The following is a 104145-nucleotide window of genomic DNA, read 5'->3' as shown; positions in this document are numbered from 1 at the left end:
GGAAGGCAGTTTTGGTGAGGAGTGGGTCTGTCCTTGTAATCACTTAGTGCACTATACTCTTTAGACACCCCACCCCCAGGGGCTAGAAGAGCCTTAGGGACCAGCACATTAAGTGCTACATCACTTATCTGAGCAGTGCTAGATGGAGCACACTACCAGGGACAGTTTCAGGACAAAGGTTGACACCACAGGGGTGACAATTATGCACCGATTATTGGTTTTTAGCAGACACATAGGCCCATTACCAAGTGGGGCCCCCTGTCCTTTGCAAACAACTCATCTCAGCTTGACCAACTCACTACAAATACATTGCTTACAGGGTATTTGTCCATAAAAGGCAACAGGTAAGCTCCATATTGAAAGCTTGTAAGTTATCAATGTTCATAATCATGGCATGGTGTGTGTACAGGTAAGATTTAAGAAATGATCTAACTATATCAAAGTTTATGACCTTATGGAGTCACCAGGGAATGATACTACTTGGTGATGGCCCATTCATGCAGAAAGGAGTTGCCTCCCATCCCTGATCAGCGGGTGAAGGTGATGCAAGACTTGGTTGTTTACCATTGCCCCATCACTGACCAGTCAATGGAAGACCACCAAAGAAACTGCCAACCATCAAAATTATGTGAAGGGGGAAAAAAACAAACAAACAAACAAACAAACAAACAAACACCATTATAAAAAGATAGGGGATCATCCGGTCAATGACAAACTGGTTTTTAGGGAGGCTGTGGAATTTCCATCACTGGAGGTTTTTAAGAACAGGTTAGACAAACACCTGTCAGGAATGGTCTAGTTATTCTGTAGTCCTGCCTTGAGTGCAGGGGCCTGGACTAGATGACCTCTCAAGGTCCCTTCCAGTCCTATGAGTCTATGACAAAGTGGGGAGAGACTCTGTATCCATTCACTGAGGAGACATCTGAGCAGGAGTGCTTTTCATGAAAGATTGGATCCTGCTTCCTGTGAAGCCAGCCAGCTCTGCAGCAGACTGAATTTAGGGGAAAACCTACTTTATTAGATAGTTACCTTTCCTATTAAGTGTAGCCCATAGTATGTGTTTTATGATTGATGAAAACCAATGGTTACAAAACACTCTTGTTTCTAGTGGAATCTCCATTCTGTCAAATAAACCTTCTTTTGTTTCATTATAAGTGCTGTGTGTGATAATACAGCAGAAGTGACTTTAGGTAAAACTGGTATACTGGGTTACACTGCTCCTTTGGGGGCAGAGGACCTGGGATTATTGTCAGTAGTCAGTGTCAAGGGCTGGATATCACAGGAGAACACTTCAGAAGGTTTTGGGTGCACCTCTTATTAACCTGCAAGGCAGAGACAAGGCTGGCATAGCCCAGAGGGGAGTGTTTGAGTGGCTGAATGACTCCCTCACACCACCTGCCTAACACCCAGTTATCAGAAGCAGGACTCCCTCAGGGTGGAGGCAACGGGTAACAAGATGACTCACAATCCTGGGTACCTTGATATCTGTCACAACTGGTGATCAGTTGTTCTCCACCGTCCACGTTTAGCAAGGGTAAGACAAGAAGTAATTGGCTTTGTTTGCAACAAGGGAGATTTAGGTTGGATAATAGAAAATGCTTTGTAACTATAAGGACAGTTAAACACTGAAACTAGTTACCTTGGGAGTTTGTGGAATTCCCATCCTTGAAAGTTTTAAAAAATAGGTTAGACGAACACCTGTCCAGGATAGTCAAGACATCCCTAGTCCTGTCTCACTGTGTGTGTGTGTGTGTGTGTGTGTGTGTCGGGGGGGGGGGTGGTGCCAGGACACGACTAGATGACACCTTGAGGTCCCTTCTAGCCCTTCATTTCTATGGTTCTGTTATGGATCCTTCTGTTTTGTCCGCTAAATGTTTGGTCCTCCAGCCCTTAACATAAATGCTTAGACTATCTTTATCTGTTCTTCTGGTGTGACAGTGAGGGGAACTAGTGTTTGAATCATGTCAGTTCTGGAATATGGATTCTAGATCATCCTTTTGTGTAACGAGAAGTTATTCTTCATAATTTCTTTCCGTTTCCTAAGAATATTTCAACCAAGCCTATTCTTGTTTGTTTTCCAATATATGGCACTATAACAGTTAGGGATCACCATCTTACCAGCCAGAATTTTATAATGCAATAATTCAAAACCAAACTTGACACAATCAGATCCACATATCAAAGGTTAGGTTGTAAGATAATACAATGTAAGAACTTATTTCCTTAGAATAATTCTGCAAGGCTTTAAATAAATAAAACAATGAAATCAAAGTTCCATATCAGGATTGCTTTACTGTTGCTTACTTTGGGTATAAACATTAACATTTGTATTGTTATGAGAGTAAGGAGTTTCAATTACAATCAAGGACCTATGGTGCTAGGTGCTGTACAAATACAGCACATAAAAATACAACATAACTATCAAGCATGAAAGAGGAAAATACCTATACAGCAGCACCAGAAATCATAATATACATATATAATTTGTATACTGTACTGCTTAAATCATTCAATAGCAAAGTAAAAAGTAATTTGACACTATAAATGCAGTGCCAGAAACATAACATGTGGTACATGTACTGTACAGTCTCAGGTATCATTCAGCACCACAAATTAGAGGTAACTAGGAGATTCTGACATTAGCAAAAGATACAAAGTAACAATGCAATCTAATACCAACTGTCTCCCATTTATTTGCTCACTGCATAATCTTAAAAGGAAATCCTTTCCCCACAATTATGCAAGCAATAAAACAAAGAGCAAATAAATACATGCAGAAAATTCTGAGTAAGAACAAATTGCATGTGAATCAAACTGCAAATTCACAGCTAAGAAAATATGCAGCTATATCCACAGGATTTCCATAATTGGTACAATATGTAAAACCTCAAGTCAATATGATACTTTTGCATTGAATCCCAATAGAAATACAGTAAATGCTTTTAGTCTAGTGGCATGCTAGAATTGTTATGCCATGGGTCTATAGCTCAAAACACAAATTTGCTCCAAGTTGAAATGTGAAATCTGGGTACCTGATCCTGTACTTTATACAAGTCTCCTGGCTTAGTAATATATTTTGGAAAAATTCTATGCAAGGTACCAAACCCTGACTTCTATGAATCTTGGACTATAAAATACAAATACAAATATATATCTAGCATTCAAAGGGGAGGGGTATGAGGGGGAAAAATTCTGGTCTGATTAATTTTTCTTTGTGGTCTTTTTAAAGTATTTATGGCTATTGTGTGAGTTAAGAAATGACTCCCAAATGACAACTTAAGGCACATCAGAAGACTGACTCTGACCTCCATGATTTCAAGATAGGTATGGAGGAAGACCTTAAAAAGGAAAAAGAAAATCACTGGCTTCCTCTTAATGGAAATATACCAATAATGGACATATGTACTCAAAATCTTCTGGGGAACACCTACAAAATAACAACGTTGTGACTGGTGAAAAGACAATCTCCTTAAACAAAATCTTAACTAAGGCTATCAGATGTATCTAAGCAAAAATCTGATTCTTAGAAATCTATATAAAATACTTAGAGGAGAAAATGGAGTTAGAAGGCAGAACCAAATAATCAGGTTCTGGGTGGTACCCGTCAACGTCCAGAGAAGAAAACAAACAATTGCACATTGATTCCAGAATTTCAAGAACCAATGTGAAATGTTTGCCAAATACAGGAAAAATTTGGTCAAGAAATGTTATTTTTCAGCTTCTAATAAGCTCTTACTAACCATGAAGTAAAAGTATTTTTAAAGTAATTGGCAGAGTCCTATTTTTAATATACAGAATATACAATACATGAGCATGAGTACGGTTATAAAGTTTTTTTTAAAAAGCCACTGAAGGGGCAAGGACCATCTTTTGGTTTTGGGTTTGTACAATGTCCAGTACAGTGGGGTCCCTGGTCTATGACTGGGGCTCCTAAGCGCTACAAGAATGCAAACCACCATCAAATGCTTGTCATTTTTTTCTGCCATCAAGCGACATTGTAAAATGAGTAAAATCTTACTCACTTTTAATAATGAAACTCAATATCAGTATCACACAGCTAAACAATTCCAGAATAAGTTAGTGTAAAAATTTCTCATTTTGGAGAGGGGCACAGGGAGATGGACCTTAATGTTATACTGATGGGGTGAAATACAACATAACTATAAAGCATGAGAGAGGAACATACCTATACAGCAGCACCAGAAATCATAATATACATATATAATTTGTACTGTACATGTATAATTTGTATACTACAAACTAATCCTCTTTTGTAGATATTTGTATGCTAATGTGACATTAGAGAAATTCTTGTGTGCCCTGAGGAATGTGGTTCTCTGGTGCTGTCATAAATATAAAGGGAAGGGTAAACCCCTTTAAAATCCATCCTGGCCAGAGGAAAAATCCTCTCACCTGTAAAGGGTTAAGAAGCTAAAGGTAACCTCGCTGGCACCTGACCAAAATGACCAATGAGGAGACAAGATACTTTCAAAAGCTGGGAGGAGGGAGAAAAACAAAGGGTCTGTGTCTGTCTGTATGCTGCTTTTGCCAGGGACAGAACAGGAATGGAGTCTTAGACCTTTTAGTACGTAATCTAGCTAGGTATGTGTTAGATTATGATTTCTTTAAATGGCTGGCAAAAGAGCTGTGCTGAATAGAATGACTATTCCTGTCTGTGTGTCTTTTTTGTAACTTAAGGTTTTGCCTAGAGGGATTCTCTATGTTTTGAATCTAATTAGCCTGTAAGGTATCTACCATCCTGATTTTACAGAGGTGATTCCTTTACTTCTATTAAAAGTCTTCTTGTAAGAAAACTGAATGCTTTTTCATTGTTCTAAGATCCAAGGGTTTGGGTCTGTGGTCACCTATGCAAATTGGTGAGGATTTTTACCAAACCTTCCCCAGGAAGGGGGGTGAAAGGGTTGGGAGGATTCTGGGGGGAAAGACATGTCCAAACTACGTTCCCAGTAAACCCAGATAAAGTTTGGTGGTGGCAGTGGAAATCCAAGGGCAAAGGGTAAAATTAATTTGTACCTTGGGGAAGTTTTAACCTAACCTGGTAAAAGTAAGCTTAGGAGGTTTTCATGCAGGTTTTCACTCATCTGTACCCTAGAGTTCAGAGTGGGGAAGGAAACTTGACAGCTGCTATGACAGAAGTTTTGACCTGCATATGCCCAATAATAGAAACTCAATGTGAGTAGTGTTTGTTTACACAAATATGCCCTATGATTTAAAAAAAATCACAATATTTATGTGAACGTTTGCAGAAATACAGGTCAGCTGAAGCCTATTCAGCTTATGTGTTCTTTGGCGATAGACCACAAGGGGCATGCTAATGTTCCACCAACCATTAGTCTAAGATTTGTTTGGCTTGGCTTTCCCCCTCACCTTTTAACTTAATAGCACTAGTGTGACCAAAATGCTACAGAATTTAACTTATAGAAGTTAGTAAAGTTTTTTTAAAAATACTTAATTTGTTACCAAGTGGGGATTAAATGCCCAACTTCAGCAGCTAAAATGTGACCACAACTCTATCCTCCATTACAGAAAGTGGGGAAGCCACGTAAAAGCAAATATAAAGAAAATGTTGTCAATGATTTACTATTGGGTCTCTTGAGAGCCAGATGAATTTTTACTAATCTTAATGAATTGCATTTAATGGAGGGCACATTATAAAGTTGTTGCGCCACAATTTACAAGGTGTGAGACATACTTTTCACTTCAGGGTTCATTAGCATGTGATACAGATGTTGGGAGGGAGTTGACTGCCTAGTGCTAATGATATTGTTCTGTGTGAAGATGTTGTGGATGGAAATCCTACGGATTAGATTGAGCTATTCAGTTCAGCTCAGGGTAAGGGATGTTGGGTGGCTGCATCACCGCTGTAGAAGGCCTAGGAAGGAACGGACTCAGATTCCCAACTTGGTTATCTATCGGCCTGGCATACAGAAGATATTACATCAATGTAGCTGCATCTTTTCTTGCCGCACGTACAAAAAAAAAATCAATTTCACTGCCAGGTTTTTCAGTAAGGGTTAAGTTCACATTTACTTAGGGCTAATTTCTGCTCTTGAATGCCAACACACAGCTCCTACTAGGACTTAAATTCTCAGAGTATTTCCCAGAGGTTCTCCCCCACCCCTGTGCTATGAAAACTTCAGGGGGGTTGAAAATATTTACTGGAACTCTGCTCCAGACAGCTCTGGCTGAATTTAAGCCCTCATTGATGCCAAGGGAAGCCCCATGCATATATCAAAGGCCAGAATTTGACTTCTAGTATAGATTCTTGCACAATGCACTGTTATTTAAGGCCAAGACTATAACAGGGTTCAAAAAAAGAAACTAGATAAGTTCATGGAGGATAGGTCCATCAATGGCTACTAGCCAGGATGGGCAGGGATGGTGTCCCTAACCTCTGTTTGCCAGAAGCTGGGAATGGGCGACAGGGGATGGACCTCTTGATTACCTGTTCTATTCATTCCCCCTGGGGCACCTGGCATTGGCCACTGTCGGAAGACCGGATACTGGGCTACATGGACCTTTGGTCTGACCCAGTATGGCTGTTCTTATGTTTCTTATGTCCTTATTCTTCAAGACAAAGTCAGTGTGCGTCCCACATTAGGTGTGTATGCATCTCATGTGTATGAACACATTTGCAGTTGGGTCTGTGCTTGTGCTTCTGTGCAACTGTACAAGGGGCAGAGCAGCCATAATCCTCCCTCAATTCCTTTATTATTTGAGGCCTGTCAAGGTTCCTCCCCCACTCTGAACTCTAGGGTACAGATGTGGGGACCTGCATGAAAAACCTCCTAAGCTTATCTTTACCAGCTTAGGTCAAAACTTCCCCAAGGTACAAAATATTCCACCCGTTGTCCTTGGACTGGCCGCTACCACCACCAAACTAATACTGGTTACTGGGGAAGAGCTGTTTGGACGCGTCCTTCCCCCCAAAATACTTCCCAAAACCTTGCACCCCACTTCCTGGACAAGGTTTGATAAAAAGCCTCACCAATTTGCCTAGGTGACTACAGACCCAGACCCTTGGATCTTAAGAACAATGAACAATCCTCCCAACACTTGCACCCCCCCTTTCCTGGGAAATGTTGGATAAAAAGCCTCACCAATTTGCATAGGTGACCACAGACCCAAACCCTTGGATCTGAGAACAATGAAAAAGCATTCAGTTTTTTACAAGAAGACTTTTAATAAAAAGATAGAAGTAAATAGAAATAAAGAAATCCCCCCTGTAAAATCAGGATGGTAGATATCTTGCAGGGTAATTAGATTCAAAAACATAGAGAACCCCTCTAGGCAAAACCTTAAGTTACAAAAAAGATACATAGACAGAAATAGTTATTCTATTCAGCACAATTCTTTTCTCAGCCATTTAAAGAAATCATAATCTAACACATACCTAGCTAGATTACTTACTAAAAGTTCTAAGACTCCATTCCTGGTCTATCCCCAGCCAAGACGACTACTGACAGACCCAGACCCTTTGTTTCTCTCCCTCCTCCCAGCTTTTGAAAGTATCTTGTCTCCTCATTGGTCATTTTGGTCAGGTGCCAGCGAGGTTACCTTTAGCGTCTTAACCCTTTACAGGTGAGAGGAGCTTTCCCCTGGCCAGGAGGGATTTCAAAGGGGTTTACCCTTCCCTTTATATTTATGACAAGGCCCATGGAAGTTGAGAATTCCAAAAAAACGGCGGAAGGAGGGAACATAATGGGATCCACACTGACAGCATCTTGAAGAACCACAGTTACTGTAGGGTAAGTAACTGTTCTCATTGAGTATGTGTCAGTGTGGATCCCAATATAGATGGCTGGCAAGCATTATCCCCTCAGGATGGTAAGAATGAGGAATTTCAGCTGCATGAGTTGAACAGTGATTGTAGTATTCTCCCAAACTTCGCATCTGATCTAGCTGCTAAGTTCAAGGCCCTGTGTGTGACATAGGTCAATGGGTCACACAATGTCACTGCTTTACCAATCTGATATTGACAGGTGTCTGAAGCAGATGGAAAACATCACTTGAGCTTTGATGGAGGGAACCTTCATGTTCAGTGGGAGAGGTACAGCAGCCAACTGGTAACAGAGATTCACTGTATGATGTATTTAAATAGTCTTTGTAAGGAGATACCAGGGCATTCAAATGGCAAACCTATAGCCAGAAAGATGGAGGCATGGGAATAAAAGGGTTTAATCTTCTTAATGTAATAAATCAGAATCCTGGATATACCTACTGTGTGTAATTTCTCCCAGCACAATGTAGTATTGAGAAGACTACAGATACATTGATGGATTGGTTCAGGTGAAATTCTGAAGCCACTCTGGGGATGAAATTCAGATGAAGTCTCAGCTCCAACTTGTCTATGGAATCTTGTATAGGGAGGCTCAGCCACGAGTACCTGAAGCTCACTCACCTCTGAGTGAAGTGATAGCCCCTAGGAAGATTATTTTCAGAGTGATGTGGTGTAAGGAGCATTCTGAGAGGATCACAAAGGGAGGCTCAAGAGGACTATCTTGAGGTCCCAGGTAGGAATGAGTTCTCTGAATGGTGGGTAAGTATGTAGCAGCTCTTTAAGAAAAACTTCATTAAGTGAGGTAAGAAAAGACCAAACAACTTGTCAAGGTTCCTTCCCCACTCTGAACTCTAGGGTACAGATGTGGGGACCTGCATGAAAACCCTGTAAGCTTATTTTTACCAGCTTAGGTTAAAACTTCCCCAAGGTACAAACTATTTTACCTTTTGCCCTTGTACTTTATTGCTGCCACCACCAAGCGTCTAACAGATATATAACCGGGAAAGAGCCCACTTGGAAACGTCTTTCCCCTCCAAAATCCTCTCTAAACCCCTTTCCTGGGGAAGGCTTGATAAAAAATCCTCACCAATTTGCATAGGTGAACACAGACCCAAACCCTTGGATCTTAAGAACAATGAAAAAGCAATCAAGTTCTTAAAAGAAGAATTTTAATTGAAGAAAAAAAATAAAAGAATCATCTCTGTAAAATCAGGATGGTAAATACCTTACAGGGTAATCAGATTCAAAACATAGAGAATCCCTCTAGGCAAAACCTTAAGTTACAAAAAGACAAAAAACAGGAGTATACATTCCATTCAGCACAGCTATTTTATCAGCCATTTAAACAAAACAGAATCTAACGCATATCTAGCTAGATTACTTACTAAGTTCTAAGACTCCATTCCTTTTCTGTTCCCAGCAAAAGCAACACACAGACAGAGTCTTTGTTTCTCCCATCCCTCCAGCTTTGAAAATATCTTGTCTCCTCATTGGTCATTTTGGTCAGGTACCAGTGAGGTTATCCTAGCTTCTTAATCCTTTACAGGTGAAAGGGTTTTTCCTCTGGCCAAGAGGGATTTCAAAGGTGTTTACTCTTCCCTTTATATTTATGACACAACTGCACAAGCAGGAATCACAGTGAGATGTATACTCCAATAGGCCTGAGTGAGAGATCCACTTGCTTGAGTTGCAGTAGGTAGAGGATCTTTGCTATTAAGGACCGGGCTGAACCTATGCCATTTAGGGCTGCTCATATCAAGACCCTCTTCCACCTGGATTTGTATGTTCTTCCAGTAGATGTCTTTTTGCTTTGTATCAGGATTTTCTGGACCTGCCAGGAGTAGTCTGTGATGCTCAGCCAGCTATCCATGCTGTCAAGTTCAGTGACTTATAAGGGCTTGGCTACACTTGCGAGTTACAGCACAATAAAGGAGCCCTGGGTGCATGAGCTCACTGCCCGTCCACACTGGCAAGGGATGTAGAGTGCTCGGACTCTGTGGCTATAGTGCTGCTGGTACTCCACCTCGGTGAGTGGAATAACGTTTGCTGCGCCCTCGCTGGAGTGCAGCGGTGCCAGTGTGAATGAGGTGTTGCTTTACTGTGCTCTGATCAACCTCTGGAAACATCCCATAATCCCCTTAAGTCAAGTGGCCACTTTGTCATTGTTTGGAATCGGCTATAGGAATGTGGAAATGCCCTTTGAAAGCTCCGTTTCTGACAGCCGGCTGAATATCTGCTCTGAGACAAAGCAACCATTAGTGTGGAATGCTGTGTGTGAGAGAGGCACGGGGGGAAGGAGGGACTGCTGCTGTCTGAATTTACAAAACAGCTTGCTGACATGCTCTCAGCCCCCGCAAAACCCACTCTCCCCCCCACATACACACAACACACTTCCTGTCACACTCCATCCGACCCCCCGCATTTGAAAAGCACATTGCAGCCATTTGCATGCTGGGATAGTTGCCCATAATGCACCGCTCCCAATGCTGCTGCAAGTGCTTCAAATGTGGCCACGCCAGTGTGCTTGAAGCTTCAGTGTGGACAGCCTGCAGCGCTTTCCCTACTGCGCTCTATGAAGGCTGGTTTAACTCAAAGCGCTCTATATCTGCAAGTGTAGCCATGCCCTGAGTCTTCATGGAGTATCTGACCATGATTCTGCAAGATCAAATCCTGTCACTCTGGGAGCTGGATCAGAGGTTGAATGGGCATTTCAAGTATATCTGTCAGCCAGAACTACCTGAGTCAGTACAGAGCTACCAGAATCATCATGATTTTGCCCCTTGAGTTTGAAAATCATGCTGGGTATCAGAGGAATTGGTAGAAAAAGACTTGCTGTTTGCCTTTCTAGTGCAGGAGGAAGGCATCTGGTAATGACCCTGGACTCAGGCCCCTTTGGAGAGAAAAAGTTGACATTTTGCATTGTTCTTGGTGATAAGCAAGTCTATTGTAGGGTACTCCACTGATAAAATGTCTTCTCTGAAGAGCTATGCAAGGACCATTTATGACTGGTCACTGATTATCTGCTTAGGAAGTCTGCTAAAATGTTGTTGGCTCCTGGTAGATGAAAGGCCAGTGCCACCCCATTCCCCTGACACCAGTTAGAAAAGTCAATGACCTACACACAAAGGGGTGAGGAGCGAGCTTCTCTTTGCTTGTTTATGTAATGCACAGCTGTCATGGTGAAAATCTGCACTACTGAGTCTTGGATGACAAGTAGGAACACCATGAAGGCTAGTCTGATGGCTGCGAGCTCCAGGATATTCACACATAATCCCATGGTGGTTGGGGACCAGGCTCTTGAGATGTGCAGGTGGTCTAAGTAAGCTCCCCAATCGATATTTGGGTCTTTGTTGGAGAGAGGATTGAAAAAAGTTACCCTTTTCCATGTTTTTTTTTTTTAAAGAATAAAAGAACTAACAGAAATGAAGGATTTCTTCACCAGAATAACTAGCAAGAAGCTCAAGGAAGAATAGCAGGCTGGATGCTTACCAGGTTCTGTCTCACTGCCATCGGCAGTAAAAGGGAACTGAAGGTAGGTCACAGCTGCTCCACCCTTTATGCCCTCATACAAGGGGGCCAGGGCAGATGTGTGGCCCCAATGGACATTGCTATTCAAAAATAATAAGTTCTTGTGCATGAGCAGTGCATGAGGGACTCACACTGACATACTTGAAGGAGAAGCAATATTTTTCATGGAAAAAGAACTTTAAGCTGCCTGGAAATCTAAATCCATCTCATCTGTCCTCTAATGTTCACATTTGAGGACTTAATTCAGAAAGGTGTTACACATAATTTGTATTGACTTTTGGTACCTGGAAACAGTACAAGACATGCTGTATCTGAGTGAAGTAAGTGCTTTTAATAAACGTCATACTCCATTTCCCCTGCACACAAGTGGCAACATCTCTGTTACAAATGCCTACAATAGTGTAAGTCAAATAAGTGAAAGAAAACACAATGTTCTTGAATAAAATATACATTTTTAATGGTTTAAAATGAACCAGTGCATGCAAGGTCAATGCACAAGTAAAACTTGACCTAAATCAGTCCTAACATGCATACCAGTAATTTTAATTCAGTGGTTTATGCATCATCCTCTGCTTAATTTAATGGTAGTCTATGCAGCATGTCAAGAACCATGCAAACACTGAGAAATGGAGACTCTTGTCAATTTAACAAATATGGTGAATTTCACTACAAATTAGAATCTTTAAAAGGAAAAGCATAGAAGTACTACATCTTCTGTGTACTTTTAAATGTTATCACTTTTTTCTATTCAGTTTTCTTTGTTCAATTAAATTCCCCATTATTCATGTCATTCCTCCTCCCCCCCCAGTGATATTTTTGCTGTTCAAACAATGATTACACATGGGTGAGGAAGCAAATACAGGGGTGGCCAGCCTGCGGCTCCGGAGCCACTTGCAGCTCTTCAGAAGTTAATATGTGGCTCCTCGTATAGGCACCGACTCCAGGGCTAGAGTTACAGGCGCCAACTTTCCAATGTGCTGGGGGGTGCTCACTGCTCAACCCCTGGCTCTGCCACAGGCTCTGCCCCAGCTCCACCCCTCCTCGCCCCCTCCCCTGAGCCTGCCATGCCCTCACTTTTCCCACCGCTCCCCAGAGCCTCCTGCACGCCATGAACAGCTGATCGGGAGGTGTGGGGAGGAAGTGAGAGGCGCTGATTGACAGGGCTGCTGGTGGGTGGGAGGAGCTGGGAGCAGGGGGGTGAGAAGCTGCTGACAATGTACATTGGCAATGGCTCTTTGGCAATGTACATTGGTAAATTCTGGCTCCTTCTCAGGCTCAGGTTGGCCACCCCTGAAATAATAGATGCAGCAATGGAGCTGACTGTGTCAGCTGTGTTATGTTTTTATCTTGCAATTGACTTAAATAAGCAAAACCATATTCTATATATTTACTGAATTACACACACTAATGTGACATTGTTAAACTGTTGCTTTTACTTCTGTCCAGAAAAAATAATTATCTCAAGCATGCAAAGAACATAGTATACTGTATGTAACTCACTCCATTTTGTCTACTCTTGCAGTACATACAATACCACCACTCATTTGAGACCACTACAGTTGTAAGACACAATGGAATAGCAAACTTAATAGTAATTTTTAATGAAGCCAAGATATTCCTGTTGACATTGTATCTACTGTGATCGGGAGATCATTTGCTTTATCATTACAATAAATAAATTTGATCCTCTGGTGGAAGTCTCAATCAATCCAGCAGTTTTCCTGGGAGTAAAAGGCCCACCCTTTATGTTTAGTCTGAGTATGAATTTATTCCATAGAATCTATACTTTTAATAGCATAGTTGCTGGAATTGTTTATAACAAGATTTCTGGAGTTCAGGCCTGCTAGTCAGTATGTGTGAGAAGAGCATCACTGGTAATGGCTTTATTGTCATTGGTGCAGGTATATCATGTGGGCAGACATCATGTAGAGCCACACTGCAGGATCAGGCCTAAGTTTTTAACAGTCATGAAACACTAACCTGTTGGAAATCTCAGAAGTTCACAGAGATTATAATACCCAGCTCTAACATAGTGCTTTTCATCAGTAGATCTCAAAGCACTTTACAAAGGATTACCCAGCCTTCACCATCCATCAGTCAGCTTCTCCCTCCCTCAGAAACATTGTGCTTTTTCCTATGCTACCCCTTTTGAATGGGAAACACTCTCTGCCAATATCTACAAACCCTTGTCTTCCTTTAAATCCGTCCTTGAGGCTCACCTTTACTAGAGTGTCTATAAAACATTAGCAGCTGACAATAGTTAGATAGGTAGTGAACTGGGACCTCTATTTTTTGTTATGACTTTATATCACAGAGTTATAGACTTCTATTTATTATTATAATTTGCTTGATGCACTCTTATTTTGTCTTCCATCAACCCCTTACCCATGAGGCTGCTGTACTCATGTGGATCATAATGCAGGATTGGGTACCTAGGTTATCAGTTCTCTGGGGCAAGGGCTGTCTTTTTTGCTGTGTATCTGCACAGTATCTAGTACACTGGAGTACTAATTCTTAACTGGAATCCCTTGGTGCTACTGTAATACAAATACCATCCGTGTGTTAATATCTGTATTTAAAAAAATTGTTTATAATATCAAAGGATACATTTCTCTCTCCCTCTTCATGGCCAAAGTGTTTCCATACAGATCTTTAACTATTGTATGAGAGTATCTACTAACTGTAGCTTGTATCTAGACTAAGGTCTGAGAAAACTTCATTATCATACTCTAACGATGCACAAGTTAACACATATGATTATAAATGGATCATTACCTCTTTACCAGTAAAGGAATGTCCCCAGTTAGCATCTTATCTTGCTAAAGGCCAAGTTCTGCACCTTTGTGCATCTGATTTAGAGCATCATGCCCTTAGTCAACATTTAACTTCTACTTCTTGTTTTCTTTGAGTTTCTCTGCAGCTGTCCAGCAACTATTTTACCGGGCAGGCTCAAGGAGCTCTCTCCCTTGGAGTAGTGGTCTCCAAACACAGTGAGCATGCTCAACAGATTCCATGTGATGTTCTCTATGCTGGCCATTTTTATTAAGTGTCTCTAGGGGCTTTTTTTAGATATACAATTCAGAATGGTAGAGAGGGAGCTCAGAGGCTGAGTTGATCAACTAATAATAGTTTCTCCATTATCAGTGTTGGCGTGAACAATTTAATATTCAGAAAACTAAGAAATGTTCAGAACTTGTACACGTCTCTAAAACTATAAGCTGAGCAATTAACTGCTATCCTATATTAAGGCAAACCATAAGAGGGAATGTGCCTTGCCCTCACATAGATACTGATTGGACTTTGCTCTCAGTTTATAAATCCTAGCTGCCAAGTCTTTGAATATCAATAATGAACTACAAGACAAAAATATTTGCTTTTAAATGTTAATATATAAATGTGTGTCATGACTACAGTATCAAAATTGTTTTATTACTTGATACAGTAACAAACTGCCATTCTTTACTTTGCTTATTCCTGTTTTAAGCAAAGCTTTGTTGAAAATCAAGAGCCTCTGCTATGATCTGATCATTATATAATTTATTCTATGTCTTCCCTCTCTTCTGAACACATTATATTTTTTTCAAGATTCCAAGCTGCTTATATTATTGTCTACTTGGCCCAAGATATATGAATTCCTCATTGGAATGCATTAGCAGGGGGTAAGGCACTGGATAGGGGGAGAGAGACATGGGCTTTAATTAGGTGCACAGTATTTAGCACAAAAGTGGCTCTGATCTTTGGTTGGTAACCTCTTGGCCCTCCTGCAATACAACCAACCAACTAACTAATAATAATATTTTACTGAGTCTGCTATATGATAGGTCCTGACCTGCAGTGTGAACTTGGGTGAGACATTTCGTGGCTCTGTGTCTCCGTTTCCCCATCTTTTTCAATGGCAATAATGATATTTACCTATCTCTAAAAATAAATAATAATAATAAATAATAATAATAATAATTAATTGGCACATTGACTTTTATGGATGAGAAGTGCTATATCAGAGCTAATCATTATTATTATTTTATTTAACTAGGTTTTTAAAGCTAACAAACTATCATAGTACCTAGCTGCAGTTAAGCAGTTGGCCAATACAGTGTGTATGTCCAGTGAAGCTTACGGCTCCAATTCAAAGCACTTATGTGAGCATTCACCCTAATTGCAATGGGACTACTTATATGATTAAAGTTAAACATGTTGTTATGGTTGCTCAGGAGCTGTATTTTGACCTCTCTGTCAGCAGTGTCTCTGTGGACATCCTTCCCAATGATAGGCCTACACTTGCACTTCTCTCAGAGTGGAATCCCATGACTCACTCCACTTTTAGACTGGCTCAGCAGGCAAAGCACCCCCAGTTTGCCAACCATATTACCACAGCAGGTCCAATTGGCTTAGGCTCCTGCTATAGTCTTCTCTTGTGGGCTTGTGACCAGAAATTGCAATGACTCAGAAAAGCTTCTTCAAAACAAATATTATATATTTGTCCATAGGAACATAACGGAGAGAAAAAGTTAAAACAACAAAAGATCTATGTGCATATTATCTTACCTAAACTGTAGCCTTTCCTTGCAAGTTGAGGTAAGTCCCATTTCTCACAGGCTCCTCCCAGCACAGGAGCTGGGCAAGACAGGCTACACTCCTACACCTTCTGCCTCCGGCCATCTGATCCCCCCAAGTCCATGTGTGTCTGCCTCATGTGACAAAAACTTATTTAAAAGTTTTTTGTTCAAAAGTTCCTGCCCAAAGACCTGCCAAGATTTTGAGCAGAGCTTCTGAACATGGTTAGACTGATTTATGGATTTTTCCAGAAGGGGTTGGAGAGTCTTCAAGCACTGAAATCACTGTACTGTCCATTTGAGCACCAGGCAATTAAATTAACATTGCCAAGTTCCTGGGCAGAGCTCCAGCTGGAATTAATCCTAAAAGTTCCACAGAACCAGCCACACCACAATAACCACCAAGTCCACAAGATATATATAGCTATAGATATAAATATATATAAACATTCATAAAATTAATACAGATATGTCCCTCATTCTTAACCCATGTGCTCAAGTGCTTTGATAAATTGTGGCTTAAATGTATAAGGACTGTGGGTCCAAGTATGAAAGTCTAAGAACACAACCTTCTTAACATTTCAGCTATTTCTAGATGTTGGAGCATTTCAGTCTCTGGGCTCTAATTGTTAATGAAACATCCTGAAGATATCTATACTGAGAAAATGAGAGTTGAAATGCCAAAAAAAACAAACAAACAAACAAACCCAGCAAGCTATTTTAAAAAGCAAAATGAGACATCATGTCAAGAAATGCCATCCTCCTCTTAGGCTAGGCCTGATCACCCAGATAAACTCACAGTGCCTTATATGAAAACCTGAAGAAGCACCAGCCAAATGAGTTTTGGACGGACATTTTTATAAAAAAAAAAAAAAAGAAGAAGAGCAAGAGAGCGAGTACTCCGACTGAAAATTTTGAGTGGAGTGTTGATACCCAAGTGTTGTCTCAAGATGTGGAGACAGCAAGAATAGCTCTATAACCCTAACTGTCAGTGGATTTCTCTTTTGTGTTCAATGTATTATTAGAACCTCCCCTTTTGAATTTAAGTTTGTGCTTTATTACTTTATTGAATAGAGATGGACTTAAAATATTTTTAAATGCTTTGCTGAACTTGGGCCTCACGATATGCATTATTTTACTCATTGTGCAGAAAGGAATTTTTTTAAAAAGAAAGGCTTGCCAACCATGGTAGCAGCACATAAAAATCAATCCATGTGAGCCATAGAACCTAGGGAGATCTCATAATGCCACAGAACATACAAAATAACAGGCCAAAAATAAATTTAAAAAAACCCCTTGAACCATTCCCACCACCCACATAATTACTATTATAAAAGTCACCCAGCAATGCTAGGTTCTATGGGTGAAAGCTGTGGAGCCTCCACAAAATCGAAATTCAAATCTTTTAAATAGCGGACATAGTGAACCCAAATGAAAACAAGTTGAGCAAGAAAACACACAAATAAAATACAGCCTAAAATGAGCACAAGATTTACATCATGTTGAGCAACCATGGCTACAAATAACTTTGTCTTTTCCTAAATTTCATCAGCATTTGCTGAACGGCTCAGAGTAAAATTGAAGCAGGGGGATAATGGATGGTCTTTAAGTGGATTTTCAGTCATGGCAGTGGATGAGTCCATTCCTCTTAATTCATAGTTTGGGTAAACATTTTTAAAGAGATATATGCCACTGGAGTGGTCATTTGGGCACTCTTCTTTTCCCATACTCCCATTTCTGCACTGTCCACCTCTCTGGCTAGTGCTGTCAAGATTGTACACTGTCTCCTTATTTAATCTCCCAGTCTCTGTATCTTGATTTTTATAACATTTATTACTTTTTATTTTTTTTAATTTTGCTTCTATTTAATTTTTGATGCAGTACGTTCTCTACTTAGAGACTGTATTCTGCACTTGCTAGGTGATGTATTCAATGTTCTAATATACCTTTGCCATCACTTATGATAACTAACTTCCATGGCATCTGTTCTTCTCTCGTTGGCAAGATCATTTTTACACGTGGCTAAGACAGTTACTGTTATTTACATCATATACTACATTCATTTTAAATTTTGAGTTTGCTTTGTTATTTTATGGATTGTAGATGTGAAAGGAGGGACTGTTTTTTTCTTTGTCTTTCTCCATCATAGTGATGTATGTCTGTTGAGGCTTTTTGGCTTGGTCTAGTCTGTTTAGAGACAGCTATAATATGTTTTTTTTTACACATTGCTGTAAATAAGCTCTAGGAACATTACTCCTGAAGGTATCAATTTCACCTACAATATGCGCCAAATAGGCTACCTTGGGGCATAGTGCCTTATTTTATTTATATCTGTAATTTGTTACTTAATTTTTATCAAGACACCCTTTGCACTTCAAGACATGAAAAAGATATATACTTAACATTACCTCTCATCAGTGTACATATGTTTTTCTCTGTACCTCATCTTTTAAATTACACTTGTCTTGTTTAGATTGTTACCTTTTAAGCAGGGACCATATTTTCTTACATGTTTGCACAGCACCTAGCATGAAAGAACCCCAGTCCTAATTGGGTTTTCTATGTGCTAACATAATACAAATAGTAATAAAAATGCCCAAAATTCCCTGCCACAATAAAATTGTGCCCTCAGCCTGCACCACAGACAATGTCTGCACTGTATGTATTTAGATTGTGAGCTCCTTGGCGCTGAAAACTGTATGTTTCTCTGTGTTTGCACAGTCCCAAGCACTTTGTCAGTGCTCAATAATATAAATACAAACTTTTGTTAAACAAAAAGGAGAAAAGGATATCTGAGGAGGAAATGTCTCTGGTTCCCCCCAACAAATAAATCTCAGAGTAGTACAACACATTTTAGTGCTCCCATACTCCTACTTTCTCATTCCACCCTTCCTCCTCCCACACACACTGACTGTACTGCTGTAGTTTGTCCTTTAACATTTTTCAGACAGACAGCCTAACACTGGCTGCCTGCCAGACTGTACTTTTCTGAGGCAGGAAAGTGTTACTGTGACTCTCTATTGCTTTGTGCAAATGTTCTTGACTTTAGCAGTTTCGTCAATTATTATTATTACTTTTTTAACCAAATAGCCTTACCAAAACAATTCTCTCTGAAGGAGCGCATTCCAAAATGCCTCCAGCCATGCCAAGGCTGCAGTTTATCACGGAAGTCCCTGTTTTCTAATTGGCTCTGGCTATTTGACTTTGAACTTGAGTAAAAATACATAATCTGTAGTGTGGCAGACTTCCTCATTGAGTTGTGTGTGTTTCTTATTACACCTAACCAAACCTCCCTTATTTATTTTGTGTTCAATTTTGAATTTGAGTTACATTGAACATGCTGTATCTGTCTGAATTAGTGATCACTAATTTTCAGTTTCTGAACTATTTCAATCCTCCCTAAGTTCATGAACAATTATTGTGTTAAAATCTTTCCTCAATACCCTGATCTCACAAAAATGCTTGACCAGAGCACTCGGAATTCTACATGTTTTGTGCTGAGGCACTTTAAAGCATATTAGAATTAAATGGAGCTGTGCAGCCAGCAGGTAATATCCAACGCTCATAGTAGGCTTGGAGTTAAAAGCAAGTACATCCTTCATAGAGGAAGGATAATAAGGAGAAAAGGAAAACCTAAAAGGAAGAAGACTAGTGCTGTAATACACAAAAGATCTTCCTGCCTCCACTCTGTGGATTCTTTCCTGCTGAGCTCCACAGAGGGACTTCCATGTGGTTGAGGGCAAGGATGAAGCATGCCACAGAGGTGGCATTCCCCATTATATGCCCTGTTCCATATCCAGGATTCAAAGGTTTTTGACTCCTCTCCAACTGAGGAAGCCGATGGTAAAAATGGCAAAATGTGGTTCTACTCAGAAAAGAAGCTGTACTAATGCCACTGTGGGGTTTCACATTTATTGTTTCTCATGGATTTAAAGAACAAATTTTCTCAATTTACAAGTAATAAGATATTTTTATAACTGCCAGTCCTGTAGATCTTGAAAGTTAAGCTTGTTTATTTGAAAGTCAAGTTAGGTTCTTTCTAGCTTGCATGTCATCATTAATAAAGATTTTAGAGGCCAAGTTTTTCCCTTAAATATACCGTCTATCCAGCCTCATATGGCTCTGCAAGTGGAACTTAATTAAATGTGTGGAAGAATGGAATCCAGCTCAAATTCCTTATGCTCTGATATGCTTGTAGAAGTAAAAAGTCAGTGTTGCCAACTTGCATGACTTTAGCACAAGTCTTGTAATATTTAGTGTTTTCTTAAAGCCCCAGCTCCTCAAGCCAAGTTAATATGTGAAAGCTAGAAAATAAAGCTAAGACTATCATTTTGATATTCAGTGATCACTCAGCTCTTTAGGTGCTTGCAAGAGATCTGATTTATTCGGTGTCTGGTTCCAACTGGCTGTGCATAATAAGAGCTTCAGAGCACCCTGGCCAGACTCTTCTGTTTGGGAATCTCAGCCCTTAAAGGCTCAGTCCCCAATATCATACTCATTATTGCTTAGAACAGCCTGAAATCATGACCTGAGTGTACACTAAAGGCTTAAAACCAGGAGGCAAAAGAACAACATTTTTCATTTTTTTCAATCTCAGTTTTTTTGAATGCTTAGTGTTGGCAATATAGAAGTCATGCAACTTGTTTGTCACCAAAATAAGTAGCTAATTCTATGAAGATTATTGAGTATGAAAGGTCCATTTTCATATAGCCACTTTTCAGAGCACAACACACATTGATTTATGGTGTTAGGCAAGTGGTTCTCCCACTTTTTTGTGCATTGCAAACTTCGCAGCTCTTCAGCAGATTCAGCTTTGAAATGACGAAAGATCTAGTTAACATTTCACTTCATTTAAATATTGCATTCTTTCTCTTCACTCAGGCCAATCTCTTAGGGTTGTGGATAAACCTTAATTCTATTCTCCTAGTTCCAAATGAAAGTTTCCTCACCTCCCAAAAATAACAGAATGCAAACATCAAAATGACAGTACACAACAGAAAACACATAGTCATCACAAGCACCTTTTACATCTTAGGTTCTCTAAGCACTTTGCAAACAATTAACTGAGTTTCACAATACCCCTGAAAGGCAGGTAAGTATTCCTGTGGTGTTTAATAAATAAACAAATAAATAAAAAAATGGACTGTACATTAAAAGTATCGTAAGTCTGTCTAAATAGCAAGATAAAAAAGTCAATTCTGACTTTACTTTATCCAAGAGATATTCCATTACTCATAGGCTGCTGCCATTCCTCTAATATAACTGGTTTAATATTTCTGTCTTTTCTTCAAACTTATCACTTTCTTTATCCATAATATACTCCTGTTATGCTATGTCCTCCTCTTACTCTGCACAGTGCTGTTATTTTACCTCTCTAGTAAAATAGAGATCTGAAAGTTTGGTGATTTATATTGCACAAACACTACCAAAAAACTCCAGTTTTTCTGGAAGATCTTTTTCTTAGAAAACTAAAAGGAGCAATGGGCTGTAATGCGTTCTCACAAATTTTGTGCTCTGAAGATTTCAACCTTCAGTCGCCAATACAGTACAGTACTGGCAAACAGGACTTCATCAGTGCTCTTTAAATAACACATTTGGGAATGATCCTATCAGCCTCTCCTGTCAATGCAGCCTGTACTCTTGTAATATTAGTTTACACAAGTGCAAAACTCAGGAATGTAGTTTTCTTCCATAGCTAGATTGATGTATGTCCTGGGTCTTAGAGAAGTCAGCCAAGTCCATGTTGTTATATTAACATACTGAAGCTGGCTGTCAAGAACACAAAATCTTTTGTACAATAGTTAGATTTAGTCGTAAGTGAAGCACAAGATCTAGTCCAAGAATATAGCTGAAACGTTTGGTAACAGCAACCATAGTATAATTAAATTTAACATCCTTGGAGGGTGGGAAACACCAAAGAAGCTCACCACAGTAGCATTTGACTTCAGAAAAGGGAACTATACAAAAATGAGGAAGCTAGTTAAATGGAAATTGAAAGGTATAGTCACAAAAGCGAAATGCCTGCAAGCTGCATGGAAACTTTTTAAAAACACCATAATAGAGGTTCAAATGAAATGTATACCCCTAATTAAAAAACATAGTAAGAGGACCGCAAAAGTACCACCATGGCTAAACATCAAAGTAAGAGAAATGGTTAGAGGCAAAAAGGCATCTTTTAAAAACTGGAAGTTAAATCCTACTGAGGAAAATAGAAAGGAGCCTAAACTCTAGCAAGTGAAGTATAATTACGCAGACCAAAAAAGAATTTGAAGAACAACTAGCTAAAGATTCAAAACTAACAGTAATTTTTTAAAGTACATCAAACGCAGGAAGCCTGCCAAAAAAATCAGTGGGCCACTGGACGACTGAGGTGCTGAAGGAGCAATCAAGATACAGCCATTGCAAAGAAGCTGAATGAATTCTTTGCATCAGTCTTCACTGCAGAGGATGTGAGGGAGATTCCCACACCTGAGTCATTCTTTTTAGGTGACAAGTCTGAGGAACTGTCCCAGGCTTAGTTGTCAGTAGGGGAGGTTTGGGAACAAATTGATAAAATTAAACAATAATAAGGATCGGATGGTATTCACCCAAGAGTTCTAAAGAAGCTCAAATGTGAAATTGCAGAGCTAGTAATTGTGGTATGTAACCTATCATTTAAATCAGCTTCTGTACTAGATGAAGGGAGGATAGCTAATGTGACATAAAATTTTTTAAAAGGCTCCAGAGGTGACCCTGGCAACTACAGGCCAGTAAGCCTCACTTCAGTACTGGGCAAATTGGTTGAAACTATAGTAAAGAACAGAATTATCAGACATATAAATGAACATGATTTGTTGGGGAAGAGTCAACATGGTTTTTCTAAAAGGAAATCATGCCTCACAAGTCTACTAGAATTTTTTGAGGGGTCACAATGAATGTGGACAAGGGTGATCCAGTGGCTATTGTGTATTTGGACTTTCAGAAAGCCTTTGATAAGGTTTCTCACCCATGTCTCTTAAGCAAAGTAAGCAGTCATGGGGTAAGAGGGAAGGTCCTCTCATGGATCAGTAACTAGTAAAAAGACAGAAAACAAAGGGTAGGAATAAATGATTAGTTTTCAGAATAGAGGTAAATAATGGTGTTCCCCAGGGATCTGTACTGGGACCAGTGCTGTTCAGCATATTCATAAATGATCTGGAAAAAATGGTAAACAGTGAGGTGGTAAAATATGCAGATGATAAAAAATTAATCAAAGTTGTTAAGTCCAAAGCAGACTGCAAAAAGTTACAAAGGGATCTCACAAAGTTGGGTGATTGGGCAACAAAATGGCAGATGAAATTCAATGTTGATAAATGCAAAGTAATGCACATGGGAAAACATAACCCCAAGTACACATATAAAATGATGGGGTTTAAATTAGCTGTTACCACTCAGATCTTGGAGTATCGTGGATAGTTCTCTGAGAACACCTGCTTAATGTACAGCATCAGCCAAAAAAAGCTAACAGAATGTTAGGAATCATTAGGAAAGTGATAGATAATAAGACAGAAAATACCATAATGCCACCATATAAATCCATGGGACACCCAAGCCTGGAATACTGCATACAGTTCTGGTCACTTCAGCTCAAAAAAGATATATTAGAAGTGGAAAAGGTATAGAGAAGGGCAACAAAAATGATTAAGGGTATGGAACAGCTTCCGTATGAAAAGAGATTAAAAAGACTGGGACTTTTCAGCTTGGAAAAGAGGTAACTAAGAGGGGATATGACTGAGGTCTATTAAATTATGAATGACGTGGAAAAAGTGAATAAGGAAGTGTTACTTACTCCTTCACATAACACAAGAACCACAGATCACCTAATGAATTTAATAGGCAGTAGGTTTAAAACAAACAAAAGGAAGTACTTCTTCACAAAACATACAGTAAACCTGTGGAACTCATTGCTGGGGATGTTGTGAAGGCCAAAACAATAACTGGCTTAAAAAAAGAACTAGATAAGTTCGTGGAGGATAGGTCCATCAATGGCTATTAGCTAAGATGGTCTGAGATGCAACCCCATGCTCTGAGTGTCCCTAGCCTCTGATTGCCAGAAGCTGGGAATAGACCACAAGGGATGGATCACTCAATGATTGTCTATTCTATTCATTCCCACCGAAACACCTGGCATTTGCTACTGTCAGATGACAGGATACTGAGCTAAACGAACCATTGATCTGACCCCTTATGTTCCTAAATTAAAACCTGCCCCTAGAGCTCTCTCTTTTCCTCTCCTTTCACACTTATAACAACTTTTAGGAAGTCAAAATAACTGTCTTTTTCCTTTTCTTCTGCTACATTAAGTGCCTGCCTATCCTGATATTTGCCTAGATGTTTGTAAGGTTGAGTGACTTTCCGTGTTTGTTGGTGCCTAGGGCTTGTTTATTTTGAAAGATGTGCAAACATTTATTCAGTGTAAATTAGGAAAATTTCTTCCTAGATGTGTGGTGCAGATGATGCGTTAGAAAGATTCTGGGACAAATATTAATGATAAACCATTACTATTAACTGCTATTATACTTCTCTTGTGTATTGGGATTAAAAATAACATTCTTTAAAGGTGACAAAGAAACAAAGAAAAGGACACAAACTCCATTTTTTTACTCTTAATAGGTCACCTTTAAGAGAACAATTTACTTGACTATGGAGTTAAGGACATCTTACTTAAGAAAAAACAGTCTAAAAGAAGTTCATGATCTAGGAGCATATGAAGGGAAAGAGAAAACAACTTTTCATGAAAGAGAAGAATCCAATAAACACCCTAGTTCTTTCCCTTTCACAGGATTTGACTGATCAATAGGAGGTGCTTTCATGGGCCCTGAAAGTATTGTTTGTGAATAAAATGCTAAAAAGAAAATCTGACACAAATCAAACCAAAATACTGGAACTTTTTGGGATGTGGGGTTGGGGAGTTAGTAGGTGCGGAAAGGCTGTTGCCAAACTGGATCATAATCCAGTTTTCTCAGTTGGCCATATCTCTAGAATAGAGCGAACTAAGCACCCATCTTTGAACACCCCTGAACTTGGCAGGGCTAAAAACCCAGATCCATATCTTGTTGATCATGTGCATTTCTAGGGGGAAAAAAAAAGAGGTTTTTAAAGAAATCTACACAATAATTTAAAAAAAATAGCACTTTGGCTTATCTCTTAAGAAGAGTTAGATTTTCATATAGAACATGAACTAAAACAGGCTTTGAAACTATTTGTTATTAAGAAATTTCATAACAGTCTAACCATTACATTTTTTAACAAGAAGCTGTAATTTTCATGTTTTTGCCATGCATGTTGCTCCTAAAAGAGAGGTTTTGTATGGAGCCAGGCATTGCAAATATAAATATACCAGCCTTCTCCTCTCAACAAGATATAAGTTCACATTTTGCTTTAGGTCACAAAATAAAATGAATATGGTTGGCTCATCCTAGTCCCTAGTGGACATTTGGCTACATTATAGCACTGTCTCTTCAAAAAAATAAATCTGACTATAAGTTAGTGTAACAGTTAATTCAATTAATCAGCCTTGAATTCAAAGAGACAGTGAGACAAGGGGAACTATAAAGATTCTGAAGCAGACTAACCTTTCTTTTTAAAGCCTGAAAGGGCTGTTGCTGGTAGCAAATAAGTTATAATACACTGGATGAAATGTCAGAAATAATTTCACCAGTGGTGGTGAAAGCCCAAGAGAAGAAACACATCTGGTATAGTAATAATGTGCTATATATGTGATAAATTAAAGAGCTAATCCAAAGAAACGCAGCTCTTCATAAACATGTATAACTAATATACAAGTCTCTAATAAGGATGTTGCCTTTAGCATAGAGTACGTCTGCATACAAGTTCCTAATGTGCTGATATCCAACTGCAATGTCATCAGACGATAATAGAAATCTTACTCACCAATATTATGTTTGTAGTGTTGTTGTAGCCATGCTGGTCCCAGGGTTTGAGATAATCAAGGTAGGTGACGTAATATCTTTTATTGGAACATCTTCAGATGGTGGAAGGGATAAGCTTTTGAGCTTCACAGAGCTCTTCGTCAGGTCTGGGGAAAGTAACCTGACAGAATGTGTGAGTTAAACACAAGTTGGGACAGATTGTTAAGCATGAGGAGTTCACACATGCTGAAGGAGATCACTTAAAATGAAGTGGGCAATTAAGGGTTAGCCAGCAGTAGGGTGTGTTACAAATTGTTGAATGAGACATAAAAGCAGTGTCTCTATTGAGTCCATGGTTTTTACTGTCTAGCAGAGATATGAATTTAAGCTCCCAAGCTTGCCTTTTGAAAGTGTTGTGCAGGTTTCCTTTGAGGATGAGGACTGTGAGGTCAGACACAGAGTGATCACTTTGTGAAAAGTGTTCACCCACAGGTGATACAGTGGTTTTGTCTTTTATCATTCTTCTGTGTGAATTCATTGAAGCTTGGCATAGCTTGTATGCTTGTCCCTTCCATCAACAGACACTGGTTCAATAAAAGATTTCACTTACCTCATCTCTTTCATTAATATTATAACACTTAATTTGATTCCCATGAATTGTAACAAGGATCGGAAGTATTCATCTTTTTAACCCGCTAATTGGACATGACCAATGTTGTAGTATGCCTCATAATTGAGCTAAATGTCTTTTATTCCATACTGGAGATCTCACTTGGAGGAATTGCACCATGAGAATATTTTGCACATTGGTTATTACTGCAGTTGAAAATTAAGAAATCAAATCAAATGTGTGTTTTACTGAAATCCTTTCAGTAAACAAACTGGCTCACATGTGCTATAAGTTATAATGGAAAATATGGGGAAATTAATACTAGTGAGAAAGAAGGAAAATATATAACAAAATAAGGACCATAATGCAGTGTTTCTGTTTTCTTTTTAAAAAGAAAAGGAGTACTTGTGGCACCTTAGAGACTAACCAATTTAATTGAGCATGAGCTTTCGTGAGCTACAGCTCACTTCATCGGATGCATGCCGTACTTCCACGGCATGCATCCGATGAAGTGAGCTGTAGCTCACGAAAGCTCATGCTCTAATAAATTGGTTAGTCTCTAAGGTGCCACAAGTACTCCTTTTCTTTTTGCGAATACAGACTAACACGGCTGTTACTCTGAAACCTGTTTTCTTTTTGATAAACTTAACAGATTGAGCTCTTTAAATCTCTCACCATAAGGCCTTTTCTCCAGGCCTGGAATAATGTTTGTGGCTCTTTTCTGCATTCCCCAATTTTTCAACGTTGTTTTTAAAATGTGGACATCAAAACTGGTAGCTGTCTCATCAGTGCCATATACAGAGGTAAAAACCACCTGCCTACTCCTGCTCATTACTCCCCTGTTTATACAGCCAAGGATTGCATTAGCCCTTTTTGCCACAGCATCGAACTGGGATCTCATCTTGAGTTTCTTGTCCATTATGACCGCTATATCCTTTTCAGTCGCTGCTTTCTAGTCTATAGTACCCCATTCTGTAGGTGTGGTCTGCATTCTTTGTTCATAGGTGTACAACTTTGCATTTGACTGTATTAAAACACATTTTGTTTGAACAGACACATTTTAACAAGCAATCCAGATCACGCTGTATGAGTGCCTTATCCTCATCATTATTCACCACCTCACCAATCTTTTTGTCATACACAAATTTTCCTGAAAGTGATCAGATCATTGATGAAATTGTTGAATAGCATTGGGCCTATTACCCATCCCACTTGAAACACCCCCATTTGATGACAATTGCCCATTGACCACTATTTTTTTGGATCTGTCCATTAGCTGAATCCATCTAATGAGTGGTTTATTGATATTGCATAGTGCTATTTTTTAAGACCGAAATATAATAGGATATTAAATTAAATGCCTTAGAAAATTCTGTTATTCCTATGCAATTATCTTTATCAACCAAACTTATCTCATAAAAAATGAAATCAGGGTTATTTGACCAATCCTATTTTCCTTAAAATCATGTTGACTGGCATTAATTATATTCCCATCATTTAATTCTTTATTGACTGAATCCCATAACCGCTTTTCCATTATTTTGTCAGGGATCAAGGTCAAACTAACTGGCCTGTAATTACCCTTGTCATCCTGCTTGTCCTCTTTGAATATTGGCATATTAATATTTCTGGAATTTTCCTGGTATTCCAAGATTTAATGGAAGTTAAGATCAGCAGGCCAGAGATCTCCTCAACCAGCTCTTTTGGGATTCTTGAATGCAAGGTATCTGGCCCTGCCGATTTAAAAATGTTTATTGCTAGTAGCTGCTGTTTAACATCCTCTTTAATTACTAAAAGACTTAGAAAGTAGGTCATCATCCTCATGTAATAGGAGTATAACATTCTGTTTCTTTTTAGTAACAGTGTGGACCGAGGTCATTGGTTTAATAGCACAAATCATCAAAGAGCCCTCCCACTGCCATCCCAAAGTATACTGGCAGTCTTTCAAATTCTCCCACTGTTTCTGGGAACGGTGCCAGGCACTGTGGGATAAATACTCAAAGGGTATAGTGACTGATACTGTTTAAAACGGTGCTGGTGTGGATACAAGACAGTGCTGGTGTGGATACAAGACAAAACTGCAGTGGTTCAGATTGAGAGACAGCATGACTAGTGTGGACACACCACATTTTTTACATTTAAGCCAGTTCTATCCCATTGTAAAAAAAGGATATGAGGATCAGAACCATTTTTACCACAACTGTAATTGAACTTGCTGAAAAGGTGGTTAAAATGGTTCTGGCTGCTTCTCCTTTGTCTATACTGTTTCCCAGTGTTTCTAACCAGTGGGATTTTTTCAGAACATTTCCTTGGTATAGGCCAGAGCTTTGACTCTCAAATTCTGCAAGGGATGGGATTAAGGGCCTATCTACTACATAGTAGCATTGACCATGCAGGAAACTATTGTTAGATGGTTTGATCTTGCCTGTGTGGATGAAACAATATGATGGAATGCTATAACCACGTGTCAAGGTTCCTTCCCCACTCTGAACTCTAGGGTACAGATGTGAGGACCTGCATGAAAACCTCCTAAGCTTACTTTTACCAGCTTAGGTTAAAACTTCTCCAAGGTACAAAATTATTTTACTCTTGGATTTCCACTGCCACCACCAAACTTTATCTGGGTTTACTGGAAAAATGTAGTTTGGACACGTCTTTCCCCCAAAAATCCTCCCAACCTTTGCACCCCCCTTCCTGGGGAAGGTTTGGTAAAAATCCTCACCAATTTGCATAGGTGACCACAGACCCAAATCCTTGGATCTTAGAACAATGAAAAAGCATTCAGTTTTCTTACAAGAAGACTTTTAATAGAAGTAAAGGAATCACCTCTGTAAAATCAGGATGGTAGATACCTTACAGGGTAATTAGATTCAAAACATAGAGAATCCCTCTAGGCAAAACCTTAAGTTACAAAAAAGACACACAGACAGGAATCAGAGTAACAGCCGTGTTAGTCTGTATTCGCAAAAAGAAAAGGAGTACTTGTGGCACCTTAGAGACTAACCAATTTATTAGAGCATAAGCTTTCGTGAGCTACAGCTCACTTCATCAGATGCATATCGTGGAAACTGCAGCAGACTTTATATATACACAGAGAATATGAACCAATACCTCCTCCCACCCCACTGTCCTGCTGGTAATAGCTTATCTAAAGTGATCATCAGGTGGGCCATTTCCAGCACAAATCCAGGTTTTCTCACCCTCCACCCCCCCCACAAGAATAAATGGACACAAATCAGATGTCAAGAATTATAACATTCATAAACCAGTCGGAGAACACTTCAATCTCTCTGGTCACACAATCACAGACATGAAGGTCGCTATCTTAAAACAAAAAAACTTCAAATCCAGACTCCAGCGAGAAACTGCTGAATTGGAATTCATTTGCAAATTGGATACTATTAATTTAGGCTTAAATAGAGACTTGGAGTGGCTAAGTCATTATGCAAGGTAGCCTGTTTCCTCTTGTTTTTTCCTACCCCCCCCCCCGATGTTCTGGTTTAACTTGGATTTAAACTTGAAGAGTGGTCAGTTTGGATGAGCTATTACCAGCAGGAGAGTGAGTTTGTGTGTGTATGGGGGTGGGGGGGATGTGAGAAAACCTGGATTTGTGCAGGAAATAGCCCAACTTGATTGTCATGCACATTGTGTAAAGAGTTGTCACTTTGGATGGGCTATCACCAGCAGGAGAGTGAATTTGTGTGGGGGGGTGGAGGGTGAGAAAACCTGGATTTGTGCTGGAAATGGCCCACCTGATGATCACTTTAGATAAGCTATTACCAGCAGGACAGTGGGGTGGGAGGAGGTATTGGTGATGATCACTTTAGATAAGCTGTTACCAGCAGGACAGTGGGGTGGGAGGAGGTATTGGTTCATATTCTCTGTGTATATATAAAGTCTGCTGCAGTTTCCACGATATGCATCTGATGAAGTGAGCTGTAGCTCACGAAAGCTTATGCTCTAATAAATTGGTTAGTCTCTAAGGTGCCACAAGTACTCCTTTTCTTTTTACAGACAGGGATAGTCATTCTATTCAGCACAGCTCTTTTCTCAGCCATTTAAAGAAATCATAATCTAACACATACCTAGCTAGATTACTTACTAAAAGGTCTAAGACTCCATTCCTGTTCTGTCCCTGGCAAAAGCAGCATACCGACAGACACAGACCCTTTGTTTTTCTCCCTCCTCCCAGCTTTTGAAAGTATCTTGTCTCCTCATTGGTCATTTTGGTCAGGTGCCAGCGAGGTTACCTTTAGCTTCTTAACCCTTTACAGGTGAGAGGATTTTTCCTCTGGCCAGGATGGATTTTAAAGGGGTTTACCCTTCCCTTTATGACAACATGTAACAGAATCATGCTTATGAAAACATCCATAAAACATGCTTTTCACATGTTTAGGTCACACTGTGAGCATATTTGTAGTGTTTCCACTGATTTAGAGCAACAGACTATACACAAAAACAACAAGGAGTACTTGTGGCACCTTAGAGACTAACACATTTATTTGGGCATAAGTTTTTGTGGGCTAAAACCCACTTCATCAGATGCATGGAGTGGAAAGTACAATAGTCAGGTATATATACACAGTACATGAAAAGATGGGAGTTGCCTTACCAAGTGGTGGTGTTAGTGCTAAGGAGACAATTCAATTAAAGTGGAAGTGGGCTATTCTCAACAGAAGAATACCAAAGGAGGAAAAATCCCTTTTGTAGTGGTAATGAGGCCAATATAATCAGGGTGGCCTATTTCAAACAGTCGATAAGACGGTGTGAGTAACAGTAGAGGGAAATTTGTATGGGGAAATTAGTGTTTGTAGTGACCCATCCACTCGCAGTCTTTATTCAGGCCTAATTTGATGCTGTCCAGTTTGCAAATTAATTCCAGTTCTGCAGTTTCTTGTCGGAGTCTGTTTTTGAAGATTTTTTTGTTGAAGAATTGCCACTTTTAAGTCTGTTATTGAATGTCCAGGGAGATTGAAGTGTTCTCCTACTTGCTTTTGTATGTTGCCGTTCCTGATGTCTGATTTGTGTCCATTTATTCTTTTGAATAGAGACTGTCCGGTTTGGCCAATGTACGTGGCAGAGGGGCATTGCTGGAATATACACAGATCATTTTCAAAAACATTTATTGTATTATAAATCAGATCTGACTAATAATCATCCTCATTTCAACTCTGTTGGAAATAACAGAACCATTGTAAATTAGAGTACTATTTTTGTTCACACTTCCTCAGCAGCACTTACTATACTTTAGATTTATTTCATCCCTAACTTCTGTCCTGTGATTTTTCTATTTCAGTTTTCAATGTGGTGTTTCCTCATATCAAATCTTTTTAGAATTATAATAGCTTTTTAAATTTAATCTGAGTCACATTTACGTACAACCTTTTTATTTGTACAACATTTTTTCTAATAACTGGATCCCTACAAGCTCCACACTGTTAAATAACACAGCTTTAAAATCAAAATAAAAAAAGAACAGTACAGGAAAAGAGATATTAAGATGTATAGACAAAGGAGAAAAGGTATGTTTTTAGTAGAAATCTGATATGGGTCTGTCAATGAGAGCGAGAGATACAAAAAAGCTGTTCCAGAAAGCAGCTTTTGAGATAAAAGAGAGGATGCCAGTGACAGACAAGACTAAAAAAGTTCCCAGTTCTGTTAAATAACTTCTGCTTTGCACTCAGCTTTGAACTGAGAATTCCTAACACATTGAAACTAATGCTGATCCACGAAATATCAAGCAGGAGATAGTGTGGTTTCTGCACCCAAGAGGCTTGAGGCACTTAAATTGACTGCTTCAGCGAGACCCCAAAAATTAAAAAAAAAAAAATTGTTTATAAACACCAAAGAAAATTTTTTAAAAAGAAAGATAACCTTTAAAATGCATATAGTAGTCTACAGCAATTGCATGAGATTCTTATTCTCCCTTCTTCCTTTGCCCAGAGATTTTTATTGACATCACACTGATTTAGACCAGGCATCGGCAACCTTTGGCACACGGCCCGCCAGTGTAAGCCCCATGGCGGGCCGGGCGGATTTGTTTACCTGCTGCGTCTGCTGGCCATGGTTTGCTGCTCCAGGCCGATGGGGGCTGTGGGAAGCGGCGGCCAGCACATCCCTTGCCCCACACCGCTTCCCACAGCCCCCATCGGCCTGGAGTGGCAAACCGCGGCCAGTGGGAGCCACAATCGGGGTCGAACCTGTGGACGTGGCAGGTAAACAAACCGGCCTGGCCCACCAGGGGGCTTACCCTGGTGGGCTGCGTGCCAAAGGTTGCCGATCCCTGATTTAGACTGTAAGAACTTTGGGGTGTTATTATTACTTATTATTTGTATTATAGTAGTGCTTAAAACCCTGAGACTGGGATTCCATTGTGCTATACAAACATAATAAGAAACAATTCCGGCCCTTTAAACAGACATGACAGAAACAGTGTAGGAGGGGAAACAGAGGCACAACAAAGTGAAATGACTTGCCCAAGGCCTTGCCGTAGACAGTGGCAGAGCTGTGAATAGAATCCAGGGCACCTTAGACAGAGGCCAGGTCAAGGCTGCCATTGTTGGGTCCTTAAAGAAACAGGATTTCCTCCCAAAACCCACTTATTCCCAGAACCACTTTCTCTCTCAGTATCTCCTAAGTCTTTGTGTGTATATCAGACTTTTCAAGATCATAAAGGGCCATGCCACATGAATGGACTGACCCCTAGGCACCATTAACTTTCAGAGGCAGACTTGTCACAGTCTCCTATTCCCACTCCAGGCTTTAATGCCTTTTTTCCTGCTCCACCTTATAATTGAAACAGACTCCTGACTTATACCAAATTCCCTATATCTTTGAATCAGTCAAAATAAATTAGTGATAAAATTCACAAGCCAGTTTTTGTTTTTCAACTTGAGTAAGTCAGTTCACGTTTTTGGATTGCCCTTTTTTTTTCTTTTTTTTACAGAGATTTGGGGATTTGTTTCACATATTTTGAGCATGTCAGTGCCATTTTTTGTTATAGCATTATAAACAATCCTGTGTGATTGTCATAGTGTGAGCATCCAAGAAAACTATGATAAAGCCACCTAATGATGACATGGTTAAATCACTATTTCCGTTCTGCTTTAAAAAAAAAAAAAAAAGCGTTTCAGTCACTATGAGTATCTGTTAAGGAAAAGTTAGCATATGTGACTCCATTTTGGTTTGGGGCCCACCATTGTCTAAAAACAAGCACATCATGCACCAGGAGGAGTGTTCCTTAGATACTGCATTCCTGTGAAACCCCCCCCCTTGCAGCCTGTCTCGACTCCCGGTTTCTGTTCTTTGTCTGTTCCTAACTCCCTGCCTCCTGGCCTTGATGTGAGCCTCCCATCCTGATAAGAAAGGCTACTGGTGCATTGCTTTAGGACCATGTTATGTAGTTGAAGTAATGGTTTAGCACGAGGGATGTACTTAGCAGGGATAGGTGGTAGATAAGGAGAGGGTTTGTCTATTGGCTAAGGTTTCTGATGCACGAGGGCAACATGCTTTGCTAAAAGGTATATAATCTCTGTATAACCTGCATTTGAGGTCCCCTCCTGACTAGCAGGGGGGCACCACGCTCGAGCGTAATAAACTTAGTGTTTTTTTGAGAACTCTGCAGTTGTGGACTTTGTTCACGTGCCTCAGCCTAGATTCGAACTGTGCGTGTCCTATCAGGTATAATTCGCAGCATTTGTGTGCGTGTCCTATCAGGTATAATTCGTAACAGTATCTCTTTACTTAAGGAACATTGCCATCTAGCAACAGCCTCAAAGCATCCTCTCAGGCTGCGGGACAAAAGCTATAAAGAACAGCTTCAGAAGCAGCTCCTAGAACATTTTCAAATAGCATTGAAAATTTTGTTTTTGTTCCTTTGCCATTAGCATTCAACGCCAGCTGGCTTTCTGCAGAACACAGGAGAGAAATAGCTAGCAATTGACTTTTGGAAGCAGACTTTAAAAGGCAAGGTAAGTATAGTAGTAAAGAAATCTAAAAGAAAAGCCAAACTATGAGGTAAATCAGAGGTTCTCAAACTGTGAAGCCCAAGCCCCACTGCCCAGGGCCAAAGCCAAAGCCTAAGAGTTTCAGCCCTAGGTGACGGGACTCAGGTTGCAGGCCTCCTTCCTGGGGCTGAAGGCCTTGAGCTTCAGCTTTAGCCCCCCTGCCCAGAGTGGTGACGCTCGGGCTTTGGTCCCCCCACCTGGGGCAGTGGGGCTCGGATGGGCTCAGACTTCAGTCCCTCTCCTGGGATTGTGGAGTAATCTGTGTTGTCAGAAGGGGGTCGTAGTGCAATGAAGTTTGAGAACCTCTGAGCTAAATTGTTCCTTTAAGGCACAGCATGCAGTAAGGGACAAGGTACAGGCACATCAAACCTGGAGACTGCTCCAGGACACATCATGCCTCATGCAGCAAGGAGAGATTAGTTGCTACATGACCCTTTGACGGTGGCCAGAGTGGACTCCCTCAGACACAGACCCATCTTCATTTGTGCCCTCCCTCCTCCTCTGGAAAGTCTTGCACTGGCTGTAGCGTTAAACTTGCAAAGTGCTTGCACTCTTTGAAATACATTTGATTTTGTGTTTAAAATCAGAATCAGTGTAAATTAAAAATAGACATCAGAGCATATGGCCTAGAAAGATGTTTGAAAAAACATTTTGTGACAAAGTTCCTCCTCTACCTTGGTTGATCCTGCGCTTATTGGTGGATTTTACTCGCCTCAGAGAGTCACAATAGCCCTCAGTTTGGCCACTTTCGTGGCTCAAATCTGCTGTTCTCTCAGATAACCTCATCACTGGCCAGCATGGGGAAAAAAAGAGTAAGAACAATCCCCGCAGTTTCTGTTGATCCATCATGTGGGTCGGGGACCAGCTCAGAGACCTTCCCCTCTCGTGGAACCTCCTGTGTTGGATCAGGAGTTGGGAGGTTTGGGTGGGAAACCAGGCCCACACTCTACCCTGGGTTCCAGCCCAGGGCCCTGTTGACTGCAGCTGTCTAGAGTGCCTTCTGGAACAGCTGCGCAACAGCTACAACTCCCTGGGCTACTTCCCCTTGGTCTCCTCCCAACAGCTTCTTTGTCCTCACCACAGGACCTTCCTCCTAATGTCTGTTAACACTTGTACTCCTCAGTCCTTCAGCAGCATATCCTCTCACTCCCAGCTCCTTGCCCACACACCTCACTAACTGGAGTGACAGCCTTTTTAAACCAGGTGTCCTGATTAGCCTTAATTAATTCTAGCAGCTTCCCAATTGGTACAGGTGTCCTGATTAGTCTGCTTGCCTTAATTAGTTCTAAAAAGTTCCTTAGTGTTCTGGAATAGTCCCTGTTATCTTACCCAGGGAAAAGGGACCTGCTTAACCTGGAACTAATGTATCTACCTTCGACCACTCTCTTGTAGCCATCTGGCCTGACCCTGTCACAATTTAAAACAAACATTAGTACAACTAATTCAGCAAAATGATGGCTTGGGGAGAAGACACAATTTGCCAGAGTGGCACACAGAGATGGGCCTGTTAAAGTAGACTCAGGAATTGTCTTCTTGGAGAAGAAACATGTATGTATTGGCATCTCACTGACTCATCATCAGAATACAGTAGTGTAAGTTAACTCTGTAAAAGTAAGTAATGATGATAGCCAGTTATAATGCTTTAGACACTTTACCCCAAAATAAGAAAAATAGTCAAAGAGGATACACAAAACCATACAAATTTTGGATCTCATTTTTATTTTAAATAATTATAAAACACTAGCAAACAATGTAGTTAAATGACACTGTATGATATGGGAGAATAATGAGGCACAATACACCAGTAGAAATGTTTAAGTCTCCTAAAATACGCATGTAAAAACTCACTCTAGCTCCTGTGGAAGAATAGATTAATCTGCCATAAAACTCTCTGACCACACTCTCATGGGTAGTGGGAAGCTTCACATATAGAATTTTTATTTTTTAATGCTCTGATAAGCCAAATTTAACATAACTGCTTTCATAACTCTCAGAGAATGAGGTCAGGACAGCTATACAAGACCAGAGTACTATAAAATCAGTATTTTCCAAAACCCTTCATTGACACTAACAGGCTTTACTAAAATAGCTAAATACTACTTAGATTAATTGAGAAGTTATTAGAAGCTAAAAGAGAGTTCCTTATGTTAGCCTCCAGTCAAGGCTGGATTTATACCTTACGTGCCCCTAGGCACAGCATCTTCAGCACCCCCCTGGCCTACAGCTAACCTTCATGTTGCACACAGTTTTAGAGAGGTCAGGTGCCCCTAGGCACGTGCCTACTGTGCCTAACTGGAAATGCAGCCCTGCCTCTAGTATCTAGCCAATGAAGAAAGAGAAGAAATAAAGGGAAAAAATTGGTATAAGATGCAAAAGTTACATTATATTAGAGATAGGTGACAACTATTCCTTTGGGATAGAATGTCTAGATTACTTTTATTAGCCCCCTTAGTTGTCTCTGTAAACATTCAGCTTCTTGTGTATAGTCTCCATTTTGTGTGTGTGAACCCCAGTGTAATATAACTTTTTCAGTCTGAAATGTTCTAAGTCTTGACCGTACTGTTTCTTTACTGTAGATGTGATTCAAAGTATCTTGTTATGTTTACTAAAATCAGCAATATTTTGTTATTGACTTCTTAGAATTCTGTAGTTCCACTGCATGGAGAGGCCATAAAATGGTACTGCACAGGCCCTGTATGCAATGAACAACAGCTCTGGGTATTCACAGAAAAAAGATCACAGAAGGGGCACGGTCAGTGGATTCATCATTACACACAGATCCACTGGCTAAAGCCTGCACTTAGGGCACACACAGTGGATCACTTATACTACTGCACCCTTCATGAACGTAAGAACATCAGAACGGCCATACGTAGTCAGACCAATGGTCCATCTAGGCCAGGATCCTGTCTTCTGACAGTGGCCAATGCCAGGTTCTTCAGAGGGAACAAACAGAGGAGGCAATCATCAAGTAATCCATCCCCTGTCATCCACTCCCAGCAGTCAGAGGCTAAGGCCACCCAGAGCATGGGGTTGCATCCCAGACCATCTTGGCTAACAGCTACAGATGGACCTATCCTCCATGAATTTATCTAATTCTTTTTTGTACCTGGTTATAGTTTTGGCCTTCACAACATCCCTGGGCAATGTGTTCCACAGGCTGACTGTGCATTGTGTGAAGAAGTATTTCCTTTTGTTTGTTTTAAATCTTCTGCCTATTCATTTAATTGGGTGACCCCTGATTCTCATGCTTTTTGAAGGAGTAAATTAATGCTCCTTTATTCATTTTCTCCACACCATTCATGATTTTATCAACCTGTATCATATCCCCCCTTAGCTGTTTCTTTTCCAAGCTGAAAAGTCCGAGTCTTTTTAATCTCTCCTCATAATCTCTCCACCACACAGATGTTTGGTTAGTCTGTGCCACAGGGACCAGGATTTGGCTCAAAAAGACTGCAAAAATGTAAACTTTTTTTGAAGTAAATAAAATACAATTGAATGTAAATGAATAAAACAATATTTTTTAATGAATCAAACTACAGTTTTTTATAGAGAGAGTGCTTAGTGTGGAGGACTTTGTGCAGGCCCTTGGTGATGGGGTTTACAGACCCCACACTAAGGGCTTGTCTTCACTACTGGGGAGATGGACGCTGCCTTGTCCTCATCGTTACTTATCACTCAGCCAATCTTTGGCCTTGTCTTCACTACCGGGGTAAGCTGACCTAAATTACGCTACTCTAGCTACATGTTGGAATAGTATTTGGCCAAGAAGGCCCCACCACTCATCTGCTGCAGAACATGCTTCAAATAGAGACCCTGCTTAAAAGGAGACTAACATACAGGGGGAGTGTGAAAGGGAGGCTGTCCACAGAAAGGAAGCAAGTGAGTTTGTAGCTTCTGGGGCAGAGGGATTCACAGGGTGAGGGCCTGGACTGTGGGTAAGACCTGACTGGGAGGCCAGGGGCCAGACTCTTTTTCTACCTACCCCCACACCTGACAAGAGGGAACAAAAGGATACTGAAAAGTAAGCTGGGAAGCCCCAACTGACTATCTGAATTATGAAGAGTGCGTGAGCAAGGCCCTGCTGGAAGGGAAGCAGATTGCTGTGACCTTGCTCCAAACTGAAGAGAGAACATGAGGAAGTGGGAAGTGGCTGGGATGGGGGGTGATTTGGGGTATCAGCTAGAGAGCTTGGAGACTCTTCTCACCCCTTCCCTCTTGGGCCCTGGCTGGCCTGATGGAGAGTGAAGGCCGGGTCCTCTTACACTCCCTTTTCATCTGAGGGATGGATGTACTCTAACTCAGATTTGCCCAGCAAGGCCATTCAAAGATTCTGGGAAACTGCTGACCATGTCCTGACCACTAGACCTGCTGCCCCACCCCCCAGTGAAGCCCATTACACCCTTAGTGATAGAGTGATTGTCACCCTTAAAGCTAGTGTCTCATATATTGTATTTACTGAAAAGGCAAATCCCTTTCTAGTTACAGCTGCATTACAGAATGTTTGGCTAGATTTATTAGGATGTGTGGGTAGCTACAGGCTGTCACTGGTGAATAATTTAGAGAAAAATTTTGCCATATTGTAAGATAATGAGGGCTATATTTACATTCTGATCATCTTTGATTCTGCTCTATGAGCTGTCCTCAGCCTAACCCTTCAATCTTATTCTCGACAGATAATAGAATATATAAAGCATCAAGTATAAAACCAAATAATAGCTTTTCATTTCATTTACATGTCAATGGCAATGTTTCTGAGATTCAGAATTCCTCTGCAAATCCCAGTTCACTACAGTTGACGGGAATTTGACATCAAAATGCCTGGCTGGAAGCCATCCAAGATATAGCAGTTGTATTCACTAAGACATTATCTCCTATGGATTCTCAAACCAATCTTACTCTTCCTATTTTTCATATATGGTATCCGAGATGTTTCTTCTCAAACATCTTATCAAGTGTTAAGCCAATGTTTAAATACAAGTTCAGGAAAATAGGAAATGCATAACAATTCTTCAGCAGTCACATGGGGGATACAGCGATTTGAAAAGACCTGCATCATCCCATGTCTTTGATTGGTAGACGTAAGTATAAAACTAGTAATAGTTGTCACCGTTTCTGGGTAACTGCAACTGCATTCCCATTCCGTGGTCCCTCGAGGGCACCCACTTAAAGACTTTTGGCTCCCAGCCATCACCTCTCTTGAGCAGAGACCTGCATCTCACCCCCTCCTGACCACTGGTTTTAAGGCTACACAGCAACCTGGAATTACATTATGATATCCCCAGAAAGCCAGATGGCCTAAAAAGCTCAGTGGCTGCACATTGCTTTTTCTCAGAAGGCTCTGACCAGTGTATTGGCCACATTTATTAGTTACCACAGAGCTTCTTCTAAGCATTATAGAGAAAACATATTAAACAACAGAAGAATCCCTGTGCACGCTAGAAAGCTTACTAGAGGTCACCCCCAATTTCAACCTAGAGCTGTTGTTGGATTTAGTCCTTCAAAACCTATAACTAGTTTTTCCCCCTGGCTACCAGTTCATCCTGCTTAGATCCAGAAGAAAACCCCTAGACTGGGCAGACTGGCTGTTGGGGGCAGGCATCGCTCAGTGGTTTGAGCATTGGCCTGCTAAACCAGGGTTGTGAGTTCAATCCTTGAGGGGGCCATTTAGGGATCTGGGGCAAAAATTAGGGATTGAGCAGGGGGTTGGACTAGATGACCTCCTGAGGTCCCTTCCAACCCTAGTATTCTATGTTTCTTTCAAGCTTTGGATGTTTGCCTTCTACAATAGGTGATCAGCAATCAATGACTCTCTCCTCAGGCATATCTTCAAAAGGCCAGATTTTGGCATAACTGGAGTTGAGGAATTTGTATTTACCTCTCCCCTAGGGACTCCTCAGGAATTCCACTTAATACTTATTGTGCCAAAAGTCTATACTTGTCTGAAACACTTTCAATGTAGTCTTATTTAAACTCCCAAGCCTCACATCTCGCCCCAGTAAGATTACATATAATCTCAGTCCACAATAATACATAAATTTAACACAAAATAAAGTCTCTTGAGGATATTATAGGAAATGTCCTGTCACAATGATCTTATATATACAAATAGCCACCCTCTTGGGACTTCTGATACAGGTAAGAGAATATCAAAGAAAGGAAACTAATGCAGAACAGAGGGGGAATTTAAAGAAATACAAAAGTGATTAGGGAAACAATGAAAAATATTTTTTTTAAAAAAAGCATTTAGCATATGAGTGAAGATGTATAATGGTTCTTTTTGGTTAAAAGTTATTTGGCCAAGCACTATTGCTTAAAAAATGGTACAGATCTAATTAATGTCTCTGGAACATAGGTGCCAACTCACGGCTGGAGCACCAACGGGAAAAAAATTAGTGGATGCTTAGCACCCCCTGGCAGCCAGCTCCCCTCCATCCCCCCCCAGTACCTCTCACCCACTGACGGCCCCGCTGTTCAACTCCTCCTGCTCCCTATCAGTGCCTCCTGCCTGCCGCAATCAGCTGTTACACAGCATGCAGGAGGCACTGCGTGGGGAGGAGGAGGAGGAGTGGGGATGGGGGTGGAACTGGACTGGACGAGGCAGAGTGGGAAGAGGGGTGGAGCCTGAGATTGCACTTGTATTCATAGATCATCTTCTGATGAAAGATGAAGATTTTGATGTCCAATATTATTAAATCTGTGTGGAAACAAAGTATTCTACAAATGTTCTAGGGGCTTTAGCTCATTTAACTTTAGATGAGATCTGGCTTCAGAGTTTGATCCTTGGATCCCTAGGCAAGGCAACAAACATAACTTGTAAAATAAGCAATTGCACTTATTACATCATCATCAAGACAAATACCAAGGGATGTGGCCTGCTTACATCAGGCACCACCTGAATAAAAATTTCTGGCTATGTCCTTAAACTCAGGGGTTCTCAAACTTCATTGCACCGTGATCCCCTTCTGACAAAAAAGTTAATACATGATCTATGAATACAAGTGCATTTTTTAAGCAATAGTGCTGAGCCATGGTTGGAAACAGAAGGGGCTGCAGCTTGAGCCTCACTGCCCCGAGTGAGGGGAGAGGAGGCAGCAGCCTGAGCCCCGCTGCCCTGGGTGGGGGTGGAGCTCGGGCTTCAACCCCAAGTCCCAGCAAGGCTAATACTGGCCCTGGCGACCCCATTAAAATGGGGTCATGATCCACTTTGGGGTCCTGACCCACAGTTCGAGAACCACTGATGTTCAGTCTATGTCCATCATTGGTGATCTTGTCACCAAAGCTTCGGAGACCATGTAGTGGCCAGCCAGGTAGTGGCATTCCTTAGTAAACATGCTATGTAATTTGTTAGTCTTCCATTCTAATACGTCAATACCAAGAAAGCTGCCAAAATTGAACCAGTACTGATGGAGGTGGTTGCTGGGTTTGGCTTGAATATGAGCATTAATGAGCCTGTCCTGTTACTCAGAATGGAGCAGCTGACAAAGGTGACGAGAACTGAAAAGTCAATCTGCCACTCTTCAGCCTTCCCAGGTTTCACTACCATACAACAGAGTTAGCATAACTACCTCCACAGCTTCATAATCAGCTTGATGTTACAATGTCTCCACAGTAACTGCTGAAGGGCACAGAACATATCAGTGGTGGCTGCTATGCAAGCACCCACATCTTTTGAACATCCTTCAGTGCTATGATGTTTCTCAAGTATATGACTGTTGTCAGCTGCTTGATATCCCATCTAGACAGGTTAATACTGAGCTGGTTGTAATCTGAAGCTGGAGCATGGAGATAGTAATGGCTAGGGATGCAGTTTTGTCTGGTTTAATATAGTCCAGTGCCCACTGCTTCTTGCCTACCTGCCTGGCTATCAGCTAAAGCAGTTCACCAAACTGAAACAACAAGACAAAGTCACCGATATACTCAGGTTGCAAAGCAAAATGGCATTCAGCTCCATGAGACCAACAGTTGCCTCCTGAAGCTTATCCGTCAACCAATGAATGCTGAAGAGCAGTGATGACAGGATGCAGCCTTTTTGAATTCCCATTGAAATAGTAAAGCATTGACTCAAACACTGTTTTCCATTCCAGTACAGAGCTCTTCTATCAATGACACTGTCTTCCAAGGGACACTAAGCTCTCTCATCAGATCTCACAAGCTTGCTCAATGCACTACATCATAGGTTGATGGAATCTATAAAAAGCACTGCACACATCTTATTTAACTCAGTCATAAATGTATAGTAATTGTTTTCACAAGAGGCAGGCTTCTCTATCCATGAGTTAATTGCAAAAATCTAACCTTAGTGCAAGGCTATATATTTTCAAGATTTCTCACTAAACAGGGATTAATGCAGGGATTAATATACAGTGTGTATGAAGTTATGTGATAACGGTATTTTCTTCTAATACTGTACAAGAAATATTTTGTTCCTTCTTCATTGCAGTTTCTGTCTAGAGCCTTCACGCAACCCCTCCTCCGTAGCTACCTGCTACAGACTTAAAGAAAAATACCTGTCTTCATAGGGCTATATCTGTAGTAAGGGTTTTCCTATGGGGAGGCGTGTGCATATCTCCTAAGATGTGCCTGCCCTCAAATTGGATGTGTGTGAGCTGCACAATTAAAGTGTATCAAAGAGAAGCATGAGACACTTTACTTGTGACCTTTATTTCTTATACTCCTCGACTATCTGGAATAAAAAAATGACTTTTTCACTTTGGCAACACTTGTACAGTTTTATCAGGCGTTACAGTCATGGGGTGTGGGAACGCTCTCTCCACCTCTCCTTGGCTTGGATAAGCAGCAGCTCCTCAACAACTGCCCCTTCTCCTTGGCTGGTGCAACAAACGCTTTCCCTCCTGTTTCAATCTGCTTGAGCCATTACTTGTCATGTCCATAAACTCTTACTGAATTGACTCCAGTAGATCCTGTAACATGTAGAATGGAGGGTGAAGAGAATTTATACAGAAAGCTGGAGGAAGACAGTTACAGGAAATTGGTTTTTGGGTTGACAAAAAAAGAGGAACACTGACATAAAATATGAAAAGATCTTGTGTGAAGGATGGGAACTGTATGGTGACTAACCCTAAAGAGGTGGTAAAAGTATGGAAAAAATATTTTCAAAGGTTGTTAAATGAGAAGAGAGGGTTGTGAGTGCAAGAACTGTAAGCAATTATGAGGAACCCTGAAAACGTATTGATATCTGTGAGGGAGATAGAAGAAGCACTAAATAAGATGAAGAATGCCAAAGCAGCTGGTGAAGATGAAATAATAGTTGATATGATCAACGCAGTTGGAGATACTGAAGTAAAGTGGTTTCATAGATTGCTGTGTGTTTGCGGGATCAAGCAAGAATGACAACTGGAGAACGTGACTGATTGTGCCTCTTTGGAAGGATAAGGGTGATGCAAATGATTGGAGCATCACCCTGTTAAGTGCATCTCCGAAAGTCCTTGAGAAAGTTCTGGAGGGAAGACTGAGGGGCAAGGTGGAGGAAAATAAAAGAGAGGAGCAACACAGCTTTAGGAAGGGAAGGAATACTATAGACACAGTATTTGCAATAAGACAGAAGTCTGAAAGAATTATAAATGGAAGGCATAACTTACATAGCATATATTGAGTGTGAAGAAAGCAAATGACTTAGTTTTGTGGCAGCTGGTATTTGGAGTATTGAGATCAATGGGTAGGGGACTTCAAGAAGTGGAGATAGAGGTGTTGAATTAAGCGTAGTAACAGTACCTGTAATTTCACAGAATTTTGACGTGGTGGCAGGATTGAGACAAGAGCATGCTGACTCCACTTACCTTCATATTAGTTATGGAGTTAAGTAGGATAACCAAGCCTATGGAGATGCAAAGAAAACTAATGTATGTTGATGATCTGGCCCCTTTTGGTTAACAGCAAAGAGGAACTGGCAAATATGGTATCAGAGTGGGTGTATGTTTGAAGACTGTGATTTGAAGGTAAACACAAAGAAATCTGAAGTTATGCAAATAGGAAGGTAGAAAAAGAGCTGTTGATTGAAGTTTCAGGAGACAAGTTCAAGCAGAGGAAAGCATTTGTGTACATGGGAAATACACTTAGTACCATCAGACAGAGATTTGAAGAAATTAAAAGAAGAACCCAATGTACATGGGCAACAGTGAAAAAGGGGGCAGGAGTACTGTGGAACTGGCAAGTAAGTAACAAACAAAGGAAAACTGTATGCTGTGTGTGTCTGTCCCAGCCTGCTCTATGGTTTGGAAATAGTGGGGTCTCAGGGAGATGGCAGAGAAAAAGAAGATACAAGTAGTAGAAAATAACACACAGAGGGGAATGGTAGGCAAGCGGAAGGTAGATTGAGTGTCCATGGAAAAAATCAGGGGGAAGATGGTCTTGGGACGCCCACTGAAAGCATATGGTTGAGGTGGGCTGGACACCTGATAAGAATGGGATAGTGACCAGGAAAGAAAGCATAAGAGATAGAAGACACCAAGAAACAGTGTGGAAGACCAAGGCTATAATGAGGAGACCTTTGAAGAGAAAAGGACTGGGATCCCAACACCTACAAACCCATGCCCTGGACCCCAAGGAGTGGCCAAGAATGGTGGGCACCTCCAACCTCATGTAAACGGGAAAAGGAGCCAAGAAGCTAAGGTTTCTGCTGTGGATACCGCCCTTACCTGCACTAGGTGCTGGGTCTGCTGTGAAGGTGGGCCTTGCAGGAAGGTGGCATCGGGGTGTCTAAGGCGGCGGGGGCGGGAAGTGCACAGTGTCTGGCAATGGGCGGCCTGGTAGGCCTCGGACCGTTGGCTGGGGCCCAGGGGCTGAGGTGTAGCTGGGTGACAAGGGCGGATGGGGAAGGGGGAGAATTCAGTTCGTGGATACGGAGACGAGTACATGCGCGGGGGGGGGAGGGGCGTAGCTTGGGGGCGTAGCTTAGCGGGGGTGAGCATGGACTCGGTGAAATCCCGCCTGCGGACGGAAGCGGAGCCGGAAGCTGGCGCGCGGCACGTTTTGATCCTGCCCTTGGATTGGGAAGTTCAGCCCAGGAGCGGCTGGCCGCATTGCCGAGTAACGGCGCGCGAGCGGCTGACTGCAGAGGCCGCTTGTTGGGCGCGGCCATTTTGAACCGTGGTAGCAACCAATGGGTGAGCGCGCACCAGGAGTCGCGTGTTAAGGGGCGGTTGGGAAACCAAGGAAACCTGCCCACGCGCTCGCCGCTGGCGGATCGCTACAAAGGGGGTGGGTGGCGGGGTCGGTGAGTCCGGCTGGCTGGGTGTGCGCTGGAGGTGGCGGGCTGCGCGGGGAGAGGCAGAGCGTGCGGTACAGAAGAGTCGATGGGGCCGGAGGGCAGGGGCACGCGGGTGGGCTGGGCACGGGCCTCCCGGGGGAAAGTAGGGGCGAGCGCGCCAAGAGGAGGGGTGGTAGAAATCTGTGAGCTGGGGTCGCCGTGGCCACGCTTATTGGGGGCGGGGGAGCGCACGCATGTCCGGCCTCGCAAAGCGTGGCCCGTTTGTGTGTCCTCAGGGGGTCTCTGCCTGTTGGGCATATTTGCGACTGATTTTGAACTTGTAGGTTGCGCGCGCTGTTGGGTTGGAGTGACTTATTTGACTCTGGAATAAAGGCTCCCAGTCCGTTTCCGTTACTGGCTGGCGCTAGTAAATCCGGTAACTCGGAAGTGAAGGTTTATATAGCTCTCGAGAGGGGCGTATTGTGAGATCAGAACAAGAGAAAAGCTGGTGTCTGTATGGGGTCAGCCTAGGCAGAGGTCAGTCGCTTCCTGATCCTATTCCACACACAGTCGGGTTTGGGGCTTTGCCCGTAACGGTACGGATTCAGGCTACACTGCGTTAAGAAATGATTTACTTGGAACAGTTCACTGAACGTGTAGGACATGAATCGTTTTCTGTGATTGGATCTTATTACATAAATTACTTGCTTATGATACAAAACTCAACACACTATCCAGTATTTTCAGGATCTTTTTAACAGCAAGGAAAAAGACAAACATTTGTTGAACAGCAGGAATGCTAGCTTTTGAGTGCATTTTGCATATATAATTTATGAACATTTTTCAGAGGTCCTGGGTACCCATACGTCTATTGACTACTGATGGAGTTGTGAGGTTTAGCACGTGTGAAAATCAAGCCCTATGATAATGCTGGGTGGTAAGGGCTGGTGGCAGAAAGAAATCCATGATAAGGATGTTAAGGTTGTCTTTGATAAAATATGTATTGGAAGTACATTCTAGGCTGTATTCTAGGAAGTATTCTAGGCTGAATTTCATCAGGCCCTGGTGACTTGAAGACATCTAACTTGTCTAAGTAATTTTTACCTTGCTCTTTCCCTATTTTAGACTCTGATGTTACCTCATTTTCACTGGCATGTTAGATGTCCATTCATTACTAATCTTTTTGGTGAAAACTGAAAATAAAAAGTCATTTAACACTTCTGCCATTACCACATTTTCTGTTACTGTTTTCCCTCCCCACCCCCCATTGATCTTCCTCTCTGTTCTACTGTATTTGTAGAATGTTTTCTTGTTACCCTTTATGTGTCTAGCTAGTTTAATCTTGTTTTGTATCTTTACCTTTCTAATTTTGTCCCTACATACCTGTGTCATTTGTTTATATTCATCCATTGTAATTGATGTAGTTTCCACTTTTTTAGGGTCGTCTTGAGTTTCAGATAATTGAAGATCTTCTGGTTAAACCAGGGTGGTCTCTTGCCATGCTTCCTATCTTTCCTATGCAGTGGGGTAGCTTGCTCTTGTGCCCTTAATAATGTCTCTATTAAACTGCCAACTCCTATTGAACTCTTTTTCCCCCTTACACTTGCTTCCCATGTGACCTTACCTAACAATGCCCTGAGTTTGGGGTAGATAAGGCACCAGTCAGATAGGGTAGGACAGCGTGAAACAGAGGGCCCTGAGGCAGGAAGCTCTCACCAGAAGAGGAGTCCTACACTTTCCCCAAGGAATGACAACCCATATCCATTGAACGTAAAGCTCCTAACCAGAGAGGAGGATTTCATAAGAGAAGAGAGAGATAATCAGACACTAAGCCAAACCTATGATCAAGTGACAGTAGCCAAGAGGGGAGTAGTGAATCCTCAGTGTTCTAAAGCAATAGTCCCTGTCCAGGCTTATTCCCCACTCAGGCACTTTGAGCGCAGAAGTTGGGGGCCTGCAAGGATTTTAAAAAATTATACTGGCCAGTCCAGGCTGGTATTAAACTCCCAAGGTCACAGCTTCTTTCTGGCCTTGGATGAGTAGATGTTGCCACCACCCAAGTGCAAACACCCACCCTCCACCTTTTGAGAACCCATAAAGGAGCACTTGGGAATTCCTTCCTGTGGGGTACCTCAAGCCCTTTCATGCCCCTCCGGGGAAAAGCTATGAAAAAAAACAAAGGAAATTGACACTACACTGGGAGGAGTGGTAGATATGCTGGAGGGTAGGGGTAGGATACAGAGGGACCTAGACAATTAGAGGATTGGGCCAAGAGAAATCTGATGAGCTTCAACAAGGACAAGTGTAGAGTTCTGCACTTAGGACAGAAGAATCCCATGCACCGCTACAGACTAGGGACTGAACGGCTAGGCAGCAGTTCTGCAGAAAAGGACCTAGGGGTTACAGTGGATGAGAAGCTGGATATGAGTCAACAGTGTGCCCTTGTTGCCAAGAAGGCTAACAACATTTTGGGCTGTATAAGTAGGGGCATTGCCAGCAGATCGAGGGACGTGATTGTTCCCCTCTATTTGACATTGGTGAGGCCTCATCTGGAGTACTGTGTCCAGTTTTGGGCCCCACACTACATGAAGGATGTGGACAAATTGGAACGCGTCCAGCGGAGGGCAACAAAAATGATTAGGGGACTGGAACACATGACTTATGAGGAGAGGCTGGGGGAATGGGGATTGTTTAGTCTGCAGAAGAGAAGAACGAGGGGGGATTTGATAGCTGCTTTCAACTACGTGAAAGGGGGTTCCAAAGAGGATGGATCTAGACTGTTCTCTGTGGTGGCAGATGACAGAACAAGGAGTAATGGTCTCAAGTTGTAGTGGGGGAGGTTTAGGTTGGATATCAGGAAAACCTTTTTCCACTAGGAGGGTGGTGAAACATTGGAATGTGTTACCTAGGGAGGTGATGGAATCTCCTTCCTTTGAGGTTTTTAAGGTCAGGCTTGAGAAAGCCCTGTCTGGGATGATTTAGTTGGGGATTGGTCCTGCTTTGAGCAGGGGGTTGGATTAGATGACCTCCTGAGGTCCCTTCCAACCCTGATATTCTATGATTCTATGATACATAATAGAAAACTGCTTGTCCTGGGAGGTTTAATACATCATAGCCCACTGTCTACTTTACCGTCCTTTTCAGTCATGTCTTTAACCTGCAAGGCAATACATTCCTGATACACTTATCATACATATATACTTATCTTGTGTTATATTGTCTACAGAATTAATGCCCAATCTGTGAGGAAAGGGAAGCAAAATTAGACCATGTTCCCTCTTGTTGGTGTCAGTTATAATTGTCATAAGAGGCAATTCAAATCCTTCCTAGTAAGTTTTTCCAAAAGAAGCATAATAAAGCTGTAGTTTTCACTAAAGGTGCTTAATTAGGTTGTGTCTGAGCTGTCAGTAAAACAGATGTGGAAATACGGTGCCCTATCTTTGAAGTCTTCCTGAATCTTATGCCCTACAAATAAATAGATGGAAGACTGTGCTTACTCCTGACTCTTACTTGAAAGAAATATGCAAAAGTGGTTGTCTGAGAGATGCAGTGAGTTAGTGTAACTTTTATATGGCTAATAGTTTTTTTTTTTTTTAATCTGATTATTGCATCTAAAAGTGGAGGAAGTGGTTGACACTTGGAATAGCCAAGATAGTTTACGTGTGAATTGTGTAGAAAGTGCTTATTTATACAAATAATCTTGACGAGTAGTATAAGATGGTACATGGTATTTTATGAAAGATGACTTGGCCAGTTTATTTTTGGCCAGTATTTGGAAGTACATATTTATTGGTTTCTTAGAAACGTGTTTAATTTGCAAGGATTTTTTTGAACACGTAACAGGTTTCAGAGTAGCAGCCGTGTTAGTGTGTATTCGCAAAAAGAAAAGGAGTACTTGTGGCACCTTAGAGATTAACCAATTTATTTGAGCGTAAGCTTTCGTTTTAGGACACAGGAGGAATAAAAGCAGACCTGACCTGCTTATAGAGCTAAACTAGTGGATAAAATTAGTAACAGTCTTACTTCTAGTCAAGGCTGAATGACTGTCATGCTTATTTCACTCAAATCCTGTATTAATATTTTGTTATGTTGAAGACTGGTTTAAAGCAGGAGTGGCAAGATGTTGGAGTTGGGCATTCTTGGTTATGGAAGCATAGGTGTTTGTTTGTTTAAGGTCAGATTAGTGTGTTCGTATTCTGTCTGTATGTAACCATCAACTTCTTGTCACATACTAACATCAGTATTTGCCTAATCTCATGCAATGGTTGGTAACAATTTCTAGTTCAGGAGGAGCTTTTAGGAAAAATAGAAGTTTCACGCCTTGATGGAGATGTAATATATGCAAAGTATATCAATGCAATACAAAAATTGTCTAGTCAACTTTTCTATTTCCAAACACTTTTTCAAATTATTTCTGTAGGTACTATCAGTACAGGATACTTAGGGCTTGTTTACACTTATAGCGCCGGAGCAGCATAGTCACTGAAGTGCTTAGTGAAGACTCTGCCTACACCATTGGGAGAGTTTCTTCTCTCAGTGTAGGTTCTCCACCTCCCCGAGAGACAGTAGCTATGTCGATAGGAGAAGCCTTCCTGTCAATATAGCACTGTCTACATCGGGAGTTAGATCAGTATTACTATGTTGCTCAGTGTAGTGACCTAATTATACTGACATAAGTTTGTAGTGTATATCAAGGCTCAGTTTTGATTCATGAATAAAATTCCCATAACTTTCTTAAAATCTTTGACCCTCTGAGCATCTACAATCTCAGGGTGGTCCCAGAACATTTTGTTGTTCTCATTATTTGTATTATGGTACAGGGTGGGTTTGATTTAATTCAAATTGATTTAATTAATTATTTAAATCACTAGTCAGGGAAGACTCGATTTAGTCATGGATTTCTACATAAAGATGCATTCTTGTTGGTTGTTATAACGTTAATACATATTCTTCACAACTCAGAGATAGATGTAGGTTTCATTTTTATTTACACACTATATATTTTTAAAGTGATTTATTTTGGAAACTTTTCTGGTTTAGTTTTACAGCTATATCAGAAAATGAATGATTGTTTGGTTATTTCATTTACCAAAGGTAATTGAAGCAGATAGTTCATCTCCCAATGACTTCATAAATATTTCCAATTCAATAGGTTAATCATTAATATTTGGAGGATTTTCTTGCCATGCTGTATTAGGAGGAGAACGTTACCAGACAGACATTTACATTGTTTTATTTAATTAAAACGACAACATTATGTATTCTGGATTTTTTTTCTTCAACAACAAACATATAATATTTTAACAAAACAAGCATATGATTTTTTTAATTTAGTTAAACATTCAAGTTTTTTAAAATCAGGTTTGTTTTTGTTAAAATTGTTTTTAACTAAAGTAGTTAAATGAAATATTTAAAAAAACAACAACAAAATTAAATCAACTATGTCAGCCAGGTAAACATGAGAAATTTCAAATATTGGTTGGCTTCTGCAGCTAACTCAGTCATTTTCACCTTCATTTTACTGTCTGTTCATAATCTGGAAAAGAAAAACAAGCTTTCCTGCTTTTTCAGTTCCCAAACAATTTCTCAATTTGGAATGAATTAGTTCAAAGGAAGAAAATATTCTTTCTACACCAGTAGAAGAAGCTACTGCTGTTAAAAGTGAGATTATCAATTCAACAGTCTCTGAATCCAAGTGCTTAAATGACTTCCACCAGTTCATTGGTGTGACTTTCTTTAAAACATCATCAGCAAACCTATTTCTTGAATGGTCCACTCTTAGCTCTGAAGTTTATTATAGATGGCATTATGGAGGGAAGATTGCTGGAAGTCCATGTCGTAGCCAACTCCTCTTCTTCAGCAGTTAAGGTTTGACCCTGGTACTGAGTATTGAGAATATTTGCAAGAAAATGAGTTGGAGATAGTACTTGTCCCCTTCCTTTTTTTTTAATGCTTGTAATTTAACTCTGACATTGCATATTTCTCTTTTTAAGATCTCACTCGGTTCCTTCCAAATTTCAACAGCATCAGCAATAAAACAGCTATTTCCCATCATTTTATTCAAGGCTACAGAAATAGGCTTCAGGCTACTCAGCATGTGTTCAACATTTCTCTTAAGCCCAATGTTGAGAACTCTGGCTGTGACAGTGCCATCTATTTTTTCACGATTTTGTTCACCAACTGTCATCAGATTAGGCCAGTTCTTGATATAGTGCTCATAACAGTTCACTACTGAGTTCCATTATATGTCTTGTGGGACAGTTAGCTTGGTTCCTCCCACTTTTTTCAGAGCAGCTGCTGTAAAGTAGTTGTTACGGAAGTATTTTGCAGTTTCAACATTAGCCTTTATTTCTGCAACACTGAAGTCTTTGGCTAGAAGATGCATCAAATGAGCACTGCAACCGTATGTTATAAGCTTGGGACTCATCTACATTTCTTCTCATCTTGGATACATTTGCAGCAGTGTCTGTGACCAAGCTGCGTACTAGACATTTGAATTTTTTTTTCACAGTTGGTTATAGCTTTTACTGCTAATTCTTGTAAGTATTCTGCTGTGTGTGTATTTCCTGATGTATCAATTATTTCTGTAAGGAAGACATTCCCTTCTTCTTTTGTCACACAAGCACATACAACAGGATCATTGTGGACATTGCTCCACCCATCAAGACTCAGGTTAACAATTTCACTCTTAGACCTTTTGTACACTGCTCAATTTCTCTTTCATATACTTTTTTCAGCAATTTGCATGCAGCATCTGCTCTGTTGGGTGGACTGTATCCTGGTCTTAATGACTGAACTATGTTAATGAAGTGTGGGCGCTCAATCATATGGAAAGGAGAGTTTGTTGCATAAACAAACCGGACAATTTTTTCATCAATTACATCTTTTTGTAATCTGCTGGTTCTTATCACAAATTTATCCATGGTTGTTTCTGGATGATAGATTTTTTTTTTTTTTCTTTTCGCTACAGGTGATATTCTGTGGCTATGTGACTGAAACTATAGACAATGATGGTGATCGTGAGGGTGGATAGTCTTCAGGATCCTGTATGTTGAGGATGGATTCTCCTAAATAAAATAAGTCAATGCAGTTATTTAATTATTACCATACTGCTCATTTAGTATTCTTCACTGACACTCAGTACTACTTTAAAGGTGAAATTGTAAAAAGAAGATCTTCCTATTTCAGTTGTTTGTTTTTTGTCACAACTGCATCTAAAATGATAGTACCATAGAGTAACAACTATATTTTTCCTCCAACGTGAGAATTCAAGAATAGTCCAGAAGGAAGACAAGAATTCTTTAAGAAAGAAGTATGAAATAAAAAGGTTTACCAACCTGAAGATCCTGTATGTTCAGACATGTTCCTTTTATCATCTTCAATGCAGCTTCCTCCTGAGAAGGAGCACTTCTCATGATGTTGTTTCATTTGGGCAGCCAGGCCTTGCATTTCTTTGTTGCACTGTTTGCATTTTGCACATGTCTGTCTTACCCACAGGTAGAGGAACTTCATTAAAATATTCCCAGACTGGGTCTCTTTTACGGCCTGCTGCCATTATAGGTTTTCCCTTCCAGTGAGAGAATGGTATAGTAGATCTCAAATCAATGATGGCTACGCTCAGAAAGACCTCAAGACTTCTGGAATATGCTGCTCAAACAGTTTCACTTTTGTTTCTACTGCCTGCCCCTCCCTTCTCACATTTATCTCCAGACTTCTTCTCCTTGTCCAGATCTATTCTGCCCCCAACAATCTTCTATTCATTGAGCTTTTTGAAACTTTGCACTTTTAGAGAGAGATAAGGGATTGACTCGGTGTACACACATTTTCAGAGGGACAGTAGGGTTGAGGTCTGTTATTTCTCACCTCTATATATCTATTTATTTTAAAACATTTTTGCTGTTAACAAGCATGTTACCTCTGGAGACACAATGCCACAGTTTGAGAACTGCAAAACTAAGCATCTGTGATGGTATTTTCTAGACTGAGCACTGAGTCCCATTGGGTAGATAGAAAGATTAAATAATCTCTACAGAAGCCTGTGGAACCCCATGAGACTGGGTCCCTAATCCATGAACTACTGGAGCTCATTTACAAAACTTTTCTTAAACATGACATGAATATATTGTCTCATACTATAGAATTAGAATTTATAATCCCAATTCCATGATGAGATATCTTTGAGCTCTAATGTATCTTAATTAAAACCATCTTTAGATATGCTTTTTGAGGAAAAAACCTTCGATCAAAAATCCGATTTAAATTATTAAAAGAATCCAGGTGTGTGTGTTTTTTTTTTTTTTTTAAATCCTTGATTTTTATCCACCCTGTTATGGTCGAGCCTGGAGACCCTAACCATGGATTAAGGCCCCATTGTGCTAGGTGCTATACCAACACATAACATAAATACTTAGACTGTAAGCTCTTCTCATTCTAAGATGAGAGACCCTGATGCATAGAGGAAGCACAGGATAACAGTGAGATGATTACTCCAGTTCTTTTAGAATAAGAAAACTCAATTTCTGGTGGTCTGCCTGCAGTCAGTGAAGCAGCTTCTCAGTGGTTGCAGCTGACAAGTTCTGGTTTTGATTATTTTCTGTAGTTGGACTATCCCATAGTAGTAGATTAGATTCCTGTCCAGCAAAGCATTTGAGCATGTGCTTAATTTGGAAGATGTGAGAAGTCCTAGGAGCAAGGATCTCATTGCTGTATGTATCTCATTGCTGGATCAGGATCTAAGTCAGCACCAGCTTAAGGCATTGAGCATTTGACAAGAAGCACCCAGCATGTGGGAACATGGAGTCTTGAAAGATTAGCTTTATAGTAGTTAGCACGTTGACTACGTCTGTGAAGGAATCAATGTAAGGGTCTTTCTTTCCTTCCATCTCATTCAGCTGGGTATAGTACTTTAAACATAATGATACTGTCTTTGTGTAGGTGTGAATTTAGTGAATTGTTCAAATGTAAGCTTTATTCTGGCTTTTTTAATATTGTGTGCCCATATGTTAATACTGAAAGCAAGTAACATTAAATCTATTGTTCAGTGGAATCAGTCTGTCTTTTATTTTTTTTCTTTCTCCCTCAGTTTAGAGAGAAATTCAGCACATGAATAGAAATGATTGACTCGGTCAAAATAAGGAGACAGAGCACCTTGGATTTTTACTCTCACTATGAATTTCTTTGTGCCGTTCAAGGCTCTGTCCCACTAAAAACTGTGAAAGCTAATGTGAATCAGGGCATTCTTGAGCTAAATGCAGATCGCCTCAAGGCTCCTGACTGGGCACCACTTCTGAATGCTATCAGGCATAATAAGACTTTGACTTCTGTTGTAATAAGAAGCTTTCATCAACAGGGTCTTGGAGAATCAGGTTTGTAATGACCACTTGAGATTGTAATTATATCTGTTTAGATGGGAATTCATTACAGGAAAGCTGGGAGGAGGTGGTTTTGTTTTTGTTTTTTTAAATGGTTTACTATCATGTCCTCTTAGTTAAAGCACAATAACTCAACTTTCAGCACAAGATTGGTCTATCACAACATAGGATTGTGTGGTGTGAATAACATCAGCTGGAGACACTTAGTGGAGCTCTCTCCTTTCCTTTTAATGGTCCACTAGGTGGTGGTGATAATAAATCCAAGAGGTATAAAAACGAAGTTTCAGGCATTACTTCTTGGGGATAGGAAAAACGTTCCCTATGGCCAGTTTATTTATGTCTGTTAAGGTTCCCGCCCTTCTGGGTTTTGGCTTCTGTGGGTGATAGGATACTGGATTAAATGAACAACAGTTCTGATCCAATATAGCATCAGTGTGTGTATGGGGGGAAAAAAGGAATAATTCTTCAGATATCACAATCATAAAACAAAGAAATAGGGAGAAATTCTGGCCCACTTACCTCAATGGCAAAAATCCCACTGATTTAGTGGGACCTGGATTTTACCAGTGATTCACTTTTGTTGTTTATTAGGGGCTGAAAGATATAAAACCTACTTTAGAAGACGAATTCCAGCAATTAGATCAAAAGACATGACTACTCAATTATGTAAAGCCATCAGAGGTTGTCTGAATGTGTCAAATGCTCTAAAAAATTTGGAACTTGAGGGATTGCTTCTAAGAGAGCGAGATCTAATATTTTTAACAAAGGTAAGACTTCAAATACATAAAAAACCCAATGTATACCCTTAGCAATAAAGATATTGGGTGAGATTCTATTTTGCACTTCTTAAAGGTTCACCACAGATGTAGGTGGAGCTATGGTAGATTTAAGCTTCTTTTTGCCCTTGATTATTCTCAGGGTTGGAGAGGCCCCTAGTGTAACTTAGACAGATCTGGGGACCTCTCAAAGTTACTGCAGCCTCTTCATGTTGTCTGGCATGTTGCAGTCCCCCCCCTCACATGTCCTCCCAGCACTACCCTGGCCTCCCCCCTTCACTGGAGTTTAAGAGGGAGTGCTTAGAAGGCAGATTTACAGCTATCTTCCGCAGTTTCTGCACTAGGAGACTCCTCCCTCAGTCACAAATAAGGCTTTTAGGGCCCCTTTGCACAATTCTGGCCCTTTTACATGCATAAAGGAGCCATAGTGGGAGTGAGGACCACTACTTTTTCTTCAGATATGTGCTATTAAAATGCTTGAATAACAATTTTAAAAAAATGTTTTCAGTGATTTTTATTTTGAAGGGGTTGGCCAAGACGTCATCTTTGGAGAGCTTGTCATTAGCGCATTGTCCAATTGGAGATGGAGGATTGGAAAGTAAGTTTTGAAATTGAAAAGGAATAGCCTAAGGTGATCTGTGTCTTTTGTGGTGGTGCTTTTAAAATACCTTTTTTAAAAAAAAATCTCACTGTTTTCTGTTATAATCAATATAAATTAAAATACGGATGGAACAATCATGTTCACTTTGAACATTGTGAAATTTTGCATGTAAAGTGCAAGACTTGTCATTGCTGTGACTATCTATCTTTTTTTTTTTTTTTTGGTGTTTGGTTTTGAGTATTCTTCACACTGAAATAAAGTAGTACCCTACTGGTATGCTGCAAGCAAATAAACTCTTAGGTTGAAAAGTTCCTTTTGTAAATCTTTACAAGTCATGAAATACATTAGCTAACACTGATATCAAGTGAAATATCTAAACTGCTTTAACATGAAATATAAAGCATGTCTGAAATATACCTATTTTAACAATATTTCATGTTTGTATGCAAAAGGTTATGGAACAGTTAAAATATTTTTATTTAAAATAATTAATATACTTTGCTCTTCTACAGTAGTTCTTCATTCAAGGATCTTGGTTCTTTCCGAATGCTAATTATGCCTTTATAACACTACTGTAAGGAACATAAGTATTATTCATTTTAATGATCTGACTGTGTTTTTTTTTTTTTTTTTATCTTTTTAACTTCAGCAATCTGTCAAAGTGTGAGGAACTCAGCCAACATCAAATCTATAAATTTTACAGGATGTAGTTTGACCTGGCGGGGAGCAGAACACTTGGCCAATGTCTTAAAGGTAATCTACCTTTTGTAAAGGCAAATATTTAAATGGATTCATGTAATGTATATACGTTGTGATTCATAGCTGAGTCTAGTATGTGAACACAATTTATTTATGTACTTTAATATTAATACGTCCTGATACTATAGGAAAAGCTCTAGTGTAATTCACTGCTAGTGTCACACTGGGTTCCCAATATTTCTCTTAAGATGATATCTCTTCAGCGAGAGAACTGCTGCTAGCAAGATGTGCATATGTGGCTATTTTTGATTACATCCCTGAAAATAATAGAGGGTTATATGATGAGAAATAGTTCATGCCATATGAATGTTTAATGTGCTGAGCTATGTTATTGGAGTCTTAATGTAATCCTAGTTCTACATATCCCAGTTTGATTAGGTGACTTGAGACCCAGTTAAACAAAGTACTTAAGCATGCGCATAACTTCAAACAGTGAAGTCAATGGGACTATTCGCATGCTTAAAGTTACATATATGCTTTTATACCGCCCAGAATTAGGGCCTATGAGAGAACAAATAGTCATTCTAATTTTAATTGTTTGCACTACAGTTTAGCTGCTGTCTTCTTTTTGTTGATAAAGAAACAAGCTAAGCTTATGCACATCAGTAGTTCAAGGAAAACTATTGTACTCTTGGCAATGCAACCTCCTCCTCTATCCCAAGAATTGAGGGCCTGATCCAATGCCCATGGAAGAAAATGAAAGTCTTTCTACTGAGTTCAGTGGGCTTGGATCCGGACTGTAGGCCTTATGGGCTGTATTTGATCATTTAGAAACTGTTAAGCCATGAAAGGAAAAACAGATATGCTTAAATTAGAGCTGCATAATTAAAAATATTGTCTAGATGGCTTTCTAGCTGAAATTTAGGCCCAAATCAAAGACCGCCTGGCTCCCAGACTGTCTGAAGTATACACTGAGGCTTTTGTTAAAGACTCTTTTCCTTCTTTAGTGAATGAATCCCTAGTTTCCGTCAAGCTTTAAGCCAGGCAAAGATGCCCAAGAATGTGCTAGCTATTGCCCAATACCCTTAATGAACTCTGGCATTACTTGTCTAAAATTCTACCTGGATGACTAAAAAAAATAATGAGGAATGTAACGCTGCTTACACAGGATTTTTACAAAAGAGACGTGGGTCAGACAACACTCGTCAGCTTCTCCGTGCTGTCCTTCTATTAAAACCCTTCAGAACTGTTCTGTCACACGTAGAAAAAGTCTTTGTTCCTCAGCCTACAAAAATTTGGATTTGGTCCCTCTTTCATTTCCTGGATTAGACTTTTGTACTCCAATCCTAGCTCCTGTGTTGTAACCAATTATATCCTCTCTCCTCCTTGGTACAAGACAGGGATGTCCCCTCTCCTCCCCCCTGTTTGATTTGGCTTTGGGGTCAAATACAAGTTATAGTGCCTAGGGTTCCCAAGAGATGAAAATATGCCAGCATGCTGATTATACATTTTTATTCACTTCCAATCCTCTTCAGACCATCCCCAATATTACAAACTGCTAAATTGTTCAGGAAAATTTCAGGGTAGAAAATAAATTGGCATAGGTTGGTGACTCTCAGTATCTCTCAGGGGTGCTCAACTTTCCCTCTCAGATTATAGTTTTCATTGGCAGCAGGCGGAAATCAGGTAGTTAGGAGTCCTCTTTTCCAGAGACCTAAGAAAAATAGTCAAAATTGATTTCAATTCTTTTATCACACAGATGGTTTTGGATTTACATAGATGTCAGGCCCTCCTTCTATTCAGGCAGAGTTAAAATATTAAAAACAAATGTTCTCTTGTGACTTCTACTTGTTCTTAGCTCCTTGCTCTGTTTCTTTTCAAAATTAATAATGCTTTTAAGAACTCCTTGTGGGGTATGGGCAACAAGCCCAGAATATTCTTTGGAAAAAATGCAACTGCCTTTGGTCTACTCAACTATGTATCCTGAATCATGAGTAAGGCAACACAATGGTGTGTCCCTCTCCTCGATACCCAGGCTGTCATACACTTTAAGGCCAGAAGGGACCATCGTGATCATCTAATCTGACCTCCTGCACATTGCCGGCCACAGAATCTCACCCACCCATTCCTGTAATAAGTCTATAACTTCTGGCTGAGTTACTGAAGTCATCAAATCTTTATGTAAAGACTTCATGTTACAGAGAATCCATCATTTACTCTCATTCAAACCAGCAAGTGACCCGGGCCCCCAGGCTGCAGAGGAAAATGAAAAATCCTAAGGATCTCTGCCTATCTGATATGGGGAAAAAAATCCTTCCCAACTCCAAATACAGTGATTAGTTAGTCCCTGAGCATGTGGGTGAGACCCACCAGCCAGACACCTGGGAAAGAGTTCTCTGTAATAACTCAGAACCCTCCCCATCTGGTGATCCATCTCTGACTGTTGGAGATATTTGTTAATAGAAATTGCAGCTGGGCCATCTGACTCTGTAGGCAACCTCATCATACCATCTCCTCCATAAATTTATTAAGCTCAGTCTTGAAGTCAGTTAGGATTTTGTCCCCATTATTCTTCTTGGAACTTTACTCTTTTGATGGTTAGAAACCTTTGTCTAATTTTAAGCCTAAACTTGTTGATGGCCTGTTTATATCCATTTATTCTTGTGCCAGTATTGGCCCTTAACTTAAATAACTTCTCTCCCTCCCTGGTGTTTGCTCTCTATAAATAGATCAGAGGGATAATCATATCTCCCCTTTGCCTTCGTTTGGTTAGGCCAGGGGTTCTCAAACTGGGGGGTCGGGACCCTTCGGGGTTGCAAGGTTATTACATGGGGTGGGGTGTCATGAGCTGTCAGCCTCCACCCCAAACCCCGCTTTACCTCCAGCATTTATAATGGTGTTAAATATATTTAAAAGTGTTTTTAATTTATAAGGGGGGTCGCACTCAGAGGCTTGCTATGTGAAAGGGGTCACCAGTACAAAAGTTTGAGAACCACTGAGTTAGGCTAAACAAGCCAAGCTCCTTTTTCTCCATTCCTCTGATCCTCCTAGTAGCCCTTCTATGGACCAGTTTGAATTTATTTTTCTTAAACATGGGAGATCAGAATAGCACACAGTATTCTAGAGGAGGTCTCACCCGTGCCTTGTATAGTAGTAATACACTTCCATAACTTCACTGGAAATACCTCACTTGATACATTGTAGGATTGCATTTGCCTCTTTCATGGCCACATTGCTTTGGCAGCTCGTAGTCATCCTATAATTGACCAGTACGCCCAGCTTTTTCTCCTCCTCTGTCACTTCCAATTGATAAGTCTTGTTATTAGTCCCTAAGTGCATAACTTTGCACTTAGTATAAATGCTCCCAGGTTATGCAAGACCCGACTTACAGAACTTTTTCTGTAGGTGCGGATTTGTGTGAGCTAGAAATAGGAGGTTGTGGGGTGGATGTTTTTTGGGTTTTTTTGGCGTAATGGTCTGGTATACGTTTCCGACTTATGCAAAATTTGAGTTACGCAAGTCGGGCAGTGTCTGTACTATTAGTTTTCATCCCATTTCTATTACTCCTGTTTTCAAAGTCGTCCAAATCTTCTTATGTAATATTCCAGTCCTCCTCCATACCAGCAATACTTCCCAACTGGTGTGTTTATATGCATATTTTATTAGCACACCACTTTTTGTGCCAAGGTCATTAATGAAAATATTAAATAAAAGTGGTCCCATGAATGATCCCTGAGGAATTCCACTAATAATTACACGCCTTCCTGACAGTTCATCTTTCAGCATGACCCCCTTTAGTCTTCCCTTTAATCAGTTCCTTACCCACCTTTCAGTTCTCATATTCATTCCCATCTTCTCCAGCCCCAGTTGTACATGTAGGAGGGAATTGTCATCCCACTACCACCAGAATCAGTCCTAAACTTAAACTTCTACCCTTTCTTTAGGGAGAAATCAGTCACAGTTTTGCTGCTCAGAAAGCCTGGTGTCTGGTTGCTTCTAAATTTAAATATCATTGTCTTTAATTTGGGATAACTTGAAAAATGTACTGCCCATAGACCTATTCTTTGGCCTGATAGGATTAAAAAGAGATTTTGAGCATAAACCACATAATTAAAAATATTCCTTCATGCCTCACCTATGCAATCTGTTTCAGAAACTGAAATCCTTTGAAAAAACTTTGACCAGGTAGAGCTCGGATCGTAGCCAAATATCTAATTCTACAATGGTAGAAGTTCCAAAGGTGCCCAGCTACCAAAGATTGGTACTCTGACTTGGTTAACCTGCCGGCAGTGCAATAAATAATGTTTAGCAATATTAACAACCAAAATGAACGTATAGATATGTGTTCTGCATTTTTTGAAGTATTGGAATAATCAATTTAATTCCCCAGTGGGTAACCTTGTCTGCAGTGCCCTCCAAGACCCTAGGTCCCACTCATCTTCTGAGACTATCCCTTCCATCTCTTGTATCCCCCCACTCCACTGCCCTTTCCTCTCTATTTTATCATTTTTCTCTTATTCTTTTTAACTTACCTTTCAAGCTTTTCTTTGGTCCTCTCCACTTTAAATACCATTTTTCCTTCTTTGTGTTCTTTCCCCCTTTCTAAAGAAGTGATTCTGGAGAATAGTTTGATTTTACTTGTATTACCTATCTTATTGTATAATCTGATAATGTCTCTCAATTCCAAGTTAGATATCTATCTTTTCTTTCTCATCTGATATATTTATTAGCTGTGTTAAAATAATAAATAAATAAATGCCAATGGTGAAGACTCCTCCATAAACCTTGGTACGTTTTTTCAAGGATTAATTACACTTAAAACTATGTGCCTTATTTCCAGTTTGGTTTGTCTAGCTTCAGTCTGCAGTTATTGGATCTTGTTCTGCCTTTGTTTGCTAGATTAAAGATCCAATTATCAAGCACCTGTATCCCATGTAGGTACGTAAAAACTCTGATCAAGTCATCCCTTAATTTTCTCTTTGTTGAGCTAAATAATAGACTCAAGAAGCTAAGTCATTCTGAAACATGTTTTCCAGTACTTTAATAATTCTTGTGGCTTTTTGAACCTTCTCCAATATGTCACATCCTTCTTAAATTATGAACATCAGAATTGGATGCAGCATTCCAGCAGTACTCTCACCAGTCCCAAATACAGAAGTAATATAATTTCTGTATTCCTACTTGAGATCCACCTGTTTATGCATCCAAGGATCATATTAGCCCTTTGGCCACAGCATTGAACTGGAAGTTTGTGTTCATTTGATTATCCACCGTGACCGTTAAGTCTCTGAGTTATTGCTTCCCAGGAAGAACTCTTTATTAAAAAGTATTTATTCATAAAGATAGTTGTGGGGCTGGTATCCTTTTACTGATGGAAAAACATCAGTGCTTATCTTTTAAAAGTTCTAGAATGCCAGTTCTGAGGCTTAATTGTTGTTTTCCTTTGTACTATAAATTTTGGTTTAAAAACAATAGTAGGACATGATGAATGACACTGTTCCCTGTCTACCCAGCAATGCTGAGTGGTATATGGTGGGTATGTTTGGGAAATCTGTGTCTCTAGGAGAAGAAGAGGCTATAAACTTGCTAGATGGCTTATCTCTTTCTTGCTTTTGCGGTTTTTGCATTAGGTCTTTTGTATACATATTAACATACCTTTCTCAAAGAGCAGTTACCAGTGATTTTTCAGTCAAAGTAGGAGGACATACCAAATGGGGTCCTGCAGGGATCTGGCCCGTGTTTTTGTTTGTAATGTATTTTCATTAATGACTTGGATGATGGAGTGGAGAGTAACGCTCATAAAATTTGCAGATGATACCAAGCTGGGGGAGGTTGCAAGTGCTTCGGTGAGCAGGATTAAAATTCAAAATGATCTTGATAAATTGGAGAATTGGTGTAAAATCAGCAAGATGAAATTCAGACTGATGTAAGGTACTGCACTTAGGAAGGCAAAATCAAATGCACAAATATAAAACGGGGAAAAACTGGCTAGGCAGTTGTAATGCAGAAAAAAGACTGGGGTTATAGAGGATTACAATTTGGATATTAGTCAACGATATGATTCTGTTGCAAAAAAATGCAAGTGTCATTCAGGGATATTTAAACAGGAATCAGAGTAGCAGCCATGTTAGTCTGTATCCGCAAAAAGAAAAGGAGTACTTTTAGTTTCTAAGGTGCCACAAGTACTCCTTTTCTTTAAACAGGAATGTCATCCACAAGAATGACATTTGGCACTGGTGACACCTCACCTGAAGAACTGCATCCATTTTTGGGCATTATGCTTTAAGAAGGATGTGGACCAATTGAAGAAAGTCCAGAGGAGATCAAGAAACATAAGAGGTTTAGAAAACATGACCTATGAGAAAAGATTTAAATAATTGGCCATGTTTAGTATTGAGAAGGTAAGACTGAGAGGGTACCAGGTAATGGTCTTCAAATATGTGAAAGGTTGTTATAAAGAGGACGATGATCAGTTGTTCTCCATGTTCAGTGAGGGTTGGAAAAGAAGTAATCAGTCTCATTTTCTGCAAGGGAGATTTAGGTTGGATATTAAGAATAACTTTCTAACTATAAGGAATGTTAAGCTCTGGAACTGGTTACTTTGGAGCTGTGGAATCCCTGTCATTGGTGGTTTTTAAGGACAGGTTAGACAAACATCTCTCAGGGATGGTCTAGGTAGTCAATCTTTCTGCTAGGGAGGGTGAGGTAGATGATCTTTTGAGGTCCCTTCCAGCCCTATATTTCTTGGATTAATGAGCAAATCAAGTTTGCAATTCAAGGCTCACAGTGAACATTTCATGCATAACAAGCTCAATGATTAAAATTATGTAAATATTTTTTCAATAATAGAAGAGAATATGGTAGAACTATAAGGTGTGTTTAAACTAAAATATTGGTCTTTGTGAAAATAATAAGAAGAAAAACATTTTAATGAGTGTCTGTTAGTAAAGACACAAGTGTCAAAGAGGCTATCGTATATCTCAGCTTGATAAAAAGCAGGGAGGGAGATGCTGAAGGAATTCTCTGAACCTGGTTTATATTACTTCATGAAATTATCAGTAATAAGCATGTGACTTAATAAGCATATCATAGGCATAATGTGTAAGAGCATGATTGTGTGTATTTTTCTTAAATTCAGTAACATAGTTGGGTTTTATTTCATTTTAATAATAGTAATTGTAAATTAATCATTATTTTAATTAATCTTCTTTGCATCAGTGTTGATGGCTTCACCTCACCACTAATGTTAACTTGTTCTGTTTTCAAAGCATCAGGCAATGAAAAGACACGGTGAAGCTTGGGCTGAAAGCCTACGCTACAGGAGACCTGATTTTGACTGCATGACAGGTTTGAGGCGTATCACTCTCAACTGCAATACACTTGTTGGTGATCGAGGTGCTAGAGCCTTTGCAGAATGTCTTGGAGAGGACCTGTGGCTGAAAGGTATGGTAAAATATTGTTCTTTGCTTCTAAGTAGGGTGACCATATTTCCCAAAGGTAAAACGGAAGACCAGGAGGGGTTTGGGTGAGCGTCACTGCTCACCCAAGCCCTGCTGTGCGGGGGGCTGGCATTGCTGCTCTCTTCTTCCCTCCCCCTTCCTCCCCCCCCCCACCCCGCACCCTGAACGTTCCTACATGTCCCATTTTTTGGGGAAAACTGGGCATTTGTCCCATTTGCTTTTGACAACTGATGATCAGGTGGCAAGAGCAAATGGGACAAATTCCCAGTTATACCAAAACAATTGAGACCCCTGGGACAGGGCTTAAAAAGTGGACTTTCCCAACCAAAACGAGATGCACATTGGCACATTAGAAATTGTCTTAACAGTAGCTGATTTGCATCTGTAATAAATGTATAGGTAATATTTTCTAAGTTTCAGTATTTACAAGCTGGGGATAACGCTTACAAAATATAAATCTAGGAGCTAATGTGTGGAGAGGTTTTATAGAAGAAGAAATAATGTTTTCATGGTGATTAGACACTACTTGGTATTTAATTCTAATTTTGCTAACTGTAATTTTGTGAAACTCCTGAACAAATTTTGGTGGCACTCTTATAAGGGTCTTCATCTACTGTACATAAACCCTAAGGTGGCTATAGAATTCCAGATATCTTGGCTTTCTTACAGCTCTGTAATCTGGAGTAATTTATTAGTTGTAGAACTTTATTTTACCTTTTCAGTATGTTTGACTGTGGACCACATCTGGGAAAATACTGTGGCTGTACAACATGAAAGAATATTGCAAGATACGGCAAAGCTACAGCAAGTTTAAAAGTATTGGATAATACAATTATCTGCATAGTGATGTGTCGTGTTCCCCCCCCACCCCCCCGTGAAATACTGAAGCCAGTATTTAAAACCTAAGTTATTGAATTTATTTATTGTCTCCCAGCAGTTGTTGATTGGTGTTGAGCACCATTACATTTAATATTGCCTTGCATATTAGACCTTGCTTCACTGCTGTTCAAGTTAGCAATTTTCAAAACCAATCATAAAGATAACTGAGTGTATGCGATGATGCGGTAGGGATTTTTAATTTAATGTAAATGTTGTTCAGAAATATTGTACAACTGCTATCATTTAGTGCAAAAGAGACCATTCTAGTCAAGAGTATTCTGGATTTAAACATAAACCTTTAAATTCTGCTGATATTTCAGTATTTTAAAAACTTTTAAAAGAACAATCCTCTTTCTATTCACAAATATTTATTTTCTTTCATGTTTGTCCAGCAGCCTAAGTGTCCTTTAAGCTGTGCAGCAGCCTTTTAAATGCCATACAGGTGCTCAGGGCAGTGGCCGGGAGAGATGCCTCTCCCTCGGCCACGGATCTGCTGCAGCTGGGGGAGACGCGCCACTTCCCCAGCCTCAACCCAGCCTGGTCCGGACCTGCCGCGGCTGTGGGAGAGGCACCTATCCCATGGCCCCAGCCCTGGAACTGCCACAGTGGGGAGAGGCTCCCCTCCCGCCCAGCCCAAGTGCTGCTGTGCAGGGGAGTCCTCTCTCCCGGTCGCAGCCCCAGGGCAGCCTGCACCCCAAATGCCTCATCCCTGGCACCACCCCAGAGCCCGCCCTGAGCCCCGCACCACATGAATTTTGTTATGTGCACCAATATGGTGGTGATGTGTCATACATCACCTCCATATTGGTGCACATCACCTCCATACTGGTGCACATAACAAAATTCATTCCATACATGGGTGGGAAAAATTAGAGGGAACACTGCCAGCAGCTGTATCTTGAAACTTTGATATCTGATAATGACTTAAATGTTAATCTCCATCCTGCATTTAAAATATTACCTTAGCTCTCCCTTGGGTAGAGTTCAGAATACTATTTATTTATGTATTTATTTTGGTTACTCGCAAGACTCTTAGGTGCATGCATGTGGATGTTTTCATTATGGATAGATTAATTATGTGAATTATTCGTTTTATGTGATGCAACTGAGTAATGTTTAACGTTTTTTAAACATTTCAGCACTGGACATGCAGCAGTGTGGAATTTCCAATGATGGGGCAAAATCATTGTTAGATGCTTTTCAAAGTAATACAACTCTAGTGATATTGGATGTAAGAAAAAATCCATTAATTGGTACGTACTTTTATCTGTCCTTCCATTCTGATTAAAAAACAAAGATATTTCATTTATACCTTTTTAAAAAAAGTAGCACTTTCAGAAAAATTAAACCAAATTTTACTGAATATTTGCCAAGTACATTTTAAATAAAGGGAGATGTTGACTTGTTTTATCTCGCTTTATTTCTGTGATTAGGGCTGTCAATTAATCGCAGTTAACTTATGCGATTAACTCAAAAATGTTAAAACTGTGATTAATCAGAGTTTTAATTGCACTATTAAACAATAGAATAAGAATTGGAATTTAATCTTTTGGATTTTTTTCTACATTTTCATATATATTTTATTCTGTGTTGTAATTGAAATCAAAGTGTATATTTTTTATTACAAATATTTGCACTGTAAAAATGATAAACAAAAAAAATATTGCACTACAGTACTTGTATTAGGTGAATTGAAAAATACTATTTCTTTTGCATGGAGTGAAAATTACAGATGCAGGCATAAGTATACTGACGCATGAAGAAAAGGGAGTGTGTCAGTATATTTATGCCTGCATGTAACTGGGCCCCGGCGGCGCCTCCTGCTGGTCGTCTTAAGGAAGTTCCAGCCTCTGGAGCACCCTCTTCAGGCCGGTGTCTCGCCTTGCTGCTGGCTTCTGTGACCCTCCCAGGACCCCGGTGCCCCTTTCACTGGGTGCTGCGCCCTGGCAGTACCCCACAGTTCTGGGTCTCCCCCTCGCAGGGGAACCCCCCACCCACTATCCCTACCTCGCCTCATTCGTAGGCTCCTGCCAGTCACCAGATAGCCCCCACGCCCTGGGTTCAGACTGCAGTATCACTCATCACAGGCAAGGTTGGGTTTGGACCTGCTGCCTCTGTGTAACCTTGGGCTGTCCCCTGCAACCCCAGTTCCTGTTGGACCAAATGCTAGGCCGCAGCCTGGGGCTTTCAAGGCTGGAGCTCCCCAGCGCCTCAGGCCCTTCCCCAGCCCTGCTCCAATCTAGATACTTTGCTTAGGTCCCTGCAGCCAGGTCCCTCACAAGGGCCACTGGATCTGTCTGGGACGTGGCCCCCAGCTGCGGCTGCTCTGCCAATCAGCCCAGCTCTTCCCCTGTCCCAGCCCTCTCCCAAGGCTATCTTTAAACCCTTCTGGGCCCAAGTGGGTGTCCACCCCACTACACTGCATCTGTAATTTTCACTCCATGCATCTGAAGAAGTGGACTTTTTACCCACAAAAGCTTATGCCCAAATAAATCTGTTAGTTTTTAAGGTGCCACTGGACTCCTTGTTGCTTTTGTGGATACAGACTAATATGGCTACCCCTCTGATACGATTTCTTTTGGTTTTCTTTCAGTGCAAATACTTGTAATCAAAAATAAATATGAAGTGAGCACTGTACACTTTGTATTCTGTGTTGTAATTGAAATCAGTATGCTTGAAAATGTAGAAAACATTCAAAAATGTTTAAATAAATGGTATTCTATTATTTAACAACGCAATTAATCGTGATTAATTTTTGAATATTTTTTATAAAATAATCTAATATTGAAATTAATTAAATGAGTTTGTTTCACTCTAGATCACACTTTGATGAAAAAACTTATTGAAAGAGTTCTCATGAATGGAAACGGTGCCAGTTCAGAGGTATGTTTCAGGCATTCTGGAATGACTTCTGTTTATCTATATTTGGATTTAAAACAAACCATGATATTATGACACCACGTGATTCTGTACAGATTAGTATAACTGTTTTTATTTAATATTAAATAAAAACAATGTTCAGGTTGCAGTTAAAATCACCAAAGTTTAGAAAATGCAAAAGTTAAAGCACCAGCAGCAGCATTAACTATGCCACTTTGAACATCCTGTATGTTGTAAAATACACAAAATATAAACTAATAAAACAGGAATTAGTTACTTAACAAAAAAAATAGAAATAGAAAACAGTGCAAATGTACAACATAATCAAGTTAAAAATGCTGTTGGAAGTTCTGTGTCTTCTGTAAGCTCTGATGTTTAGTGGTCTTTAATTGGTCAACCTTAATGTCTCAGTAAAGCTGTTCTTTGTGTTCCTAATTCCCTAGGTTAGGAAAATAACACCTAACCTAAAATATATGATAGTTTTTTTTTTAAATCCGTGAATTAAATTCTTCTTCGAGTGATTGCACATGTCCATTGTGCCCCCTGTGTACAGTTATTGAAGATCTTTTTACCTCACTAGTACCCTTTGGAACAGTCCTCCGCTTTGATGGCCACACCATCTTGTACTGTGGTACACCAGGTCAAAGTCATTATGAGACCCCATCCCAGCTTCATGCCTAAGGTGCTCTCAGATTGGTACCTAGCACAATGTATTTCTCTCCCTGTGTTCTTCTCCAGACCCCATTCCCACCTATGGGAATCTTGTCTCCTGACCGCAAGTGTAAATAGGGTGTTCTGCTCTTACTTGGAAAATACCAAACCTTTTATAAAATCCCCAATAAGTTATTTGTAGCATTTGGGGAGATGTGAGGGAACTAGAGGCTCTCACTGGATTAGGAGATGTATGAAACATTATTACATCTCACGTGGGAAACCAGTACACTCTACTATAAAATACATACTCCATGAGAGCCAATGTAGCATAATTGCATTAGGCAAGTTCCCTTAATGAAGATAAGCACAGCAGCATTGTGCTTATCTTGGATTTAACTTATAATGGGATTTAACATTGTGCTCCAGTGCTTAGTTTAGGAGACTTACGCTACAATCCATATTTAACTAAACTCCTAGCTCACTGTCCTGCTGGTGGACCTCACTATATGTTAGTCTCCCACAAGTGGGAAGACTCACAAGACCTTGAAGAAGAAAGGGAGATTACTTATCAGTGACTGTTGTTCTTCAAGAATTACGTCTGTGTATTTGCTCTCTCTGCCTACCTTCTCTTCTGTCTCATAGTTCTATATAACATCAGGTCTCTGTGGTTAGGGAGAAGGAACTGAGACAGTTGGGGATTGCACACCCTTATATGAAGCATCTCCCAAAGGACACAGCTTTTCAAAGCAGTTCCACATCTCAATGCCAGAGAGAGTGTATCCCACAAATGTGAATACAAGTGTGAAAATGCAGACATGACTCTCGAAGAACAACTGTAAATGGCAATTAGCCCAACTGTCAGACCTGCAAATTCAACCTGGACTCTGAAAGTCCAGCTATGTTCACTCTTGCTTATATTTTGTGGTTAATTTATTAAGCTTCACTTGCAGAATCTTTTTCTGTTGTCTTATGAGCCAGATTAGAATCCAGTTAATTTTCCCATAATTGTTGGCTCTGCTGTAAAAAGTAGTAAAAACTTTTTTGTCCATAAAGTATGTAAATCTGACTCTGAATACAAGGAAGGCAGATCAGCTGAGAAAGATAAAGCTGCTTTTACATTAACATTCTTTTCTGATCATCACCACACTAATAGAGAGAATCATAAAATCCTACCAGAATGCTCTTAATAATTTCATGCGTTGGGGGTGTAGGATTTTCTGATGTGACAAATGCTGTTGTATTGATGCCAAGCTTTTTGGAGCCAGTGTCTTCCATGTGCCATTACAAGGAGGCATATACTTCAAAAAGCAAACAAAACACTGGAATAGATACTTGGAATATAAAGCTAGAAAAATACTGGTCAGACCCAGTCCTTTTTGAGAATCGTCAAAAAAGCATGATGTCACCTTGAAGGAAAACAGTAAATTCAAAGCACCGCATTTCCTTTGATCTCAATACACTTCAATTTTAGTGTGAATTCTTATGGCAGGTGTGCCCTATTGGCATGCCCTATCACTGCAAGCACTGAAAAAACAAACAAAAAAACAAAAAACTTGATGCTGTTTTAAAAAAAGCTGTATTTTATTTGTACTATAATATCTTACTAGAAAGTCTTTATTACTCTGGAGAAGTTTGGCTTGAGCCAGACATTCCAACGAGTCAGCTCTGTAGGGGAGCATAGAAAGCAAGTACCAGTTTTTTCCTTTTTACAGGGCATGTTCTGTTTTTCTTACTATAAAAGGAGAACTATTGCACAGAGGAAGAAAAGTTGGATGGGGGTGCTTCAGAGGTGTTCTGGGAACATTTGCCTGCAGATAGTATGATGTTTATATCCAATTAAGTTGGACATTATTTTCTTATAAGAAGTGATCACACCCTCTAAAAATCTTGAAGATTTTTAACTCATTCCTGTTTATTGAAAACTCAAATTTGTTAACAAGGCTACATAAGTGAAGTTTATTAAATAAAATATTCAATATAGAAAAGTAATCTTTAGCATATTAGCTATGAAACTCCAAAGCCAGTACCTCCGGAAATATCAGTTACTAAAATGAAGTTAACATTTTGGGGGTTTTGTGTTTTTGTTTTTATTTAATGTTCTAGTACAAGTGGCTGACATCTCCTTCAAAGGATATTCTCAAACCTAAATCAAAAAAAAGAACTATTGTCCTAGGAAGTGGTCGGAAAGGAAAAGCTACTATTCGTATTGGTAATACTGCCTTCCCTTTCTCTTTGAAAGAAATCAAAAGTTATTTCTAAGCTTGTCAGTTCTTGCTTTCTACATGACCCCATCTGTCTAGAAAGAAGGCAGTGAAATTGGTCCCAAGAGGATGGCAAATACAAATTGTAATAACACAGTTTTCATTTACTTCATACAAACACTTCATCTCTGTATGATGATTTTACTATACATGTAGTTGATCTCAATAGTGAGAGGAAAAATAAAGAGAATTTTTTTGTGAAGAATAGCAGGTGGGAGGAAAATTAGTTGTAGTGCTTTTGGTTATGAAATAACCATTGAAACTACATTCTTAAACCAACAATTAGCCCCTAGCCATCCCACAGATTAAAAATACTAGCTGCTGATCTCTTGTTCTGTTCTTATGTTGATCATCACTCTAGTCATTAACTGGGATACCTTTTATGTTGATGACATTAGACATAGCTAATAGTACTTTCCCTATTAGAACAGAGGTAGGAAAACCTCAGCTGTAGACAGGTTTCAGAGTAGCAGCCGTGTTAGTCTGTATCCGCAAAAAGGAAAGGAAGACCTGTGCCACCTTAGAGACTAACAAATTTATTTGAGCATAAGCTTTTGTGAGCGACAGCTCACTTCATCGGATGCATTCAGTGGAACTGAATGCATCCGATGAAGTGAGCTGTCGCTCACGAAAGTCTCTAAGGTGCCACAAGTCCTTCTTTTCTTTTTTCTCAGCTGTAGAGTTTCCCCTCTTCTAGTTTGGAAAAACTGAATTGAATAGTTTCAGCCCCTCTCGTCAAATTTCACTGCTTCCTTCCTGTTGGGGCATAAAAGAGACCAGACTGCATTTAGGGTTTGTCTAAACACAAAAGTTTGTATTGCTTTAACTTTGCTGGTATACTCAAAGTAGTACAAGCCCCCCAGTGTGAATACAGTTATAACTGTATAAAGGTTTTTTTATCAGTATAATTTATTTCTCTTCCTTTACAGGAAGCACTGTTCTACCAGTATAATTGTGCCCATATGTGGGGTTCTATTGGTATAATTATTTCCATAAAATTTGACACCCTAATCAAAATATTTTTATTGGTACAAAAACTGTGTCTAGACCAGGCCTTATTTTTTTCTTCCCCTTTTTCCTGGTGCTTGGTAGAATTAGTAACATTCTTTGGGAGTTCCTTTTCTGTTTGAGAGGTAGCAATATTTTCAATAGACTGTGTACTTAGGTTCATGCAGAATGAACTTAGAAGCGATCAAAGATACAAAAGCAAAAGATCCAATAATTTGGGAGCAGCATAAGCAGTGATCCCACATGGCCAGACAAGAACACTTTATGGAAAATCAGGTGAAAATTTGAAGATTAGGATTCAACAACTGAATTCCAATCTAAAACGAAGTAGAATAAACACTTCAAAAAACCCAAAAACCCCAACCCTGAAAATGTGTTTTAGAATAGCTAAAATTTGCCCAATGTTCTATGTGTTCCCTAAAATACAAAAGTTCTCCAGATTTTCTCATTGCTGAATGAGAATTCCTACTTCTGCTGATCCCATTTCACATCAATTAACACACAGTCAGTAGAAAAGCAAAATAAGCACATCTGAATGATGTGTGCTGTATCAGCAAGACCCTTTCCTTCCCTCCTAGGATGACTTTGCCATACTTTATGCACTCTTTGAACTGCTATGGCTCTTGGAGGCTTGGCAGCAGATGGTTGTCTATTTTTTCATGTCTCAGGCTTTCCATAGCAGACTCTCCACTGCCAGCATAAGATAGGATGAATCTGGCTCTATGTGTGAATGGCAGTCGTGTCGCTTCTTTACTGCAAGTAAACCTGCTAATTTGAATAAATTAGTCAAAATGTTCTTATTTTGAATATATATCTCTTAAACATGAGCTAATGAATGCAACACATGATAGTCTAAATATTTTTTTAAAAGGTTACTAAAATCCTATTTAATTGCATTTCTTTGGCTGTTTCTCTTGTTTTAATCCTTTGCTTCAGTGATTTGGAGACACAGAGGTAAGCATAATAAGTCAAGCTGTGCAGAATCGGTAGATTTCAAAGGGCTTGAAATTGAGGCGGTTGTGAGGATGGGGAGACAAATTCCTGCTGCTGCTAAGTGTTTTTTTTTTGTTTTGTTTTGTTTTTTTTTAACCCGTCCTTAATCCTAGTTACTTGCTAAACTGTGACCAGGAATTTGAAATCCCATCAACATCAATCATGTCTTTTTACACTCCCACCAGATTAGCAGGATTATGGAATGTCCTCCAGAGAAATATAACTCAAAGTAAAATAATGTATTTCCATTTTCAGACATTTCACTGAGGTAAATGATATAAACTTCATGAGCACTTCGAGTGTTGCTGGTTCTAACTGATGCAAGACCAAAGGTGGGGTGGGCACTTAGCTATACAGTCAGGAATGTGGTGCAGTCCATACTGTAAGCTAAATCAGCCTCTGGGCTAATGGATATAAGGATATATTCTCACTCTCTTGGTACTGAAGAATACCTGAACTATTTTCACTCAAGCATTCAAAAACGAAAAATTCATTCTTAGTCAGAAACTCGCCCTGAAAAATTTCAGCTGGAAAGGTGTATGTTTGAGAAAGTTATGAGCAGCTGAAAGAGGATCCTTAAAATGGAAATGTCAAAGCAACCTTAACTCTAGCTATCTCTCCATGTTGTAACTGTAATAAACTCTCTCTTCTCTCCGTATTCCTGCTTTACGATACAGGATTAGCATCTAAAAAGTCCACACACCCTGGAAAGAGTCCATCTGATAAAGATAGCTATTCACCAAAACCATTACCACCAGGTGCATATGGTTTCCTACCTTGGCGTACTGCAGCGCGTGCAAAGAGGTGCAGGTGAAGTATTGAAAGCATGAGGAAGAAAATACAACATGCAGATTCTATCTTGGATTATGGTAGAATAAGTGGATGTGGTTTACAAAGGTCATACTGTAAGCACGGGTGGGAAACTTTTCTTTTTTTAAATATGGAGTTATAGTATCTCCTAGAACTGGAAGGGACCTTGAAAGATCATTGAGTCCAGTCCCCTGCCTTCACAGCAGGACCAAGTACCATCCCTTATTTTTGCCCCAGATCCCTAAATGGCCCCCTCAAGGATTGAGCTCACAACCCTGGGTTTAGCAGGCCAATGCTCAAACCACTGAGCTATCCCTCCCCCCTAATTCAGCTGATCAATTCCTTTTGTTGAGTCATATCACCTAGCATTAGTGACAACACTTTTTAATGCTTGTTACTCCTTTTAGCTCTGCTGTGCTAACACAACTGGGAGAGGCTAAGCAGGGTACTTATTCCTTCTTGTACATCATCAAGATAATTGTTTACTAAGTTCCAATCAGTTTATGCAACCATACAAATAAACATATAATTTATCTTTTTGTCATGTTTCTCCATCAGTCTGCTTTTGCCACACAGATTCACAAAACAACAGCCACTTTCTTTACTACTTTCCTACCTGGCTTATTTACCTGTCTGTCTTTTTATTTGCTGTGTTTTTCACCTAATGTGGAGTTAATTGAATTTCCCACATCTGCTCACTTTCTGCAACCTTTAAAAAGAAAGAGTGGGAAATCTTCCACAATTGAGACAGCAGTAAAGGCGCAAGAAATTGACCACTGGATCTGGGTGATGGAGGATCTTTGTTGAACCTCATCATCCAGGCAGGGTAAGGTATGCAGAAGTTTGTAATCCACTCTACATTAGCGGAATTGAGCAGCTCCTCAGAATGGGAGACTGTGTTGTTTGTGGTTAGAGGAATGATAGAGTTGGGGACACAAGCAGTGAAATGGGCCAAAGCTCTTCTCAGGTTAGAAGAGGCTAGCAGGAGGAGGTAATGGCCATGCATAGCTCCTAAGCCTTACAGGAGTTACCTGACCCTCCTCCTCCCCCACCCCACCTTGGGTGACAAAACTGACTCCAAACAATAGCAGAATAAATGTTAACTTCCACTACCCTAGCATATTCATTTTGGTGTGTTAACTTAATCATAACTTGAAAATTTAGTTGGATGCTCATGAATGATGCTGCATAATTTAATGTGGCTTGGCTACATCAATCAGCATGAGGGATGCCTTGCTGCCTAGTTTTTAGGCCTATTGTGCAACATACTACAAACAGCTTTGGTTACACCTGAGCTAACCTAGTGAAGACAGTTGGTCTGCACAAGTGTTTCAGAGGGCACAGACCAGGCCACAGTGATCTCTGCATTCATGACTTCTTTTGCAGCTAAGTGTCTAAGAGTGAAGCCACAAACATTGAAAAACTCCAGCTGGTACAAACATAATAGCAGTGGTTGCTGTAAACACATTAGTTTTGGACTCTGCTTTCTGCATTAGCTCCCCATTGAATATAGAATACAGTTCAGGGTTTCTCTCATGATACTAAAATCCCTCAATGGGATTGGCCCTACCTACCTGTGATACCACCTCATTTCTGACCATGACCTCCCAAGGTATCTGTATTCCTCTAGCACAATGAAATTGTCAGTTGACATGGCTCCCATCACCATAATCTTTGAGTGCTTCCCAAATATTTAAAGAGACATTAATATTGTTGTTTCTTTTTCTTCTGAGTTTGTTGGTGAAATTATTTCACTGGTTTATAGTTGTTTGGTGGAGGCCTGTGAATGCAGGGGACAGAACTTTCACAGAAGCTGGATCTAGTTTGAGGCACTCCCTCCTGTGAGGAATAAGACAGACCATAGACCTTACCACTTTCAGAATTAAATACAAAACTTATTTCTTTGACTTACTTTCCCTCAAGTTTTTTTGCACATCCACAAACATAGTCCCCCTTCAAAATATTATAATCAGGATATTTCTGCTAGAGATTGGGAAGGAAAAAAGAGTAATTGTTGCTATTTCTGGGTTGGTTGGTGGTTTGGTTTTTATTAAGGTGCTCAGATACCAGGGCACTAGGAGGGCTTTATAAGGACTTAAAAATACTGAGAGCATAATTTTGAAGGCACTAGGAATGCACAGGTGTAACCGAAGGAAAAATCTGGTTTGCTACAGCCTTTCTTGCTGGTGGTGATGCACAAGAAGGAAAGGCTGCAGCTTACCATTATGAGCCTAGGTGCAGGTCTAACTTTTAGTTTACAAGTGAAAATAGCTCTTTTAAGCAATAATTTTGATCTTGCAAGCATTGAGACATTGGAATCCACAATGCCATTTTTACGTAGTTCCTGCATGAGCAGGTTTGGCCAAGGAAACGTACAATGAAACTGTACATGTAGTTACAAATAATTTATAAAATTAGAGGCCAAGATATGTAGAACTGGAAGCCTAAAGTTATGTTCCTGAATACATATTTAATCATTTAAATGAGACCTGATTTTCAAAACTGTCAAGCACCCAACATATCTTATAAACTCCAAAGGCAGCTGCAATGGTGCCACATTAGGCTGCTTATTTAGGTTTCTAAATATGGACTTAGGAGCTTAACTTTAGCCACCTACTTTTGAAAGCGTGGCCTAAATCTTGATTAGAAAGTAGAGCTACTTTGTTGTACAGAACGATATTTTAATGAGTTTGTTCAAAGAATCCTGTAAAGTATTTTTATACCGTGTTTTAACTATTATTTCTTTTGAATATCTTAGCAATGTGTATTTGTAGGATCAAGACCTTTAATCAAAATTATACCTTGAAATTGCAGTGTTGACAAAATTACAATATTTTTCTCAAAAAACCCACCCCGATTTAAACATATCGTTGTAGGGGATTCCCAGTGGATGGTACCCAGGAGTTACCACTGAAGTTTCAGGTATGATTATCAGCTACATATCACTAGGTAGGCGCATGTTGCAGTACTGTAGATAATATGCTGAACAAATAAAAAAAAATCCTTTGTACCCAGAGAGCTTCCAGTATAAAACCACTTGTTTTTGCTGACAAAACAGAAGTGGAGTGTGTTTTTTATGGCTTAAATGGTTCCTGGAAGCATGGAAACTGTGTGTGTGAAAACACTTCATGGTCACACTTTGGGGAACATTTGGGAAGAATTTTTTTTTTAAGCAATACTTGAGGTTTTATTTTCTTCCTTTGTGTCAGGTTTTTTTTTTTTTAAATTGCCAAATAAGTGGTTTTAATACTATTTTCTGAGTTTCTTTTTTAAATTAAGCAAATCTATACTTGTAAGACTCCAACATAACTAAGAAGAAGATAATTAAGATGGCATGGCTTTGCATTTTTTATTATTAAGGATGTTTGTGGTTCGAAAACTCCATACTACAGCATATCTTATCCCCCCTCAAGCCTTTGTGAAGACTAATTCCATACTGACTTAAACTGAAATAAATGTCCACATGAGAGGATTACATTGATTTCACTAAATCAGTACAGTGTTCTCATGTAGACAGGCCTCAGTTGTTTTTTGTTTTTTTAAAATTTAGCTTAAATCGAAATATTTTGAGTTTGGTTAATTGTTTTATAGAAGATATTGAGGGAAGAATACTAATGAAATCACTAGCACCAATCACCTGCTTTGAGGTTTCAGAGTAACAGCTGTGTTAGTCTGTATTCGCAAAAAGAAAAGGAGTACTTGTGGCACCTTAGAGACTAACCAATTTATTTGAGCATAAGCTTTCTTGAGCTACAGCTCACTTCATCGGATGCATACTGTGGAAAGTGTACACACAAAGCATGAAAAAATACCTCCTCCCACCCCACTCTCCTGCTGGTAATAGCTTATCTAAAGTGATCACTCTCCTTACAATGTGTATGATAATCAAGGTGGGCCATTTCCAGCACAAATCCAGGGTTTAACAAGAACGTCTGAGATGGGGGGGGCAGGTAGGAAAAAACAAGGGGAAATAGGTTACCTTGCATAATGACTTAGCCATTCCCAGTCTCTATTCAAGCCTAAGTTAATTGTATCCAATTTGCAAATGAATTCCAATTCAACAGTTTCTCGCTGGAGTCTGGATTTGAAGTTTTTTTGTTGTAATATCGCAACTTTCATGTCTGTAATCGCGTGACCAGAGAGATTGAAGTGTTCTCTGGCTGGTTTATGAATGTTATAATTCTTGACATCTGATTTGTGTCCATTTATTCTTTTACGTAGAGACTGGCCAGTTTGACCAATGTACATGGCAGAGGGGCATTGCTGGCACATGATGGCACATATCACATTGGTGGATGTGCAGGTGAACGAGCCTCTGATAGTGTGGCTGATGTTATTAGGCCCTGTGATGGTGTCCCCTGAATAGATATGTGGGCACAGTTGGCAACAGGCTTTGTTGCAAGGATAAGTTCCTGAGTTAGTGGTTCTGTTGTGTGGTATGTGGTTGCTGGTGAGTATTTGCTTCAGGTTGGGGGGCTGTCTGTAGGCAAGGACTGGCCTGTCTCCCAAGATTTGTGAGAGTGTTGAGTCATCCTTCAGGATAGGTTGTAGATCCTTAATAATACGTTGGAGGGGTTTTAGTTGGGGGCTGAAGGTGACGGCTAGTGGCGTTCTGTTATTTTCTTTGTTAGGCCTGTCCTGTAGTAGGTGACTTCTGGGAACTCTTCTGGCTCTATCAATCTGTTTCTTCACTTTCGCAGGTGGGTATTGTAGTTGTAAGAATGCTTGATAGAGATCTTGTAGGTGTTTGTCTCTGTCTGAGGGGTTGGAGCAAATGCGGTTGTATCGCAGAGCTTGGCTATAGATGATGGATCGTGTGGTGTGGTCAGAGTGAAAGCTGGAGGCATGTAGGTAGGAATAGCGGTCAGTAGGTTTCCGGTATAGGGTGGTGTTTATGTGACCATTGCTTATTAGCACCGTAGTGTCCAGGAAGTGGATCTCTTGTGTGGAATGGACCAGGCTGAGGTTGATGGTGGGATGGAAATTGTTGAAATCATGGTGGAATTCCTCAAGGGCTTCTTTTCCATGGGTCCAGATGATGAAGATGTCATCAATATAGGGCAAGGAGAGTAGGGGCGTTAGGGGACGAGAGCTGAGGAAGCGTTGTTCTACGTCAGACATAAAAATGTTGGCATACTGTGGGGCCATGCGGGTACCGATAGCAGTGCCGCTGATCTGAAGGTGTACATTGTCCCCAAATGTAAAATAGTTATGGGTAAGGACAAAGTCACAAAGTTCAGCCACCAGGTTAGCCGTGACATTGTCGGGGATAGTGTTCTTGACGGCTTGTAGTTCACCTTTGTGTGGAATGTTGGTGTAGAGGGCATCTACATCCATAGTGGCCAGGATGGTGTTATCAGGAAGATCACCTATGGATTGTAGTGTCCTCAGGAAGCTTGCAACAAAGCCCGTTGCCAACTGTGCCCACATATCTATTCAGGGGACACCATCACAGGGCCTAATAACATCAGCCACACTATCAGAGGCTCGTTCACCTGCACATCCACCAATGTGATATGTGCCAGCAATGCCCCTCTGCCATGTACATTGGTCAAACTGGCCAGTCTCTACGTAAAAGAATAAATGGACACAAATCAGATGTCAAGAATTATAACATTCATAAACCAGTCGGAGAACACTTCAATCTCTCTGGTCACGCGATTACAGACATGAAAGATGCGATATTACAACAAAAAAAACTTCAAATCCAGACTCCAGCGAGAAACTGTTGAATTGGAATTCATTTGCAAATTGGATACAATTAACTTAGGCTTGAATAGAGACTGGGAATGGCTAAGTCATTATGCAAGGTAACCTACTTCCCCTTGTTTTTTCCTACCGGCGCCGCCCCCCCCCCCCCCCCCCGATCTCAGACGTTCTTGTTAAACCCTGGATTTGTGCTGGAAATGGCCCACCTTGATTATCATACACATTGTAAGGAGAGTGATCACTTTAGACAAGCTATTACCAGCAGGAGAGTGGGGTGGGAGGAGGTATTTTTTTCATGCTTTGTGTGTATATAAAAAGTTCTACGCTTTCCACAGTATGTATCCGATGAAGTGAGCTGTAGCTCACAAAAGCTTATGCTCAAATAAATTGGTTAGTCTCTAAGGTGCCACAAGTCCTCCTTTTCTTTTTGCTTTGAGGTTGACGTCATTACATCTGTTACTGAAAGCATGATTATCTTATTGATGGTAATTTTAAAAAAATTGTCTGTAGGGGGCAAAGAGCCCTGACAGTTACAGCAAAATTTGCCATTCTCATATTTAGGTGTGATTTTAATGGAATAACGTCACTTTTTCAATGGAATAACGTCTCAACTGGAATCTGAGCTGATCAGGAATTAAACTAGCTTCCAGCATAACTTTAGTATTTCAGGGAGCTGCTCTAAGTTATGACCTTGCCTGGGTACCTCTGAGCATCTTTGCAACTCAGAGCTGTGCAGAATTACTGAAGCACTGTGCGCTATAACTGCCTCTCCTGCCTGCAGGCAGTCAGGTTCCCATCTGTCATAACAGAACTTAGGAGATCTCTGGGTAAGACAGTGGTTAGGATTTATCTTATGTATTACCTGTGTAGGGGGAATTCTCCCTTCGTCTGCTAAGGGGCTTTTATGGCCCCTATGCACTGTTACAGCAGAATTCAGGGACTGAGGGGAGAATCCTTCCCCATGTTTTTATTTGTACTATTAAGTGTCTTACACACTACTGACACTGCAGTGTTTCAAAATAACAACTGTCAAACTGTTGTTTTTGATTTTCCTGAGGCAGTGAGGCTAAATGTGTTGTCACTCACAACCACTGCACTGTATGTTCTGTGGAGATCATGCTTACATACAAACATGAAGAACCCTGTCATAATTGTAACAAAAATTTACCATCCAGGCACAACATTTACCTCTGTGCCCATTGTTATGATAATGAAACAATTAATATTTTAATAGTTTCTGGTGCTTAAAAAATACCCTTCCTGGTTGAATAAAATGTTTCAAGTTGAGTGTAAAGAGAGGCTACAAATAAAGTAAAAGCATCTGACAGGTGATACTCTGCCCCATTTTGGCATAGAAATTTCTTTTCAAAGGATTTATCATTCTCCTTCCACATGCACACTTATTTCTAGATTGTGTGGAACTATTTAAAATGAACATGTTGCAACTAATTCAGAAGAAAGAACTTGGTGGATGACAGCTTCTAATCGGAAGTGTTCACTAATATTATATGACTTATTTCCTTGTTAAGCATTGTTTAATAATGCTCGTATGTTCACTTATTTCATATAAGCAGACAGGCATTCCTGTGAAAGTGACAGTGGAAAGTGCTTCTACATCTGAAACTGAAGAAACAGAAGGGGCTTTAGAGGACATTATGCATGATTCTGATTTGACAAAATCCCCAGTTAAAACTAATGTAAGACGATATCAACAATTAAGGGTAAGAAGAAATAATTTAGTTCTTCAGAGTTTTCAAAAGATGAGTGCATAGAGCTTCTATTTTTCCAGAAAAATGGGGTTTTAGAATTAGGTTTAAATGGGTAAATAATCACTGAAAGGGAACTCTGAATATTTGCGTTCTTCTGTTATAACATATGGCGTATATGCCTCCATTCAACAGGGTATTTTAAGCACAGCTCCTGTCCTCAGTGGTTAAGGAGAACAGTTTGTCACCCTTCTCTTTACAACAACCTTTTACATGCTTGAAGACTGTTATTCTGTCCTGCGTCAGTCTTCTCTTCTCCAGACTAAACAAACCCAGTTTTTTCAGGGTTTCCTAAGGGGTCATGTCTTCTAGACCTCTAATAATTTTTGTTGCTCTCCTCTGGACTTCCTTCAGTTTGTCCATTTCTTTCTGGAAGTGTGGTGCCCAGTACTGGACACAGTACCTTATCAGTGTTGAGTAGAGTGGAAGAACTACTTTTCGTGTCTTGCTGACTTTTTTCATGCTAAATATGCTAGAATGATGTTTTGATTTTATTTTTTTGCGACAGTATTACGCATATTTAGTTTGTGAGCCACTGTAAGCTCCAAATTGTTTTCTGCAGTACTCCTTCCTAAGCAATCATTTCCCATTTTGTGTTTTTGCAATTAATTAATTATTCCTTCTGAAGTGGAATGCTTTGCATTTGTCCATATCAAATTGCATCCTATCTAATTCAGGTTTCAGAGTAACAGCCGTGTTAGTCTGTATTCGCAAAAAGAAAAGGAGTACTTGTGGCACCTTAGAGACTAACCAATTTATTTGAGCATGAGCTTTCGTGAGCTACAGCATCCGATGAAGTGAGCTGTAGCTCACGAAAGCTCATGCTCAAATAAATTGGTTAGTCTTTAAGGTGCCACAAGTACTCCTTTTCTTTTATCTAATTCAGACCATATTTCTAGTTTGTCAAGATCATTTTAAATTTTAATCTTGTCCTCCAAAGTGCCTGCAATCCCTCCCAGCTTGGTATCGTCTGTAAACTTTATAAGTGTACTTTCTATGCCATTATCCAAATAATTTATGAAGACATTGAAGAGAACGGGATGCAGGACAGATCCCTGCAGGACCCCACCTGACATACCTTTCCAGATTGACTGACTGTGAATCATTGATTACTCTCGGAGTACATTTTTCCAACCAGTTGCACATCTGCCTTATCATAGGTTTGTCTAGGCCAGAGGTGGGCAAACTGTGGCCCGCAGGCCACATCCGGCCTGCGGGAGCCTCCTGCCTGGCCCGATCGACTATCCCCTGGCCCTGCTGTTCCCTCTCCCCCGCAGCCTCAGGTCACTGCGCTGCTAGCGCAATGCTCTGGGTGGCGAGCTTCTCTCGGGCAGCCCAGCTGCAGAGCCGCAGCCTGACCGGGCGCTCTGTCTTGCGTGGTGGCGTGGCTGGCTCCAGCTGCGCGGCTGCCTGTCCTGGCGCTCTGGCGGCGTGGCTGTAGCACCGCCAGTCACCAGTGTTCCAGGCAGCGCGGTAAGGGGGCAGGGAGTAGGGGGGTTGGATAGAGGGCAGGAGAGTTCAGGGTGGTGGTCGGGTCTGGGGTGTGGATAGGGGGCAGGATGGTCAGAGGGCAGGGAACAGGGTGGTTGGATGGGGCAGGGGTCCTGGGGGGGGAAGCAGTCAGGAATGAGAAGAGCGGTTGGATGGGGCAACGGGGGGCAATCAGGGGCGGGAGTTCCGGGGGCTGTCAGGGGACAGGGAGTTGTGGGGGGTGGGGTGGGGCAGGGGTCCTGGAGGGGGGCCGTCAGGGGACAGGGAAGAGTTGGGGTTGGATGGGGAAGGAGTCTCAGGGGACGAGAAGCGGGGGGGGGAGGGGGGTCAGATGGGGGTCGGGCCATGCCTAGCTGTTTGGGGAGACACAGCCTTCCCTAACTGGCCCTTCATACAATTTCAGAAACCTGATGCGGCCCTCAGACCAAAAAGTTTGCCCGCCCCTGATCTAGGCTGTATTTCCCTAGTTTGTTTATGAGAAAGTCATGTGAGACGGTATCAAAAGCCTTATTAAAGTCTAGATGTATTACATCTATTGCTTTTGCCCACCCTGTCAAAGAAGGCTATTAGATTGGGTTGATGTGATTTGTTCATGACAAATCCATGTTGTCTGTTACTTATCACTTTATTACCTTCTAGATGCTTACAAATTCATTGTTTGATTTTTTTTGCTCTGTTATCTTTGGGATACCGAAGTTAAGCTGACTGGTCTATAACTCCCTGGGTTTTCCTTAGTGCCCCCTTTCTATAGATAGATACTATATTGCATTTTTTGAGTCTTCTGGGATCTCTCCTGTCCTTCACGAGTTCTCACAGATAATCACTCATGGCTTAGCGATCTCTTCAGCCAGTTCTTAAGTATTCTAGGATGTATTTTGTCAGATCCTACTGACTTGAAGACACTTTAAGTAATTCTTAATTTGTTTTTTTCCCTAATTTAGCTTCAGATCCTACCCCATTTACACTGGTACTCACTGTTAGTTGTCTGATCACTGCTAACCTTTTTGGTGAAAATGAAACAAAAATGGCATTTAACACTTCAGCCATTGCTGTGTTTTCTGGTACTGTCTTTCCCTTCTCATTTGAGGAATGAGCCTGCCTTGTCCTCTGTCTTCCTCTTGCTTCTAATGTATCTGTTAAATGTTTCCTGATGTACGAATCTATAAGAGCAATAATGAGGTAGTTATTTCTGTTTCCTTAAAAATTCATAGAGGGAGTAAATGTATTTTTAACTTAGTTTTTTTTTTTAAATAAAATACTTTAATGTACCTTGTACAAAAATGTTTTTAAAAGTAAATTGAAATTAGAGTTACTTTAAAGCTCCATTTGCAGTCGAGCTTTACAGTAACATCTTTTTCATTTCCTCGTTGTTCTTCCCGATTCCTTTGCTTGCTATCTATAGCAAAATGAAGAGTGACAGCAAGACTCCCTGACAGCTGCTACAAACATCTTCATACAGAGTGTGTTATAATGATGTGTGGAAGAAAAGGAAAATAAGGGGTTTGTTTTAATGGTTCAGTAATACTGATATGGTAATATAGTCGTATTACTATAAAACACTCCCCCTCAGGTAGAATAACTAGACACTGAAATGCTAGCTGTTGAGAATCTAGTTTGCAAAAGATACCTTGCCACCAAGTTAACATAATTTTAAACCCCACACTTGCAGTCGTTTTAGCTTCAGATCACTCCATTTGAGCTATCGCTCATTGTATCTGATTGTACTGATTAGGTTCTTAAAGATTTATCCAAGGACATAGATTGTTTTTTATGTAATCAAAATAAATAAAATATTAACTTATTTAGCTTAGTGGCAGATCTATGCTCTTTCTGAACATAGAGAACTATTGGGACATGGAGGAGACAGCAGAATGACTGACTGTACTTCAATATAGGTTCTCTTGCAAAGGGAGAACCTACTACATGTCTTACTTGAAAAATCCTAGCCTGGGAAGGGGATGGAGGATATGGGGAGTAGGTATTTTTTTATATTTAGAACTAAGCTTTTCTTGGAGAGTGAACAAATTCAGTGCATTTTGAAACATATCTGAAAAATGCCTTCACAGTGTCCTGCCCTTCCTATTAACTGCGGGCCAGATTCTGATACCTGTCACATTGAGTAAGTAGTTCCTGGTGCAGTGGGTAGTTGGTTTATTTCAATGCGACTATTCAAGAGTCAGAGTACTATTGAATGTGAAAAGGATGACATAATGTGGCGTTTAAATTCATTGCTTCCTTTTGTCCTATGCTTCTTGCCATAATGGCAACTTAGTCTCTTTAATTCTTATAGTCAATATAATAATAGTGTAGTTCATTTTTAAAACAAGATAAAGCGATTCTGAAATTTTAAATGAAAACGCCAATGTTTTTCAAAACTAAATAAAAATAGGAACTGATATACTCCTTCCCTCCACTAGAGGGAATCAGAAGTGCTTGAACTGGCTCTTATGCAGAGTGGAAAGCTCTAAGGATTATACAGTTGTAAGTAGTGATTTAAATGGTGGACTTCACCCTCCACGTAGTGCAATCTCTAACTTTACAGAAGCACTGCAGGTGTTTATATAATATGTGAAAAGGGTTAGCCTGTTTTTTTTCTTTTAGTTTTTAAAGGCTAATCTGTCCGGTAATTTATCTAGTATTAGCGATCTAATGTGAAACCATAACTGCAAAGGAGTTAAGGACCGATTTTGTTTCCTCCTTAAACCTATCCCTGTAGTATCCATGGAATTCTGTAAGGCTCTTGTGACAGTCTTCTCTCTGTGCTTCACTTTACGCAAGTCAGAAACTGTCTGGAGATATAACTCCCCTTGACAAATTTCAGTAAACGATTTTCTGCATAAGGATTGCAGAAGAGGGTAAACTAACTAAAGGACACATTTCAAAAGTGAGTACCAAGGCTGCATAACAAACCTGGCACATGCACCTGTTTTAACATGACAAATGGGTGCAATTACGTCAACTACACTAGACATTTTGGCTTTAATAATACTTAGGAGGAGATTCACCAGAAACTATTTTTTCCTCTCTACAGTGCAGACATTTATTTGCAAGTTCCTAATTAAGGGTCTGATCCTGCAAACACTTACTCTCAGTGGTAGTGCCTACCACCTTCAGTAAATCCTACTGAAGTTGATTTTTTGGAACTGTTAATAGTAGTAAGCAGTGTGCCAGTAGTATTTGCATTATTGGGCAAATGTATAAGACCTAATTTACTTTTGATGGGCAAGTATGTAATAATGATAATTAAGAAGTCTGTTACATGTGGTATATTAAACTGGCAGAGCCTAGTTAAAGAATTACATAATGTAATAGAGGGGTGGCCAACCTGATTCTGAGAAGGAGCCAGAATTTACCAATGAACATTGCCAAAGAGCACAGTAATATGTCAGCAACCCCACATCCGTTACCCCACTCCAGCTCCCAGTGCCTCCGTCCTACTTGCAGCCCCACCAATCAGCGCCTCCCCCTCCCTCCCCACGCCTCCCACCTGCCGCAATCAGCTGTTTCGCAGTGTACAGGGGCTCTGGTGGGGAGGGGAGAGGAGCGAGGGCATGGCAGGCTTGGGGGAAGGGGTGGAGTGGTGGCAGGACCTGGGGCAGAGCAGAGGGTTGAGCAGTGACCACCCCACAGCACATTGGAAAGTTAGCATCTGTAGCTCCAGCCTCAGAGTCAGCGCCTATGCAAATGAAATTGTTAGACCTAAAGAATTACTGTAGGGCTGTTTGCAGTACTATTTGAAAGTTTATCCTTTTATTTTATTTTATTTTTATTTATTTTTACAAGCCTCTATTTTCAAGGGTTTAACTGTGCTATAAACTTTTGCCCTGGGAAGAAATGTAGTGACTTAGCCAAAACAGCAAACATTAAAATAAATAAACTTTTGCCACCTTTTGAATGCTGAACCAAGTTTGTTCCCAGTGCAAAAGTATATTGCTATTTTAAATCCCTAAAAACAAGAGAATTGCTTGGTAACGTTAGAGAAAAACTTAAATGATGTTGCAAAGAGCGCTTTGAGAATTGGTCAGATCCATAAAATCTATGGCTGACTCCAAAGTTGTTCTTCAAACATTGCCTGCGTGGATTCCAGGATGAGGTGATGTATGCACCTCAGCATGCAAATATGGAACTTTCTGAATACTAGTGTCTCTGTTGCACACAATCTGCATATCTTGTTGTTGTCCTCACTTACCCATCAGACAATGCAGAAGGAGATGCAGCCCCAACTGTTATGCAATTTCTTCTGATGTAGGCAAGAAGCAGGAATGCAGTAACATCTGCTGTCTGTTCCCTCAGAAAAATCTTTGAGGGTTTTTTTATGCTCTTAGGGTATTTTTAATGTAGAGTTACACACTGGCAAAAAGAAATCAGTTTTGGCATTATTGGAATGTTTTCCTGAGCATCTCTGAATTCTCCCCCCACCCCACAAATCCCCCTTTTTCTTGATTTGTGATAGTGAAGACCAAGTCCCCTTTGTGATGGCACAAACTCTGCCATAGATAAGTACCTTTAGCACTTGTGAAGGAAGAAGTCTGTATCCAGCTAGATATGTCTCTAAGATAAGTTTCTGTGAGGCTTTCTACATATCAATAGCTGTCCTTGCATAAACTCGCCTCTGGCTCTGAATACCTGGAGGAAGATGAGGCTGTAGAAGGCCCATTCTCATATTTTTAGTCTGTGAATGATCCTGTCACTTGAACCACCAGCCTCCCTAACCCAGGATTGCAAGACTTTCCAGAAACTCTTGAGAAGCCTAGCTGAAGTCCTGGACTTGGAGTTGTTTGTAACTTGTTATGGGGTAATTCCGTCAGCACCTTTTTTTAACTAAGTGTGTTCTAGAACTTGCAATAGACCTCTTGCTTACCCCTAGATCCATTCCTCCCACCTCCTAAAAGAGCTGACCTTTTTTTTTTAAGGTTCCACAGGAGTATCGTTTTTAATATTCCTTCTGTCTTGGACACTGATGGGAATTTGATTGCATCCATGTGCACTAACTTCCCTTCTTACCCACTATTTTTTTTACCCACTATTTTGGCGTCTTACAATAGATTATTGATATTAGAGGAAGGAACTGAATGCCAGTTGGGTATCTGTTCACTAATGTGAACTTGAATGGTGGTAAATGTAGCACCAAAAGACATTACTATCCAAAAAGTTCAGAGGCTGTGCACAATACCTACATTTTGGATCCATGCATGTAATCATGTGGGAGAATCAGTTATAAGGACAAGTAACTGTTGGTTTGTTTTTTTTTTTCTTTGGTGCCACAAGACCACATTAGTTATAGTACCTTAAATGGGATAATGGATGGAAGAATATCTGTTTCTAAGTGCTTCTAATAGCAGTGTTGGCCAGTCCTGACAGAATAAGCTCCATGTGTGACCTGTCACTTCAGGAGAGGCAGCCAATAGCTTCTCCAGCCCTCGTCGTATACATCTTTGCTGTAACTCTGCTCTACTTTCCTTTTAGCCTGTGCAGATTTCCATCTTCACTGATCAGTATTCAAGAATCTCTCCTACACTGGTGGTCTTGGAGCATGGTTTTAAACAGGAGTATAATCCAAAATGTCATATTCCAGTTTAGTCTTGCTTTCTTTTATCTGAATTCTTTAATTTTGATTGAGATCTTTATTTTCTTGCCTTATAATAATATTAATAATAAATATGGTTTATTAACCCTAACAGAGGGCTTGGGGTCCTGAAAAATAAAAGTATTAAAATAAAGAACCTCTTTAATCCAATCAAGTAACCAGTTGAGGGGAGATCTAGTATTGGAGGGTAACACCTATAACTTTGAAATCTTCATATTCCTGTAAACATTCATAATCCTGGATGATAAATACCTACCAAAAGCATAAATGTAGCTATCAAGTAAAAATGCATTTTACTTTTTCTAACCCCACTCTGAGATTTGACCAGCTAGACTTATTTATTTTTAAAACAAGACAGACAAAAAGAAAAACAGAAACGATCCCTGCATTTAAAGTTGGAGACACAAAACTATTGAAAAATGTTGGCAATAACATTTAAAGTTTTAAAGTAAACATTTTATTCGCATTTAAACTTTTTTATTTTAATCTAATGTCATTTTATTAAAAAACAAAAAGTACTTCCCTCTCCTTTGTTCACCATCAAATCTCCCCACTGCCTCAAAATTACATATTAGTAAACCAAAAATGATGTTCTTGCAGTCAACTATATCATATCCATAATGAAAGTGTACATCCACTGAGAACACAAATATATTTATAGAGTATTTAGGTGTGTCTGATACTTTAAAGATAATATTCTACTTTCTGACAGACAGAGCTGGAAGAATGTCTTTTAAAATTAAAGGAAGAAAGAAGGGCAAGAGTAAAGGCCGATGAACGGATAATGGAGGTAGTTATTGTTTGTTTAATATTAAATATCAGTTCACATTTGCTTTTATAGCTGCATACGTTGTATTACCTAAATGTTTAGTTTGGAGTAACTATCAATGACAATTAGGTGTGCATTAATATATTCTATAATGGTCAAGCCAAATTATGTGAACTAATTTTTTTAAAAAATCTGGGTTTGAATTGCTTAAAAATGATGAGTTCCATTATTTTCTATAGAGGCTCTTTGTACATTGATGAGCCTGGTATATCTAAACACTTTCCAGTTGTGTACTAAGTGACGTGACTAACGTCCATCACATGTTTGTTCTCTCACCATCTCTGCAGGAGGAGAAGTGCATACAAGGGAGTGACTTTTTTGGTAGAATGTTGTTTAATATACATGCTGCTATATGCTAGAGAAGGCAAGGTCAAAGAAATGCATATTTCACTTTTCACTGAAGGTGGTGAGGTTTATGATGGTCTTTAGCTCCTGAGGGAGTTCATTCCACAGACTTGGATTGGCTTCTGAGGATGTTATATCTTCCATACACATGAGCTTCACCCTTATTATAATGAGCTCCATTGTGGCATAGGAGCATAATTGTTGAGCATGGTCTTTATCATGGAGCTTTAGGTGATCTTTTAGATATCCTGGAGCACCTTGAAGATGGGGACAAACACCTTGAACTCAATTTTTTGTATTCTGTGGGAAGCCAATGTGGAACAGAGGACAGGATTGATGTCTTCACAGTAGCCTGTATTGCTGAGAGACACACTGCAGCATTCTGTACTAGTTAGTTTCCTAAATACTGCAGGTTTCATGCCCAGGTATATTGCATTGCTGTGGTCCCAGATAAGAAAAGGTGTGAATAACTAAGGTCAAAGTAATGTGTGTCATTTACCAGCTTGAGAGAAATGGTGACATTTGTATTTAGTCATGTGTGTTTGCCCTCTTGGTCTCTTACTGCTGGTCCTATTTCAGAGTCTTGAACTCCAGTTTTAGCCCAGCTGCTGTTTCAGTGTGCTTTCAGTATCTAGCATCCAGGCCACTTCGATTAATCACTCTTAGCAAAAAGTGAACAGTCTTTGCTTGTGATTTATAATAGGCAATCAATTAACTATTTCTCTGTGGAGTTACTAGTAAGAGTATCTTGGCTAGAGAGTAACAAGTAAATAGGATTCCTTTAAACAAAACTCAGCTTCAAAGAAACAGAATACATGAGTGGATTTGGGTTCTTATATAGAGTTTAGATTGGTGTTAAATGTTGGGGTTTAAATGTGGCAGTACTCTTCCAAGCTCAATCCATGTGAGTTGCCATGAGGCATCACTCCCAGTACAAGATGCAGATGTCCAAAATATAATTGTGTGTACACTCTAGGTGTCATTGGACAGCTTGAGCTTGGCTGTCCCACAGTAGGTTTGGAATAATATCTGTGGGCACTGTTGAGCTCCTAGGGCTTGGCTTCCCATTGGTGGGGCACTTAGATGTCTTGCTGGGCTTTTTTGGCTTGGCTCTCCCTTAATGGGGATCAGATGCTCTACTCTGCTAAGTTCCTTGTTTGAGGAGAAAAAAGATAAGTCATGGTACTCTTTCAAACACCACCCACAGTAGATTGTGCAGATCTGTAAACCCCTCTCCTTATTTGCATGCTTTCATGAACAATGAAATATTTAGGCCATGTCTACACTACCAATTACATTGGCAAAGCTTATGTCACTTAGGGGTGTGAATAAAACACCCCTCGAGTGACATAGTTTCGTCAGCATAAATGGTAGCGTGCACAGTGCTATGTTGTTAGGAGAGCTTCTCCCGCTGACATAGCTACCACTGCTCTTTGGGGATGGTTTAATTATGTTGAGGGTAGAGTTCTCTCCTGTTGGCGTAGAGTGGCTACATGAGAGATCTTACTGTCGTGCAGCTGCATCAGTACAGCTATGCTTCTTGTAAGGTCCCTAGTGTAGACATAGCCTTAGAGTTGACATTCTAATCATCTGCATCTGAAGTAAGACCTTACTAAGAAGTATGGGGGGCAGTTCACAGCTTTCAAAGCTATTCCAAATACAGGAGGACAGTGCTACACTGCAGACTTGCTTTTTTTCTTCAATGAAAGCGAACATTCTGGGTCACAAAAAGGCAGCTGGCGAAAGGTGCCACTGTACTCGCCCAATCTGAGATCTGCTTTAGACACTTGTAACACTAAATATAAAGAGAGTACTAACCTTTGCTAAGAGGTGCCTCTTTGTGGATAATGATTACACTTGGTGGTTTAAAGATTTTCACGGAACACTTTTTTCACCTAAAAGAGCACAGTTTGAAATGCCTTACATCCTTTTTCAAGGTTTATATCATCCTCAGTGATAACATTAAGTGATACTTATTTTTTTCTCACCCTTTTTTGTAGCTGGAAGTTGAAAATGCCCGGTTAAGGAATCTAAACTTCTCTCTGTCTGAGGTTCTTCATGCACAGTCAGTAACCAACATGATTCTGGAAGATGAAGGTGTTCTGGGCAGCATTGAGACCTCTTTCCAAAAGTTTCATGCTTTTTTAGACCTTCTTAAAGATGCTGGGTAGGTTATTGTAATATCTGAGTATTTTACCTTTTCCTATTAAATCTTCCTCCTCTTCCTGCCCCCTCTTCCTCCTGATAGGGCCTGCCTACCCTTCAGGTATCTAGGAGGATCTTATGGGTCACCTAAACACCTGGAGGGGAGGCATGCACTATTGGGAATAAATAGAAAATAAACTTCCCCCTCTCCAATTTTTTTTCCTCATTTCACCCAAGCTAAACCAAATCAAGTTTACTTACTTGTCTCTAGGATAGACTTTTAGGATCTCCAACTCCCTCCTCTTTTTCTTTTTCTTAAGAGAAGGAAGTTTCTTCTCCTTCTTACCAAGCATTCTTTACTGGAGTCACCTCCGATTCCCAGCAACTCTGGAAATATGGCTCTCAGAAATCCAAGTGCTGAGAGGGGAGTTCCCTCTCCGACTGCACATGGGACCTCTGGTCTCAGACTCTGATTAGAGGCGGCAGTCTGAGTTTGTTTTGTTGAACCTTCTACTATCTTTCCAAGAACAGTTCCTCTCCCCCATTGGCTTTTTTCTTGTCTCAGAAAATACAGTATGACTTTGCCATGACAACCCTAGAATGGAGAGCATGGCCTGGAGGCTTTCCTCTCCACCCTTAAAAGGTATACACTTACAGGTCTAAATCAAAAAAGAAAAGCGTGGCCACACAAAAGCTATGGCAGAATTAAATGAACAAGTTATATTTTTGGACCTTAAGATTGGCTCTTTAGTGGTCTTGTCTGAGATGAAGAAATAAACACAGGAAAATCTCAATCCAAAAATCTCCAATGAATTTTGTAGGCCAGATGATTAAAAGTTGACTAATTAGTGGCTTTCGATCATTCTCTCATGTCTTATGAGCAAATACGGCTTTTGTAAGTTCCACTCACACAGCTCTTTCTATCACACAGTCCCTGATTCAGCAGTGATAGAGGTAGCTTTCCAAACGGCTTCTACTCCAAAAAATATGTCTACTACCTCATGAACACATAGCACTTGGAGAAAGATGGAAGAACTTTTTTCTTCCTGTGCGGATATCACTTCAGACGTGAACTCTCCAGTTAAGAAGGGACTGTCCATAGAGCCCCTAGACCAGGGATTGGCAACTTTTGGCACGCGGCCCCTCAAGGAAATCCTCTTGTGGGCCGGGATGGTTTGTTTACCTGCAGCACCCACAGGTTTGGCCGATCGCAGCTCCCACTGGCCACAGTTTGCCATTCCAGGCCAATGGGGGCTGTGGGAAGCTGTGTAGGCCGAGGGATGTACTTCATGGGGTCAGTCTTAGTTGGAAATTTTTGTACTCCCCATTGATGAGGGAAATTTCCTACTACTTGCTGCTTTCCATCAGTGCAGGAGTGGTGGATCAGCTTGTAAACACTTTGGAAGGGATAGTAGTGAATAAGTTAAATTAATGGTACTTTTTTTCCTCACTATTGTTTTCGTGTGTGTACTTGTATTGCATGTTCCTTTTGATGTGTGTGTCGTTTCTGTCATTTAAGAGTAGGATTAATCTGAGACAAGTGAATTATTCTTAGTATGAGTTCTTTGGGAATGAGACTTCTTAAGTCAGAAAGACCTTTGAAATAAAAAATTTTCCTTAGAAAAAAATGTTCAAGAATGACTGTGTTCATGTTTTTAGATTAATTTTTATCCTGCCTTGTATACTTAGTCAATGTTAACAGGGATTTTTGTTGGTCATTTGAATTTTTTCCTCTCAGGTCACTATTTTGTATTCTAGAACCACAAGATGTGTGGTGTAATCCTGTCAGTTGATCTGCTTGACAAAAACTGTAAGGTTTTCTTCTCTCTAGGCCAAACTGTGATTTTCTTGCTCACATTGAATATTATCTGACTGCATATATAGCCCCATTGATTTCACTGGGAATCGGGATTAATAGGGAAATTTAGTTTTATTAACAATGAATAATATCACAATCTGCCTTTCTGGTAGTACTGGGCAGAAAAGGTAACGCATAAGATACAAGCATCTACTCTTCCTTTCCCAGCAACCCTTCCATCTCTACTGCTTCTTAGCTTCCCAGTTGAAGGTGTCTTAGTTGTAGTGCAAAAGCAGGAAGGCAACTCCTGTAGCTTACAGTAGCCATAATTTTTAATTATCCTTGGACTCCCCAGGCTTTAGAAAAGCCTAAAATTAAAAGGGAAAATTCAAACAAATATTTATTTTGCAACAGCTCTCTTTCTTCCTCTGGTACAGGTAACTACTGCTCATTCTGGAAAGATCACATTTTACATACATTTTTTTTAACAGACTTGGGCAACTTGCTACAATAGCTGGGATAGACCAATCTGATTTTGGTTTGTTGGGCCATCCCCAAATGAATTCTACTGTCAGCAAACCTGCTATTATACAAAAAGAGAAATCCTATGAGGAAGAAAGACAGGAACAAACACAGAATAGCAAAGTAAGTGTCGGGGAGAAAAATCTGAAGAATAATTGTGGTAGTATACTTTATTTCCTGGTTATTACCCCACTGTAAGTGATATTCATACATTGGTAAAGGACACATGAACATTTCTTAGATCCTCAGAATCTCCTATATCGTGTAGAGGGGGCATGTGCAGAAGTGTGTGTGTGTCTAAAATCTGTGTGAATATAAATGTATGACATACTACTGAAGTGTGAAAACCATCCATTAGTAATGCAGGTTATCCCAAACCAGTACAAGTACCACACCTTTCTGGATGTGTCACTCTTTACAGAAAATCATTTTAAATGGTGTATTTTTTGTATTTCTTATACTTAAAAGTCAGGTTTTCTTAGCTAGCATGATTCCTGCTGTAGAAGCTTTGGAAAGGGAAGAGAATTACTTTGAATACAATTTAGAAATGTCTACAAATTACCTAAATTAGTTTTATATATAGGTGTTACAACTTTAAAATCTGATGTTAGAAACAAGTGCTGCGTGTTCCATGGAAAAGTTGGGAATTTCCCCTTTCATTAGTATAAAGTTCACATTTCTTGCCCTGATGGGCGGGGCGCTTATATTAAATGTTAAACCTGCCATTAATCCTAAGCAGCAGGAGAGTATAAATTTGTAATATGGTGCTGACAAGATAAAGCTTAGCAGCATGTTCTGAAAGTTAACAAACTTTTTTGAGTCTGTTGGACTAAGGGGAAGTGAATTCCAGAGTTGAGCCCTTAAGTAAGAACACCCATTCTAAAGATGTGCAGATCTGGGGGCTGTCAGCTTGAGTGTTCCAGAGGATCTTAACTGCCAGGTTAAAAAATGAGTGGGTATCCAAAACCTGGTCTACCCCAGGAAAATTTGCTATGCTACAATATCATTGTAACCCTGTAACATGCTTGTAACATGCTTCACATCCACATTAAAAGTACTCTAAATGGTTTACAAGCATGCTACCAGCTGCAGGACACTGTGGAATTATGAGGACTGGTCTACACTCTGACTAAATCAAATCAGTTTCAATATTAGTTAAGCTGAACGAGCTTTAAAACTAGTTGGAGTGTTACTGTAGATGAGGATCTTGTTGCTAAAACTGTTTTTGTTGCTGATTTAGTTGTGGTTCTGGCCTCTGGAGCCTTGTCTACGCTGTCTCCAATTGATTTTAAATCTGGTTTGAATCTTTTTTGAAACTTAACCCATTATAGGAAGGCCTCGTTATTTCTCTTCCCCTCCCCACCCCTTCCTAAACTGAACTTTCTGTAAAAAGTAAAGGATATTCTAAAAATATACCCTCATCCAATTTCATTACGCATGTATTTTACAAAGATGACTGTGTAAAAGTACAGTAAATTAAATTAGTGGCTTCCTGGCTTCATTAAGAAATTTGATTTTATTTTGAATCTTTTGCTTCAGAATGTTGGTGGAGACATCAAACTTTCTCTTCCTGGCCTCATCCATTCTCAGGTTCTTGTGAATAATACTTGTGCCATTCCCAGAGAAATACAAGAATTTCAGGTCACTGTTCAACAGCAGCAAGACTTATGGGGAGAAACTGAAGCTCAAATGGATAATCAAAGAAAGGAAGAGGAAACATCCAAAAATAGCAGGTCATCATCCTCTGAGAAGAGTGTCAAATTAAGTGAACAGACAAAAGGACATTCTTCGAAGCAATCAGCTATTAGTCAGCGTTCATTCTCTGATTCCAATGTAAATCTGAAAAGTAAGGGTAGCAAAAAATTCAGTGCCACTTCTAGTGAAGACAGCCAAAACCTTTCCTCACAAAAACACATCTACAGAACAAATGAAACTGGAATGGCAAATGTTGCAGCCCGAGGAAATCAAAGTAAACTCCAAACAGCAGATCGTTCTAGAAATGACACAGAAGGATTTGATTCTGAAATACAGGAAAGTATCCATTCCATGAAAAGCATGTAAATGAGTCAAAAAAGAAAGTTCAGATTGTTTTCCACATGTGTAGAAGAAAAAATGTCCATAGTTTTTTTTTTTTGAGAGAAATGTATGCTTTGAAAACTTTCCACACTCTTTACTGTTTCATATAACCATAATCTTTTCTCATTACACAGTTTTTAGCAAAACCAAATGATACATCCTCAGAATGGTACCCTTCAATGTTGTCAGAGTTTAGAAAGGCTCTGATGTGATGCAGAGGGGTGTTTGATTTGCTGTGCAGTACAAATTAATATAGATTTATTAAATAATAAAGTTTTAAACAAATAAAATGAGACAGTACTAATTATGATTTGCATTTTCAGTTGATCATATTTAAAACCATTGTTTATTTGTAATTACATATCCATTAGTGCTGAAGACAATAGGGTATATGCTCCCTTAATTGTTTATGCATAGCTCCCATTATTATTGGGAAAATCAAGGGTGAGTCTAAATCCCTTGCTAGTCAACATTGTTTATTAAAGTATGTTCTTGTTTCATAGTCATAGACAATAGTGGTTTTGTATATCTTTGACAGTAACACGTGAATTGAAATTACAGTAATTTTATTTGAGTGATTTTGTTTTAATCTTTTTTTATTATATAATGTAAGCCATAACTCTTACTGGCTCAATTGAAAATTTCAAGCATTTTTGTTGTTTTCAGACAGTGGAGTGTATCTCTATTTAATCAGCCTATATTAGGTATGGAGATTCTGTTTTTGTATTGAGACAGTTATTGATTGCATTCAATCACTAGCATGTCCCACTTGAAATTTAGTTTCTGAGATGATGGTAATTCTGAAATAGTGAAACCAATTTGATTTGGCTTCATAGAAATGGCTAAGAGGTTTAGTATTGGGATCATTTCCTGCTTGCTGGTTCAAGACTAGCTAGTGAAGTCATTACTATCAAATGGCTGTTAAATGGTCTTTTTAAATGAATTAATTGTGTTGGTCCAGTTCTTAGTGGACAAGTGCCCTTATCACAAAAATTCATATTGTATCTAATTTGTCCTCTTATTGGTAATCTTAGCAGTGATGCCAATGACAGAACGAACATAGAGCCTGAAAAATCAGATTTTGGTGCTGCTGAGAGTAACAAAAATACTGAGGAACATAGAACTACCTCCTTTCCCTAGCGGACCTTCCAGAACAGCATTGAGGCACTCTGGTTCGGGCAGTCCATTTTAATGAAGAAATATGAAATGTCAGTGATTATGAAAGATTGGCATCCCTAGAGACTGAAGTTCCTTGAATTTAAAAGAACAACAAAATTGAACCTGTTTTCCAGCAAAATTGTTCAACCGTATCATATGGGGAACTGCTTCGAGTGGAAAATGTTTTATCCCACACAAATGGAAAAATATTGAATAAATATGGCAGTCTGGATGAAACTTTTTCCTTGTCACAGCAGAAATCATGAGCTTGTTCTCCTAATGGCTAGAAATAAGATACTGCTCTGTAAGCCAGGAAAATGCCATATTTTTCAGTGAAAAACCCATTATGTATCTTGTGGATGATATCTAGCTTTCTAGTTAATGAAAAATATGTAGCATGTTGTTGAAGCAATGGTTTCCTTAACATTTTTTAGTTTTAAACTATCTGTAGCAATTAACCTTATACTTTCTAATTTCTCTGTACCTTCTCTGAGTATGAAACATATAAAACAAAATTACTAATTCATGATTTTGTTCTAGGCTTAAGTCAACTGCATAATATTGAAATGAACACTTTTTTATTTATTTATTTAAATTTTAAATAAACTTCTGCAGATACTGAATGGACTGAAAAAAGTCTACTTGATCTCTCTCTCTCTCCCTCTCTCTCTCTGGACTTTCCTCTTGAATTATTTCTGCCTAATATTCTTGATCAATTTGTAGGAGATGAATCCAGAAGAATACTTTAAATAGAAACATAAATGTAAATATTTTTAAAATAAAGTTTGTAAAGAATAAAACATTCTTGTTCTTTTGTCATGAGGTTTCTAGTGGAAAAAGTATGGGCTTGTGAATATTAGAATGGACTCCTCTGAGATCATCTAGCTATTCCACCTTCAGGGGACCTCTTGTACACATAATGAACAGTAACTGCTTTATAACCAGAACCATCTGTAATATGTCCTCCTAAAGAGAGAATATGAGCGAACCAAGACGGCTGCTAACTGAAAGAAGTGAAGTGTCCAAAGTATTACTTTTAATTACTCTGTATTCAGTTATTGACAAAAAGGAATAATGTCTGTAATGAAGAGAGATCGAGGCAACATATGAATTGAAGTGTGGCTTTTTTCAAGATTATAAAACAAGCAATTATTTTCAAAAGTTGGTAATTTTTCTGTGGAAAATTGAACGTTTTTTCTTTTTGAACAATGTGCATGCATCTGATAGCTCCGCTGTTCATATTTTTAAAAGAATTCACTCTTGAAGAGTTGGAAGTGATGCTTTTAGTCCCCCAAAACCATAGGGATTAGTGAATTATGCACAGGGCTGGGAGAAAGGAGGTACTAAAATCTATTTCCACTTTGTCACTAACTTTGCTTATTATTGCACATTTAAATAGCACTTTTACAGTTGTCATTTAATTATGCAGTAGGTTGATTTCACTGACTGATTATCAGAGGTTATGGAAAAGGTCACAGAACAAGGTTTAGCACCACAAGTTAGTCTAATCTGCTAGATCACCAGGGCTCTCAAGCAAATACCTTTACCTGTTGTTGACAGGGGCAAGTGACTGTATCAACACAGGATAAATAATGAAATTTCAACAAGACTATAGTGTGAAGAAAGCAGCTGGTCCTTGATCTATGGATTAAAACCTTTACAGAAGAATTGGGCTATAGCTGGCTTCTCTAAGCAGTCACATTTCCCTAAGAAAAGGTCATGCACAAGGTTATGGTTAGAGGGAGACAGAGGTCTTTGAGTGACAGCAGGTTCTTAAACATGCTTTGTAGCAGGTAATAAGCAGTATATGACAAAACTATAATTTTATCAGATTGTTTAGACCCTGAGTAATACTTGTGTACAGAAAATTAACTATTTGAAAATATTATCTAATAATTTCATACTGATGTGTCTACTTCAGTTAATCAAAAGTGACCTGTGGTAGTTGATTTATTGAAGAAAAACTCATACGTCATTGAAGAGAACATTGTCCTGTTTCTCTGGCATACACCAGATAGTGGTATGAGAGACGTGGTAACTAGGTAAAGAAAAGCTACATGCTTGCTTCTAAGAGATGCCACAACTTTTGGCATACAGAGAGTACCTGGGACAAAATGCGCATCAGGTAACAGGATGTGGTACTAGCTGTGTCTCGGTTACATTTATTATTTTTCTTTCAATTCAGAGCAATAAAACACTTTTGTATAAACTATCTGCACACCTTGCCGATTCAAAATACAAAAACAAACAGCTTGCTCCATTGGAACAGGTCTAAATACCAATACCACCTAGTATGTAGGGAGAACTGAGATGCTGACCAAACTCTCCTCAAAGGCCAGTTGAAACAAATGGGTCCTTCACCATGATCTTAAAGTCAGCAGGTGTAGGCTATATTGGAGTAGGAGGATGTTCCAGACATCCTGATATCCTTAGTGTGATCTTGGCAACAAGCCCCTTCTCATATCAATGGGAATTTAGAATCCGCTCTTCCACAGACTGCACTTGTAGCAGTATATAAAGAGGTGAGGTGGTCTTAGGTAGGCTAGTACTAGCATGTTAAGGGGTTGATAGATCAAAGATGGCACCTTTAAATCTATCCAAAAGTTCACAGGTCTTAGGTGTCGTGCTCTTTATAGCATACCCCATTTATCTGGTGGATGGCTGCTTTTGCACCACTGCCAGCTTCCAAATCTAAATGTAGCTGGTAACCTAGCTACTGCCTTTTGGGGAGGTGGAGTATTGAAGAAGCCCTCCCATCAGCATAGTGTCTTCAATGAAGCACTATCGTGGTGTAGATGCAGCATTTTAAGTGTAGGCAAGCCCTCAGAATGCATTGCAATAGTCGAATCTTGATGTGATAAAAGCATTTGACTGCATATCCTGATTTTCTTTCTCCGTCATTGAGAAACATCAGCATGATCAATGATCTTACAGAATACGAAACAGATTTGTAGAAATATCTGCATGCACATGACTGTACAAAAAGAAAAGGAGTACAAATAAATTGATTAGTCTCTAAGGTGCCACAGGTACTCCTTTTCTTTTTGCGAATACAGACTAACACGGCTGCTACTCTGAAACATGACTCTACAGTTAGCGAGAAAGACTTGGGGCATGTCTCCACTGGCAGAGTTACAGCACCGCTCAGAGGGCGCTGAAGGGAAACCACTGTTGTATGTTCACACTGTCAGTTGCCTGCGCAATATCGTGTTCACACTTGTGGCACTTGCAGCAGTATTCGGAGTGGTGCACTCTGGGCAGCTATCCCACAGAGCACCTCTTTTTCTCTTCTGCCGCTAAGACTTGTGGGAAGGCGGAGGAGGGTTGCGGGGAATCCTGGGTCCTGTCCCAATGACCCGTAATGCATTGCTTTGCATCCCAGCAATCCGTGTGCTTCCGTCCGCATTTGGCGCCATCTTTCAATGGTTTCCATACTGCAAACCCTGCCTCTTCAGGCTGCAGGAATGGATCCCGAACGGTTGACCTGTATACTGCTCTCTCTGACCAACACATCATGAGTGGCAGTGGAGTTATTCCTTAAACTACAAAGGCAAGAGGAGTGAGACATTGATCTCGCCATGCCTAGTAGCTATGACACGAGATTACTTGTGGCATTCCTGGAGGTGCTGACCACAGTGGAACACCACTTTTGGGCTTGGGGAACAAGCACTGAGTGGTGGGATTACATCGTGATGCACATCTGGGATGACAAGCAGTGGCTGCAGGACTTTTGCATGAGGAAAACCCCAATCATGGGTCTGTGTGATGAGCTTGCCCCAGCCCTGCGGTGCAAGGACACAAGAATGAGAGCTTCCCTGCCGTTGGAGAAGCACGTGGCGATTGCACTGTAGAAGCTGGCTACTCCAGATTGCTATCAATTGGTGGTTGTTAACCAGTTTGGAGTGGGAAAGTCGACCGTTGGACTTGTATTGACAAAAGTGTGCAGGGCCATTAATCGCATCCTGCTCTGAAAGACCGTGACTCTGGGCAACGTGTATGACATTATAGATGGCTTTGCACAAATGGGCTTCCCTAACTGCGGAGGGTCAATAGGTGGCACGCATATTCCAATTCTGGCACCAGACCACCTAGCCACTGAGTACCTTAATTGCAAGAGGTATTTCTCAGTGGTTCTCCAGGTGCTTGTTGATCACCATGGGTGTTTCACAGACATTAACACAGGCTGGTCCAGAAAGGTGTATGACGCATGCATCTTTTGGAATGCTTGCCTGTTCAGGAAGCTGCAAGCAGGGACTTTCTTCCTGGACCAGAAGATCACCGTAGGGGAAGTCGAAATGCCCATTGTGATCTTGGGAGACCGTGCCTACTCCTTAATGCCGTGGCTTATGAAGCCATATACTGGGCAACTTGAACGCAGCAAGGAGCTGTTCAACAGGCTGAGCACATGCAGAATGACTGTTGAGTGTGCTTTTGGCCATTTGAAAGCCCGCTGGTGCTGCCTCTGTGGGAAGCTGGACCTGGCTGATGACAATATTCCTGTGCTTATAGCCGCGTGCTGTACGCTCCATAATATTTGGGAAGGGTGAAAGCATCACTCAGGGCTAGACCGCAGAGGCTCAGCACCTGGAGGCTGAGTTTGAACAGCCAGAGACCAGAGCTATTAGAGGGGCACGGCGTGGGGCCATAAGGATCAGGGATGCCTTGAAGCAGCAATTTGGAGCTGAAAGCCACTAATATTTGTTGATATGCTCTGGAGTGCAGTGCTTGTAATGCTAGGAGGTGATTGGTGCACATGATGCAATATATAGATTTAACATAATTGTATGTTGCTTTGCAGCCTTCTTTTTGCATTCAATTGATAGAATAAAGATTGCTTTCAAACCAACACAATTCTTTTAATAAAAGACAACCGGAGGCGTGAGTCAAACAACAAAAACCAGTAGCAGTGAGGGTGAAGGGAAGGGCTGAGGAGGAGGAGGGGTCCCAGGATGGCTAAAGATTTGTGTATGTCCAGGGATCATATCCAACCTTCTTTGCACTACAATGAAGCGAGTACTTTACTTTAGCAGGGCCAAACTGCAGAGGGATGGGTGTTGAGTGCACGGGGTAGTGAGAGTCCACGGTTCTGGACTGTGAGGGGGAGGAGTGGAATGCCATGTGTATAGACTGGAGCCAGGAGGTTGATAAGAGTGTGTTGGCAGTGTCTCTGGGAGGCACATGGAAAAGAGTTTTGCAACAGTGACTGCTGGGGAGGGTGGGCGTGGAGCTGCTTGGTTTGAAGAGCTAGTATCTCCTGGAGCGTGTCTGCTTAACCTTTAAGAGCCGATCTGTGTCTTCATTCTGGCGTGCTGCATTTCCCCTTTTGGTCCCTCTTCTTGCTGTCCCACCACTCTTCCATTCCTGTTTCTTGGCAGCGGAGTGCATCATAACATCACACACACAGTCCTCCTTGGTTCTTCTTGGCCGCTTTCTAATTCTGCGCAGCCATTCAGCCGCTGATAACAAAGAGGGAGGGTGGGCTCCCATGGTCATCTCCGTGAAGTTTAAACACAACATTTTACAGAAGCAGTATTTGCAACACACACAATGCTGATTCAGTGATTTAAAACCCCACCAGTACACTCTCACCTGTCACTAACTGGCTGACCCCAGGCAAGCACACATGAGCCACGAGACCCCCAAAATGGTGAGTAGCTGCAGGGGCAGGGTAAATCACTCTTCCCGGACCCTGCTGTACACTGGGCACGTGGCTCTTGGGGAGAGCCAGCATTGTAGAGGGGGCCTGATAATCATTCCTATCTCCACACTTTCCACAGGATGTGATCATTATGGAAGATATCTTGATGCTGAGGGTGAGCAGGGAATCAAGGGAGGGTCTTCTCCAAAACTGCGGCTTCTGCCCTGGCCCCTATGCAGCTCGCCTGTGTGCAGCAATGCTCTCCCCGCCCTTCCGCGCCCCCCTCCCCCTGTGACAGCACAGTGGCTCAGGAAAGTTACAATTAATGAGGCAAGAAACAAAGGAGCTGTCGAAAAACCTATGGCAGCGGATTGCCCAGTATCTCCACGAGAGTTTCTTGGAGATCTCTGAAGGAGATTCCCATGAAGTGAGGGAGTCAATAAACAGCCTGTTCTGCTGCTCAGAGTAGGCATGAGGTGGGAGACAAGCCTGCTTTCTGCAACCCTCCTGCCCACAACAACTCACTTCAGCGATTGCCAAAATCAGATCCACTTACCAGGGGCCTCTTCTCCTGTTTGCGCTCTGCCAAGATCTGACTGCTGTGACTGGCTAGCCTCTGGGGTAGAAAAGAGCTCCTGGCTGCATGCATCTCTAACCTCTGAGTCGTCCTCTGCCTCTGGGTCCCCCTCTCCTCCCCCCCCCCCAAAGATTTCCTCCTCCTGCCTCGGTCCACTCTCGACTGGCACACAAGCCACCAAAGTATCCACAGTGGCCTTCGCAGTGGAGGTGCGGTTGTCGCCGAGTATCGCATCCAGCTCTTTGTAGAACCAGCAGCTCGTGGGTGCAGTACTGGAGCAGCAATTTGCCTCCCGCGCCTTGTGATAGCCATTCCGCAGCTACTCCACTTTGACCCTACACTGCAAGGTGTCCTGGTCATGGCCTCTGTCTGTCATGCACTGTGAAATCTGTCCGTAGGTATCATAATGCCTACTGCTGGAGTACAGCTGGCACTAGACAGCCTCCTCTCCCCTAATGCTGATGAGGTCCAGCAGCTCAGCATTGCTCCAAGCGGGGGATCGCCTGGTGCATGGA

At 40.3% G+C, this 104145-nt stretch overlaps 1 protein-coding gene across 5 annotated transcripts; it reads left to right on the top strand.

The window, feature by feature from the left end:
* Window positions 1-45391: 45391 nt before the first annotated feature.
* Window positions 45392-98165, top strand: CEP78 (centrosomal protein 78). Of its 5 annotated transcripts, none has more exons than XM_084628404.1 (17): window positions 45392-45514; window positions 54680-54962; window positions 55560-55735; window positions 56270-56342; window positions 56995-57098; window positions 64313-64487; window positions 66523-66636; window positions 68202-68266; window positions 71021-71126; window positions 73123-73140; window positions 73857-73989; window positions 76866-76911; window positions 81273-81419; window positions 89255-89332; window positions 91717-91883; window positions 94151-94304; window positions 95721-98165. In XM_084628404.1, exons 2-17 carry the CDS (start codon window positions 54710-54712, stop codon window positions 96240-96242), a joined length of 2331 nt encoding a protein of 776 aa, XP_084484530.1. In that variant the 5' UTR covers window positions 45392-45514; window positions 54680-54709; the 3' UTR covers window positions 96243-98165. The 5 variants fall into 5 exon arrangements, with proteins under 5 accessions (XP_084484530.1, XP_084484528.1, XP_084484532.1 ...); XM_084628402.1 differs by having other exon boundaries at window positions 81270-81419; XM_084628403.1 differs by lacking the exon at window positions 45392-45514 and adding an exon at window positions 45546-45624 and having other exon boundaries at window positions 81270-81419.
* The last annotated feature ends 5980 nt before the right edge of the window (window positions 98166-104145 follow it).

This window comes from Lepidochelys olivacea, assembly GCF_965140295.1.
Source record: "Lepidochelys olivacea isolate rLepOli2 genome assembly, chromosome: 5".
Lineage (NCBI taxonomy): Eukaryota > Metazoa > Chordata > Testudines > Cheloniidae > Lepidochelys > Lepidochelys olivacea.
Note: the sequence above shows the minus strand (reverse complement) of the source record. Positions and strands in the feature narration are given on the sequence as shown.

Coding starts and splice junctions, on each gene's coding strand:
- CEP78 (XM_084628402.1), top strand. CDS start 54,710: ATGATTGACTCGGTCAAAATAAGGAGACAGAGCACCTTGGATTTTTAC. Junction 56,343..56,994: donor TGGAGATGGAGGATTGGAAA/GTAAGTTTTGAA, acceptor TTTTAACTTCAG/CAATCTGTCAAAGTGTGAGG. Junction 66,637..68,201: donor AAGAAAAAATCCATTAATTG/GTACGTACTTTT, acceptor GTTTCACTCTAG/ATCACACTTTGATGAAAAAA.